This window comes from Capricornis sumatraensis, chromosome 1 (assembly GCF_032405125.1).
Source record: "Capricornis sumatraensis isolate serow.1 chromosome 1, serow.2, whole genome shotgun sequence".
Taxonomy (NCBI): Eukaryota; Metazoa; Chordata; class Mammalia; order Artiodactyla; family Bovidae; genus Capricornis; species Capricornis sumatraensis.
The window spans coordinates 206,871,228-207,015,406 of NC_091069.1; the positions used below are offsets into that span (position 1 = coordinate 206,871,228).

General features: G+C 36.7%; 1 pseudogene; it reads right to left on the reverse strand.

Moving 5' to 3' along the window:
• Positions 1–133,395: 133,395 nt before the first annotated feature.
• LOC138076641 (small ribosomal subunit protein eS1 pseudogene) lies at positions 133,396–134,794 on the reverse strand (annotated as a pseudogene).
• Between the last annotated feature and the right edge of the window lie 9,385 nt (positions 134,795–144,179).

Below are 144,179 nucleotides of genomic sequence, written 5' to 3' on the forward strand. Positions count from 1 at the left end.
TCTGTATGCCCTGATGCAAAGCAAGACCTGTTACAGTTGCTGTTGCTGTTACTGAAGCCATGGTGAGAATTGATGTGATGACAATGTCAAGCATTCTTTGAGATCGATGGAGAAGAGTTTGTACAGCATTCACAAGATGAGTGACAGCAAAAGAGTCCGACCAAGGTCGAGTAAGATTAACAGGCAACCAAAGTTCAGTCCGTGATTTCACAATGACCAAAGAATAATTACTGGAATGGACCATCTTGTTTTTAACATTTTTCCACCAGGAACGATTTATACATTGAGTCAAGTTACAATCAGAACATGATATAACTCCCAAAATTTCATTCCAAATCCATTGCCCATACAGTAAAGAATAAGGAAATTTTACACATGCTATAGCAGAGTAAGATTTATTAATATGCAAATGAACTTGAAATGGCCCCTTAGGATCATTAATATTTAAAGTAAAGTTTCCCGTCCATATAGTAAGGTCATCTGACACTGCCCATAATTTCCATATATCTCCTTGTAATTGAGGGTGCCCATCCATTTGTAATTGAGGTGGAACCAATGCAAAATGTTGCCATTTTACAGTTTCATTTCCTTGAGATAATGGTCCGGGGAGAAAAGAATGAGCTCGAATATGAGTAAAAAAGACAGGGTTAGTTCGCCTAATTAATAATTGTTGAACCTGAAAAAATAATTTATCAATATTAGTTTTTAAAGTTACCGATAGAGTGGCTTCAGGAAGATAAATACATGAAAAGACTGCATATTTAGAATCAGAAACAATATTAATAGGAATATCAAAAAAAAAATCCTGTAATGCCAAACAAATGGCCCAAAGTTCAGCAGGCTGCACAGAAGAAAAGGAATGTGGAACAACTTTAGAAGTAGTATCAGTCCAATAGCCAGCAGTATTTTTATTGGCATCTGTAAAAATAGTTTTTCCTTCAACTGGAATATTAGATATAGGAGATTTACAAACCATTGATGTATGTCAAAGAAAATCTATCATTTTAGATTGAGGATATTGATTAGAAAAAGTCCCTGAATAAGATGCAAGAGCTATCTGCCAATTTTTATTAAACTGTAAGCAATTAGAAATTTGGGTGGAAGTAAGTTGAGTAATAATTGTTTGAGGGTCACTTCCAATTAACTGAGTAATACGGCCTCGACCTTTCAGAATAAGGAAAGCAATTCTATCCATATAAGCAGTAAGCTTTTTTGTATAGTTATTGGGTAAAAATACCCACTCAATCAACCCTGCAGATTGAGCAATAACTCCAGTAGGAGAATAGGGAGTATGGAACACTATGAAATATATAGGTTGATCCTGTTGTAGATAAGTAAGAAACCCTTTATTTAACCGTTGCTCTACAAAGGGTAATTCCTCTTTTGCTTGAGAAGTAAGAGATCGAGGACTGTTAAGAGCAGTATCACCCTCCAAAGTAGAAAATAAATGACGCAATTGATGTGTAGGAATCCCTAACATAGGACGTAACCAGTTAATATCACCCAAAAGTTTCTGAAAATCATTAAGAGTTTTCAAATTATCTCATCTAATTTGGACTTTTTGAGGTTTTATTCTTTGTCGTTCCAAAATAGCACCTAAATATGAAATAGGAAATTCAGTTTGAATTTTTTCAGGAGCAATTTGAAGATTAAAATCACTTAAAGCTTTCTTTACATGAATAAAAAATTCATCTCGTTCTTCTTTACTAGGAGCTGCCAATAGAAGATCATCTATATAATGATAGAGAAGACAATTAGAAATTTGTTGTCTCACAGTAATAAGAGCACGATCAACAAACTCCTGACAAAGTGTAGGGCTATTAATCATTTCTTGAGGCAACACTGTCCATTGATAACATTTTACGGGCTGCCCATGATTATACACTGGAATAGTAAAAGCAAATTTATTTCTATCTTTTATTTGCAAAGGAATATTGAAAAAAACAATCCTTTAAATCTAAAACCATCAAAGACCAATCCTGTGGAATCAAAGCAGGAGAAGGGAGACCTAATTGCAAAGCTCCCATAGGTTCTATACATTTGTTAACTTCCCTTAAATCAGTCAACATTCTCCATTTACCAGATTTTTTCTTAATGACAAAAACAGGAGAATTCCAAGGAGATGTAGAAGGTTCAATATGGCCAGATTGAAGCTGTTCTTTTACTAATTGTTCTAAAGCCTCGAGCTTCACTTTTGGAAGTGGCCACTGCTCAACCCATTTAGGGACATCAGTTAACCATTTCAATGGGAGAGCTTGAGGAATTTGAGCAGTGGCTACAAGTTTTCCGACGAGATAGTAAGCGTTGTTCCTAAAGAAAATAAAAGATCTCTTCCCCAGATATTAATAGGTATATTAACAATGTAAAAAGAAATAAATACTTTCTTTCCATTAGACAATTGGCATGACAAAGGTTGAGGGCTTCTCCACACATCTGCTATTGATCCTAAGCCTGTTAAAACAAGAGGAATTTTTTCTTTTTTCCAGTCATTAGGCCACTGCTGGAGAGAAATAACCGAAACATCTGCTCCTGTATCCACTAATCCTTCAAACTGTTTACCTTCAATAATCAGTGACATTAAAGGACGAGAGTCATTAATAAGCATTTTCCAAAATATACTTTTTCCGTACTTCTAAAACTATTGACTCTCCCTACCTCAGCCTTGTCAGCAGCTACTGGAAATAGGGATGCGTAAGGTGGTGCAGAAGGGTTAACAGCCTTGGAAGTTTGTTTTTTATTTAATAAAACCTTTCAAAAGGCAGCAGTCATTGCCTCTATAGAATCTGAATCGTCCCCAGAACTCCCATCTCTATTTGACTCAATGGATGAATTTTTACTATCATCTGGAGGTTTGGGCAGAGGCCGAGGTGAAGCCCCCTCCTCAAGATAACATGAGGCGGCCTCACTATTAGCAGCCATTAATTTTAAAGCCTGTGTTATAGCGCTACATAGAGTCCACAGCCTTAAAGGAATCACATTTCCTTTTTGATGCTGCCTTCTTAACTCTTTCTGCACCACTTTCCATTCCTTCAAATTCAGCTGTACTTCTGTTTGATATTGAAACCAATAACAATGCTGCTCTATATGACAGAATAACTCAATCAAGCGGCGAGTAGACGTTTTAATTTCTATAGAATGCAGGAGCCCCTTAACCAGCTCCATGTATTGTGACTTTAAAGACGGGGAATTCCCCATAGTTTTTTCTTTTTCTTTTCTCTTTTTTCTGTTCTTTTTCTCTTATTTTTCTTTTTCTCGAAAGTCCCCCTTTTAGCGTTTTGCTCCGGGGTGCTCTCCCTTTCGGATTTTTATTCTTTTCTCTTTTTCTTGAAAGTCCCCCTTTCAGCCTTTTGCTCCGGGGTGTTCACCCTTTCGGATTTTTATTCTTTTCTCTTTTTTTCTATTTCCCGAAAGTCCCCCTTTCAGCCTTTTGCCCCAGGGTGATTACCCTTTCGGTTCCGTCGAGCCCCGCGTTGGGCGCCAGATGCTGGCGATGGAATGAAACACCAACACTGCAGAGTGGTTTGAATCTTTATATTTTAACCCTTGCTTCTTACAGCTACTTTATTTTATATCCCTTGCACAACAACCTACAGAGCAAGCTGCCAAGCACTATGATTCAGAGACTATACAGTGCGCAGGCACAGGGCGAAATAACCTTTGCCTTGACTTATTTACTGCAGCTAAGACTTTGTTTTGGGGAACTTCCTTATCAACTTAGAATCCATTTTGTCCCAGGGTCTGTTCCTTTTGAGGAATCAGAGAAACATCCTTGTGTGCAAGAAATGTTCTTTTCCCAAGGGAACAAATAGGATTCTTAGCTGAACATCTCGTTTGCAAGAATGTTCAGCTCAGGTTGAGAGTCTCGTTTGCAAGCACTTCTCAACCTTCCTTAAACCTAGTTCCCTACACTGGGCAGAACATCTGGTTTGCAAGAATGTTCAGCCCTGGTTGAGAGTCTCGTTTGCAAGCACTTCTCAACCTTCTTTATACCTTGTTCCCTACACACAGCATCATCTTTCAGGATTTGAAATAGCTCAACTGGAATTCCATCACCTCCACTAGCTTTGTTCATAGTGATGCTTTCTAAGGCCCGCTTGACTTCACATTTCAAGATGTCTGGCTTTAGGTGAATGATCACACCATCATGATTATCTTGGTCATGAAGATCTTTTTTGTATAGTTCTTCTGTGTATTCTTGCCACCTCTTCTTAATATCTTCTGCTTCTGTTAGGTCCATACCATTTCTGACTTTATCAAGCCCATCTTTGCATGAAATGTTCCCTTGGTATCTCTAATTTTCTTGAAGAGATCTCTAGTCTTTCCCATTCTGTTGTTTTCCTCTATTTCTTTGCATTGATCACTGAGGAAGGCTTTCTTATCTCTCCTTGCTATTCTTTGAACTCTGCATTCAGATGCTTGTATCTTTCCTTTCATCCTTTGCTTTTCACTTCTTTTCACAGCTATTTGTAAGGCCTCCTCAGACAGCCATTTTGCTTTTTTGCATTTCTTTTCCATGGGGATGGTCTTGATCCCTGTCTCCTGTACATTGTCACGAACGTCATTCCATAGTTCATCAGGCACTCTATCTATCAGATCTAGGCCCTTAAATCTATTTCTCACAAATCATAAGGGATTTGATTTAGGTCCTACCTGACTGGTCTAGTGGTTTTCCCTACTTTCTTCAATTGAAGTCTGAATTTGGCAATAAGGAGTTCATGATCTGAGCCACAGTCAGCTCCTGATCTTGTTTTTGTTGACTGTATAAAGCTTCTCCATCTTTGGCTGCAAAGAATATAATCAGTCTGATTTTGGTGTTGAGCATCTGGTGATATCCATGTGTAGAGTCCTCTCTTGTGTTGTTAAGATGGTGTTTGCTATGACCAGTGCATTTTCTTGGCAAAACTCTATTAGTCTTTGCCCTGCTTCATTCTGCATTCCAAGGCCAAATTTGCCTGTTACTCCAGGTGTTTCTTGACTTCCTACTTTTGCATTCCAGTGCCCTATAATGAAAAGGACATCTTTTATGGGTGTTAGTTCTAAAATGTCTTGTAGGTCTTCATAGAACCGTTCAACTTCAGCTTCTTCAGTGTTGCTGGTTGGGGCATAGACTTGGATTGCCATGATATTGAATGGTTTGCCTTGGAAACTAACAGAGATCATTCTATCGTTTTTGAGATTGCATCCAAGTACTGCATTTCAGACTCTTTTGTTGACCATGATGGCTACTCCATTTTTTTCTAAGGGATTCCTGCCCACAGTAGTAGATATAATGGTCATCTGAGTTGAATTCACCCATTCTAGTCCATTTTAGTTCTCTGATTCCTAGAATGTCGATGTTCACTCTTGTCATCTCCTGTTTGACCACTTATAATTTGCCTTGATTCATGGACCTGACATTCCAGGTTCCTATGCAATATGACTGTTTACAGCATCAGACCTTGCTTCTATCACCAGTCACATCCACAGCTGGGTGTTGTTTTTGCTTTGGCTCCATTCCTTCATTCTTTCTGGAGTTATTTCTCCACTGATCTTCAGTAGCATATTGGGTACCTACTGACCTGGGGAGTTCCTCTTTCAGTATCCTATCATTTTGCCTTTTCATACTGCTCATGGGGTTCTCAAGGCAAGGATACTGAAGCAGTTTGCCATTCCCTTCTCCAGTGGACCACATTGTGTTAGACCTCTCCACCATGCCAGCCCATCTTGGGTTGTCCCACAGGGCATCGCTTAGTTTCATTGAGTTAGACAAGGCTGTGGTCCTAGTGTGATTACATTGACTGGTTTTCTGTGATTATGGTTTCACTGTATTTGCCCTCTTGTGACACCTACTGTCTTACTTGGGTTTCTCTTACCTTGGATGTGGGGAAAAATAAGAGACTTATCAAAGAAACAAGGGATGATGGGAGGCCCTATGAAAATTCAAAAAGCAAAGGTTGCCAGTTTCACAGTTTGGCTTAATAAACACAACCATGAGAGCTGAGATTTTCTCTGAACACTGAATCATTTTCTGTTAATAGGAAGTGTGGAGGTCATATCCTGTAGGACATCCTCATCTCCTGTTTCCAGTTCAAACACTCCCTGTCCATTGCCTGAACTTAGTTTCTCATTCAGTCATGCTATTGCTATGGTTTGTCTACTCTTGTCCACTGCATGGATACCAGGTTCATTTCTCAAGTTCAGATATAATTATATCACTGCTGCTGCTGCTGCTAAGTTTCTTCAGTCATGTCCGACTCTGTGCGACCCCATAGATGCAGCCCACCAGGCTCCGCTGTCCCTGGGATTCTCTGGGGAGGGAGGTGGGAGGGGGGTTCATGTTTGGGAACACATGTAAGAATTAAAGATTTTAAAATTAAAAAAAAAAGTAACTACTAAAAAAATAAATAAAAAATATCTAATTAGAGCCTAAAAAATAAAGAAAACTAAAAAAAAAAAAAAAAAAAGAACACTGGAGTAGGTTGCCATTTCCTTCTCCAATAATTATATCACATTTTTCTCAAAAGCCTAAATTCCCCCTCCTTCTGTTATCTATGGGAAAAAAAAAAATCAGAATTTCTTATTGCTGGTCAAGATTTTCCCAATCTAACCCTGCCTATGCTTTTTTTTTTTTCTCTTTATACTTTGTACAATGGTCTTTCTGTAGCCTCAAAGCACATGCTCTTTAAATATATTTTCAGAGCAATCTTTAGAGATAATTGTTTTATGGAACAAAAATAATCATGCTAAGGGGGTGTATGGTTATAGAGGAAATGGTGCAGAAGTAGAATAGTGAAAGTGACAGTCTCTCAGTCGTGCCCAACTCTTTGTGATCCCATGGATAGTCCATGAAATTCTTCAGGCCAGAATACTGGAGTGAGTAGCCATTCCCTTCTCCTGGGTATCTTCCCCACCCAGAGAGCGAATCCAGGTCTCCCACTTCACAGGAGGATTCTTTACCAGTTGCACCGCCAGGGAAGCCCATAAGTAGAATAATGATTTAATTAAATTTAATTATATCTAAAAAGATCTTTTCATAATAAACATGGATTATGTAGAATGATATACAATGTATATCATTCTACAATTATGTAGAATGATGTACAATGATATACAATGATATACAATGATATACAATGTACCATTGTGTTCAATGAAGATGTACAGTTATGTTAGTTTAAAAAAAAATAAATCATAGCTCATAAGGTGTGTTTCTGGACCTCCAAAGCTCCTGGCTCTCAAAAGCTAAAATAAGATCCTAAATTTATTTTTAATCCTGCCACTCAGTTGGATTAAAGCCCAGGAGAAGGGCATCACCTTTTCTCTGAGCCTCTGTTTATTCAGCAAATAAATTTTAAAATTGAGAAGTTTTAGCCATTATACAGAGAACTTAGCTACTTTGAACAGAGAAACTAAATGGGTAAACCTCAGTTTGGATTAAAGGTAGGAAAAAAATATTTCTAGAAAGTATACTTTTAAGTTCTAAAAGACTCAAGCTGATTCAGAAAAGCATTATGAAAGGATGGAGGGAGTGGAATAAGAAGATGAAGAGGAGACCTTGTAACGGGCTAGGTCAGGGATACCATAATACATGTTATCAGAGATTTAATTCTGAAAGTGACTTTTCCCATTAAAATCATTTTTTCTCACATCTTCATATTTTAATGTAAGTAACCCTTACAAATCAGAGCATGGATTTGAAAACTAGAATTATTCAACCCCAGGGATAACCCAATGATTCTTGGAATTATCACTAATATCTGGCAATAAATATTGTTTTCTAGTATAGTCAATGCTAACAAAAGGGTACACACACTACAGATTATAAAGCAATATGCATAAAAGAAGTTCTGTTAATTTTTCTGGAGAATACAATAGTGTAGTTTGAATAGCATTTTTATACTTAACTCTCAGCTAGGATATCAAATTTAAGAAAAACATGAAAGAAAAACACTTTGAAATTAATTTTTGTATAACTGCATATTTCATTACCTTTAAGAATGCATCATTCAAGATATATACATTACTTGATAGTTTTGGTTTAAAAAAATTGTAGTTCAAACAACACCTTTTTATTTTTATTTTTCTAATAATAAATGACACATTTTATTCTTGAATTCATTATATCATTACATTCATTTGACTCTGCCAACCTGCTGTAATTGACACTTATATACTTTAACATTTATGGCATTCATCTCAGATGCAGCAGATACATCTTTATTTCTTACTAAAGTGTAGAATTGTGATTTACTAAGACAAAATATTTAAAATTCCCAGAATCCCTTTCCAAGCCTAAGTCCCATGCAAAATAAATTGATGTGGGACAAAAGCATAGGTGCTAACAGTTAATTGAGTGTTATAATAAGAAGGTAATAAAAGTGAGGGACAAAAGGACATAAAGTGAGGGAGAAATTAGAGCAAATACTTTTCTAAGCTAGCCAGTTTCCAAATAAGCTTAATTTCATAGGGCAACTTCATAGCTGCCCCTTGAATTATTGTGCCTGACGTCATCCCATGGGGGTAGTAAGTGGTAGAGGAATATATGTCTTGTTTCTAACCACAATCTCCTTCTTTCTTCCCCATCCTACCCCATTTGATGACAATTGGCATTATCTGCTTGCACTTCCACAAGATCCTGTCACCAGGCCCCTTCAGGTGACTGATGCAGAAGCCAGAGCCTGTTGCACAGTCTACCAATGCACAGATACTTCAGTTTTGTAGTTAGTCAACCATCTTTGTCACTCATGAGGCCTAGGAATCTGTAGGAACAGCAGCGGCTGTTAGCTAATTCCACAACAGATTTCTACTAAAGCCACATCAGAATCTGGAGTAACACATGGACTGATTTTTGTAGAGACTCTAACTTTTCCTACTATGTAAAAAAGAAAGAAAAAAAAAAATGTGTGTGGGGGGAGGACTTCTTATAAAAAGTCCCAGTGGTCTCTATATTATTCAAGGTTCTTAAGAGAAGCAGAACCAATACAATGTGTAAATATATTAAGAGAGAGATTTATTTTATTTTGACTCAAACCATTGTGGGGATTGGCAAGACCAAAATCTGTAGGACTGGAGACTCAGGCAAGAATTAATATTGGAGCTGAAGTCTGAAGATAGTCTGCTGGCAGACATTCTTCATGAATGGAGACCTCAGCCTTCAGTTGATTGGATATAGCCTACCCAGATTATGGAGGGTAATCTGCTTTATTCAAAGGCTACTGATTTAAATGTTAATAACATCTGAAAAAAAAATACCATGACAGCAACATCAAGACTGGTGGTTGACTAAAAACTGGGTATGATGGCCTTGTCAAGTTGACACATCAAATTATCCATCACAGTCACCTTACATTAAATATATAAAAAGTGTGTCTGTATGGATATGTGACATGTGTATTCATATCTATTAACTTTTCTTTCACATTTCACTGATCAGAAACATCTTTCTGAGGAACCTTCCCAAGGTCTTTATGATTTACAATCCAAATTTCAAAACCAAATGACATTTTTCTCATTCTCCAGCTTCATATTTATTTATTTTTTGATATCTATTTGTGTCTGATGCCTAACCTCCTCCTTGTCCCTTTTAAAATTATTTCAACCTTAAACATGCCTTATTACCATTCTCCACTCTTGGAAAAAGTAATTTTGAATATTCCAATGATCTTAATTCTCCTATATTTTTATCTTACCAGTTTAAAAATTCCTCAAAAAATTATCAATTAATTTAAAAGCAATACGGCTCATCAATGAATTCAGTAAAGTTGCAGGATATAAAATTAATATACAGAAAGCCACTGCATTTTTATATAATAACAACAAACTATCAGAAAGAGAAAAAATTTCATTTATAATAACATCAATGAGAACAAAATACCAAGGAATAAACCAACCTAGGGAGGTAAAAGGCCTATACTCAGAAAATTATAAGATACTAATGAAAGAAATTGAAGACAACACAAACGGATTGAAAAATATACTGTGTTAATGTGTTGGAATAATTAATATTGTTAAAATACTACACTAGTGAAGGCAATCTACAGATTCAATGCAATTCCTATCAAAACAACAATGGTAGTTCTCACAGAACTGGAATGAATGATTCTAAAAATTATAGGAAAATGCAAATGAACTAAGTAGCCAAAACAGTCTTGAAAAAGAAAAACAAAACTGGAGGTATCATATTCCCAGATTTGAAACTATTCTATAAAGCTATTCAAAACAGTACAATACTGGCACAGAAACAGACACACAAATCAATGGGTCAGAATAGAAAGGCCAGAAATGAACCCATACTTACATGGTTGATAAATCTATGATAAAGGAAGTGAAAATATACAATAAAAAAAAGGATAGCCACTTCAGTAAATGGTGCTGGGAAAACTGGAAAGATACCTTGCAAAAGAATAACATTGGACTACTCTCTTACTCCATGCACACACACAAAAAAAATTAAAAATACAGATTTAAATATAGGTCTTGAAATAAACTTTGTAAAAGAAAACTGAGACAGTATTCTATTTAAAACAAGTCTCAGTAATACTTTTTGGATAAGTTGCCTCAAGCGAAGGGAACCAAAGCAAAAACTTTCTAACAGCAAAGGAAACTATCCACAACATGAAATGGCCACCTACTGAATGGGAGAGACTATTTGTAAATGATACATCTGAAAAGTGGCTAATACTGAAAATATACAAAGAACTCAACATTAAAAAAAAAAAAAAAGCACAAACAGTCTAGTTAAAAATGGGCAGTGGATCTGAATATACATTTTTCCATGAAAGATATTCAGATGGCCAACAGGCACATGAAAATGTTCTCAACATCAATAATCATCAGGGAATTGCTAGTCAAGATAACAATAAGATATCACCTCACCTCTATAAGAATGGCTGTTCTCAAGAAGAAGACAAATAAAAAGTGTTGTTGAGGATGTAGAGAAAAGGGTACCCTTGTGCCTTGTTGGTGGGAATGTAAACTGGTACAGCCACTATAGAAAACATTACAGAGACTACTCAAAAATTAAAAATAAACTAAAAATGATGCAGCAATTCTTTCTAGATATTTACATGGAAAAAAAATTTTAAGTAAAAACATATATGCATTCTCTGTTCATTGCAGTGTTGTTTATAATAGCCAAGATAAGAAGCAATTCAAGTGTCCATAAATAGACGAATGGATAAAGAAGATGTGGCAAATATGTGCAATGTAATATCACTCAGTCATTAAAAAAAGAACGCAATCTTGCCATTTGTGACATGGATGGACCTAGAGGATATTGTGATAAGTGAAAGAGAAAGATAAATATTGATGAATTTGCATGTGAGTGGAATCTAAAAATCAAAATGGATGAAGAAACATAGCAAAACAGTAACAGAGTTATAAATACAGAAATGAATTTGTTTCTAATGGGGAGGGTGGTGGGCAGAGGGAAGAACTAGGAAAAAAATTATTAATGAATAAAAATAAGAGTAATACAAAGTTTCTGTATTAAATTGGTGATATAAAGACATTATGATTCCCCTTCTTTTATTTTTTTAATTTTAAAATTTTTCATTGCAAATACTTTGTAATACAGTTTAAATTTTTTGTAAATACTTTGTAAATACAAAATATAAAATCTATTATATACATAGAAGACTGGATAGCTATACTTTGCCAATATATGTGATACTCTCTGAGCAATTTTTTTAACCTTTATTTTTTCTTTAGCTCTAATACATTCACTATTCTGCATGCTATGGTAATCACTCCCAGGTTTTCCTTTAAAATTATGACAAATGCATATGTCTTTAAACAATATGGTGTTTAGTTTTTATTGGATTTGCTTTTATATAATTGGAACCACATGTTTTTCTACAGCTTTTGCTCAATATTAATCCTTTAAAAAATGCACACGATTGATGCAAGTAGCTGTATTTCATATATTTCCCCTTCTTTTAAAAGTCATCTTAAATATAGAGAAAAAGAAACAACTCTGATGAAACTATGAGACAATTTTAAGTCTACATTACCATGTATGAAGACCTAAAATAATTGGAAGAATAAATAATGTTGTAGAAATGAAGAGGGTTATATTCATGCCTGCAGAAGAACATACTTCTGAGCAGTAGGTTAATAGAAAGCTCATGTAGCCCTTCAAAGTTGGAAAAACATGTAACAAAATGTGAGTGTGCGTGAAGAATGAAAGGACTGAAAAACAAGAGAGTTGTATTCACCTCTGTTTATAGATAAGTTGGAGATGGCAATGGCATCCCACTCCAGCACTCTTGCCTGGCAAATCCCATGGACGGAGGAGCCTGGTAGGCTGCAGTCCATGGGGTCGCTAGGAGTCAGACAAGACTGAGAGACTTCACTTTCACTTTTCACTTTCATGCACTGGAGAAGGAAATGGCAACCCACTCCAGTGTTCTTGCCTGGAGAATCCCAGGGACGTGGGAGCCTGGTGGGCTGCCATCCCTGGGGTCGCACAGAGTTGGACATTACTGAAGCGACTTAGCAGCAGCAGCAGCATAGATAAGTTAGACCTGAAGACTGATTCTAATTGATTTTATTCTATTTTGAAGGAAAGAAGTATAGTCTCTAAGTCAGAACTTGGGAATCCTGTCACAGATAAGGACCAGAATAATGTGCCAAATGAAAATATCCCCATACCATGAAAGTGCCCCATCCAATCCCTGAATTCTAGGTTGCAGGCATTTCTATCCCAGGTAGGGGACAATACCATCATTCTCTGGAAAAACTTAACTGGCCTAGAGAAGCAGTGTGCCTCAGAAGAAAGAACACAATTCCTTTTTGAATGTAAAGCTGGAGGCCTCCCAATTGTTCAAAATCCCACATGAAATCCCCCAAACTGATAAAAACCTACGTAGATCACTTAGAAATTAAAATTACATATTCAACCCTATATTAATATTCTGTTGACTACTGAAGTCAGCTTTTCAGAAACAGGGAAAGGGGAAGAAATCATACTACTTAATTCCCTGAACAGTCTCCTTTACTTACATTTTTTTCCCCCTTTTTAAAATCACCTTAATTTTGAAACCAATATGCTGACTTGGCCAGCTGTTAGGCAGCTAGAGTGGCAGTTAGGATATCACACGTAGAGGGTGAACAAAGAAAAAAAAGAGAGAGAGAGAGAGAAAACCATGTACCTGAGTGAAGACTTCAGGCAGGAAAATGCACTCAAGATGCACCCTTCCACAACTGGTCTTGGGCATATGCCCTATTTGCATAGGGTTGAATCAGTCAGGTCCCATTGCCCACCCAGGGGAGAAAACAAAGGATTAAAGAAGGGAAGCCAAACTGGGAGCCAACCTCTCCTTTGGGGGTTGATACATTCTCATGCCTTCAGAGTGTATCACTTACTGCTTCCTCAGTAAATCATACCTGCTTGAGCTATCCTGGTCTTTCATTTCAATTTTTTGCTGTGACAATACAAAACCCAGGAAAAAGAACCAACTCAACATCTACTAATATAAACAGGATTATGGTGATGCTGGCAGGTGAAGGCTGACTGAGTAACGTTTTCCTACAAGACATTCCAGTCAACTCTTAAAGGCTTCATTCAGATGTAATACATAAAGAAGCATCATTAGATATTTGTAAAGAACTTCCAACATGAAGGACAAAGAGCCTAAGGAGAATTAAAGAGACTTATAAAAGCAGAGAAAGTGTAACAAGCAGAAGGAGTTATCATTCATTTAATAATGAATAGGAAAACAAGAACAAGATGCTACCTAGTAGGAAGAACAGAATGAGGCTGAGTCACATGGACACACACACACACACACCATTTACAGTAATTATTTAAATGCTGAAAAGAATCAGTGAAGGTGTTTGAAGATAAAATTGAAGAAATTTATTAGATTGGTTTTCAAAGTAAAAGCAAGAGAAGTCTCAGATGACAGGCACACAGTAGCACTACAGAGAACATTCCAAATGGCAGCAAAGGCATGCAGGGTCCTAGTGTTTCAGAAAAGACCATATATTGGATGATTTCTTAAAAAGTTTGAGATGGGTGAAATTAGATATAATGTAGATTTTCCAATGTTATTAGACAGGGATAACTTAATAATGGGTTTAAATAAAATTAAGCAGACAAAAGAGAGAATTATCCATGCCAAAAACAACACAACGTTTCACAAGAAAGATAATTTAATCCTAATACTCTTCTTGGGTTCACAGTGAGAAGTTATTCATAAAGGCATATACAATATTTACGAAGGACATACAAGCACTGCTAGACGTTGTGACTGAACTATTTTGGGAGTATGGTTAGAAGGTAGACAGTGATGGAAGGAAGTAAACTTTTTCATCTCCTGTAACTGGAAGTTAAAGAACAATTTGTGTAACTTTTTGGTAGAAATATATAGAAAGTATCAGAAGAAATGTATAATAGTTAATGAGGTAGTGATGGAAAGGGGAGAATCACAGAGAATTTTTTTTAACTTTTGTAAATATTTCAGCACATTTTGCTTGTATTCACTCACTCCTTTTAGATTAAAAACTAATTAAAGATGAAAACATAATAGGCTTCTCAAAAGAATTTTGGAAAAGAAGATCAACAACATTACTCAAATATAAAACTGCTAACAGAGCTATGGATTTCTTCCCATGGTCTGTGTGCATATTTTGATAAACAGCAATTTACTGATTTTTTTTTTCATAAAACATGACAAACTAAATATTTTGATGTTGTTACAAATTCAGTATGAAGAGTATTTTTATTTCTTAAAATAAAATTGCTTCAAATAAATGTTCCACAATTTATCTACTTGCCTCTCTTGGTCTCTTAAGTAGTTTTCTCGTGCAACATAAGTTCAGAAATGACAAGATGAAAACAAACATCTAAAGATAATTTTCTCAAAACATATTTTCAGAGTTGGAAACACCAAATCAAATTTTAATGCTTGACTGTGCATTACCAAAATGCTATCCAAAGTGATTAAACTCACATATACTACCATCAGAAATATGTATTGAGTGCTTATTTCATGATGGCTGCTCCACTTTTTTCCTGACATTCCTAGAAGAGTTTCTAAACTGTCAATCAGCAAATTTTTCCTCCCTCATTTCAGAAATTGAAGAAGAAATGTAGATTTCCCAAAGCACATGCTAAATCCAAGTATATTAGATTATTACTACATATATTCTTATTACTGCTCCACATTCCCTCCTCATAAAGAATATACTCTTATTTCTATTCCCATATTCATATTATCAGTACGATTAAATGAAATATTTGTAAATGCCAGATATACATCAAGACAGTTCTTGATAAGAAAAAAGGGGCAAAACTGGACAGTATAAACTTTATCCCTTTTCAGCCAATTAGAACATTTTAACTTAAAAAAAAGGAACATAAAAGAAGCAGTAGGATTTAAAATTACCACTTTCAAAATTGAAACTTCAGGACTAGGAAAGGAAGGAGGGAAATAGGTCATGACTGAGAGCCGCATGAAGAATCCCTGTGACAGAAATAATCTGTATCTTAATTGTTCTACTGGTCACACAATATATACACATGATAAAACTACACTGAATTACATGTGTACAAATTACACAAACATACTCAAAATGTTGCATGGGAAACTGAAGAATTTTGAGTACTTTTGAGGGATTACATCCATGTCAATTTCCTAGTTGTTATATTGTACCACACAGCTATACAAATTGCTACCACTGGAACTAGAGGCATCCAAATCTCTGAATCTCTCAGTATTATTTCCTAGAGCAGCCATACAAAACTTGAATTATCTCAAACTTGAGTTAAAAACAACAACACTTAATCTTAAAAATACAGAAATTGTGGCCTTAAGTCTACTTTTTTCATGTCCTCTTGGGTTCATGACTTCAAGATACTAGAGGTAAATATTAATCAATTTTTTAATTTTTCTTTTTTTCCCTATTTTCTTGGCATGTAAGATCTTTAATTTTCCAACCAGGGATAGGACACATGCCCCCTGCAGTGAAAGTGTGGAGTCTTAACCACTGGATCACTAGGGAAGTCCCCAGTCAAGTTTTAATGAAAAATTTTATCGTTTATAACTATAAATTTTTATATATCTATGATACAAAATGCAACAAAATATATGTTACAGCATGATATAATTTTATAATTACAAATCCTTCAAATTAAGGGCTAATCAAGTAATTTTCTCTGCTATGGTCTAATAGCTAAACATGCTACGAGCATAGGTTATCTGGACACACTAGAAAGAGTCTTTGAATTTAATCCATATAAATGATTTGAAAAATTTGCAAAATATATTGCTTTATTATAAAAAATCCCATTAAGAAATACATAAACAAACTTTCATACAAGATTACTTCCATTTTCTTTCTTAATTAAATGAAAGAGTCATAGAGAAGTTCTGGAAAAATTAATGAATGGATGAACACTTTAGAAGGAAGTAACTATGATAATACAGGTATAGAAAAGGAAGAGTCCGTTTTCCGTCATGGCACTCTCACAACTTTCAACTGCCAAGAAAACTCTACCCTTACACAAGAGAGAAAGGAACAAACAAACCTTAGATCTGTTAGAACTTTTCTCTAAGAAGAAACACAAAAATTCTACACTCATGGATCAAAAATCAAAAAATCAAGAATTGCAGTTGTAATTATTTTTTAATCACCAAGAGGAACAATTCCTCAATAATTCCTGACACTACTCTAAAAGAATGGAAAGAGCCCACCAGATGAAATCTACATGGCCTATCTTCTTGCCATAATGACCTGAATGTAAATAATGAAGAAAATTCTTGTTTTTTAAAATTGTTTATTTATGACAGAGTTCTTACTGAGTAAAATTAAAGGTTATCTTAGCTATCAGAGGAGGACATAGCAAACCACAGTTTTAGAATATACAAATGAAAATTTAGTTCCACATTTACTGGCACTCCATGCCTCATAATTTTAATGTCTGGCAAAAAGGAAAAAAAAAAAAAAAAAAAAGAATATGATTTTAAAAGACTACAACACAGGTTGCTCTGATGGAGGTGAAGCTGGAAATTTAGCCAAACTTGAGAATTCAAGAAAATTTCCTATAGGTGATAATGCTCAGCTGACAAACTGAAATCTTTGGTCCTATACGAGATAAAACAGTTACACATTGAACCCATTAATGGAAAGGGGGCCATTAAGTTCTTTAGACATTCTTCTCAACTTCTTCTCCTTTTAATTTTCTAGAATTTCCCTGGGTGTTTCAAAGTTCAAGTTGTAAAGATATTTGCTTTCAAAAGAAGTAGCAGGAGTTGGTTTTGTTTCTGTTAGATACAGAGCAAGAAACAAAACAATAACAAAAATGAAACAAAAAGTCTCTCATTTCTTCTTTCATTAGAGCAGCAAAAATACACAGGAATATTTTCCTATTTAAGAAAATATAAACTAGAGAAGATACATGTAGTTAACATTACCAAATCCACCAAATATGTTTATATTTTTTCTTCTCTAGAGGCAGTACATTTAACATCTTAACTTTTCTTTTCTTTCTTTTTTTTTTTTTTTTTTTGGCGTCTGTTTTTTTAATGGTTTTAATCTCCCCTCAGTGGCTACTCTTTTCCACAATTTAAGAAAATACTTCTTCATTGCTTTCTCTCTTAAAATCAGTTTCCTTAGGGGTTTAACCTTATCCTCTTTGCTGGAACTCTCTCCTTGGGTAACCATATTTGCTAGCATTCAGTTCAGTTCAGTTCAGTCACTCATTCGTGTCTGACTCTTTGTGACCACATGAATTGCAGCACGCCAGGCCTCCCTGTCCAACACCAACTCCCGGAGTTCACTCAGACTCATGTCCATCGAGTCCGTGATGCCATACGGCCATCTCATCCTCTGTCGTCCCCTTCTCCTCCTGCCCCCAATCCCTCCCAGCATCAGAGTCTTTTCCAATGAGTCAATCCTTCACATGAGGTGGCCAAAGTACTGGAGTTTCAGCTTTAGCATCATTCCTTCCAAAGAAATCCCAGGGCTGATCTCCTTTAGAATGGACTGGTTGGATCTCCTTGTAGTTCAAGGGACTCTCAAGAGTCTTCTCCAACACCACAGTTCAAAAGAATCAATTCTTTGGGGCTCAGCTTTCTTCACAGTCCAACTCTTACATCCATACATGACCACTGGAAAAACCATAGTCTTGACTAGACAGACCTTTGTTGACAAAGTAATGTCTCTGCTTTTGAATATACTATCTAGGTTGGTCATAACTTTTCTTCCAAGGAGTAAGAGTCTTTTAATTTCATGACTGCAGTCACCATCTGCAGTGATATTGGAGCCCCAAAAAATAAAGTCTGACACTGTTTCCACTGTTTCCCCATCTATTTCCCATGAAGTGATGGGACCAGATGACATGATCTTAGTTTTCTGAATGTTGAGCTTTAAGCCGACTTTTTCAATTTCCTCTTTCACTTTCATCAAGAGGCTTTTTAGTGCCTCTTCACTTTCTTCCATAAGGGTGGTGTCATCCTGCATATCTGAGGTCATTGATATTTCTCCTGCAATCTTGATTCCAGCTTGTGCTTCTTCCAGCCCAGCGTTTCTCATGATGTACTCTCCATAGAAGTTAAATAAGCAGGGTGACAATATACAGCCTTGACGTACTCCTTTTCCTATTTGGAACCAGTCTGTTGTTCCATGTGCAGTTCTAAGTGTTGCTTCCTGACCTGCCTATAGGTTTGTCAAGAGGCAGGTCAGGTGATCTGGTATTCCCATCTCTTTCAGAATTTTCCACAGTTTATTTTGATCCACACAGTCATTATCATGCATTACATATTCAGAGATTTACATATCAACACAGACCTACCCACCAATTACCAGCTCTGCTCACCACATTATATGTTGGACATCTCCACAAAAATCTCACATTCAACATTTTTAAACCTGCTTTCCCTTCAGTATTCCTTGTTTTAATGTATTGTGCTACCATACGCAGTTCCCAAGTCAGAGTGCTACAATGACCCCTTTCCTCTGCCATACTGACAAATTAAATCCGTTATCAAGTCTTAAACTGTTCTGCTGCTGCTGCTAAGTTGCTTCAGTCATGTCTGTGTGACCCCATAGACAGCACCCCACCAGGCTTCCCCATCTCTAGGATTCTCCAGGCAAGAACACTGGAGTGGGTTGCCATTTCCTTCTCCAATGCATGAAAGTGAAAGTGAAGTCACTCAGTCCTGTCCAACTCTTAGTGACCTCATGGACTGCAGCCTACCAGCCTCCTCCGTCCGGATTTTCCAGGCAAGAGAACTGGAGTGGGTTGCCATTGCCTTCTACTCTGTTATAACTCTAAAAATTGTGTTTCTCTTTATTCTAAATGCCAAAGTACTGTTCATATCATCATCTATTAAAATAGACTTCTAGGAAATCCTCCTGACTAAGCTTGCTAAGTTCATATTTAACTCACGTGAAATCATTTTCCATGATGAACCTGGAATCTCTCAAATTCATTAAACAGCTTTCCATTGTATTTAAGACTAAGTACAGCTCTCTCAACAAAAGCTTTCAGGGTCCAGCAGTCATATTTATCTCCTGTCTCATCTAACTCCTCTTCTAACTCTGACCTATGAATATGGCTTGTTTCTCATTTCTGGATAGTAACACATTCTGTTTTTACAACCTAAAATGTCTCTTACCCTTTCACCTCACTTTACTTAGGAAATTCTGTTATCTTTCAAGTTTCAGCTTAAATATTTGCTCACCAAATATATGAATTCTAACACTTAGCTTGATTCTCACTGGTATTTTTAAGGATGGAAAGAATAAACAAATAAATAACTTCTATAATCAAAAGAGTCTTTCCATGAGAAAATAAAAAGGGTGATAGATAACAGATTTAACAATGAATTTGATAGAGAAACCCTCATGACTAAAGAAAAAATTATAAAGAAGATAAACATATCTTACTAATGATCAAACTTTCTTCCGTCTCCCTTTCAATCTTGTGAAGTAAAGTTGTTATTTGTTCTACAGAAATTTATTCACATTACATTTCAATTGCAGATTCATTGGCAGTTGTTTAGTTCCTTATTTGTGCTAGCTTATCTTTAAATAATTCTCCAGTCATTTGCATTTTCTATCACATGAATATAAATATTAGTGAGCCATGTTATCAGAATGTATTTAGCATCAACTTCAAATATCATGATGTAGAAATTAACATAAGTAATTAGGAACATATATATCTTCACTCTTTATCAGACTCCTAAGAGTGAGTATAAAATGGTGATTAGGAACAAAAATGTAAAAGGCAGACTAAACGTATTCAAATATTAGACTACTATTTCCTAGCTATGTCATCTTTGATCAGCTAATTCAACTCAGGTGAGAAATAAAAATAATATTAGCATATATATCATAGCATAGGTTTAATGCTATTTGAAAAATTACAGAATAAATTTTGTAAGACAGTGCCTGGCACAGAGTAAACATCATGTTAGTGACAGCTCTTATAAATTATCTCTGCAACTATTTAACATTTGATATGGGATTTCAGTAAAAGAACAAAATTTCAAAGTGAAAGAGACAGCAACATAATCTCTTACTCACTCCAATCTAGTCATCTTGCCTATACACATCAGAGAATTTAGGATTGGCATTCAAGGAAACTACAGAATTGTATCAGCTACCAGCAAATTTGATAACATATATAAATTATACACTGAGAAGGCAATGGCAACCCACTCCAGTACTCTTGCCTGGAAAATCCCATGGACAGAGGAGCCTGGTAAGCTGCAGTCCATGGGGCCGCTAGGAGTCGGACATGACTGAGTGACTTTACTTTCACTTTTCACTTTCATGCATTGGAGAAGGAAATGACAACCCACTCCAGTATTCTTGCCTGGAGAATCCCAGGGACAGGGGAGCCTGGTGGGCTGCTGTCTATGGGGTTGCACAGGTAAGCAACTTAGCAGCAGTAGCAGCATGAATTATACAAAAGCATGCAAATTAACATGCAAATCATATTGAGTTTTTATTTGCACTAAGAGCTAAGTCATAAAAAACAATGGGTCTCTCACTAGGATTCAGGACATTAGAGCTACAGGTAAAGAGTATTTTCCCCCTTTCTTTTCTATCTTCTTTTTTCTTTTCTTTTCAGTAGAAAAGTCTCCTATCATTTTGGCAATATAGAAACTTACCTGTTTGTATCAAGAGTATGCCCATACTGTCATACAAAGTTGAGGTAATTATGTTTTAGAATCCACTTGGTTAATGTACCTGTCTTTAAAGAGCTGTCATCTCAGTAGTAAAAATATTCTATGTGCTTTGTGTAAAGGAGGGAAGATGCCAAATGCCTCTAAATGCACCATTTGAGAATCATTGTATTTCTTATCGTAAGCTTAGTACCTGGCTCATAAATAGTAATTAGTATTTTCTCAATACATACTTTATTTACTGGGATTCATTAGAAATACTTTCATATAGAATGGATCCAATGACATTATTTTGTTATCACAAATATATAACAATATAATATCATTATGTTATTATAAACAGCTTAAATACAAGATATATTTGTTGCTGTTCAGTCACCAAATCATATCTGACTCTTTGTGATCCCACAGACTGCAGCATGCCAGTCTTCCCTGTACTTCACTATGTCCACAATTTGGTCAAACTCTTGTCCATTGTGTCAATGATGTAATCCAACCATCTCATCCTTTGTCACCCACTTTCCCTGCCCTCAATCTTTCCTAGCATCAGGATCTTCTCCAATGAGGTGGCTCTTTGCATCATGTGGCCAAAGTATTGGTGCTCCAGCAACAGTCCTTCCAATGAATATTCAGTGTTGGTTTTCTTTAGGATATTGATTGGTTTGATCTCCTTGTTATCCAAAGGACTTTCATGAGCCTTCTCCAGCACTGCAATTTGAAAACATCAATTCTTCAGCACTCAACCTTCTTCATGGTCCAACTTTCACATCTGCACATGACTACTGGAAAAAACATAGCTTTGACTATATGGGCCTTTGTCAGAAAAATGATGTCTCTGCTTTTTTAATACACTGACTAGGCTTGTCATGGCTTCTTCCAAGGAAGAATTTTTATTTTTTTAATTTCATGGCTGCAGTCACCATCCACAGTGATTTTGGAGTCCAAGAAAATCTGTCACTGTTTACATTTTTTCTTTCTATTTTCCACGAAGTGATACAACTGGGTGCCATATCTTAGTTTGTTGAATGTTGAGTTTTAAGACAGCTTTTTAACTCCTCTTTTATCTTCATCAAGACATTCTTTAGTTCCTCTTGGCTTTCTGTCATTAGAATGGTATCATCTGCATATCTGAGGTTGTTGATATTTCTTCAGGCAATCTTGATTCCAGCTTATGAGTCATCTAGTCCAGCATTTCACATGATATACTCTGCATATAAGTTCAATAAGCAGCATGACAATATACAGCATTATTGTACTCCTTTCCCAGTTTTAAACCAGTCAGTTTTCCTATGCCTGGTTCTCACTGATCCACATACAGATTTCTCAGGAGGCAAGTAAGGTGGTCTGGTATTCCCATATCTCTAAGAATTTTCCACAGTTTGTTTTGATTCACACACTCAAAGGCTTTAGTGTAATCAATGAAGCAGATGCTTTTCCAGAACCTCCTTGCTTTCTCCAAGCTATGTAATCAACTTAATTAAAAGGCATCTATTTAGCCACTGTTTTTAAGTGTATAGTGGAACTATAACATGGAAGTTATTTGGGGAGTATTTGGTATCTGACCTATCTTAAACATGGCTTCACCACTAACCAGTCATGTAAATGACTAGTGTTCACACAGTAATATGGGAGAATAGGTATGCCTAAAACACATTCTCATATGCATGTGTATATACATACATGTATATTTTATATAAGATAAAAATTACATGATTCCAATAAATATAAGTAACTCATATAGCCTTATCTCTAATAGATGTATCATAAAGAGGTATTACAGAAATGACCAATTCTATCATCCAAATGCTTAAAATTCAGCTTCTAAGATACAACTTAGCTTAAAGCTCAACATTCAGAAAATGAAGATCATGGCATCTGGTCCCATCACTTCATGGGAAATAGGTGGAGAAACAGTGGAAACAGTGTCAGACTTTATTTTTTGGGGCTCCAAAATCACTGCAGATGGTGACTGCCGCCATGAAATTAAAAGACGCTTGCTCCTTGGAAGAAAAGTTATGACCAACCTAGATAGTATATTCAAAAGCAGAGACATTACTTTGCCGACTAAGGTCCGTCTAGTCAAGGCTATGGTTTTTCCAGTAGTCATGTATAAAGGCTGAGCGCCGAAGAACTGTGGTGTTGGAGAAGACTCTTGAGAGGCCCTTGGACTGCAAGGAGATCCAACCAGTCCATTCTGAAGGAGATCAGCCCTGGGATTTCTTTGGAAGGAATGATGCAAAAGCTGAAGCTCTAGTACTTTGACCACCTAATGCGAACAGTTGACTCATTGGAAAAGACTCTGATGCTGGGAGGGATTGGGGTCAGGAGGAGAAGGGGATGACCCAGGATGAGATGGCTGGATGGCATTACGGACTTGATGGATGTGAGTTTGAGTGAACTCCGGGAGTTGGTGATGGACAGGGAGGCCTGGAATGCTGCAATTCATGGGGCCACAAAGAGTCAGACACGACTGAGCTACTGAACTGGCTGAAGATACAACTTAAGTCATATTATCAGGTTAGATGTAAGAATTAACTAGTGCCTAATGGAATCTCAGTGCCATACTAAATGCATGGGGGGAGGGTGTTAGAATACAGAGGAATGATGTAGCACTTACCCTAGTTTCAAGACACTTTTGAATATTAAATGTATTAAAACCCAGGGTTCCTAATTATAAAATAAAATATCTGGTATGGTTACAGCTTCTTCCCAACTTCATATTCTGCACTCAATGTACCATGTAGCAACAAAAAATCCAAGAGGTTAGAGCCTAACCACTGGATGCATTCATCAAGTGTGGTGCAGGTAAGAGGAAAGAAAAGTCAATGTATTACATTACCAAGTGGAAATATTAGAAGGTATGTCTTAAAGAATTAGTATGATTTGGATAGAATCAAATGGGAAACCATTAGAGGCTTAAAGAATCAGTAGGATTTGGATAGAAAAAACTGACAAATCATTACAGGCTAAGACCAACCATAAGACCATAGACATGAAATCAAGAATGAGTAAGTAGGAGCATATACAAGAATACAAAACAGGTAGTCAAGATGACGTGAGATTTTAAAGTTCAGAAAGAGGAAACATTCATGTTGTTATAAATGGCAGGATCTTTTTTAATGTAGAATGATATTTATAATTGGCCTTCCAAAGTGGCTTTAGTGATAAAGAATCTGCTTGCTATGCAGGAGACACAAGATATGTGGGTTCTATTTTGGGTCTGGAAGATCCCCTGGAGAAGGAAATGGCAACCCACTCCAGTACTATTGCCTGGGAAATGCTATGGACAGAGGAGCCTAGAGGGCTACAGTTCATATGGTCAGTAAGAGTCAGACACCACTGAGTGACTGAGCACAAAATATTTGTATCTATTAAAAGATACAAAATATAAAATAAATTATAAAATATAAAAACAAATACAAAATATTTGTATCTATTAATGCATGTCTATTATAGACACACATATATATATATAGACATATATGTCTATAAATAAGAGACATTGCCACTCGCAGTAGCGGCGAGCAGCAGAGAGGAGATACCTCATGTCCAAGATCAGGAATGGCAGCTTAGAGGAGATAACATACGTCTGAGGTAAGGAGCAATGGCTGCATTTTGATGGAGCAGCCAAGAAGAGAAACCCAAGCAAGATGGTAGGCGCTGAGAGACAGCATCAGAGGGCAGACTGTCTGAAACCACAATCACAGAAAACTAGCCAATCTGATCACATGGACCACAGTCTTGTCTAATTCAATGAAATTAAGCCATGCCATGTGGGGCCACCCAAGATGGATGGGTCATGGTGGAGAGGTCTGACAGAATGTGGTCCACTGGAGAAAGGAATGGCAAACCACGTCAGTATTCTTGCCTTGAGAACCCCATGAACAGTATGAAAAGGCAGAAAGATAAGACACTGAAAGAAGAACTCCCCAATATCAGTGGAGAAATAACTTCAGAAAGAAAGAAAGAAGGGATGGAGCCAAAGCAAAAACAACACTCAGTTGTGATGTGACTGGTGATAGAAGCAAGGTCTGATGCTATAAGAGCAATATTACATAGGAATCTGGAATATTAGGTCCAGGAATCAAGGCAAATTGGAAGTGGTCAAACAGGAGATGGCAAGAGTGAACATTAACATTTTAGGAATCAGTGAACTAAAATGGACCGATATGGGTGAATTTAACTCAGATGACCATTATATCTACTACTGTGGGCAGGAATCCCTTAGAAAAAATGGAGTAGCCATCATAGTCACCAAAAGAGTTCAAAATGCAGTGCTTGGATGCAATTTCAAAAACGACAGAACGAATGATCTCTGTTCATTTCCAAGGCAAAACCTTCAATATCACAGTAATCCAAGTTTATGTCCTGACCAGTAACACTGAAAAAGCTGAAGTTGAATGGTTCTATGAAGACCTACAAGACCTTTCAGAATTAACACCCCCAAAAGATGTCCTTTTCATTATAGGGGACTAGAAGGCAAAAGTAGGAGGTCAAGGAACACCTGGAGTACCAGGCAAATTTGGCCTTGGAGTACAGAGTAAAGCAGGGCAAAGGCTAATAAGGGTTTTGCCAAGAGAATGCACTGATCATAGCAAAGACCCTCTTCCAACAATACAAGAGAAGACGCTACACATAGACATCACCAGATGGAGAAAATCGAAATCAGATTAATTATATTCTTTGCAGCCAAAGATGAGAAGCTATATACAGTCAGCAAAAACAAGACTGAGAGCTGACTGTGGCTCAGATCATGAACTCCTTCTTGCCAAATTCAGACTTAAATTGAAGAAAGTGGAGAAAACCACTAGACCATTCAGGTATGACCTAAATCATATCCCTTATGATTATACAGTGGAAGTGAGAAATAGATTTAAAGGACTAGATCTGATAGACAGAGTGGCTGATAAACTATGGATGGAGGTTCATGACATTGTACAGGAGACAGAGATCAAGACCATCCCCATGGAAAAGAAATGCGAAAAAGCAAAATAGCTGTCTGGGGAGGCCTTACAAATAGCTGTGAAAAGAAGAGAAGCCAGAAGCAAAGGAGAAAAGGAAAGATATAAGCATCTGAATGCAGAGTTCCAAAGAATAGAAAGAAGAGATAAGAAAGCCTTCCTCCATGATCACTGCAAAGAAATAGAGGAAAACAACAGAATGGGAAAGACTAGAAATCTCTTCAAGAAAATTAGAGATACCAAGGGAACATCTTCATGCAAAGATGGGCTCAATAAAGGACAGAAATGGTATGGACCTGACAGAAGCAGCAGATATTAAGAAGAGGTTGCAAGAATACACAGAAGAACTGTACAAAAAAGATCTTCACGACCCAGAGAATCATGATGGTGTGATCACTCACCTAGAGCCAGACATCCTGGAATGTGAAATCAAGTGGGCCTTAGGAAGCATCACAACGAACAAAGCTAGTGTAGGTGATGGAATTCTATTTGAGCTATTTCAAATTCTAAAAGATGATGCTGTGAAAAAGCTGCACTCAATATACCAGCAAATTTGGAAAACTCATCAGTGGCCACAGGACTGGAAAAAGTCAGTCTTTATTCCCATCCCAAAGAAGGGCAATTTCAAAGAATGCTCAAACTATCGCACAATTGCACTCATCTAACACACTAGCAAAATAATGCTCAAAATTCTCCAAACCAGGCTTCAAAAGTATGTGAACTATGAACTTCCTGATGTTCAAGCTGGATTTAGAAAATTCAGAGGAACCAGAGATCAAATTGCCAACATCCACTGGATCACTGAAAAAGCAAGGGAGTTCCAGAAAAACATCTATTTCTGCTTTACTGACTATGCCAAAGCCTTTGACTTTGTGGATTACAACAAACTGTGGAAAATTCTTAAAGAGATGGAATTACCAGACCACCTGATCTGCCTCTTGAGAAACGTATATGCAGATCAGGAAGCAACAGTTAGAACTGGTCATAGAACAATAGACGGGTTCAAATAGGAAAGGACTACGTCAAGGCTGTATATTGTCACCCTCCTTAACTTAAATGCAGAGTACATCATGAGAAATGTTTGGCTGGATGAAGCCCAAGCTGGAATCAAGATTGCTGGGAAAAATATCAATAACCTCAGATATGCAGATGACACCACCCTTATGGCAGAAAATGAAGAGGAACTAAAAAGCCTCTTGATGAAAGTGAAAGAGGAGAGTGAAAAAGTTGGCTTAGAGCTCAACATTGAGAAAACTATGATCATGGCATCTGGTCCCATCACTTCATGGCAGATAGATGGGGAAACCGTGGCTGACTTTATTTTTCTGGGCTCCTGACAGAGGATTCCTGACATATCCAAAACAGCACATAGGAAGCCTCCTGTTAAATGCTTCCTGACAATTCCCCCTATTTTGTTATATTTGTAAAAAAGGTCTTGACCAATTGAGTTTGTTTAGTATTAACCAACCTTATAGAAAGGCAATGATAAACAACAAATATAATTACCAAGACAATCACCAAAGTTATAGTTTCAGACCTGATGCTGTGGGTAATACTTTGTCTATGGCTATAATAAAAGGATGTGAGACACAGGCCTGTATAAGATATGACTGGTTATAGCGAAAGAAATAGTTACTATGATCACAACTGGTCCCTTGAAATGTCCGGTCCAAGTTCCAAGTTCTTTGGTGCTTGGTGCTCACAGCAAGTTTCTAAATGTCCCATTGTTCAGGCCCACTCTGTTTATAGAGGACAATCCTAGGATGAAGTGGGGCTAATCCACTGTCAAGCCACCCAAGAAGTCCTTTGTCATGGTAATGCTCTATCATAGTGTCAGTGACCTTCTATGTCCCTTGAGTAACATAGTCACATACTGTGCTATTAACCTCTTCTGAGCAGTTAGATAACCGCATACCATGGGGTCCCCAATCAACAACTGCATGATTAGCCACAAGCATTAATTTTCCTGATTTGGCTTGACATTTGTCTCAATGAACAGGTGTATATGTGAAGTTCTTACAAGTAAACCCTTTGCATAATGTTCTTTGTTCTTTCCCTAACTCTTTTCCTAACACTTTTCCTAAAGTCTCAGTTGTATAAACATGATTCACACACAAAGAAAGGGCAGTAAATAGTCCAAACAATGTCTGAAAATCATTTTTTGGAGGTAGGGCAAAAGCCCAAGTTTGTCGGCTAACATTTATGCACGATTTCTCTGGGCCCAGGCACAATGGAAAGACTTCATAGCCTAAAGAAATGTTACTTAGACTTCCCTCTGTCCTAGGGTGTGATGGTTTCAGGGAGGGGCCATATAGGCGAAGTCATTGGTTGACAGGATCAGACCTGCAATAAAAGGGGGTTCAGGAACTTCTTATTGCCAAATTCAGACTTAAATTGAAGAAAGTAGGGAAAACCACTAGACCATTTAGGTATGACCTAAATCAAATCCCTTATGATTATACAGTGGAAGTGAGAAATAGATTTAAGGGCCTAGATCTGATAGAGTGTCTGATGAACTACGGAATGAGGTTCGTGACACTGTATAGGAGACAGGGATCAAGACCATCCCCATGGAAAAGAAATGCAAAAAAGCAAAATAGCTGTCTGGTGAGGCCTTACAAATGGCTGTGAAAAGAAGAGAAGCCAGAAGCAAAAGAGAAAAGGAAAGATATAAGCATCTGAATGCAGAGTTCCAGAGAATGGCAAGAAGAGATAAGAAAGCCTTCTTCAGCGATCAATGCAAAGAAATAGAGGAAAACAACAGAATGGGAAAGACTAGAGATCTCTTCAAGAAAATTAGAGATACCAAGGGAACATCTTCATGAAAAGATGGGCTCAATAAAGGACAGAAATGGTATGGACCTGACAGAAGCAGCAGATATTAAGAAGAGTTTGCAAGAATACAGAGAAGAACTGTACTAAAAAGATCTTCATGACCCGGAAAATCACGATGGTGTGATCACTTATCTAGAGCCAGACATCCTGGAATATGAAGTCAAGTGGGCCTTAGAAAGCATCACTATGAACAAAGCTAGTGGGGGTGATGGAATTCAAGTGGAGCTGTTTCAAATCCTGAAAGATGATGCTGTGAAAGTGCAGCACTCAATATGTCAGCAAATTTGGAAAACTCAGCAGTGGCCACAGGACTGGAAAAGGTCAGTTTTCATTCCAATCCCAAAGAAAGGCAATGCAAAAGAATGCTCAAACTACCGCACAATTGCACTCATCTCACATGCTAGTAAATAATGCTCAAAATTCTCCAAGCCAGGCTTCAACAATATGTGAACTGTGAAATTCCTGACGTTCAAGCTGGTTTTAGAAAAGGCAGAGGAACCAGAGATCAAATTGCCAACATCCGCTGGATCATGGAAAAAGCAAGCGAGTTCCAGAAAAACATCTATTTCTGCTTTATTGACTATGCCAAAGCCTTTGACTGTGGATCATAGTAAACTGTGGAAAATTCTGAGATGGGAATACCAGACCACCTGACCTGCCTCTTGAGAAATCTGTATGCAGGTCAGGAAGCAACGGTTAGAACTGGACATGGAAAACAGATTGGTTCCAAATAGGAAAAGGAGCGCATCAATGCTGTATATTGTCACTCTGCTTATTTAAATCCTATGCAGAGTACATCATGAGAAACGCTGGGCTGGATGAAGCACAAGCTGGAATCAAGATTGCCAGGAGAAATATCAATAACCTCAGACATGCAGATGACATCACCCTTATGGCAGAAAGTTAAGAGGAACTAAAAAGCCTCTTGATGAAAGTGAAAGAGGAAATTGAAAAAGTTGGTTTAAAGCTCAACATTCAGAAAACAAAGATCATGGCATCTGGTACCATCACTTCATGGGAAATAGATGGGGAAACAGTGGAATCAGTGTCAGACTTTATTTTTGGGGGCTCCAAAATCACTGCAGATGGTGACTGCAGCCATGAAATTAAAAGATGCTTACTCCTTGGAAGAAAAGTTATGACCAACCTGGAAAGCATATTCAAAAGCAGAGACATTATTTTGCCGACTAAGGTCCGTCTAGTCAAGGCTATGGTTTTTCCAGTGGTCATGTATGGATGTGAGAGTTGGACTGTGAAGAAAGCTGAGCACTGAAGAATTGATGCTTTTGAACTGTGGTGTTGGAGAAGACTCTTGAGAGTCCCTTGAAGTGCAAGGAGATCCAATCAGTCCACTCTGAAGGAGATCAGCCCTGGGATTTCTTTGGAAGGAATGATGCTAAAGCTGAAACTCCAGTATTTTGGCCACGTCATGCGAAGAATTGACTCATTGGAAGACTCTGATGCTGGAAGGAATTGGGGGCAGGAGGAGAAGGGGACGACAGAGGATGAGATGGCTGGATGACATCACGGACTCGATGGACGTGAGTCTGAGTGAACTCCGGGAGTTGGTGGTGGACAGGGAGGCCTGGCGTGCTGCAATTCATGGGGTCGCAAAGAGTCGGACACGACTGAGTGACTGAACTGAACTGGGTAAGTAAGCCCAGTTATGTCTGATTAGTTAAACTGGCTCAGAGCAGGGGTCACACAAGCCAACTGATGTTTTTAGGACTCCGAGGTATTTCCTGTTGAGAAACCAGATTTTTAGTTTGATTAGTAAGGGTTTTTATTTTTCCCCAAGTGGGGAGATTATACGGGTGATTCCGCCATGGCCTGTATTACAATTTCTTCCTCCTGGGGTTTTTGTTGACCTGTCTCCATTTTGAAGGCTGGGGCCTCCCTTGGGTCGAATCTTCTGAAGAGGAAGCGATGTGAGTTCATTGGATCCATCTGGGGAAATACAAGCATACCCCTTTCCCTGTAAGATTAGTTTCCCTAATTTCCATTGTTTCGTTAACCTGTCTTGGTACCAAATGGGCAGAGGAAGAGAAGTGTCCTTCAATTCCTCGAAATTCCTTTCTGTTCTCGTTAAGATATCTCCCTGTGGTAAGTTTAAAAAATTTAAAACATATAAATCCTGTATTAACAATAGTTACAGGTTTAGAAAATATCTAATGTTGGAATCTAGAAAAGTCTGCTTTAGATAAGGAAGACAGTAGCATTCCTGTTTATTCCCCCCTTTTAAATTTTTTTATTTGCAACTTTAGTGTGTGATGTGCTCATTTGCCTATGTCTTGTGCCTGTGGATTATAAGGAATACCTGTAATATGTTTAATAGAAAAAGATTGTAAAAATTGTTTAAAGTGTCTAGAGATATAGGCAGGGCCATTGTCTGTTTTTATAGAACTAGGAGTTCCCATTACAGCAAAACAAGCTAATAAGTGAGTTATAACGTATTGTGTAGCCTTACCACGAAGAGGCCCAAATAAAAGAATTAGTGTCAATACAGACATGCAAGAAAGAAGATGGAGAGAGTTCAGGGCAATGAGTTACATCCATTTGCCATTGTTCATTCGGTTGCAAACTGCGAGGATTAATACTTTGTGTGATGGGTTGAAGATGTACGGGTCTACAGTAGAGCAATTACTAATAATTTCGTTAGCCTGGTGGTATGGGATTTTCCATAGCTGATGTAGGGAGCCAGGGTTGTTATGCAACAGAGCATGCTGGAGTAACAGAGTTTCTCTGGAGTAGCAAAAGAAACCAGTTTATCAGCTTGTTCATTACCATAAGTCATGGGGCCCAGAAGACAAGAATGTGCTCGAATATGTGTAATATAAATGGGAGAATTGCAGTTTCTAACAACAGATTGTAGTTCGAAAAAGAGTTGTTGAGTAATAGGTTGATTGGGGTTTATGGTGGAGGTTTCTATATTTTTTAACACAAAAACAGAATATATAGAGTCATAGACTATATTAATGGGGAAAGGATGTAGGCAAATAACTTGAATAAGAGTATATAATTTATTTTGTTGAGCAGAATAAAATTTAGTATAAAAGACTTTATATTCTTTAAGAGACCGGAATGAAGTAAGCTTTGAGTTGATAATGTGAGAAATAATAAATTTAGTATTTTTGAAGAAATTCCACAGCTTACCAGAAGGATAATGAAATGAAATTTCTCCAAAATATTCCAGAAAAGCTATCTGAAAATCGGTAGAAATTTGTAATGTGTTCTCAAATTGAGATTTATTGATAGGTGTTATAATTTTATGAGGATCAGAGCCAATTAGAGTTTTAGTCCTATTTCTTCCATTGATAATGATTAGAGCAATTAAATCAAGTTAGGGTGTAAGTGAATATATTTCCCTAAAACGGGTATAGATCCATTCTACTGAGTGTTCTTGTTGGGCAAGAAGTCCTGTGGGAGAATGAGGAGAGGAGAGTATAACAATTCTAGAGGTAAATCCAGTTTGATGCAAGTAAGAAATTGTTATTGTAATTTATTTTGCACCAAATAGAGTTCCTCTTGTGCTTCTTGAGAAAGTGAACAGTTCAGTTCAGTCGCACAGTTGTGTCTGACTCTTTGTGATCCCATGAATTCCAGCATGCCAGGCCTCCCTGTCCATCACCAACTCCCAGAATTCACCCAAAGCCACATCCATCGAGTTGGTGCTGCCACCCAGCTATCTCATCCTCTGTCGTCCCCTTCTCCTCCTGCCCTCAATCCCTTCCAGCACCAGAGTCTTTTCCAAAGAGTCAACTCTTCGCATGAGGTGGCCAAAGTACTGGAGTTTCAGCTTTAGCATCATTCCTTCCAAAGAACACCCAGGACGGATCTCCTTTAGAATGGACTGGTTGGATCTCTTTGGAGTCCAAGGGACTCTCAAGAGTCTTGTCCAACACCACAGTTCAAAAGCATCAGTTCTTTGGTGCTCAGCTTTCTTCACAATCCAACTCTCACATCCATACATGACCACTGGAATGTCTCTGCTTTTTAATATGCTATCTAGGTTGGTCATAACGTTCTTTCCAAGGAGTAAGCGTCTTTTAATTTCATGGCTGCAACAAGGGCTACTTAAATCAGGATCTCCTTCTAAAGTATTAAATAGGTTATTCAGTTGATAATTAGCAACTGCTGCTGCTGCTAAAGAAGGTCTAATCCAATTTAAAATCACCTAAGAGCTTTTGAAAATCATTTAAGGTTGATAATTTATCAGTAAGGATCTGAGTTAGTTGGGGAGTAATAGGATGTCTATTAACAACAAACCCCAAGTAATGGTAAGGTGTAGAGGTTTGAATTTTTTCAGGGGCAATAATTAATCCAGAGTTTTTTAAGCATAGTTGAGCTATATCAAACATGTATTGAGTTTCTAAGATGGATGAAGCCAAAAGCAATATATCATCCATGTAGTGAATAATAAGAAAGTTAGGAAATTGTTTTCTCACAGGCTCAAGGGCTTTAGCTACGTAGTACTGACACATGGTGCGAGAATTCATCATCTCTTGTGGCAGTATAGTCCATTGGTACTGTTTATGAGGTCCAATATGATTAGGATAAAGGAGAGAGAAAGCAAATCTCTCTTGGTCTAAAGGGTGTAAAGGTATATTTAAAAAGCAATCTTTTAAATAAATAATAATAACATGTCAATTTTGAGAAATAGTGGTAGGTGATGGAATTCCTTGTTGTAATGCACCCATAGGTTTCATAGACGCATTAACTTTTCTAAGGTCTGTTAGGAAATGCCATTTGTTAGATTTCTTTTTTATAATGAAAACAGGAGAGTTCCAAGGAGAAGAAGATTCCTCAATATGCTTTAATTCTAGTTGTGTATCTATAAGTTCCCTAGCCGCCTGTAATTTCCCTTTCATGAAGGGCTACTGCTCTGTCCAAATATGTTCATTTTTCCAAGCTATTTTAATAATTGTATTGTTTGTTAAATGAGCAGTGGCCCCTAGGAAAAGTGTGGAATGTACATCTGAGTTTGCCATTGCATAAGTAAGTCCCTTCCTATTAGATTAACGGGTGCATCTATCACATAAGGTTTTAATGTTGTAAGTTGGCCTTCTGGTCCCTCACATGCATAAATTTGAGTACTCTGATAAACCTCTTGTACTTTGGTTTGAGAAATCCCTGCAATTTGGCAAGAAATTTTTTGTACAGGCCAGGATTTGGTCCATAAATGTTTGGAAATAATAGTACTATCAGATTTAGTGTCAAGGAGACCAGAAAATCTTTTACCATTAATTTTGATATTTATAGTCAGTTGGGCAAATTCAGATACTAATGATGTCCGAAAGGACTGTTTTTGATCTGTACTGCCGAATCCGCCCATCTGTACATCATTAGAGGAGTTAATAGAAATGTAAGGTAGAAGGAGTAATTGAGCAATTTCATCCCCCTTTGTGAATTGCCATAAAATCTGGGATGACATCATAATTTGAATTTCTCCTTTATAATCTGAATCAATTACTCCAGGGTGAACAGTAATTCCTTTAGAAGTCAAACTAGATAGGTCAAGTAAAAGACAGAAGGTTTGTGGAGGCAGGAGTCCAAAAAGTCCAGGAGGTATTCTAGAGGGGACTGCCTGAGGGTAAAGGAGAAAGTCACTCAGGGCTGGTATATCAACGGTAGCACATTACTTTGCCAACAAAGGCCTGTCTAGTCAAAGCTATGGTTTTTCCAATAGTCATGTATGGATGTGAGAGTTGGACCATAAAGAAATCTGAGTGCAGAAGAATTGATGCTTTTTGACTGTGATGTTGGAGAAGACTCTTGAGAGTCCCTTAGACTACAAGGAGATCCAGCCAGTCCATCCTAAAGGAGACCAGTCCTGGTGTTCATTGGAAGAACTGATATTGAGGCTGAAACTCCAATACTTTGGCCACCTCATGCGAAGAGTTGACTCATTGGAAAAGACCTTGATGCTGGAAAAGATTTAAGGTGGGAGAAAAGGGGATGATTGAGGATGAGATGGTTGGATGGCATCACTGACTCAATGGACATGGGTTTGTGTGGACTCCAGGAATTGGTGATGGATAGGAAGGCCTGGCATGCTGCAGTTCATGGGGTCACAAAGAGTTGGACACAACTGAGCAACTGAACTGCACTGAACTGATGTCTATTATACCTACAGTTATATCTATATCACAATTTTTATCCATTCATCCATGGAGGAGCACTTATGTTATTTCCACATCTTTCCTGTTATCAACAACACTGCAACACTGTAAGTGTGTGCTGGTATCTCTTTGAAATACTAATCTCACCTTAAAGTACATATAAAAATGAATGACATAATCCTAAACTTAAAGTCAGATACAGAAAGAAAAGTAGCGCATTATCTTATTCTATGTGAAATCTAGAAAGACTGAATACATAGAAGCAGAAAGTAAAAGGTCATTATAAGTGTCCATAGGGTACAGAAAATGGGGAGAGTGTAGTTGAAGGGTACAAAATCATGAAGGATGAATAAACCTAGAACTCTAACGTAGATGGTTAAATGTAATAATACTGTATTGAATATTGGAAATTTTTCAAGATTGTAGGTTTCAGGTGCTTTCCACCCACACACAAATATTAACTATGAGATGAGATGAAAAAGTCAATTAGCTTGACTGTAGTAATCATTCCATTGTGTTTTTATATATCAAATCAATATGCTGTATACCTTAAATATACATCTTTTATTAAGGATTAATAAATTTCAAATTTAAGAAACAAAGGGGATTTGTAAATTTTGAAGAAGTAAGAGACATAACTAAATAGTCTGAATACTCTGGCAATAAAAAGGAGAACGTGTTGAAAAGATCAGAGCATAGAAACTAAGATATAAGTGAAGAGGCCCCTTCAGTAGTCTGACTGTAAGGAGGTAAAATCCTAATGTAGAATCATAAAAGTGAAGTCAAAGTAGGAAAACGGAACTGAGATGCAGATTTCAGAAACTGGATATATATAAAGACCAGAGGAAAAGAATGACTAAAAGATTACTTTCTGGTTTCAAAATGAGGTGACTGGAAGAATGAGGATGCAGCCAACAGAAAGGGAAATAAGAGGGGAGGAGTGTTTATTGAGGAAAGAAATACTTTTCATTTGTAACATATTGAGTTTTAAGGGATCATTAGTTAGCTACCAAGTAGAAAACTAGGTGGTGCAACTTATAAATCAATTGTAATAAAAGGCAGATATTTAAACTTTGTAAGCAGCCATATGAAGATGAGCATTCAGATTGTGAGATTAGGGAATTCTACACGGAGAGAAGAGGCTATTTTAAGGCTTGAGTTTTTTAAATAACCACAATATTTAAGAGGAGGAGAGAATGGTTTCTGACTCTGGTCAGCATGTCCATCATCAAAAAAATCTACATACAATAAATGCTAGAGAGGGTGTGGAGAAAAGGAAACTCTCCTGAACTCTTGATGGGGATGTGAGTTGATACAGCCACTATGAGAACACTATGGAGCTTCCTTAAAAAAAAAAAAAAAAAGAAAAGAAAGAAAAACTAAGAGACTCTGTCAGTGAGTGAACATTGCTTAGTTGTGTCCAACTCTTTGTAATACCATGGACTGTAGCCCGCCAGGCTCCTCTGTCTGTGGAATTTTCCAGGCCAGAATACTGGAGTGGGTAGCCATTCCCTTCTCCAGGGGATCTTCCCTACCTGAGATCAAACCCATATCCCCTGCATTATAAGTGGATTTTTTACTTTCTGAGCCACCAGGAAAGTCCAAGAATACTGATATGGGTAGCCTATCCCTTCTCCAGTGGGTTTTCCTGACTAAGAAATTGAATTGGGTTCTTTACCAGCTGAACTACCAGGGAAACCTTCTGGGCATATACATGGGGAAAATCATAATTTCAAAATAAACATGCACCCCAACATTTCTGGTAGCAGTATTTACAAGATCCAGAACTAAAGCAATCTAAAAGTCAATCAACAGAGGAATGGATAAAGAAGATATGATACAGATATACAATGAAATATTACTCAGCTATAAAAAAGAATGTTATTGTGCCATTGGCAGACATATGGATGGACCTATAGACTGTCATACAGAGTGGAGTAAATCAGAAAGAGAAAAGCAATACCAAATAATATCACTTACATGTGGAATTTAGAAAAATAACCCAGGTGAACTAATGTACAAAGTAGAAATGAAGACATAGCTATAGAGGGAAAACATGGACACCAAGAGGTGGTAGGGAGGTAGGAGGAGAGAGAGGCATGGGATGAATTGGAAGATTCAGATTGGCATATATACACTACTATGTATAAAACAGATGAATAATGAGAACCTACTGTACAGTCAAGGCTATGGTTTTTCCATTGGTCATGTATGGATGTGATAGCTGGACTGTGAAGAAAGCTGAGCACCAAAGAACTGATACTTTTGAACTGTGGTGTTGGAGAAGACTCTTGAGAGTCCCTTGGACTGCAAGGAGATTCAACCAGTCCAGTCTAAAGAAGATCAGTCCTGGGTGTTCTTTGGAAGGAATGATGCTAAAGCTGAAACTCCAGTACTTTGGCCACCTCATGCGAAGAGTTGACTCATTGGAAAAGACCCTGACGCTGGGAAAGATTGAGGGCAGGAGGAGAAGGGGACAATAGAAGGTGAGATGGTTGGATGGCATCACAAACTCAATCGACATGGGTTTGGGTGGACATCGGGAGTTGGTGGTGGACAGGGAGGCCTGGCGTGCAGCGATTCATGGGGTCACAAAGATTCAGTCACGACTGTGTGATTGAACTGAACTGTATAGCACAGATAACTATATTCAGTGCTCTATGGTGACCTATGGGCTTCCCTGGTGGCTCAGATGGTAAAGCATCTGCTGTACCGTGCAATGCGGGAGACCAGGGTTCAATCCCTGTTGGGAAGATCCCTTGGAGAAAGGAAATGGCAACCCACTCCAGTATTCAACCCACTCCAGTATTCTTTCTTGGAAAACTCTATGGACAGAGGAGCCTGGTAGGCTACAGTCCATGGGGTCGCAAAGAGTCAGACATGACTGAGCGACTTCACTCACTCACTCATGGTGACCTAAGAGAAGGAAATCCTAAAAAGAGAGAACATAGGTACACATGTGGCTGATTCACTTTGCTGTACAGCAGAAAGTAACACAACATAAGGCAACTATACCCTAATAAATATTAATAAAATAATAATTATAAAAGGGAAAAAAGATACAAGAGAAGGGAAGTTTGATCCAAAAGTTAAATTATCTATAAAAAACTATTTGTAAGAATTAATGTAATGGGAGTTGGAATAGTCCCAGAAAGGCTATTTTTTATAGCCAAAAACAATTTTAAAAGTCAAAGAAAAAAAATTAAATTATACAAGAAATGTCATTTCATAAAAAACAAATGTTGACATTTTATTTAGACGTGGTCTTCCTTGCCTACCTACCTCAAGTTCTGACACACATAGTACATTTCAAAAGAATGTGGGTTGTTTGTGAAAATGAGCTTAAATATTAAATGTTTGACAAAGAGGATCTTATCCAATAAATTGTGACTTTTGCTTGATAGTGTGTTAATTAATTTGAATATTTGAAATTATATATAATATCTTTTCAGAAAATTTACAAGGTTAAGATGAGGTTTTTTGGCCTGAAATGTGAGTAATTATTATTGTTCTGTTTTGTAAATTATTTATATATCGTATATAGGAAGAAATGCTTTTTGTTCTCCAGTTCTACTTCATATAGGCTTTTGTTATTTTTTTAAATTTGTTTTTAGATTTATTTTTTCTCTTGGTGCTTTTATTTTACTTTATTTTATTGGTCTTATTAATATTATTTGTGATAATTTTATTCACATTAGATTTCAGGGAATACTTTAGTTCATTTAAAATATTCTACAGGTGCATTTGCGAAATATAAAAAAAATTCAGAAACTGAACCAATATTTGTTATTTTTGAAAACTCAGTATCTAATGGTTATTGTTATTTACTTTATGGCAAACACTAAGTGCTCTATGTGAACTAATGTTTCATGTACAATACAACTTTATGAGGTAAGTAGTTTTATTTCATCTGGAGAAGGCAATGACACCCCACTCCAGTACTCTTGCCTGGCAAATCCCATGGATGGAGGAGCCTGGTGGGCTGCAGTCCATGGGGTCGCTAGCAGTCGGATACGACTGAGCGACTTCACTTTCACTTTCCTGCATTGGAGAAGGAAATGGCAACCCACTCCAGTGTTCTTGCCTGGAGAATCCCAGGGATGGGGGAGCCCGGTGGGCTGCCGTCTGTGGGGTCGCACAGAGTTGGACATGACTGAAGTGATTAGCAGCAGCAGCAGCAGCAGTTTTACTTCATCAATTTAAAATACAACTTTTTTGGAATACAGTTGCTTTACAATGTTGTGTTGGTTTCTACATTGTAGCAAAGTCAATAAGTTATACATATAATTATATCCCTTCTTTTATACATTCCCTTCCTATTTAGGTAACCACAGAGAATTGAGTAGAGTACACTAAAGTTTTGAGCCTGAGAAAAATGAGTCATGGTACAGTTAAATGACCTATCTAAAGCCATGCCTGTATGACATTTTAGTCACTTTCTTAAGAACACTGACATTTAAAGACAATTGTTTGTTATTATTGAGCCAAAGCCATTGGAAAACCTAGAATGTTGGGCTAATTCATGATTTTGTTTTATTATCCTCTTAATCTTCACTTTGTGAAATCTGATATCATTTTAAGATTGTCTGGCAAGACTACTTATCCATGACTTATTTCTGATTATGTTCTAGGCACTGATATGACTTATTAGATATCTGATATAAAATGATATAAAGTGACTGGATTTTGATTTTCTACTAGTAACACAGACACACACAAAAAAGATATCTTTTTCATCATCATAGTGGACTGGAATGTAAAAGTAGGAAGTCAAGAAATACCTTAAGTAATAGGCAAGTTTGGCCTTGGAGTATAAAATGAAGCAGGAAAAAGGCTAACAGTGCTTTGCCAAGAAAATGCACTGGTCATAGATAGCCAACACCCTCTTCCAAAAATATAGGAGATGACTCTACAAACGGATATCACCAGATGGTTAATACCAAAATCAGATTGATTATATTCTTCACAGCCAAAGATGGAGAAGCTCTATCCAGTAAGCAAAAACAAGATTGGGAGCTGATTGTGGCTCAGATCATGAATTACTTATTGCAAAATTCAGGCTCAAATTGAAGAAAGTAGGGAATACCACTAGGACATTCAGGTATGACCCATATCAAATCTCTTATGATTATACAGTGGAGGTGACAAACAGATTCAAGGGATCAGATGTGATAGACAAGAGTCCCTGAAGAACTATTGATGTAGGTTCTTAATGTACAGGAGGCAGTGATCGAAAGCATTGCCAAGAAAAAATGCAAAATGGTTGTTTGAGGAGGCCTTACAAATAGGTGAGAAAAGAAGAGAAGTGAAAGGCAAAGGAGAAAAGGAAAGATATACCCATTTGAATGCAGAGTTCCAAAGAATAGCAAGGAGAGCTAAGAAAGGCTTCCTAAGTGATCAGTGCAAAGAAACAGAGAGAAACAATAAAATGGGAAAGACTAGAGATCTCTTCAAGAAAATTAGAGGTACCAAGGGAACATTTAATGTAAAGATGGGCACAATAAAGGACAGAAATGATATGGACCTAACAGGAGCAGAAGATATTAAGAAGAGATGGCAATAACACACAGAAGAACCATACAAAAAAGGTTTTAATGACCTGAATAACCATGATGGTGTGATTACTCACCTAGGGCCAGACATCCTGGAGTGTGAAGTCAAATGGGCCTTAGGAAGCATTACTACAAACAAAGCTAGTGGAGGTGATGAAATTCCAGTTGAGCTATTTCAAATCCTGAAAAATGATGCAGCTAAACTGCTTCACTCAATATGCCAGCAAATTTGGAAAACTCAGCAGTAGCCACAGGACTGGAAAAAGTCAGTTTTCATCCCAATCCCGAAGAAAGGGAATGCCAAAGAATGTTCAAACTACCACAAAGTTGCACTCATTTTATATGCTAATAACGTGATATTCAAAATCCTTCAAGCTAGGCTTCAACAGTACATGAACCAGAAACTTCCAGATGGACAGCTGGATTTAGAAAAGGCAGAGGAACCAGAGATCAAATTGCCAACATCCACTGGATCATGGAAAAAGCAACAGAGTTCCAGAAAAACATCTACTTGTACTTCATTGACTATGCTGAAGCCTTTGAATGTGTGGATCACAACAAATTGGAAAATTTGTAAAGAGATGAAAATACAAGACCACCTTACCCTTCTCCTGAGAAACCTGTATGCAGGTCAAGAAGTAACAAAACATAGAACAACAGACTAGTTCAAAATTGGGAAAGGAGTAGGTCAAGGCTGTATATTGTCATCCTGCTTATTTAACTTATATGCAGTGTACATCATGTGAAATGCTGGGCTGGATAAAGCTCCAGCTGGAATCAAGGCTACCAAGAGAAATATCAGTAACCTCAGATATGCGTATGACACCACCCAATGTCAGAAAGTGAAGAGGAACTAAGCCTATTGATGCAGGTGAAAGAGAAGAACGAATAATCTGGCTTAAAGCTCAACACTCAAAAAACTAAGATCTTGGCATCTGGTCCCATCATTTCTTGGTGAATAGATGGGGAAGCTGGTAAACAGTAATAGGCTTTATTTTCTTGGGTTCCAAAATTCCTGTGGATGGCAGCTGTAGCCATGAAATTAAAAGGCACTTGCTTCTTGGAAGAAAGTATGATAAACCTAGACAGCATATTAAAAAAGCAGAGACATCACTTTGTCATCAAAGGTCCATACAGTCAAAGCTATAGTTTTTCCAGTAGTCATATATAGATGTGAGAAGTGGGCCATAGAGAAAGCTGAGCACTGTAAAACTGATGCTTTCAAAATGTTGTATTGGAGAAAACTCTTGAGAGTTCTTGGACTGCAAGGAGATCCAACCAGTCCATCCTAAAGGAAATCAGTCCTGAATATTCATTGGAAGGACTGATGTTGAAGCTAAAATTCAATACTTTGGCCACCTGATGCAAAGAACTGACTCATTTGAAAAGACCCTGATGCTGGCAAAGATTGAGGGCAGGAGGAGAAGGGGACAACAGAGGATGAGATGGTTGGATGGGATTACTGACTCAATGGACATGAGTCTGAGTATACCTAGGGAGTTGGTGACGGACAGGGAGGACTGGTGTGTTGAAGTCCATGGGGTCGTAAAGAGTCAGACAAGACTTAGTGACTGAACTGATAGCTGATTCACTTTGCTCTACAGCAGAAACTAACATAACTTTGTAAAGCAAGTATACTCCAAGAAAAATTAATTTAAAATATATTCCATATTAAATTAGAGCATACTGTTTTATAAAATGCAAATGCTTGGTTACATTTCTGAAAGCAGATTTAATTGTTATTAATTGTAACTTTTGTCTAAGCCAAGTCCAAAGAAAAATTCACTATGAAGTATCTTCCAGCAGTTACAGCCCTGAAGGGGATATCTGATATGTTCTCTGAGTTTTAAAGATAGATTATTCTAGGATTTGGCAATAAAGGATTTTCACAAGGATTTCCCCCATCTGCTATGTCTGTTAGAGCAGGTCTTGTCTAAATCTTTAGAGAAGGCAATGTCTAAATCTAGTAATCAAATCTATATTTGAATATGAGAACCCTTGGATTCCAGCCTTTTGATTAGTTGATGTTGGACAAACTCAAAATATTGTGGCTTTGGGTATTTCAGAGTATTATTTTGAATTTGTTGTTTTGCCACTTATTATGGGTCATAAAAGAAATTTAGTTTGTGAGAGCCATTATTATTATTTCTAATAAAGAGATTAAAAAAGAAATAACAGAGTACAGTATAGCTTGTACACATTTCAGTTATGTGTGTCTGTATATGTATTGCCATGATATAGAAACTTTGTTTTTAGTATGTGCTAAAGTTAAGAAGTTCAAAAGTCACTATTCTAAACATATAGAAAAAATGATTAATATCAGATCTGCTTCTGAATCTATAACCAAAATCCCCTATTTAATTAAAATTTTAAAGTAATTTCTAAGCTTTTGTGGCATAACTTCTTTAAGCCTAAATCTACAAGTACTTAGTGAAAAAAACCTTTTAACAGTGGCCATAATAGTCAGGAATAAGCACTTATCATCAGCTATTTTCTCATTGTGAGAACCACTCATATGCCCACCCTATCAGTTAGAAATAAGTGTGACTTGTGATGAATGTTATAGACAGACTTCCCCTTGGAATTAAACACTACTAATATGACATGCTCACCTTAATGACTACAGGTAAACTGTGGGGTCATTCAATTTTCAAGATATCACCTAAAGGAAGAGAATACATGGGCGACTGTCTCCCAGAAGAGTTCCTGCTTTTGTTGTTAAAAGTAGGAGACACTTTCAAGAGGAATATATGTCATTGAATTTTTGGATCAATGTTTGGATCAATGCTCTTATGTTTGCTAGCTTATTTTCTTATATATTTTATAATGATATTAAGAGATAATAGTGTACTATTACCATAAATTTTCTGATAGTTTAAAAGATGTTTTATCTTTTTAAAAATTGCACCATTAGTAAATAAATGTATTTGGTATTTTTAATTAGCTATTCTTCCCTTCAGTGTAACCAAGTCTTTAAAAGAAACCCCTTGAACACATATTTATCTCTGGGACTGCTACTGTTAAAAAATAAGCAAGGAAATAAACAAAAAATTTAAGACAACACAGATGCTTTGGAAAAAATTCTGAGTGAGATACTAATAACTGAAAGATGTAAAAGAATATATTTAATTGAGGTAGAAACTAATAATTGCTCTGATTAAAAAGAATAATCCATTGTTTTAAAAATGAAAGATAATATATAAAATGAAGTAAAAGCATATCTGATAATGCCTAGAATAGATATTAAGGGGAAAGCAATAATTATTTCATAGAACTTGATAAATAAATTTTATAAATATCTAAAATATAGAATTGGCACTATTAACAAAAAGGCATAGTATAAGCTTTAGGACTTAAGAAGAATTACTAATAATATAGACCCAGAAAAGGAAGAGACTACCAGGCGGGAGAACAGGATTCAATCCCTGGAGAAGGAAATGGTAACCCACAACCAGTATTCTTGCCTGGAAAATACCATGGACAGAGGAGCCTGGTAGACTACAGTCCATGGGGTCACAGAGAGTCAGACATGACTGAGCGACTTCACTCTCACTTTCACCATGAAGAAGAGAACAAATGAAATAAGACAAGTGAGCTGTGCTAAAAGAGATTGTATATACAATTTCAATGTGCTTAGTCCAATAGAATTTACTAAGTAAAACAAATAGATGACCTACAACATAACCAAAAAAATGTAAACTACTTCTAGGTCTCTATTTTCCTTAACATTAGATTCAGAAGACAGAGGAAGATAAAATAGTGAACCTCCAGATTTTTCCAAACCAGGAAGTTTAGAAACACTTATTATGGCAAATAAAATATTGACTAAGACAAATAGAGGATATATAAGTTTAAATTAAAGAAACCTATCAAAGTAAAATTACAAGCAGGGAAACGTGAAATGTATGAATTATGTTGCTTCACCTGTTTGGAGCCGGAATATGGGAAATGAGGAATGAAAAAGGGCAGAAAATCCTTATTTGAACTAGGATCCTCTAAATCTGTCTTGGTGTCTTCTAGGGTATTGGCTGTTTAAAGGTAGCTTTTCTTTCATTTTCAGGGACTATTTTGAGATAGAAATCCCTATTACCAGGTACTTCCCACCAACAGTTGTTTTTACCTAAGAGAGTGAGTTTTGCTTCATGTGTTTGCAAATATTTCTTATCTCAGTTCCAAGACTTCCCTTGGTTCACAAGTCTCTTTCTGTTGACCTCTTTTCTCACCTCCAGGTGGCAGCAGTATGCAAAACCTAACAACCCATTTATTTATTTATTTTTAATTTTTTGATCATAATTGATTTGCAGTATTATTTGTTTCAGGTCTACAACATAGTGATTCACCAATTTTAAAGGTTATGCTCCATTTACAGTTGTTATAAAATATTTACTATCTCCCTGTGCCATTCAATATATCCTTGTAGTTTCTTTATTTATACATAGTAGCTTGCACGTCTTAATTCTCTAAACCTGTCGGCTTCTCCTCTTCTTTTCCTTTCCCCACTGGTACTTACTAGTTTGTTCTCTATATCTATAAGTCTGTTTCTTTTCATTTATATTCACTAGTTTGCATTTTTTAGATTCCACATGTAAGTAACATAATACAGTATTTATCTTTCTCTGTCTAACTTATTTCACTAAGCATAATACTCTCCGACTCCATCCATGCTTTTGGAAATTGCAAAATTTCATTATTTTTTATCACTAATTCTCAACAAATGAATATTTTTTACAATCTTTTTTATCATCATGTTTAAGTGTCTTCAAGACTCCTAGAACAAGCTCACTCCAATTATTTTGATAATCAGCATACTGCATTTGACATTTTTTTTTGACTTTCACATCTACTTTATATCCATGCCACATAGAAACTTTGATTTTAAAATATCATTGCAAGAAAAACTAAACTGAATGAGAAAAATGTAAGTAAAAAATGAAGGCACTTCAAAATAAGTTAAATAAGGAAATCTTGACCTTGTGGCTCTTTACTATCAAAAATATAAATTGGAGGAAATGATATTTGTCTTCAAATAATTCAGAAAATAAAATTAGATATGTAAAAATACTGATAAAGAATGTAACTATTTCCAGGATATACAACCTTCTGGGAGAGATGTTTTGCACAATGAAATTGAGAACCTTCTAAGAAATGGATGAATAAAAACTGAATGAATCAACAATTAATGAGTGAGATTTCTCTGGCAGTCCAGTGCTTGAGACTTTGCTTTCAAATGCAGGGTGTGTCGGTGCAATCCTTGGTTGAGAAGCTAAGATCCCACATGCCTCATGGCCAATAAAACAACATAGAAAGCAGAAACAAACTGCAACAAATTCAATAAAGGCCTTAAAAGTGATACACATTAAAAAATATTTAAAAACAATGAGTGAATACAGGAAAACATATCAGTCACCTTCATAAGCATTAAGATAAAACAAACACTGATTTCTAAGATTGCCTAAACATTTCCCTGTATCATTCTTTCCTGTCATACATTTTAAATAGTCTTAACGTTATAAGTGCATATACATTACATACACAAACCTACAGATGCCCTTTCTTACATACTACATCATTTGCTATTCAAAACATCGAAGATCCTTTCATCCTTCTCAATTATTATTTTCTCTTTTACTGTGTTCAGAGCCTAAGAATTTTGCTTGGTAATTATGCAAATATACCTTAACAAAATGAATTTCCCATTTTATAAAATGTTCTTTAGGTACTGGAGTCTAGAATTACTCAGAAGTCCTTGATTTTTGTGTTTTACTGCCTTTGATTTTCAAAGAAAGCCCATTCTAGAAAGCTGAAAAATGACATCCTTATTTCACATTGACTAGGGTCATTCTCGGAGAAGGAGATGGCACCCCACTCCAGTACTCTTGCTTGGCAAATCCCATGGACGGAGGAGCCTGGTGGGCTGCAGTCCATGGGGTCACTAGCAGTCGGACACGACTGAGCGACTTCACTTTCACTTTTCACTTTCCTGCATTGGAGAAGGAAATGGCAACCCACTCCAGTGTTCTTGCCTGGAGAATCCCAGGGACGCGGGAGCCTGGTGGGCTGCCGTCTATGGGGTCGCACAGAGTCAGACACGACTGAAGTGACTTAGCAGCAGCAGCAACAGAGTCATTCTAGTCAGTGTTCCTTTGTTTTGTTTTGTTTTTTCCTACTCCCTGAAACTAAATTAATGATTAAAGCAGAGAACTGTTTTATGTTTAAATGTTTTTAAAAATTCACAAGATTAAAAGGAAGAAATCTTTATTCTTCTCTGTTATCGTTTCAGTGTGTGACTATCACTAAAACAATAACAGTACAGTCCAATAGGTCCTGGAATGTTGGATAGACAGATGGAAAATTCCCCTGGGTTCTTTATTAGTTTCTCCCATTCTTGAAGTGGTAATCAATAAAAAGTTTTCTCATAAAATAAACTGAATAGTTCACCAGTAAAAAGTTATTATCTTCTTTATACCCATGGCTGACCCTAATAACTCACAAACTCTATAGGCACTTTGTGATGTCTGTGAGTTATGAGACTTTCATACTCATGAAAGAAATATAATAATCACCCTTCAATGCAGAGATATTCTACACCTCTCATCTTAAATCAGTAAAGGGCATATGGTTCCTTTTGATTGCAAAAAGACTGAATAAACATGTCAAGTATCCATCTAAATTCAGAGGTATCACACCTGAGGATCACTGTTGTGAAAGGGATATTATGTTATATCTGCACTGCCAATATTTTTTAAAGTCAGGATATTTTATTATACTTTAATTAGAAAAATATGATTTTGTATAGCCTATTAAATTTTAGAAGGGCTCCTTGACTTACTTTTTAATTGATTATTTAAGCATATCACATTCATTCTGAAAAATACAATTATATTATTTTAGTTTGTCATCAGTATATTTTTATAGCAGGAGATTTCAAAATTATGTTAATTTGTAATTTGTATGTATCATCTGCAGAGCACCATGGTATACAAAACCATGGGGATTCCAACAAAACTGGCTCCCTTACAAAAACAAGGTAACTGCATAGAATGCATTAACAGAAATTAGTAGATCAATTGAACTCTCCTGAGAAATATAAATAATGTATCTTCCTATACTTACTGAATAAACAAGCCTAAAAAAGACAGAAGGATAAGATAGGGAGACAACATTTTATATTTAGAGGTAGCAGTCCTTTAAAGATAACAGTATTATTTTCATTGCATTTTTTAATTTATTTATTTTAACTGGAGGCTAATTACTTTTCATTTCATTTATGAAGAAACTCTGGCTAGAGAAACTGAATAGCTTACCAGGAATACAAAATGATGTTTGGCCAATTGAAAAACTGGAACTAATATTTACTTAATTTTATTTTTCAGTGAACAAATAGGAAATCTGAATGTTCTAGATGTACAGCTTTAGCACATGTATGCTGCTGCTGCTAAGTCACTTCAGTCGTCTCCGACTCTGTGCGACCCCATAGAAGGCAGCCCACCAGGGTTCCCCATCCCTGTATAGATCTGTGTAATTATCACTACTATCAGGGGATAGAATGCCATTTACCCCAAAACTCTCATGTGCTGTTCGTTTAAAATCACTACCTCTAACCTGTGGCAAACACTGAATATTTTTTTGTCATTGTAGTTTTGGCTTCTCCAGTATGTCATACAAATGGATCATATATCATCTTTTGAAACTGACTTCTCTCAATCAGCATAATACCTTTGAATTCATTGATGTTGCTATAAGTGAAGTGAAAGTCGCTCAGTCGTGTCTGACTCTTTGTGACCCCATGGAATTATTCAGGCCAGAATACTAGAATGCTGGAGTGGATAGCCATACTGTTCTCCAGGGGATTTTCCCAGCCCAAGGATTGAACCCAAGTCTCCCACATTGCAGGCAGATTCTTTACCAGCTGAGTCACCAGAAAATACCAACTCTTTTTTTTTTTCCTAGTGTCAAGTCAAGGGAAAGATCATGCAACTCTCTATAAAGAATTTGGCTTTTTTCCTGACTGTCAAGTTATTTTTTCAGAGGTTTGATATAACCTGATATACATTTCAACATTTTTTTTTTCATGTTCACACTAGCACTTTAGTAGAGTATAGGCAAGAGTGGGAAGGAAAAAAAAGACAGAAGGCTAGAGCTGTAATCAGAAGTGAGAAATGGTGACATATTTTGAGGTACTCATGGTGGATGTGAAAAGAAAGAAACATATACAATATAAATTTGGAAGTTGGGATTGGCAGACTTTGAGGTGTGAGGGAAAACAAAATCAGGCAATATTTTTTGCTGTCTTACTTCATGTGGGTTTTGAGTTTTCTCCAGGTTTAGAGATCTCTGCACCACTTTATTCCATCCATATGATCTCACTAGCCCTAGTTTTCCACTAAGTGAGCAGAATATCTGTATAACTGGATTCAGTTACACAGCTCAAATAGGACACTATACTTAAGGTGTAGAAAAATGCTGTTAAATGTCTTACTTATGTCTTTGACAATGAAGAACATAAAATCCACTCAAAGAGATATTAAAAAATTTTCAGAATGTCAAGTGCACACTTACAATAAGTGACATACCAGACTATGGAATAATTATTTGTTCAATTGTATTTTTGTTTTAAATTTTTATTTGCAGTCTCTAACTTAGCATCTTATAGAATTGATGGATTGAAGACTTGGCTATAAATTAAAAGCAGCACACAATAATCTTATTGATTTAAACTGTACCGCATATATGTAAGTAAATGTTTATATGTAATGTATATATGTATGTATCCAGTATTTCACGGAGTTTCTTCTTCCTCTGAACCTGTAAGTTACATTAACTTTTTATAAGCTTTACATGATTCATTTTAATTCTCTTCAAAGGGGATCTGCGGTTTACATATAAATAAAATAACACATTGAGTGTATGATTCTTACTATTTCTAAAGGTTACTTATGCACATTTAGGATATATGCTAAGAATTCATAACTTAAAGAATGTATTACAGTATACCTTACACTTGGAGAACATGATTTTCCTAGGAGTAGCTCCAGTTATTAAAATAACTTGAAATCAACTTTGGATACAATTTTTGCTAATATATTATATATAAATTACTAAGAGATTAAGAAAGTAATTAAAAGTCACGTCAAATATTCTTACATATGTCTGATACCCATGCCAATAATTTTGCAAGACTATACGTACATCCATATATAACCATAAGCAATAGAAAATACAAATTTCAATAAATAGAATAAAAAAGAATGACTGAAGTAAAGCAGCAGAAGGAGATGCTTCTGGAGTGAGGAGTATTTTGTTTTCATGTTTACTTGATCTGCTCTGTTTGGCTAGATCCCACTGGAGTAATCTATTCATCAGGATTAAACATTCATGAGTCCCTTAAAAGCAGGTGTTTAGTTTTCCCAGTTCTGAATGTGGGAGTTCCAAAAGGGCTTCACAGAAAAAGTGAAGCTCTCATAGGGGAGTGTTTCTTTTTGAAATGTTTAATTAGTTTTCAAAACTCTCAGCGCATTTCAATAAATTTGAGCTATTGACCAGAACACCTGCTTGGTTTTGAAGACCATTTTCAATTGAATTTCAGGCTTGTTCAGGTTGAAGTAAAATTAAAACTATATCAGCAACATTTACATTAGCTTTTTTAGTAAATATTGTTGCATCATCCATATAGAGATATTCACCTGATAATAATAGGGATGTCATAAGAATATCTGTGGGGTTTCATAAAAATTTTAAATTAATTAAAAGAACTATTAGCTGCAATCATTTTCAAATGTAGTAAGACAAGAATATCTTAGTATTTATGGGTTTTTTACACTTATTTATAATGTAATTATAAATTACAAATCAATTTATACAATTATAAATCAATTTAATATCTTATTTCCTTTTAAATCTTACTTAGAATCTATTTTAAATATTATTTCCTTTTAAATCTTATCAAGTAATATACAATGGAATTAAAGTACTGTATTGCTATTGAAACAAAAACTTTATTTAATCAAAATCAGTATTTTTAAATCTAGAAAGTTGTTTTGGGGAAAGGAGCTTCCCTGGTGGCTCAGTCAGTAAAAAATTTGCCTGTAACATGGTAGACCTGGGTTTGATCCCTGGAGATGGGAACAGCTACCCACTCCAGTATTTTTGCCTGGAGAATTCCATGGACATGGGAGTCTGGTGGGCTACAGTCCATGGGGTCGCAAAGAGTCAGACACGACTGAGTGAACAACCACAGCATAAAATGCGTATGCATGTATGTGTGAGCATAACATCACAAAATATATATATGTGTGTGTATGTATATATATATATATTGCATTCTTTGTAAATATATTTACATTTTTTGTAAATATATATATATATATATACAAATATATAAGCACTCACATCAGTTCAGTTCAGTTCAGTCGCTCCGTCGTGTCCGACTCTTTGCGACTCCATGAATCACAGCATGCCAGGCCTCCCTGTCCATCACCTTCTCCCGGAGTTCACTTAGACTCACGTCCATCGAGTCCATGATGCCATCCAGCCATCTCATCCTCGGTCGTCCCCTTCTCCTCCTGCCCCCGATCCCTCCCAGCATGAGTCTTTTCCAATGAGTCAACTCTTCACATGAGGTGTCCAAATTCCTTCCAAAGAAATCCCAGGGTTGATCTCCGTCAGAATGGACTGGTTTGGTCTCCTTGCACTCACATATGTATATGTATAAACATGTATATATAGAATGCATTGTTTTAAAACATAATTACCATAAATGACATTGAGTTTAACTGAGATCATTTTTAAATGAATGTGCTTAGTTTTCCCAATCATTTTGTTTTCATTTATTTCATATAACAGAGTTAAAACTTGACGTACTGTGCTCAGTCATGTCTGACTCTTTGTGACCCCATGGCCTGTAGCCCACCAGGCTCCTCTGTCCATGGGAGTTTCCATGCAGTGCGTTGCCATTTTCTCCTCCAGGAGATCTTCCCAACCCAGGGATGGAACTCATGCCTTCTTCATCTTCTGCATCAACCTTAGCAAATACATTGCTGGAGGAAATGTGCTAAAGAAACAAAAAAGAATGAACATGTGCCCACAGCCCTTCTTTCCCTCTTCATACATGAGGGTCATTGGCCTATGCTTAAGCCATCCCCTCAACAGCTTTGGGTAGTCTTTTATTATTGACTTATTTTAGATATAATTCTATTTTATGATAAATAAAAGTAAATTAAGATCTTGGTGTCAAAGATTTATGACTCAAAACTCCCTAACAGCTACCACTATTCTAGCTGGTTTCTTTAACAATGAAAATCTAGAGCACAATTTAAGGCTTAAAATAAGTAACAAAACTTACTTTTTTATAATCATGTGCATTTTTTAAGAGCACTGAAATAAAAATTGAGAGTTTGAGTTGAAATTCTAAGTCTTAAAATATGATTCTTGGGTAATTTAACTTACATATCCATGGGCCTAATATTTCTTCCCTGTAAAATCAAAGGATTTTTAGTAGATCATTTCTAATCAAATACTGATACCAAGCTATGAAAATTAGAGCACAAAACAGAAGAAAAAAATCCCAGCATTCTCCCAACCCTAGGGAATTAGCTAAATGAGGCAATATGACTGATAATCTGGTGCCCTATGCAAACTTTGGAACTCATGTTATATGTAGCATATACTGGGGGATGACACTCTTGATATTGTGCCATAAACAATTCCATTAATGAAAACTATGAACCTTTAGAAAATAAAAATATACCTAAGAAAAATGCCGAGAAAAAAGTACGAAAAATTATATTTATTTTAGAATTATGTATACTTTTTTCTATACTTCTATACATTTTTTTGTCTTATAGAATGATTATAATTTCTTTCATCATTAGGAAAACTACATACTTTTGAAAATGATGGATTAATGTGCTGTTACATAGTAATGACAATGCAATATTGTCTTGATCTCTTGCCTTGTTGTTTTTAGTAGCATGAACTGTGAGGATCTTGACAAAGACAGTAAAAAAGAATAACTTATTAATACATTATTAATTTAATTTATAAATAAATTAAATACATAATTTATTATTTATACAAAAATTATTCAAAAATTATTTATTATTTTTCAAAGTAATAATTTATTGTTATCTAGGATTTGACTCACCTCTATGGTAGAATCCTATCATGCTTAGCTGGAATATGCACATTGCACCTTTCTCCTGCACTGGGAAGTCCAAATCTGGAAATATGTCTTTTAAGTTCAAAACAAGTTTTGTATTTATTTACTGACTTATTTTACATCAATTATTGCATTTACAAGCACTCCTCTGAGTAATAGAAAGAAACAAAACTATAAAAACCCCTGCCTCCAGGGAGTTTATATTCTAGTGGAAGAATAGGAAATAGACATTAAATATGTAAATGAATAAAAGACAATTTACATCAGATAATAAAATAGTAAAGTCTAAAGCTTGAATTCTAAGTAGGAAATAGAGGTCAGGAGAGGATATAATAATTGATCTAAGCTTATCTTCCACTCAAGTAGATAGTTTAGCTCACCAAATATAGAACTGTGAGCCTGGGACACCAGGTAAAGAAGGATGTCAAAGAAAACAGCACTGAAATAATGGAATATGTATGGTGAAGAAAGAGAAATATATGAATTAAAAGATGGTGGAGCTTGCTTTCTTTCTAAAAGGACTGGGTTTATGTCCCCTTGAGAACTGCAGAAGTGAGAAAGCAGGAAAGGAAACTAATTCTAATTAAGGGATCATAAGAAATCAAAAGGGACTCCCAGGTAGCTTAAAGGTAAATAATCCGCTTGCTGACACAAGAGATGTGCGTTCTATCCCTGGGTCAGCAATATCCCCTGAAGGAGGAAATGACAACCCATTCCTGTATTCTTGCCAATCAAAATCCCATGAACAGAGGAGCCTGGTGAGATACAGTCTGTGGGATCACCAAGAGTCAGAAAGGACTGAATCACTGAGAATGCATATGAAATTAATGAACACCTTCTTTGAGAAAATGAACCCTATTATTTGTACTCCATTTTATAGGAAGAAAAGTGCAACTGCAAAAGAAATATCAAAAAAGAGAAATCACAGGAAATAGCCACTAATATTTACTACACTAGCTATAGTGGAGGAAGTCTCAAAAAGGACCATAACTATGTATACTTCAAATTTTAACTCAGTATATCAATATTCTCCCTTGTCATTGTAGCTCAAACATTTTGACACTCTAAAACTTCAATAACCCTTTTACTCTCTGGGGATGAAGTGACCTGACCCATTCTTGAAGACTGGAAGAGAATGCTATGGAGGAGTCTTGAGTTACCTGTAGAAATTTAGCAAGAATTTTTTCTAAAGGGATTATGATCTATGATATATAATCTAGCAGTTACAGATCCACCAGAAATATGGTCATCAAATGGCTCTGTCTAAGCAGAAATACTGCACATACCACTTAGGCATACTGAATGGAAGGCAAGGGAAATGTGATCTCCTTTGGTCCCTCTTTTTTCTTGGAAAGTCCTTAATATCTGTTGTCAGAGTATATCTTGTACCAGTCTATCCACAGTTGATACTTTCAAAATAATGGCTCTTATGGTATCTAAAAATTTTAATGGCACATATTAACCTTCCACTGAACTAGGCATATTCCATATACCATCTCTTGTAATTTTCAAGTGTGTACACACACACACACACACACACACACATTCCTTATATATTAGTTTACATTATTCAACATTTTTACACAGCAAAAAACTGAGGCTCAGTGAAAAAGGAAATTACAGGTGGTGATAGTGGTAAAGAATGTGCCAGTCAATGCAGGATATGTAAGAGACATGCATTCGGTCCCTGGGTTGTGAAGATCCCTTGAAGAAGAGAATGGCTACCTACTCTATCATTTTTTGCCTGAAAAATCCCAGGGACAGATGAGCCTGGTGGGCTACAGGCCATAGGGTTGCAAAGAGTTGGACAGGACTGTGCACACATGCACATACATAGTGTGAGTAACAGAACCAGGAGCAAGATCCAGCTCTTCTTTCAAAGACCCTACCTTTTACTGACTGAAATTCTCCTCAGGCGTGATGACAATGATAAACCCGTATCTCTTATAGCACTCTAGTTTAGAAAGCATTTTATTTCTTTTATGTCAGATAATCACATCATCAGCTCTGTGAAGAGGTTAGGAAAAGCATTTTTATTCCCACTTAACAGGAGAACGTTTTTGAATATAAAAAGTTCTATACAAATATAATATCATGTTATCAATGTCTCTGAAAAATAAACTTGAGTGGTAGACAACTGAAACACAGTATTTACTGTACAGTTCTTCCATTTACTGTATCAAGATTCCATTGATTTTCATAGGATGTCTAGGACTAGGTCGACAGTATGTGTTTAGTGATGAAACACAATCTAAGTTGATGGTAAAGTTGTCAGAAGAAAGAAACAGACAAGTATCAACATTTGTGGTAAAATTTCAGTTGTTAGAAATGAAATGCTGCTTCAGGACACCAAACTCCACTGCTTTAAAATACATTTTCATTTCCTGCACAATGCACTCTTTTAGAATTCCTGAAGTTAAATGAAGCATAGATTGGGGACATCCACCATTCTCATCACAGCTGTTGCAACATCATGGAGCACATTGCAAGCTCAATGGGAAAGAAATTAACTGCCCATCTGTGCAGAATATATTTTTTGGCTTCTCATGCTTGATTAGTGGGAGGGTTTTTAAGTATATGATAATCCAACAAATTCATAGTGATGATGTGTGAAATCTAAACATGAACAATAAGTTCTTGTCCTTACCTGGAATCTTCTAGAAACAATTAGTACCTCCTGCATGAATAAGTTATAGTATTGCAATTATCAAAATTATTTGAGAGAATTAGTATTGCTGAATCAGATGGTTAAGGATTAATGGCCTCAAAACCAGCTTTTGATGGGCTTTACATATGGACACTTTAGGAGTAAAACAATAGCTATAATATGGAAAGGGGGATAAAATTTGTGTGGCAAAGCTTCCTGGGAAATAAATGGTTTGCATATGACTTTGGGTTTTGTTGTTTTTATTTAGTTGCTGTCATGTCCAACCCTTTACAACTCATAGACTGCAGCCTGCCTGGCTACTCTGTCCATGGGATTTCCCAGTTAAGAATACTGGAATGGGTTTGCCATTTCCTTCTTCAGGGGATCTTCCTAATTGAGATATCAAACCCATGTCTCTTAGATTGGCAGGTAGATTCTTTACCACTGAGCCTACAGACATTAAAATAGGGAGGGTAGCCTAGACTATCTAGGTGTAACCAATAATGCCTGACCTTTAAAAACAGAACTGCCTCCGGCTGGAAGCAGGAGAAAGTCGAAGGGGAAGTCAGGAAGTTCCAATTTGAACCATGATTGCTACTTTAAGATGCAGGGTTCTAGATTCAGTGACTCAAAACAGGCCTTTAAGAACTAAACTGCCATTGGCTAGTAAGAGAAAGCGGGCTTAGTTCTAAAACCTCAAAGATTCAGGGAATCAAATCTGGAAGTGAAATCTAAGGAAGACAATAGTTATAGGGAAGAGAAAGAGTCCTTTGTAAAGAAATCAGTGAAGAGAAAAAGAAAACAAGGAGATCATTTAGTGATCAATGGAAACAAAGGAGTACCTCAAAGTTAATATTCTCTCCCCAAAATATGCCATCCATTAAAGAAACTGCAGTTACTCACACCAACAGAAAAAAAAAAAAAAAAATATATATATATATATATTGATTTAAGAAATCTGAGAAGTTGCCCAAATTCTTTAAGGCTACTTACAGAGAAATAACTATTACTGAGGTTTCAGGAACTTATTAGTAATTTCAAAATAAAATAATGTACAGTATCATAAAATGCAACTAGAAAATGATAAAATATTACAGGTAATAAAAAAATTCTCTCAAATCATAAATAGAGGAAAACTAACTGAAAATCAACATAATATTCTTAAGCACAGGGTAATATTCAGATTACAGAACAGTAATCTTACTCAGCATGTAAATGCATTTTATACAAGAAAATAATTATGAAAGGGATTACTAAACCAAGCAAACAGAAAAACACCAGAAAGATTCATGTCACTCAGTTCAGTTCACTTCAGTTCAGTCGCTCAGTTGTGTCTGACTCTACGACCCCATGAATCACAGCACGCTGGGCCTCCCTGTCCATCACCAACTCCCGGAGTTCACTCAGATTCATGTTCATCGAGTCAGTGATGCCATCCAGCCATCTCATCCTCTGTCATCCCCTTCTCCTCCTGCCCCCAATCCCTCCCATCATCAGAGTATTTTCCAATGAGTCAACTCTTCACATGAGGTGGCCAAAGTACTGGAGTTTCAGCTTTAGCATCATCCCTTCTAAAGAAATCCCAGGGCTGATCTCCTTCAGAAAGGACTGGTTGGATCTCTTTGCAGTCCAAGGGACTCTCAAGAGTCTTCTCCAACACCACAGTTCAAAAGCATCAATTCTTCTGTGCTCAGCCTTCTTCACAGTCCAACTCTCAAATCCATACATGACTACAGGAAAAACCATAGCCTTGACTAGACAGACCTCAGTCAGCAAAGTAATGTTTCTGCTTTTGAATATGCTATCTAGGTTGGTCATAACTTTTCTTCCAAGGAGTAACTGTCTTTTAATTTCATGGCTGCAATTACCATCTGCAGTGATTTTGGAGCCCAAAAAAATAAAGTCTGACACTGTTTCCACTGATTCCCCATCTATTTCCCATGAAGTGGTGGACCAGATGCCATGATGTTAGTTTTCTGAATGTTGAGCTTTAAGCCATCTTTGTCACTCTGCTCTTTCACTTTCATGTAGAGGCTTTTTAGCTCCTCTTCACTTTCTGCCATAAGGGTGGTGTCATCTGCATATCTGAGGTTATTGATATTTCTCCCAGCAATCTTGATTCCAGCTTGTGTTTCTTTCAGTCCAGCGTTTCTCATGATATACTCTGCATATAAGTTAAACAAGCAGGGTGACAATATACAGCCTTGACGTACTCCTTTTCCTATTTGGAACCAGTCTGTTGTTCCATGTCCAGTTCTAACTGTTGCTTCCTAACCTGCATATAGGTTTCTCAAGAGGCAGCTTAGGTGGTCTGGTATTCCCATCTCTCTCAGAATTTTCCACAGTTGGTTGTGATCCACACAGTCAATGGCTTTGGCATAGTCAATAAAGCAGAAATAGATGTTTTTCTGGAATTCTCTTGCTTTTTCCATGATCCAGCAGATGTTGGCAATTTGATCTCTGGTTCCTCTGCCTTTTCTAAAACCAGCTTGAACATCTGGAAGTTCAGGGTTCACGTATTGCTGAAGCCTGGCTTGGAGAATTTTGAGAATTACTTTACTAGTGTGAAATGAGTGCAATTGTGCAGTAGTTTGGGCATTCTTTGGTGCTGCCTTTCTTTGGGATTGGAATGAAAACTGGCCTTTTCCAGTCCTGTAGCCACTGCTGAGTTTTCCAAATTTGCTGGTATATTGAGTGCAGCACTTTCACAGCATCATCTTTCAGGATTTGAAATAGCTCTACTGGAATTCCATCACCTCCACCAGCTTTGTTCACATTAAATTTCAATATGTGCAAGAGAGATTAGATTCAACTCAAATAGCAATAACTATTGTGAGAGGTAAGGCAGGGGGTGGGAAAGAGAGAAGAGAGAGAAAGGAGTAGAGAAAATGTAAAGGTAAAGAGAATAATTATTATAGAAGATAAATAAATATCCAAAATACAGGATAATAGGTAACTGAGAAGCACACTCTGGTAAATTCCTTGGATTTCTTGTTCCCTCCTACAGTCCAGACTTTCTGGCTGGAGTAACCCAGAAACCCCACAATGTGTTGTTTTTCTTTTTCACTCATAGATGCATAAACATCATCCCCTTCCCCCATTGTCTGCTGTCTCTAGCTGAAGGACCATTAAAAGAGCAACCAGCAAGACAGGAAACTTTTAGAAAACAACCACACTACGCCATCCAGACACCACAGAAAAAACAAATCCTCACGCCTACCAAATCCACCAAGGGAAGGTAGGCCTCTGTCTTCCAAGTCAGGGTTCTCCTGTGAAACACAACCAACAGAATGCATATACACACTGAGAGAGATAATTATTTAGTTTAAGGAACTGACTCACATAACTACGGAGGCTTGGTGAATACAAAATCTGATGGAGACTCTGGGAAGAACTGTAGCCCACAGGAGAGCTGCTGGTAGAATCCTGGCTTGCTTGAGTGGGCTCTAGTAAGGCCTCACCTGATTAGGCACTAGTAAGGCCTCACCTGATTAGGCTCATATGCCTTTCCTGGTCCTCATTAAAGAATCAACAACAAAACATTGGGCATATTCTATCCGAGCAAACAAAACTTCTCAGAAAAGAACAGTAAACATATATAAATAGTAGATAACAATGAATATAAAGGAAAATTAGTGGAAAGTTGACAATAATCAGTAAAAAGCAATCAGTGTAATAAAATAATTTATGATTTATATTATTGAGATATTTTTAATTATGTCTATTCAACACAGTTTAACGTCTCAGCAAGGGCTATAAGACGTGAAGTAAAAGTTTAATATTCAATTTCAATCAATATTTCTCATTTGTCATTTGACTGTATGTTAACTCAGAGGCTTCCCTGGTGGCTCAGGAGACCAAGGTTTGATCCCTGGGTCAGGAAGATCTCCTGAAAAAGGAAATGACAGCCACTCCAGTACTCTTGCCTGGAAAATTCCATGGACACAAGAGCCTGGTAGGCTACAGTCCATGGGGTTGCAAAGGGTCAGACATGACTGAGAGACTTCACTTATTCACTTCACTTCTAACTCACTTATGGAGCAGGAAGATAAAACTGGAAAGTTCAAAAGATAAGGAGAAGAAAGATATTATAAATCAAAAGTGCACTCTTTACTTTGTAACCAATAATAAAAAGGTAATATATTCAGCAAGAGATTGCATACCACACAGTCATAGCTTGAAAAGTCATTATTTAGGTAGTGTTCAGCCTTTCATTAAAAAAAAAAAAAAAGACTGCAAATAATAGATCTTTCAATACTGTTAACATTCAAATTATCTCTAAATGTCAGCTCTTTCCTTAAACATTTTAAGGAATAAACTCAAAAGCAAACGATATGTGGCTTTGCTATAAGAAAAGCGAGGGTCATAACCTGTGAGAAATGGGAGAAGGATGAGGACAGGAATCAACCAACCAGTCTGAATGAACTTTGAGTTTAATTTGGAAAGGTTGTTTTATCAGGTTTTTTTTTTTTTTTTTTATAAAAAGAATGCTGCTTAAAAATCACTCAACATTCAGCAGTTATTACAGCAAACATTCACCCTCATATTCATAGTTATGTGGATCTGAATAAAGCTTGGGTAATGTCAGTTGTGCTTGCATGGGCAGCTCTCCTCAGGCAGTGGTTACATCCCACTTAGAGCCAGTCTGTGCTTGAAGACCAAGGCTGTCATGTATCTTTTATCTTCCCTGGTCAGTGGCTACCTAAGACATGTTCTTTCCTAGGGCAGTGATAGTGCAAGGGCCAGGTCAAACTACACAAGTCATTTATAGCTTCTGAAAACACCACAGCCACTTCTACTCCACTGGCCAAACAGAGTCACATGGCCAATGCCCAAATCAGAGCAATAAGAAATACACCATGCTACAATGAGAGGAGATGCTGAAGGCACTCAAAGCATAGGGGCTGTAGGAAACAGAGTTGTGCAATAAACTATAGACTGAAACAGAATTTCATGGGGGAAAATAGATAACGCACCTTTAATAGTTCTTTGTTACCTGCAGTGAAAAGTACCGGCAAAGTCCAGAAATTGGTTCATTTTGTTCTGTGATGAAAGTCCTAATGTTTGCATTGATTTTATTTTCAGCAGAAACCAATAACACCAGGTGAATATAGAGAATCTTTGAAGGAATTGTCCATCGTAATGACTAGGTGGGTGCAGCTAATGTTACAGAATTTCAGTTAAGCCTGGAGTATACAGTATGTGCCTTTGTGCTCAGTTGCTCAGTCACGGCTAACTCTTTACAACCCTGTGGACTGTAGCCTGCCGAGCTCCTCTGTCCATGAGATTTTCCAAGCAAGATACTGGAGAGGGTTGCCATTTTCTCCTCTGGGGGATCTTCCCTACCCAGGGATCTAACTGACATCTCTTGTGTCTCCTGCATTAGGAGATAGACTCTTTACCACTGTTCCACCTAAGAAGCCCAGAGTATACAGTAGGGGTTATTTCTATTGCATTCAGTTTTGCTCTGACTTTGATTTTTCATGTTTTGCTGCCAGCAGGAAATAAATATATAGGAAGTTGCCCAACCAAGAAAACAAAGTAAAATATCTTTGAGTAGGTGTTAATATTTCCCATTTAAATGAATATTTTACATGCACTAAACTGTCTATCCATACTAAATAATATAAAACATATGGGATAAAATATAAATAAACTCATGTCATTAATCTAAATTCTCAGTCCATTGTTATTCTCTGTCATACTTTATTTGTGTCAGTCACTCAAACATGGCTGACTCTTAGTGACCCCATGGACTGTAACCCGCCAGGCTCCTCTGTCCATGGAATTCTCCAGCAAGAATACTGGAGTGGATTGCCATTTCCTTCTCCAAACATACTATATTTAGTAACCTACTATACATCAGCAACTGTGGTTACACAGATGAAAATGACATATTTTCTGACTTGAACTAGTGATATTAGGATTAGATTTTCTAGACACTCTATGTTTATAGTGGTTGATATTTTGATAAATGGATAAAGCCATCACAATATTGTAAAGTAATTACCCTCCATTAAAATAAATAAATTTTAAAAAACAAAAAAAATTTCTTGTCTTAAAAGAATAAATATTGGATAATAATAGACAGTACACTTGACTAGGTTTTAGGAATTTGGATTTCAGCCTTAAATCTATCTCTAATTATACATGTTACCTAAGAAAGTGGACTACACGTATCCATTTTCTCTTCTAGAGAGTGGGAATCATGGTATTTGACACACACAATTAGAATTTCTATGAAGATCAAATAGAACTAAAAATAATATTAACCTAAAGAAAACTATGAACAGTTACTCCTTAGTGTCTATATCTTATTACTTATGAATCTTTGGTTACTTGACATGAAAATAATAAAACTTAAATTTGAATTTTGCTTTTCATTAAAAGAAAAAAATTTCCCATACATTATTGTGGAATAATGGCTCCACAAGTATTCCTATGTCTTAATCCATGGAACCTATAAGTATCTTTTCTTACATACTAAAAGATACTTTGCATATCTCATTTAGTTAAGCATATTGAGACGAGGAGATTATTTTGATTTATTTCGTCATGAAGTCACTCAGTCGTGTCCGACTCTTCCTGACCCCATGGACTGTAGCCCACCAGGCTCCTCCATCCATGAAATTTTCTAGGCAAGAGTACTGGAGTGGGTTGCCATAATTTAGATAGGCCCAATTAAATAACAGGATCCCTACCAGAAGGTAAAATGAACAAAAGTAAATGTGATGGACAGAGATTAAAGTGATGTAAACATTAGGCAATGAAATTGGTAGCCTGAAGAAATGACTTGAGAAAACAAATAAAAAGGAATGACCTAGAGCCTCAAGAAAGAATCAGCTCTATTGACACCTTGACTTTAGTCTAGTAAGACTGATTGTGGAATTCTGACTTCCAGAATGAAAGATAATAAATTTGTGTTCCCTTATGAAAATGTGTGGTTCCATATAGGAAAAGGAGTATGTCAAGGCTGTATATTGTCATTCTGTTTATTTAACTTATATGCAGAGTACATTATGAGAAACGCTGGGCTGGAAGAACCACAAGCTGGAATTCAGATTGCCGGGAGAAATATCAATAACCTCAGATATGCAGATGACACCAGCCTTATGGCAGAAAGTGAAGAAGAACTAAAGAGCCTCTTGATGAAAGTAAAAGAGTGAAAAAGTTTACTTAAAGCTTAACATTCAGAAAACGAAGATCATGGCATCTGGTCCCATCACTTCATGGGAAATAGATGGGGAAACAGTGGAAACAGTGGCTGACTTTATTTTTCTGGGCTGCAAAATTACTGCAGATGGTGACTGCAGCCATGAAATTAAAAGACACTTACTCCTTTGAAGGAAACTTATGACCAACCTAGACAGCATATTAAAAAGTAGAGACATTACTTTGCCAACCAAGGTCCATCTAGTCAAGGCTATGGTTTTTCCAGTGGTCATGTATGTGAAGTCTAACTTCACAGAGTTAGACTGTGAAGAAAGCTGAGCATCAAAGAACTGATGCTTTTGAACTGTGGTGTTGGAGAAACCTTTTGAGAGTGTCTTGGACTGCAAGGAGATCCAACCAGACCATCCTAAGGGAGATCAGTCCTGGGTGTTCATTTGAAGGACTGATGTTGAAGCTGAAACTCCAATACTTTGGCCACCTGATGCGAAGAGCTGACTCACTGGAAAAGACCCTGATCCTGGAAAAGACTGAGGGCAGGAGGAGAAGGAAACGACAGAGGATGAGATGGTTGGATGGCATCACCGACTGGATGGACATGGGTTTGGGTGAACTCCGGAGTTGGTGTGGACAGGGAGACCCGGCGTGCTGAAGTTCATGGGGCCTCAAAGAGTCAGACACGACTGAGTGACTGAACCAAACTGAACTGAATGAAAGCACAGGCAATGAACTGAAGAACAAATAAGATAGAACTCTACACACCTGTAAAAATAGCTTAGGAAACATAAAAACAAAGGTAGATGGTGTTTATAAAATGCTTAAAACAATTAAAGCTCTTTTCCATATCAGTTCAAACCATGAAAAGTTAAACAAAACAAAATAGCTGCTCTTTTCTACAGTTTGATGGTTTTAACAACCCAGATCTAAATCATTACTCTTTCTTTAAGCTGTCACCTTAATTTCTTCTAAAATATTTTTATGACTCAGATAGAATACAGGATGTCTAACAGTCCTCTACATAGATCCCTATTGCTTCGCTCAGCCTGCTTCTTTTCTGGATATGGTCGCTGCTCCTGCTGCTGTTGCTAAGTTGCTTCAGTTGTGTCTGACTCTGTGCGACCCCATAAACCACCTCCTACCAGGCTCCTCTGTCCCTGGGATTCTCCAGGCAAGAACATTGGAGTGGGTTGCCATTTCCTTCTCCAATGCATGAAAGTGAAAAGTGAAAGTGAAGTCATTCAGTTGTGTCTGACTCTTAGAGACCCCATGGACTGCAGCCTACCAGGCTCCTCCATCCATGGGATTTTCCAGGCTAGAGTATTGGAGTGGGGTGCCATTGCCTTCTCTGGGATAATGTTACTGAGTCTTAATCTCAATGATGATACTGCTCTGTGAGGAACATCCTTTCTATTATGTTTAAAACTGATTTTGTAGGATAGATTGCACTGATAGCCATCCTTGACTCTTCTCCTATTTCAGTGGCAAAAAAATTCTATCCCTTACAAACCAGGCTAGTACAATAGAACAAATGATAAAAATGAGACAAATCATGTATCATGGAGAGAGAACAGTAGGGGTAACCTTTGCCCATTCTCTGCTCTCCCATTGGACTTGAAAAAATATTTGAAAGAGTGATCTTTCACTTGTTTCATAAGTTCAGTTAAGCTCATCTGTTAAATTGTGAAAAAGAAGTGGATTTGTGTTTTATCAAAAAATGGAGGCCTCTTTGTTATGGTTCAGTTCAGTTCAGTTGCTCAGTCATGTCCAACTCTTTGCGATCCCATGGACTGCAACATGCCAGGCTTCCCTGTCCATTACCAAGTCCTGGAGTTTACTCAAACTCATGTATATTGAGTCATTGATGCCATCCAACCATCTCATCCTTTTCTCCTCCAATCTTCAATCTTTCCCAGCATCAGAGTCTTTTCAAATGAGTCAGTTCTTCACATCAGGTGGCGAAAGTATTGGAGTTTCAGCTTCAGCATCAGTTCTTCGAATGGATATTCAGGAATAATTTCCTTTAGGATTGACTGGGTTGATTTCCTTGCAGTCAAGGAAGTCTTCTCCAACACCACAGATCAAAAGCATCAATACTTCAGTGCTCAGCTTTCTTTATAGTCCAACTTTTACATCTATACCTGACTACTGGAAAAACTAGCTTTGACTAGATGGACCTTTGTCAGCAAAGTAATATCTCTACTTTTTAGTATGCTGTCTAGGTCAGTCATAGCTTTTCTTCCAAGGAGCAAGTGCCTTTTAATTCCATGGCTGAAGTCACCATCTTCAGTGATTTTGAAGCCCCCCCAAATAGTCTGTCACTGTTTTAATTGTTTCCCCATCTATTTGCAAGGAAGTGATGGGGCCAGATGCCATGATCTTTGTTTTCTGAATGTTGCGCTTTAAGCCAACTTTTTCACTCTCCTCTTTCACTTTCATCAAGAGGCTTCTTAGTTCCTCTTCACTTTCTGCCATAAGGGTGGTGTCATCTGCATATCTGAGGTTATTGATATTTCTCCTGGCAATCTTGATTCCAGATTGTGTTTCATCCATCCCAGCAGTAGAAACAACAAATGAAATGTTGTTACAGTAGAAACAACAAATTAATAATTAAATAATAAATAAAACTAGGGAATGCAGTTGTAGACATATTGTTTAAGAAGCTGTCCTTTATGGTATTTCAGTGTATCTTCATTTATAAGGGGGAGCTTCAGTTAGAAAATTAGATGTGTTATTTTACTAAAATTTTCAACTTAGAACTGGCATAAGGGGCCTGGGGATTCAGTTCCCTGAGGATAAAATTTAGGGACATTGTCATTTCATGTTATTGTGGGTTTAGCTGAAATCCTATGAAGTCCTAGCATTGCTGGGTCAAGAATCCAACTGCTTGGATTTGAATCCTGAATCATAGCTTCTACTCTTTATTTTCTTTATCAAGAATCTTAAATTTTATGTATCATTCTCTCATCTGTAGAATGCAGATAATGATGATATTTAGTTCATGTATTCATTTTTATTTTTGAGTCTAGGGGATCTTTCTGGCCCACGGATTAAACTTGGGTCTCCTGCATTATAGGAAGATTCTTTACCACATGAGCCATCAGGGAAGCCCCACTGTTGGATCAACTAATACAAATTAAAAATCTTAGCACAGTCTTTGTTGCCCAGTACTCAGTAGATGTTGAAAATGTTTGTTTTTGCCTTCAGAACACAACAGATAATTGAGCAGGACATGGTTATGGCATGATCAACTAAAACTACCTTGGTTGAAGACATCATCTATTTCCTGGTGGCTCAAATGGTAAAGAGTCCACCTTCATTGCAGGATACCTGGGTTCGATCCCGGAGTCCAGAAGACCGCCTGGAGAAAAATAATGGCAACCCACTCCTACCTTCTCACCTGGAAAATTCCAGGAACAGAGGAGCCTTGTAGGCTATAATCCATGGGGTCTCATAGAGTTGGACATGGCTGAGCAACTAATATACATATATTAACAGTCACTGAAAATGAAAACCTGTGTGAGACAAAAGCATTCCATTTAACATGGCTGGCTATAATGTCTATCTTGTGGCAAAGCATTCCGTATTTAAATGTCATTCTTTACAAGGTCAATATCCATTAGAGTCAAGCTTCCAATAAGTGCTAGTTAGTGATCTTGATGATGAAAAATACACTTTTAAATCTGTTAACTTAAGAGACTATTTATTATTATGCCATATAATTGTCTAGGACTATTATTCCAAACATAATGGATGGGACGGGTCATAAGATTATTTTACATTCTTAGGTTCATCCTAACTCAAATAATTGTTTTTAAAAACCACACCTTTAACTACCTACAATATATAACCATCATTCTCCCCTCCTGTGACAGATTAAAGCAGCTTGCAAGTTATAAAGCTGATTTAGTTCTGGGTAGTAAATGCCTTTCCTCAAAATTTAAACACCTTGTTCTTTTTTTATATATCAAGAATACTCGGTGATAAATATCATTTGGTTGCTGGAGTCTTTGCAGGTTTGATTTTTTTTTTTTTTGTAAATTCCATACATTTTCAATTTTTTTCTATTATTCATAAGAGAATTCAGAATTGCTGCTCTTTATATAGTTACAGGATGATTATTTGTTTTCCCTCTTGGGACATATATATGAATAACAGAGGCCATTCTTGGGAAAAGTTGGATCCTGAAGAGGGTGCTAAAGTTATGTGGTATTTACAACAAAGAAAACATAATAAAATAAAGTTTTTAAAAATGCCCTGAGCTAAATTCAATAATGCACCCAAGTTTTAAACTTTTATCCAATAATGTTGCTATTGGATTTTTGCTGTTCTCCATGTTCTTTCCTTTTTATAAATGAAATTAAATCTACCAATATTTACATTTATTTATTTGGTTTGGGGGCTGGTGGTGACTTTTGGTTTTACCAGGTATTTGATTTCAACTATACATGACTGCAGTTTTACTCTTACGATTAGGGAGCACTATATCCTGCATTAAAACATTGTAAAGAAAACATATCTCATCTTTTCAGTATAACAACAAATTTCAAGTAATTTGAAGAGCATGCATAACATCTTAATGTACTTCATTTAAAACAATAACTTATAGTTGGAAGGCACTTTTACATATCACATACTTTTGCCCAAATTTTGTACAATGGGAAATTGTGGTTCAAAATGATAAAATCACTTGCTATCAGTCTGGGCATAAATGTCAAATCAAAGACTTGAATTCAAATATTCTCATTCCAAATATTAAGATATCTCTAAAAAAACTAACACACATGTAAAACCAAAATAACTCTATTATGATTTGTAATATAATTAAAATAGAAAACTATATATCCTATTTCGTAATAGACTATCTTAAAACTGTCCTAAACCTTAATACTAGAAGCTGTAGTTAGTGTCTGAGTCATTAAGAATTAACCATGGCCACTGAAATGTCTAATTGTAAAGGAAGCAAGTTCAGTGCATCCATTCTTTCTTCATTCAGAATCTTTGAAATAATTTAAAATACATCTCCATATAGTCACTGAGCCTGGAGGAGGGCACAGGGCAACTCACTTCAGTATTATTGCATAAAGAATCCCATGGACAGAGGAGCCTGGAGAGCTACAGTCCATAGAGTTGCAAAGAGTCTGACAAGACAGAAGCGACTAAGCACAATCACTGAGCAAGCAAGTCTTTATGTGCAATAGAAAGTAAAGATTAGATAATAATTTGTTTAACTAGAAAAACATTAGTCTAATTATATATGATATATATTTTTGTCCATACAATTTTGTCTCAGATATGAACTGGGGTGTGTTTATTTTTATTTTTTGCCCTTTTCCCGCTAAGTTCAGCAATTTCATTCAGTTCAAAGTATTTGGCAACTGCTACAGTTCTATATTTTATGATTTTCCTCTATACGAATAACTGTGCTAAGTTGATAGTTTAATGGGAAAGACATGTAGTGAGACTTTTTCAATATCTAAGTTAAAGAGGTTCCCAAGAAGCCATAGGATCACAGAGGAAAAGCATTAAATGTAGCTATCAGCTGTAAAAATCATGCCCAAACTTGTATTTCTTGATGTAATTCTTTTAAAAATTTGCTCATTTTACATTAAAAAAATGTTGCGAAACACAAGTCTCTTTATCTTCAATAATAATATACTCTGATGGAAGAAGTTCCGTAGGTCTCATGTCTGACAGAAGTTCCCCTGTTTTTGTTCATTTTCCTCCTGCAGCCTGTATCCGGACTAGCCCCAGGGAAGTGGACTACCCTAGACGTTATGTAGGTGGCAAGACCTTTGAAGCTATTAAAACTCTAACTTAATACTCACATTGAGTTGGATGAACTCATATTCCCCTTATCATACTTCCTTGAATATTTAATTACTAGTCTGTATCTTCAATATCCTGTCAATTCCTCCAAGCAAAGATTTTCTTATGTAGTTTTTTTCCAGTCAATGAATCTGGCATTGTTACAAGCACATAGTTCAATATGCTCAATAGATATACATTTAGTTAGTTAAGGCAGGATTTAAATCTACCTCTTGAAAATAAAAATCTTTTTTTTTTTTTTAATGTTAGGATACCAATACTGTTGTGTCCTAAATCTTGTGTATCCTGAAAAGAGGAAGAGAAAAGAAGTTTTACTATGTAACAGTAAGAAGCTGCTTAAAATAGATCCAAATCATTTAAAAAGGCCTCTTTACTTATTTCAGAATTTGACTTTGGAGAACATTGCATTCACTTTGGTTTTTCAAGGCAGTGTCTTCAGTAAAAGAAGTCTAAGTCTCTGAGTGGTTACTGTAGCTTGTCAATAAATCAGAATCTTTGGGAGCAGATCTGCTGACAAGTTACAGTAACTACTGAGAGACATAGGTGCTTTAAAACAAAGATACATATAACAGAATTAAAATATAGGGATGTTAGAAAAATGATGGGTGAAAAGAGTAAACAATTAATTAAAGGGCAGGGAAAAAGGGGAAACAAAAATAAATAGAAAAATAAAATTAACAAAAAAATACAAATATGTGAAACTTGTAAAATCAACAGTTATACTTATAGTTTTTCAAGTTGGATGGAAAAAATCCAGATATGTTGTTTATGAGTAATACCTGTACACAAAATGTATAACATGAAGGTACAGGAAAAAGCTCTACTAAAGAAACGTGAAAATAAAGAAACAAAAGCAAAAGACATAAATGACAATATAGACTCTATATAAAAATAATTATTGGGAATAGAGCTCTTACATGTTGGCAAAACAAATAAGATAAATAGCGTGAAAAAATCTTGTACCTATACTTATTTCACAGTACATTCTCTACATATGTAAAACAAAATTTGAAACACTACAAAAAGAATTAGATATTCAAATTGTCAAAGTGAAAAATTTGTTTCAGAAAATACTGAATGAAGTGTACAGTTTAGGGATACAGGTAATTTGAGAAACACATGACCAGGTGATATACATAGATTTCTGTATTCAATAATTAGACAATACTCATATTTCTTTTTCTCAAATGCACACACAATAGTTACAAAATGGAAGTCATAAATAACAAAGATTGACTAACATAGGCCTGGTAATGTGTCAAGTTAAAAATTAGGTATCAGTAACTAAAATGTACAACAAAATATCCATATTTTATAAAATGTTGCATCTATACACTTCTAAATACTTCATGGGTCAAATAAACCATATTAAAATAAATATTTATGAGAGAAAAAATAAGAAAAGCTCAACATGTTTAAAGTTGGGTGTAACCAATGCAGATATTGTTGTTTGGTTGCTGTCGTGTCTGATTCTTTTGCAACCCCATGGACTGTAGCCTAGGCTCTTTTGTCCATGGGATTTTCCAGGCAAGAATACTGGAATGGATTGCCATTTCCTTCTCCAGGGAGATCTTCCTGACCCAGGGATTGAACCTGCATCTTTTACGTTGACAGGTGAGTTCTTTACCACTGAGCCACCGGGGAAGCACAACCAATGCAGTATTTAGACATAAATGCATGGCCTTGAAAAAAAAAAAAAAAAGTGGCATACTAACAAAATGCTACAAGGTAAAAATGAAAGATTAAATTCACTCATTATGTTCCTTCCTGAAAACTCACTATGATGATAATAAAATATTAATTGTGTATATAACACCTACAAAAAGGACAGGAGACACGTTTTGGAGGGTAAAAAGAAAATATATTAATTTTTAGTGATTCACAAAGTACAAATCTGATTTACAAAATACAGATTTGTAATGCAAGACTGCTCCCCTTTATGCCACCTCAGTGTATGCGTGCACACACACACACCCCTATGCACGCAAGACCACGTGAATTTTCTTTAAAATTGAAACCCATGATGGCAATTTAGGAAAGATTCAAGACTAAAATTAAGATGATTATCTCTAGATGGTGAATTCCCCCACCAAGCTTGCCCAGACAGGAACCCAGACCCACAACCCAGCACCTAGCAGAACCACAGTACTTTATGCCAGATGAAATATGGACTGAGAAACTCTAAAAATTTCTGGTGGCTGGCTGAGGCAGAATTGGTGGGTGTGAAGGGAAGAGAGAAAAGACATGAGAATGAAAGAGTTGCTATGAACATTTGCATAAAAGTCAGTTCGTGTGGTTATAGTTTTCATTTCCTTAGGTAAATACGTAGGAGTAAAATTCTGGAGGAATGCAAATCAAAACCAAAATAAGGTATCACCTCACATCAGTCAAAAGAGTTATCGTCAAAATTCTACAAATAATAAATGCTGGAGAGGATGTGGAAAAAGGGAATCCTACTATACTGTCGATGGGAATGTAAATTAGTACAGCCACTATGGAGAACAGTATGGTGGTGATGTGATTTAGTCACTAAGTTATGTTGGAATGTTGCTATTCCATGTAGAATAGTCCACCAGGATCCTCTTTCCATGGAATTTTCCAGGCAAAAATACCCGAGTGTTTTGCCATTTCCATCTCCAGGGGATTTTCCCAACCCAGGGATCAAACCAATATCTCCTTCATTGCAGGTAGTTTCCTGCATTGCAGGAGGATTCTCTACCATTGATGCATCAGGGAATGGAGGTTCTTTACAAACCTATAAATAGAGGTATCTTATGATCCAGTAGTACTACTGCTTGGGCATATATTCAGAAAAGATGGAAACTCTAAATCAAAGATGTGAAAGTGAAAGTAACTCAATCTTATGTGACTCTGCCATCCCATGGGTTGTACAGTCCATGGAATTCTCTAGGCCAGAATACTAGAGTGAGTATTTCTTTCTCACTTCAGGGGATCTTCCCAACCCAGGGATCGAACCCAGGTCTCCTGCACTGCAAGTGGATTCTTTATCAGCTGAGCCACAAGGGAATCCCAAGAATACTGCAGAGGGCAGCTTATCCCTTCCCCAGATAATCTTCCCAACCCAGGAACTGAACCGGGGTCTCCTGCTTTGGAGGCAGATTCTTTACCAACTGAGCTGTGAGGGATAACTACACCCCAATTTTCACAGTAGCTTTACTTACAGTAGACAAGACATAGAAGCCACCTAAGTGTCCACTGACAGATAAATGGATAAAGAAGATGTGATATGGAATGGAATATTACTCAGCCATAAAAAGAATGAAATATTGCCATTTGCAGCGGAATGAATGGACAAAGAAATTGTCACACTAAGTGAAGTAAATCAGACAAAAACAAATATAATATCACTTATATGTGGAATCTAAACAATAATACAAATAAACTTATTTTCAAAATGGAAATATAATCACAGACATAGGAAACAAACTTATGGCTACAAAAGAGGAAGTGAGATGTAAATTAGGAGTTTGGTATTAGCAGGTGGAAACTATGATTTACAGAATAGATAACCAAGTTCCTAGGGCTTCCCAGGTGGCACCAGTGGTAAAGAACCCACCTCTCAATGCAGGAGACATAAGAGACCAGGGTTTGATTCCCTGGAGGAGGGAATGGCAACCCACTCCAATATTCTTGCCTGGAGAATCCCATGGATAGAGGAGCCTGGTGGGCTACAGTCAATAGGGTCACACAGAGTCAGACACAACTGAAGCAACTCAGCAGGCATGCACGGTCTTACTGTATAGCAGAAGGAACCATATTCAACATACAGGTTGTGATAATCTATAAAGGAAAATAATCTGAAAAATTATATGTATCACTAATCATTTCTCTGTATACCTGAAACACAATATTGTAAATCAACCATACTTCAATAAATAAATAAGCCATGTTTTTATGTTTTCTGATCTAGTTACAGTGTGGTTCAAGCCGTCTATCTGCTTATTGATCTTTTGTCTAGATGCTCTGCTCATTATTGACAGTGGAATATTGAAGTCTCCAACTCATTATAGAACTTTTCTCTATTTCTCCCATTAATTACATAAATACTTGCTTTGTATATTTTGAATTTCTGCTGTTTGATGCGTATATGTTGATAACTGTTATCTCTTCTTGATGAATGGACTCATCAATATATAGTGTTTTGTTCCTCATTTACAGTGTATTTTGTCTGATATTAGTATAGCCACCCCAACTCTCTTTAGATTATGAATTTCCATGGGCTATTTTTCCACCTTTTCACCCCAACTTTATTAGTCCAAAATGAATCTTTTATAGGCAGTATGTTGTTGGATCATGTCTTTATTTTTCTGTCAATCTCTGTTTTTTAATTGGCAAAACTAATTTATCTATTTTAAAGTATTGGGTGGGCCAAAAAGCTTGGGTTTTTCTGAAACTTAAACAAACTTTTTGGCCAGCTCAATAATTACTGATAAGAAAGTACTTATGCCATTTTGCTATTTGTTTTCTATATGTTTTATACCTTCTTGTCTCACATTTTCTCCACCACTGCTTTCATCTTGATTTTTTAGTAGCATTTTGCTTTGATTTCCTTCTCTCTTTTTTTCTTTATGTGTGTGTACATTTCTTGGATATTTTCTTAGGTGTTACAATGACGTGTGTTAACAAATCAAGCTAGCCTCATGGTAGTGTAGTGTGTTGCGCACTGGCTGGGTATGTTTTACCATTCTGTGAGTGAGTGAGTGAAGTTGCTCAGTCGTGTCCGACTCTTTGCGATCCCATGGACTGTAGCCTACAAGGCTCCTCTGTCCATGGAATTTTCCAGGCAAGAGTACTGAAGTGGGTTGCCATTTCCTTCTCGAGGGGATCTTCCCAACCCAGGGATTGAACCTAAGTCTCCTGCATTGCGGGCAGACGCTTTACCATCTGAGCCACCAGGGAAGTCCCATTCTGTAGCTCCTGAAATAAGCATTGATTATTGAGACTATAGGCATGAGAGCCAGGGGCTAACCTACATGACTCCCCTATATTTATCCACTTTACAGATGAAAAAACTGGGGCTTAGAGGCTTTGATAGATTGAATGACTTGCCAGGGGGGTCACAGAGGGGTGGCTGAGTTGGTAGATGGGTACACCTGGGGGAAAGGCTGGAGAGGGGTGGGTAAGAGTCCCTGCACCTGATACTGAGCAAGCCTATACACATATTCTCTGCACAAGAGGTACGGGTCAATCTGATGACTGGAAGTGCTACAAGTGGAAAGTGTAGAGCCCTGACTCTGCCTCCCAGCACCAGCACCCAAGGCTGCTACACATTTTAGGTGCTGATTAACAGATGCCTTCTACTTACTGAGCTCCTCCCAGCAGGGCCAGAGTCTCTGGGCCTCGTTTAGTTCCTGGCCAGGGTGACCACAGTGTGCCTCCCTGGAGGAGCTGAGACTTGCCTTCCAACCTAAAATGGATCCCTGGTAAATAAGTGGGTCTTGCTTCCTTGGAATTTCTGGAAAGGAAGCAATATTTATAGTGAAGCATGTGTCGGGGGACAGGGCCAGGGAAGTGCACGCGGGAAATGTTGGAGACAGATTTAACTGGGGACCCAGGCATTGACTCCACTTCCAGGAATGGGGGATGGTTAGGACATGCTTCTGCAGCACTGATGTCAGAGGAAAGGACAGTGCAGCTGACACTGACAGCTATATCTCCTTAGGACAGCTTCCCAGAACAGCTCTTATTAACTAGGAAAAGCCTGTAGGTTCTTAATTTCCTAGCTAGACCATGCTTTCCTGTACCATCCCCCATTTCCTGTACCATTTGCTGTACATCATGGCCTGGTGCTGCTGCCTAGGCTCAGCATAAAACATGAGAAGTGATGTCTGTAGATTTTGAGAAGCAGACAAACAGGTTGTGGTAAAGGAAGAATTCAGTGCAGCCTGATTCATAGAGGGTTGATGTTTCCCAGGTCAGCTGACAGGACCTGCTGAACGCAAAGCCAGCCCCGTTGGAGTAGGGGGTGTCTGGGTGCTATCCCTGACCCTCAGGCCCTCCTGGAAATAGGATAGGAACCAATCCTCTAGTTACCATGGGAAAAAGTTTACAGAAGTGACCTTGTCCAGGAGGAAGCTTAGCTTGGATTGGCACGTAGGCGGTTGGCAAGAAGCAGAAAGAAATGGCACCCTATCCCTGGTCTTCCTGGGACCCACTTAGTCCCACCTCCTCCCCTAACCACCCAGGGGTCTGCAGCATCTGCCCCTTGAAGTGCCTCTGCATCAGGTCATGAGGATGGGCCACCACAGAACAAGGGTGGATAGGAGGTGGGTGCTCCCCTGAACCTGCCTCCTCTGGCCTGGTAACCCTTCAGTGCAGTGCTCCATGCAGGGGTAGGCGGGGGTGGACAGGGTAACTGCAGAAGCCATCGCCACTTCTTCCCTGCAGGTAAACTATGGTTCAGGATGCCCAGTGGTCCCAGGACATAGACCCCAACCAGTAATAAGAAAGCCCTGGCACCCTGGACACAGTCATGCTGCCCCTTCTCAGCTCTCCAAGATGATGCTCACGCAGTTGAACCCGCATGTACAAATGTTATGAAGAACTGGAGCGCTTGGAGCAGCTGGAGCGGCTGAGCCCGGCCAAGCTGCTGAGCAGGAACAGGAGCCACTGGGCCGACTGGCACTGGGTGTCCAGGTGAGGCCAGCCATGCTGCTTGGAGGTCAGTGAGGCTCCAAGCTGTTGGGGTGCCAATCCACACCATTTCCTCATCAGGAGGCCACAGAGGAACCCTGTCTCCCCATGCTGGGAACCAAATATGGGAGGGGTGGGAGTGAGGGGCAGCACTTATGGAAAAACTGTGATCCAGAATCCCCCTAGCATACCACCGCCCCAGTCGCCTGGTGCGCTGAGCTCATATGCATCAGGCAGGCAGTTTCACCCCCTAGTATTTCCTGGGGAAAGGTGTGTGCAGCGCTGGCCACACTTCAGAACAGAGAACCTGGCCATGTCAGAAGAAAGAAAATCTATTAATCTGTCCCTCTCTTCATTTTATGAATAGTGTCCTCAGCTGGCCAAAAATTATTAATTTTTACAAATTTAGTCTATCATTTTTTTCTAAGATTTGTGTATTTTGTGTCTTATCAAAGAAATATTTGCTAACCAAAGGTCACATGTATTTTCCACAAGTTTTCTTTTAGAAGTTTCTGATTTAGCTCTTTTTGTTTGTGTCATGTTTGTCTTTTGTTGGGAAGACCATACTTTTCACACTGAATTACTTTGGCATTTTAATGAAATTAAATTGAATCTGTATATGTGTGGGTTGCTGTCTGAGCCCATGCGAAGACTCTTTCCATTCCAATAACTTACACATTTACTGTCTAAGCTTGTAGCAATACTATACTGCCCTGATTATAGTATAACAATAAGGTACTGCAAGTCCTTAACTTTATTATTTTTTTTATTTTGAAATTTATATTGGCTTTTTAATGTCAGTTTTTATGTATATGAATTGAGAATAAGCTAGTGAGTTTCTATAAAAAGTCTGATGAGATTTTGTTTGGGATAACATTAAATGTATGAATCACTTTGGGGAGAACTACCTTTTTAACAAATCTGAGCCTTACAAATCATAAAAGCAGGGTGGCTAGCCCTTTGCCCAAGCCTGCTTTAATTATTCAGTAGTATTTTGTAGATTTTACTGTATAGGACTTGCAGATTTTTGCTAAAAATATTCTATTTCCTTTTAGTGATACAATGAATGGTTAAAAACAGTTAAATGTATTATATGTTGCACTACTTACTTCTGGTATACATAAGTTAGTTGTCATAAATTGATTTTCTAGTCTACTTATTTACTTAATCCACTTAGTTAACTCAGTAGAATTTTGTGATTTTTTTTAAGTGTTTTCTACATATACAGTAATGCATGTTGCAAGTACTTTTTAAACTTCTTTTCCAGTAAGTTTACTATTTATTTATTTATTTAGCCTCATTCTTGTGTTGTAGCATGTTTATATTAGCCTCCTTGAAGTCTTACTGCTAAATTCAAAATATGAGCCTTCTTGAAATTAATATTTTATTTATTAGTTTTCCCTCTAAAGGTGGGGCACAGTTTTCTGTTTCATTGCATGTCTAGTAATTTTGTTTTATTATTTTTTATTCAGACATAATGCACATGAAACATTGTATAAGTTTAAGGAGTGAAATATTTTGATTTGATACATGTATATAGCAATATGTTTATCACTATTGTGTTAGTAATAGCTCTAACAAATAATTATAACTGTTTTGATTGTGAGAACAGTTAAATTCCAGTCTCTTAGAAAATTTGAAATTTATAATACAATATGATTGGCTATAATCACTATGCTGTGCATTACACCTCAAGGATGTATTTATATTATTACAAGTTGCGAGGGAGATGTTGTTCAAGGGTAGTAATTTTGGTTTAAAACTTTGAGCATTTTATATAGTTGATTACTGCATTTTAGTAGCCGATAAGTGAAAGTGAAGTCACTCAGTCGTGTCCGACTCTTAGCGACCCCATGGACTGCAGCCCACCAGGCTCCTCCATCCATGGGATTTTCCAGGCAAGAGTACTGGAGTGGGGTCCCATAGTAGCCAATAAACTTACTAATATTTATAAGTTTAGATATTACTATTAGAAATTGCCTGCATATTTGCTGTTGTTATTGTTTTTGCCTGACTGTATGGATCTCTCCTGTACACAAGTAGTTTAATTTCTGTATCATATGATTTGTTATTTCTTATGCACATGTTGGATTTTTGTTCCCAATTAATACTAATAATAATATTCTCTCATTCATAATGCTGACTTCTTTGTCCTGTCTTTTCCATTTTAAGAACTTTTCTTCAAACATGCTCAACAACTGATGAGTTGTTCTAGTGCTTTATTGCATTTTTTTTTGTTTCTTTTGTTGTTAATTGGATTGGATTAATTCTGTTCTTTAATTTTTAGTATAAATTTGAATAGATTTGCCATTTCCATGACATTTTTCCTTATTTCTTCTACTGAATATTTAATTTTTTCTTGCCTTTTAATATTAACCAGCTTTTTCCTGATTATCTTAGATGTTATACATTGACCCCATATATTCTTTTTACCTATTAAAAAAAGACTACCGTGATTATCCAATAATGTGGAGTAGGAAGTATCTGTTCACCATTCAACCTCCTAAAAAGGCTTTTAAAATTTTTCAGTTCTCTAGCTGGAAGTGAACTCAAGAAATACCAGATTTCTTGATTTTAGCACTTTTTTCTTTTTTTAAAATTTTCCACAGTGTCTTATTTTTATTCTGTTTGCCTGGTTTTCAAGTTCGTAAAGCTTTTGTGGTACACAAAGTCTTCATTCTATGCTTTTTCATGACTTGACATCTATAATGCACAATGCTACCACCAGTCAGTTCCCAATTTCACCTTTTGACTTGTGATATTTATAACTACTTATCCTACTTTAAAAATATACTATTATATGGAAAAGATGGAATTTCAGAGGTTGAAAGCAGGGTACATCTTATAAGACAATTCCCCAGGTGAGGAAGTAACGCCTGCCATCTTTACTGAGCATTCTGTGCCCCAAGTTTGTGGGTCAGTGGATGTTAGATAATAAACATAAGAATGAAATGACTTTCTAGCTTTTTCCTTGATGCCTTCTCATGAAGCAATTATAACACATCCTATAACTTCAATTTTAGTTAGGTTTCTCAGCTTTGGATACCATATCTTATCATTAAAAAGAGATTCCCTCTCAGATTCTATTTATCTGCCAGTCTTTCATTTCATTGCTGAGAATTTTCATTTTTCTATACATCCATGTGTAAAAAAAATAGGAGACTCTACAGAGTACGATGCTCAGCCATGTGTCATGTTGATCTAGGTGTGTCTAGATATACTTTTGAAAGCTTTATCATGATTGAACCCCATATATTCCCTTTGACAGAAAAATCACCTTGATATTCTTTTGTGAGGTTATGTGGGGGAGCTGAGCTATAAGTCCTTCATCTTCTTCTTTTTCTTTCATAAGCCATCTTTACTTCCCAGTAAAACTTTGATTTCAGAGCTTTTGAAGTATATTTCCAAAAATCCTGCTAGCAGACTGTGTCCAAAAGAGATGATAATAACTGGACTCTTGACAAGATTTCAAGTAGTTTATAACATTTAATTCAAGATATTTTACCTGAATGTGTTCTGTTGCATTGTGGATGAAGGGGTATAAATTAAATATGTAAATTATTATGGTTTTTAAAATTAATTGGTAGGTAACGAGGAATAATGATTTTAGTAATTATTACATTAATTTCTCTGTTCTCTGCAAGGTTTCAGATTTCATTAAAGAATAGGTAGCTCTTCTTTCCTTATCAATGATTCATTTGTGCTAGCAAAATAAAAGTATTAATTATTATTAGTATGGTTTTCAAACTGTAAGTAAGCAGACACATATAAAGTATCACTCTATTCAGTACTTTAGAAATAATATCAAATTAAATATTGGTATTTACAAATGCATATTAAAATGTGGTATCTTTTATCTTTGTTACTTAGAACTTACCATAAGATGATGAATCAGGTCAGGAGGCTCAAGGTTTCATTTAGTTTTCTTCAGTAATTGCTTTATGAGTCTGAGCAGATATTTTCATATTTTGAATACAATATTATATTTTACATTATATTTTCTGTACTTCAGAATTCTGGTAAAATACCCGTATTGCTTTTTTTCATGTCTCCCACACCCAAGATTGAATATAGTAGTATATGAGATTACTTTAACATTTGGACTTCCCAGGTCGTGCAAGTGGTGAAGAATCTCCTGCAAATGCAAGAGATGCAGAGAGATGTGGGTTTGATCCCTGGGTCCAGAAGATCCCCATGGAGTAGAGCATGGCAACCTACTCCGGAAAATTCCATGGGGGATGGAGCCTGGCAGGCTACAGGCCTTGCAGCCGCAGAGATGGACATGGCTGAGCATACATCAGTTCAGTTCAGTTCAGTCACTCAGTCTTGTTCAACTCTTTTTGACCCGATTAATCGCAGCAAGCCAGGCTTCCCTGTTCATTATCAACTCCAGGAGTACACACAAACTTATTTGCACTGAGTCGGTGATGCTGTCCGGACATCTCATCCTCTGTGGTCCTCTTCTCCTCCTGCCCCCAATGCCTCCCAGCATCATGGTTTTTTCCAATGGGCCAACTCTTCACATGAGGTGGCCAAAGTACTGGAGTTTCAGCCTCAGCATCAGTCCTTCAAATGAACACCCAGGACTGGTATCCTTTAGGATGTATTGGTTGGATCTCATTGCAGTCCAAGGGACCCACAAGAGTCTTCTCCAGAACCACAGTTCAAAAGCATCAATTCTTCAGCACTCAACTCTCTTCACAGTCCAACTCTCATCCATACATGACTACTAGAAAAACCATAGGCTTGACTAGATATACCTTTGTTGGCAAAGTAATGTCTCTGCTTTTCAATATGCTATCTAGGTTGGTCATAACTTTCCTCCTAAGGAGTAAGCGTCTTTTAATTTCATGGCTGTAGTCACCATCTGCAGTGATTTTGGAGCCCCCAGAAAGAAAGTCTGACACTGTTTCCACTGATTCCCCATCTATTTCCTGTGAAGTGACGGGACCAGATGCCATGATCTTAGTTTCCTGAATGTTGAGCTTTAAGCCAACTTTTTCACTCTCCTCTTTCACTTTCATCAAGACGCTTTTTAGTTCCTCTTCACTTTCTGCCATAACGGTGGTGTCATCTGCATATCTGAGGTTATTGATATTTCTCCCAGAAATCTGGATTCCAGCTTGTGCTTCTTCCAGCCCAGCATTTCTCACGATGTACTCTGCATAGAAGTTAAATAAGCAGGGGGACAATATACAACGTTGACATACTCCTTTTCCTATTTGGAACCAGTCTGTTGTTCCATGTCCAGTTCTAACTGTTGCTTCCTGACCTGCATATAGGTTTCTCTACAGGCAGATCAGGTGGTCTGGTATTCCCATCTCTTTCAGAATTTTTCACAGTTTATGGTGATCCACACAGTCAAAGGCTTTGGCATAGTCAATAAAGCAGAAATAGATGTTTTTCTGGAACTCTCTTGCTTTTTCCATGATCCAGCAGATGTTGGCAATTTGATCTCTGGTTCCTCTGCCTTTTCTAAAACCAGCTTGAACATCTGGAAGTTCATAGTTTATGTATTGCTAAAGCCTGGCTTGGAGAATTTTGAGCATTACTTTACTAGCATGTGAGATGAGTGCAATTGTGCGGTAGTTTGAGCATTCTTTGGCATTGCCTTTGTTTGGGATTAGAATGAAAACTGAACTTTTCCAGTCCTGTGGCCACTGCTGAGTTTTCCAAATTTGCTGGCATATTGAGTGCAGCACTTTCACAGCATCATCTTTCAAGATTTGAAATAATAGCTCAACTGGAGTTCCATCACCTCTACTAGCTTTGTTTGTAATGATCCTTTCTAAGGCCCACTTGACTTCACCTTCCAGGATGTCTGGCTCTAGGTGAGTGATCACACCATCATGATTATCTGGGTCATGAAAATCTTTTTTGTACAGTTCTTCTGTGTACTCTTGCCACCTCTGCTTAATATCTTCTGATTCTGTTAGGTCCATACAATTTCTGTCCTTTATCGAGCCCATCTTTGCATGCATAAATGAGATTAATTTTAGGCTATAGAGTGATATCAAAATAGATGCCATTATCATAAATAATATTAACTGTACATTTAATGGAATGATTCTGGATGCACACTTACTCATTAGATATGTGCATAGTGTAGAGGGGTATCTCACTGCAGTTAAACCCTTCAAATATTCTCCCAAATGACACCCTTGGGTTTAAGTCACTCTGCATGCCATTTCACCTTACACCATTCCCAGAGAAATATCAGTGTTCATTTTTTTATATTTCTTTTTATTGCCAGTAGAAAAATTTTAAAATGTCTTAGCATGGCAAGTTGAGTACTTCATAAGGTTTCTTCTTATGACTTTTTATAAACTTATGTCTAATTACTGAATCCTCTTCTTCTGCCGTTCTTTATGTATTTTGTGTTTTGTAGGTACCAAGTTGCTTGTTAATACTTGAACATGCCAGGATCATTCTTGATTTGTTGTTCCTCATAGCCTTCAATATCATGAAAATAAAGTTGACTTTTTTTGTTTGTCCATAAGAAATCACCGTGTAAATCTAAAGTCAAATATTACCTTATCTGGGAACATTTAGCTACATTTACTAAAGTCAAATTTAAATGTGACTATCGAGTTCACTTACTGTTTTGTTGAAAGTCTCAAAGAGTCGGACATGACTGAGCAACTGAACTGAAACATTTATATATTCTGCTAAATGTTCCTGGTTGTGTTGTTGACTGTATTCCATCCATCACTAGATAATGGAAGCTTTGTGAGCAGGAACCATTTTTCTCAGATTTGACATAAATACAAAACACTTCTCTTGCAAATAAATGAGTTCAAATTGTTCACACTCATACAATTGAATGATAAAAAGCAAATTATTTAACTTTTCAGTTTGCATATTTATAAAACTGAAATTACAGTGTCCAGGGGGAAAAGCTTGTTAATGCAATGAAATGATATATTTTATTATTATTACTATATTATTATTATAGATCAAATTGCCAACAACTGCTGGATCATCGAAAAAGCAAAAAAGTTCCAGAAAAACATCTATTTCTGCTTTATAGACTATGCCAAAGCCTTTGACTGTGTGAATCACCATAAACTGTGAAAACTTCTGAAAGAGATGGGAATACCAGACCACTTGATCTGCCTGTTGAGAAACCTATATGCAGGTCAGGAAGTAACAGTTAGAACTGTACATGGAACAACAGGCTGGTTTCAAATAGGAAAAGGAGTACGTCAAGGCTGTATATTGTCCCCCTGCTTGTTTAACTTATATGCAGAGTACATCATGAGAAACGCTGGGCTGGAAGAAGCACAAGCTGGAATCCAGATTTCTGGGAGAAATATCAATAACCTCAGATATGCAGATGACACCACCCTTATGGCAGAAAGTGAAGAAGAACTAAAAAGTGTCTTGATGAAAGTGAAAGAGGAGAGTGAAAAAGTTGGCTTAAAACTCAACATTCAGAAAACTAACATCATGACATCTGGTCCCACCACTTCATGGGAAATAGATGGGGAAACAGTGAAAACAGTGTCACACTTTCTTTTGGGGGGCTCCAAAATCACTGCAGATGGTGACTACAGCCATGAAATTAAAAGATGCTTACTCCTTGGAAGGAAAGTTATGACCAACCTAGAGAGCAAACCTAGAGACCTTTGCCAGCAAAGATCCGTCTAGTCAAGCCTATGGTTTTTTCAATGGTCATGTATGAATGTGAGAATTGGACTGTGAAGAAAGCTGAGCAGTGAAGAATTGATGCTTTTGAAGTGTGGTGTTGGAGAAGACTCTTGTGAGTCCCTTGGACTGCAAGGAGATCCAACCAGTCCATCCTAAAGGATACCAGTCCTGGGTGTTCATTGGAAGGGCTGATGCTGAAGGTGAAACTCCAATACTTCGGCCACCTCATGTGAAGAGTTGACTCATTGGAAATGACCGTGATGCTGGGAAGGATTGGGGGCAGGAGGAGAAGGGGACGACTGAGGATGAGATGTCTGGATGGCATCACCCACTCAATCGACATGGGTTTGGGTGAACTCCAGGAGTTGGTGATGGACAGGGAGGCCAGGTGTCCTGCTATTCATGGGGTTGCAGAGTGAGACACGACTGAGAGACTGAACTGAACTGAATTGAATAATTGTTACTATTTTTTATTATCATTATTTTTATTATTTCTAACTTTTTAAATGTGTTGGCTGTAGTATTCTTTGTGACCTGTCATAATGAATTCAGCACTCTGCTGATTTTTTTTATTGAAAAAATTCTTAGAAATTTGACTGTATGCCTCTTAAGTTGTGTTTTACAACATCACCTGTTGAAAGGTATATACTCACTGCTCTCATAGACTCAAAACGGACTACACTTCAAGGACATTTATAGTGAGGTACTGATTTTGCATTTCAATTAGTAATTAGAATGATGATAAAATATTTAAAGCAAGAAGAGTTTGATACTAAATTTTTTTAGGTAGTAAGCAAGTTAAGCACTGCATCTAAGTAAAATAATACTCTAATTACTGTGGAATCACTGGAATCACTTGGTGACACTCTTGCTATTGTATTCTCATCAGGCATGACCTTACATTCTGCAGAGTGTTCAAAATACTGAATGAACTGGCCATTTATTGATTATACCTTCATACTAATGCAGTGTAACATTTCACATGCAATTAGGGCACTTATTACTTTGAAGAATAATGTGGCAGAATGAGTCCCACTGGGCTGTTAAAAGCAGAGAACACTGCAAAAAGTATTTGATTATTTGACATTAAAATGAGTCCATGTTTTATCAGTAGCACCTACTTTCTTTTTCAGACTTTTAAAATATATGTTAATTAAGCAATGTAAAGAGCCTTAATAGAAAGTTCTTGAATAAAAAGGGAACCTCAGAAAGGATCAGCATGCTAGGTATTGAGAAGACCAATTTAGATTTGATTCTGCTACTGGCTTAATGTTTTCCTAAGAGGTAAGTCACCCCTAAGCACCGTAAAATCTCTCTGAGTCAAATGAGGAGAATTGACTTGTAACTTCAATAATGATAATCAAGTTAAAATTTTTGTAGCAGAGAGACAGTAAATATACCAATTATATCTATTTTTATATCTATGTCTCTGTGTATAGGTGGCTATATCTGTCTCCATATCACATGTATCCCTATTTATGTCTTCCTAGATATTGATATGTTTACATTTACATTTGTTTGCATGTATGTGATATAGTGTACCAGTGTTTAATATAGAGTATCACTTTATTCTATAATTCTATTTTTGGAACATGATACACAGCTTATTCTCCAATTAAGCCATTTTGAGGATAATAATTTTTGTTTACAACACATAGAGCCTTAAAAAAATGCTCAATTGTTTATTTGGAAAATGTGGTTGAATGTTGTTAAACAAAATTTATCTTACAATTTAAAAGCACAAAACAAGTCAACTGATTTAATTGAACTCAAAGGATGCAAGAATCTCCATCTAATTTGCCATATCATTAAGTAGATGAAAACTGTTATTTTATATAATTGGTAGTTGGTTTCTGTGTTTCAAAATGTACTTCAATCATTACTTTCTGAGCAAAGAATCTTCTACTTCAAGTACTCTTAGCCATAGAACTATAGTTATATTTCTGTTTACAGTTATATTATATCTTATATTAGTAGAACATCCTGTGAATAAACTTGGTGCATTGTAGAATCCATAATGTATAGGCAACAGAAAGTGCCAATTTCTGTGAAATATTTAAAAAGTACACTCATACAAAGGAGACTTTGAGTGCATGAATCCATAATTTATGAATTAAAACTCTACTATGATAGGTTCCATACATGTAACTGAAAATCATTGATTAAGTTCTTAATTCAGTAACTTGTTATTTTAAGGCATTTTTTTCAGAGCATAAAAACATTTTTCTAAGTTCTTATCCTTAGCTAACTTTGTGTCTTATTTTAGAGATAAAAATGATAGAACTTGAAATATTAGTTAACACACATGACCAATATTTGTGTGAACCTGGCATGTCACAAATTTTAGTACACTTAAGGAATGCCTAAGCATGTTGATAAAAATGCAGATTTCTGATTCAGTAAGTTTAAGTGACCTAACAAGTCTTCTAGATGATGAAAAGGCATTTGGTCCCAGGCCCCACACTTTGTGTAGCAAAGTAAATGCTTAAAATGATGGCGAAGCTACTCCGTATGTTAAATGGGTTTATAAGAAAGAGAAAATTAAAAATCAGAGAATTTCAAGGGAGGAGATGTGATCTCTTGAGGAAGAAACTTTTAATGTTACAGCAAATATAAGGAGTAGCTATTCCCCAGAGATGGGCAGTCACTTGTCCAGTAACTATATCTGGAGTGAAGGAATAGGTGAAATAGTCATCGATTGGATCTAAACTTACAGAATTCTTATGACATGGTCTTGGACCTGGACCAAGTCCTTATCCTAAACACAGCGTTTCTGTATAATCTCACTGTAAGAGGGGAAGTATGACAATATTTCGGGGCTTCCCTGATGGCTCAGCAGGTAAAGAATCCACCTGCACAACAAAAGATGAAGGATACAAGGGTTGGATCCCTGGGTCACAAAGATCCCTTGAGAATGGAAATGGCAACTCACTTGAGTATTCTTGTCTGGAAAATCCTACGGACAGAGGAGCCAGATAGGTCACAGTCCATGGGATCACAAAGAGTCAGACATGACTGAGCGACTAACACACACACATGACAGTATTTTGATATTAGTTCTCTCCTTAGACTATATTCAATAGCCCTTGAAAGGTATCTTTACTCCGGATATAGTTACTCGACAAATGACCATCCACCTCTGGGGATGAATGGGCATAAGATGATGGTCAAAATGACTTCTAAGAAAGGTGGAGTCCTCTGAATGTGAAAGTGCCTGAGAGCTGTCTTCTGCAAGTAATTTTCTCAGAACAATGGAAGGGACACAAATGATCACTAACTGTGGTCTGGTTGCTCTATTCTTTATCCAACATTATCCATGATTAAGAAATATTTTACAAATATGGTTTTGAAGAGGCTACATATTCAGCTTAGAGAGATATGCCCTTTTTCCAGAACCTAAAGATCAGCACTGAGACACCCCTATCATGATTTGTGAGGAACCCCATGAGGCATCTTCATATTTCACAGATGCCTCCTGAACCACAGCCTGAAACTGCTGCAGTGTGTTCTCAAAAATGGCAACCTTCCGAGTCACATGGCAAATAGATTAGAGGAGTATTCCCAAAGCATGTTTTATACAATCTTACCAGAACTCAAAAGAAGCTGATAAAATACTGTGCCTCTTTTAACTGTTGGAGATTCAAGATGAAATATATTGCCCTCTCTTTTTTTTAGAGGGCTTCCCAGGTGGCTCAGTGTTAAAGAATCTCCTGCTAAGCAGGAGAGGTGCATTGGATCCCTGGGTCAGGAAGACCCACTGGAAAAAGAAATGACAACCCACTCCAGTATTCTTGCCTGGGAAATCCCAAGGTCAGAGGAGCCTGACGGGCTACAGTCCACAGGGCCGCAAAGAGTTGAATATGACTTAGCGTTTACAACAACAAAACCTTTTTTAGAGGAGTTATCCCAGAATGCTCACATCCTATATATTTCCCAGCATGCTGGGAAAGATTGAGAGCAGTAGGAGAAAGGGGCGACAGAGGATGAGATGATAGGATGGCATTATCGACTCAATGGACATGAATTTTAGCAAACCATGGGGTATGGTGAAGGACAGCGAAGCCTGACGTGCTGCAGTCCATGGGGTCGCAAAGAGTCAGACACGACTGAGTGACTGAACAACAACAAAGTTAGCAGAAAATTAACAATGGGTCCCCTGGCCTATGCAGCAAGAACAATTACTGAGGAAAAGGCAAATGGAGGTTTTTCAAGCTTCTCTCCTTTGGCAGATTAATGAAACTGAAACAACATTTTATCACAGATGCAGTGACAGAAATTAGAACTGCTCATAATATACAGACTTAAAGAATGCAGCGTGGATGCTGCCCATCATATTTGCTTTTATTTTGTCAAAATTACTTACGCAAAATCCTGATGAAATATGGCAGAAGATAATTAAGTTAAACTTAAAAATAAGTTGTGGTCCCAATTTGCACTGCCTCACTTGATGTAGTATCTCTTCTACAATGTGTTATTACAGCCTCCAGCATTTTTTATTCAGCTGTTGATCTGGTGAATTCCTTTGTTTCAATCCCATCAAGAAAGAACATCAGACTCTAGTAATCATTTTTAGTTTTGACCTGGGGCAGAGTTGATTCTCCCTGCTCTCTGTCTCTATATAGTTTGTGTAAAATTTTCTCATATTGACATTTTGACAGAACATCTACTGATGCACTATCTTGATGACATTGTGTTAATAAGACCTGCCAATCAGCAAATATTCCTGATACACTGGTAAGGCACCTGCATAGCAGTGGTTGGAAGATAAGCTTTTCTACTATCTTTCATAGGCTTCCTTGGTGGCTCAGAGGTTAAAGTGTCTGCCTGCAATGCGGGAGACCCAGGTTCAATCCCTGGGTCAGGAAGATCCTCTGGAGAAGGAAATGGCAGCCCACTCCAGTATTCTTGCCTGGAGAATCCCATGGGTGGAAGAGCCTGGTAGGCTACAGTCCCCAGGGTCACAAAGAGTCGGACACAACTGAGCAACTTCACTTTCACTATCTTTCATGATCAGTGTAATATATAGGATGTGAGCATTCTGGGATAACTCCTCTAAAAAAGGTTTTGTTGTTGTTTAAATGTTAAGTCATATTCAACTCTTTGCGGCCCTATGGACTATAGCCTGTCAGGCTCCTCTGACCATGGGATTTCCCAGACAAGAATACTGGAGTGGGGTGCCAATTCTTTCTCCAGCAGGTTTTCCTGATCCAGGGATCCAATGCACCTCTCCTGCTTAGCAGGAGATTCTTTAACACTGAGCCACCTGGGAAGCCCTCTAAAAAAAGAGAGGACAATATATTTCATCTTGAATCTCCAACAATTAAAAGAGGCATAGTATTTTATCAGCTTCTTTTGAGTTCTGGTAAGATTGTATAAAACATGCTTTGGGAATACTCCTCTAATCTATTTGCCATGTGACTCGGAAGGTTGCCATTTTTGAGAACACATTGCAGCAGTTTCAGGCTGTGGTTCAGGAGGCATCTGTGAAATATGAAGATGCCTCATGGGGTTCCTCACAAATCTTGATAGGGGTGTCTCAGTGCTGATCTTTAGGTTTTGGAAAAAGGGCATAGCCCTCTAGGCTGAATATATAGCCTCTTCAAAACCATATTTGTAAAATATTTCTTAATCATGAATAATGTTGGATAAAGAAAAGAGCAATCAGACCACAGTTAGTGATCATTTGTGTCCCGTCCATTGTTCTGAGAAAATTACCTACAGAAGACAGCTCTCAGGCACTTTCACATTCAGAGGACTCCACCTTTCTTAGAAGTCATTTTGACCATCATCTTAGGCCCATTCATGCTTCTTGAGGACCTCATCCTAATCTAATAGGTTAATAATTATATCTTTCAAATATATAGTACTGCATGGTTATCTTCATGCTCATTTTTTCATAAGAGACAATCCATGAGCTCAAATACATTGTTTTTGCAGTAGTTTCCAAATCTCAGTTATTATTTATAACATCTTTTTACTTTAATAATAATCTTGGTGCTAGTAGTATAATCTTGTCTTGATTAATATTGAACTTTGCATTTTGCAGAACAGCATGCTAATGATACATTCTCCAGTTAATATTAACATGTTTGTCATATATTTAACATTATAACAATAATCAGCATGTTACTATCCAAAAATGTTTTGGTAAGGATTTAGAAAGAATAAATACACGGAAAACTATGCAGACATTTTTTTCAACAATATCCAGGGAATAGAAACATTTCTTTAACTGAAATCATTGATTTTTTTCCAAAGAAGGAATGAGAAAAAAAGAATGAATGAAAGCACCTGCCATAAAACGGAAGGACTGGACTCTTGTTCCAATTCTTCCATTCTCTTTAGTCTTAGGTAAGTCACTTCACCTCTTTGTATCTTACAGGATTTTATGTAGATTTAATGAGAAAGAATACATAAAGTTCTTTTTAAATAATTAAATATGTATTATAATATTAAAGGTACATTTTAATAATGTAATTGTTGCAACCCAAAATAAGGGGTGCATTTGTGTGTGAGTTTATTCAAATTTTTACCATCTGGATATAAAATTTTCATAGTTAAAATAAATCATAATTCTGCTTTTAATTTTTATATCGGTTTATAGACACACATGTATAGCAAAACATTATCATTATTTGATTAGCTTAGAGTTGGAAATGTTTTGATACAAAGGTGACAAAATGAGATGGTTGATTATTTATAAATAGCACTTTAAAGCTTCAGTGATTATTTTCAAAATGAATTAATCTCTATACTTTTTATACATCATAAAACTAAAGTAAAAAGGAAAACTAATTTTGTATTGCTATCACATTTAATTGAGATACCAGTAAAACCAGCAAACTAATAAATATTTCCATAAGCATTACCAAGTTAATCTTTTTTTTAAAGTTTTTATTTTTACTTTATTTTACTTTATAATACTGTATTGGTTTTGCCATACATTGACATGAATCCACCACAGGTGTACATGCGATCCCAAACATGAACCCCCCTCCCACAGTTTTGATGAGATGGATGAAACTGGAGCTGATTATACAGAGTGAAGTAAGCCAAGTTAATCTTAATTACTTCAAATTCTGACATGCTTTCTCCTCCAGGCTTGGGTGAACAGCATAATGATTTTATAATGTAAAGGCTATGGTTTTTCCAGTGGTCATGTATGGATGTGAGAGTTAGACTGTGAAGAAAGCTGAGAGCCGAAGAATTGATGCATTTGAACTATGGTGTTGGAGAAGACTCCTGAGAGTCCCTTGGACAGCAAGGAGATCCAACCAGTCCATTCTAAAGGAGATCAGCCCTGGGTGTTCTTTGGAAGGACTGATGCTAAAGCTGAAACTCCAGTACTTTGGCCACCTCATGCGAAGAGTTGACTCATTGGAAAAGACTCTGATGCTGGGAGGGATTGGGGGCAGGAGGAGAAGCGGACGACAGGATGAGATGGCTGGATGGCATCACCAACTCGATGGACATTGAGATTGAGTGAACTCCGGGAGTTGGTGATGGACAGGGAAGCCTGGCGTGCTGCGGTTCACGGGGTCGCAAAAAGTCGGACATGACTGAACGACTGAACTGAACTGAAAGAAAATTTGCAAATAAAATTCCCAAAACTTTGGAGTCAAGAAAACTGATTTTAACGTTTCTCTTCCAGCTTTCTTACTCTTTAGCTATTTGGTAAGGAACTAGCTATTTAACCAATATTTGCTATGGAAAGTAAGTGATGAAAAAAATGTTTGTTCACTTAAACAGTCAGTTACTTTTATACAGAAACCTTGAAAAAGTACTTTAGCTTCTATCAGTAGGAATCTGTGAAACATCAGGTGATCCATAATCTCTTCATTTAGAAGAAAATCTTAAGGAATCTACAACAGAAAGTAATAGTTTAACAGGGTAGTATTTAAGGCGCACACGCACACACACACACACAAACACATTAACAGGAAACAATTAGGCATTGCATTTGAAAAAGTCATTAAATATCACCAAATTATGGAACAATTAAAGATAAGATATGTTTACAAAATATGTGCAATGCTGTACTGGAGAGATGAGCATGTTCATGGACTAGAAAATATCATATTGTTAAGATAAATTATATATTGAACTATAAAAGCAAGATGATTCCAATTATGATCTTAGCAAAATATTTCATGTAAATTGATTTGTTCTAGAATGTATATGAAAACTGAAAGGAATTGAGAATAAGCAAAGTAAGTACAAAAAGTAAGACTAAGATAAATGAAGTATATTTACCATAAAATAATGAAGACAGCATTATGTTTGTAATAAAGACAGACATCAAGATCAATGGAATAAAATAAAGAGATTCACATGCTTGTGGTCAATTGATTTTTTGAACAAAGCTGCCGAGGTGATTCAGTAGGGAAAAATGTAGTTTTTATGTGTGTGGTGTTAGAAATATGGATGTACACATGTAAAGAAAAAAAGAAGCTTATACCTTTACTTGTCACATACACAACAATAAATAAAAATGACTCGAGAGCACTAAATTAAGAACTAAGACTAGAAAACAGATAAATCTCTGTGATTTTATTTTTAGCAAAGGTTTATAATATTAAACAATACAATATAAAAGAATAAATTGGACTTCTGAAACATTTAAAACTTTTGTTTTTCAAAGGATGCTTTGAAAAAAATTGGATAACAAACCAAAAACAGGCAGAATATTTTGCGAAGCATGATTCTGAGAAAGACTTATGTCCAGAATATATAAAGAATTCTCCAAACCTAAATATTTGAAAATAAAATAATCCTCAAAAACTGGACAGATACTTTTGGTGAGTATTTCATGCAAGGAAAAAAAAAAAAGGAATGAGAAGTGAGCAATTGCAAAGAGGTTTAATGTTATAAAGCTTTGGGGAACTGGAAATAGTTACCTCTGTATTTCCCCTTGACTAGCTATAATTAAAGAGACAATAAATACAGAAGAGTCAGAAGATGAGGCTAACAGAACTCTGATGCCGGTTGAAACAATATTGCTTCATATACTTTGGAAAGAATTTTGGCAAATTAATTTAGCATAAAATTAATACTGGACCTAGCAATCACATTTCTGTGTATTCATCCAAAAGAAATTAAAATAATATCCACACAAAGAATTTTACTTAAATGTTCATAGTAGCTTTAATCATTAAAGAGAAAACCTCCTGAAAATAAACCAGATAGGACAGTTGTCAATAGAATTCTACTCTGCAGTTAAAAGGAACAGATTATTGATAACAAAAAGGATGGACAAAAAAGCATGTTAAAAGACAAAAGCCAGGCACACACACACAAAAAAAAAACAACTGCATACTGTGTAATTCCATTTATATGAATATTCTAGAAGAGTCAAAACTCTAGTGACAGAAATCATGTTAACAGTTGCTAAGGGGCTTCAGGTTGGGATGGAAGGTAGAGGTATGATTGCGTGATGGAAATATTCAGTTTTATGCTTGTGGTGGTATTTATGTGAAATGTACATTTCCCAGAACTCCTCTAACTCTAAAATTAAACTTGGTGAATTTTATTCTATATACATTATACTTCAATATAGATCATTTTAAAAGTAGTACTATCCACAAGTTCTTTGTTATATTACATATCTCCAACAGTAGGACATGGCATTGGAATTTGTACACATAAAGAGAGACACTTATGTCATCACACCATTCAGTGGCAGCCAAAATCTGCCTTTGACCTACTCTACTCCACTTCAGGAGTAGATTTAAATCTTAAAAATTTCCCCTTTCAGTGCTATTCTGTGAATCTTCATTATTTTTGCCCAGAGGTATCTTTTCAACCCTGCCCATGCTTCAAGAAATTGAGACCTCTTCCTTCATAACAAAATTTGGCTTTTGTAGATGCATTTAACTAAAAATTATTGAGTATCCCCTATGCCAGATAATGGACTGGATACTTTCACATACATTTCTTAATCTTAATGATATTACTCTGAAACACATATTGTTATTTCTAGACCAGGGTAGTGGTAGTTAAGGTGAGGAACCTGAACAGGTTCAGAGGCATCTCAGTATTACCAGTTCACAAGCACACAGATTGTTCCATGTTGCCTCTGATCCTGTAAGATAGGGTACATTTCCAGTGTAAAATTATTAGGGGCTCATGATTAGTTGAATGTTAATATTTTAAGTACATAACTCCATCCTTAAAAGTCAGATTGCGCTCAGTCACATCCAACTCTTTGCGACCCCTTGGACTGTAGTAGCCTTCATTGGAATTTTCCAGGCAAGAATACTGGAATGAGTTGCCATTTCCTTCTCCAAAAGTTAGGTTAGATGTACATAAAAGTGAATAGGAAGATGATTCATGGATTAATGCTAAAATGACTATAAACAAACGAAACTTTAGAAATAAGAAGTACGTAATTTATAAAATCATCATTTAATTATAAGATGTAGAGATAGATCATTCTGTTTAAATAGTTATATCAGAAAGCAGAAAGAAAAGAAACTTTGGAATCACTTTAAAAATAATAACAAAATTCTCTTTAAATAATAATGGTAACTGAAAATGCATATATTGTACCTTAAAACATTTTTTACTAGTCGCTGTTAGTAAATCCAGATTAATTAATACCTTTTCTTACCTCATTAAAACTGTGCCTAAGCCAAACAAAAATATTTTATTTTATTTTTTACAAAAATACTTTAGAAGTAGCATCTATAATAAGAACCAGTTCTTGGAATTCATAACGTTGGAATATGTCTCGTTGTTTTCTAATGTCTTCTAAGTGTGTCACAGTTTTCTTCACTTGGCTTACTTTGTTGCAGTAGGCATATGTGCTTAAGATGAAATCCCTGAATTTAGTTTCATTATAATAAATTTTTTTTTTATCAACTTGAGTAAGAGTCATCTAAGACTCTCCCCACCCCCATCTTTATCAGTTCAGGAGAATTTGACCTACAGATTTTGCTTTCATAGGACAAGAATATATGCAAATTAGAGTAGAAATTCATCACCTATGAGGTTGATTTAAAAGGTAAGATCATAAATGGTGTATGAGATGCTAACAACAGTATCCATCAAGAATCTGACATGTGAAAATGATAATCTTTAGCAAAGTAGAATCCACATTACAATAAAGAAGAATAGTTGCTTGTTGCTCATTTACTGTCAATCCCATGCTTCAGAGACAAAACAGTAAAATTATAGTATTATATATTACTACCTGCTTTAAAGAAAAAAAAAAAAAAAGAAAAGAAAACCTAGGAGTATAGTTGCTTTGCAATGCTGTGTTAGTGAATCAGCTATTTGTATACTTAGAGCCACACCCTCTTGGACCCCCTCCCCCTCATCTAGGACACCCATCTATCCCACCCATCTGGTTCACCACAGATCACTGCTCTTTATCATGAACCATCCAAGAGAAGAGGCATTGGAAAGTTCATACTCTTTTCTTTTTTTTTTTAAATTGGCATACAATTGATTTAGTATATTGTGTTTGGTTGATTTACTATGTTTTATTAGTTTCAGGTGTACAACAAAGTGAAACTAGTATATATATATATATATATATATACACATATACATTATTTACCAGATTCCTTCCCATATTAGAGAATATTACATATATTCTGTAATATTACAGAATTACATATTACAGAATATTGAGCAGAATTTCCTGGTGCTATGGGCTAGAGTTCTGGGCTTCCATGATGGCTCAACCCACCTATAATGCAGGAGCCACAAAAGACATGGGTTTGATCCCTGGTTTGGGAAGATCCCCTGAAGGAGAAAATGGGAACCCACTCCAGTATTTTTGCCTGGAAAAGTCCATGGACAGAGGAGCCTGTCAGGCTACAGTCCATAGGGTTGCAAAGAGTGGGTGGACACGACTGAGTGACTGAACACACATACACACACCCACACCCACACCCAAACACACACTGTGCTATATAGTAGGTCATTATTAGTTATATATTTTTATATAGTAGTGTATATATGTTAATTCCAATCTCCTAATTTGTCTCCCCAAATTTCCCCTTTGGCAGCTGTGTTTGATTTCAAATTCTCTGAGTTTGTTTCTGTTTTGTAAGTAAGTTCATGTGTATTATTTTTATTAAATCACTCATATAACTGATATCATTTGATATTTGGTTTTCTGTCTGTCTTACTTCATTTAGTATGATAATCTCTGGGTCCATAAATGTTGCCACAAAAGGTATTATTTTGTCCTTTTTATTTTATTTTTAAATATACATTTATGTATTGTCCTTTTTTATGGCTGAATAATATTCCTATATATATATATATATATATATATATATATATATATATATATATATATATATATATGTACCAGATCTTCTTTATCCATTGCTTTGTCAATGGGAATTTAGGTTATTTCCATGTCTTTCAGTTCAGTTAAGTTCAGCCACTCTGTCGTGTCTGACTCCTTGCGACCCATGAATTGCAGCACGCCAGGTCTCTCTGTCCATCACCAACTCCCAGAGTTCACTCAAACTCACGTCCATCGAGTCGGTGATGCCATCCAGCCATCTCATCCTCTCTCGTCCGCTTCTCCCCCTGCCCCCAATCCCTCCCAGAATCAGAGTCTTTTCCAATGAGTCAACTCTTTGCGTGAGGTGGCCAAAGTACTGGAGTTTCAGCTTTAGCATCATTCCTTCCAAAGAACACCCAGGACTGATCTCCTTTAGAATGGACTGATTGGATCTCCTTGCAGTCTTAGCTATTGTAAATAGTACTACAATGAACATTAGGGTACATGTGTCTTTTCAAATTATGGTCTTCTCCAGATATATAGCAAGACATGGGATTCCTGGATCATGTGATAGTTATATATTTCCTTTTTTAGGAACCTCCATACTGTTTTCCATAATGATTGTATGAATTTACACTCCCAGCAACAGAGTAGGGGAGTTCTCTTTTTCAACGCCCTCTACAGCATTTATTGTTTGTAGAGTTTTTGATGATTGTCTTTTTGACTGGTGTGAGGTGATACCTTATTGTGATTTTGATTTGCATTTCTCTAATAATGAGTGATATTGAACATCTTTTCATGTGCTTTTTGGCTGTTGTAAACTTCTTTGGAGAATGTCTATTTAATTCTTCAACCAGTTTTTGATTTGATTGTTTGATTTTTTTTTTTTTTTATATTGAACTGAATGAGTTGCTTATATATTTCGGAAATTAACCCATTGTCAGTTGAATTGTTTGCAAATATCTTGTCCCATTCTGTGTGTTGTCTTTTTGTTTTGTTTTGTTTCCTTTGCTGTAGAAAGGCTTTTAAATTTAATTAGGTTATATTTGTTTATTTTGTTTTTATTTTCCTTACACTAGGTCAGTTCAAAAAGATATCATTGCATTGTATGCCAGAGAGTGTTCTGCCTTTGTTTTCCTCTAAGAATTTTGTTGTATCAGGCCTTTATTTAGAACTTTAATCCATTTTGAGTTTATTTTTGTGTATGGTGTTAGGTAATGTTCTAACTTCATTCTTTTACATGTAGCTGTCCAGTTTACTAATCATCACTTACTGAAGACATTATCTTTTCTCTATTGTATATCCTTGCCGCCTTTGTTGTAGATTAGGTGACCATACATGCATGGGTTTATCTCTGCCTTGTTTGAGCTTCATTTGAAATAGTGTCTGCATTAGACATTTTTTCATTATTTAACTATAGATTATTATTGATATATATCTCTCATAAATTTCTTTTCCAAGATTTTGAATTTTCCAATATTAAAAAGAAAAAAAGACAAATAAACAAAAAAGCATTTTCAACCATTCTTTAACAATTATTTACAAGATGTTGGGCAAAAATATGATTTCAGAATGATCTCATGTCAACCACTCACCTAAAACAATGGTTAAATCCGAGTCTATTCAATTTTAAATCATCTAGGTAATTGACACTGAAATAATGATCATTTTCTACATAATTTAATAATATCCTCCACACAGGTGTCTGAATCGGGCTTGAGAAGAAGTGTCCTATGATGTAATTATAATTACTTAGTCTTATTGACATGGCCTTAATAAAGGCCAACCTCAAATTCAGAATCTTTTCATAAGAATGTATCCTTGAAATGATATAAAGGGAGAGTGGACATTTAGTATTTTTAGTTTGTATCACAGTTATCTTTAGGGGTATTAAAATAGCACCAGTTTTATTGATTTATATAATATTTAAGTGGACTGAAACATAGAAATCATTAAAGTAGTATATTACACAAAGTGAAATATGTGTACATGTTAACTCATTTTCTTATAAGCAATAGACATTATCTGGTAGCTATAGTCTAAAGTCAAGGACAAGTACATGATCCAACCTAAATTACCCACATGTTCTCTCTGAAGATTGAAGTTCAGAGTATACCTTTGAATCCATTTTCTGTGTATCAAGGCTCAAACCAAAGATAACTTTTGAAGCCACTGCAGTTGTCCAGGCAACAGATCAGATATGTTTTATTGCTGCTCTCAACCTTAGAGAAAGGAGGGATAAAAGCATATAGAAGAGGGTAACTCTGACAAGGCTTTGTCTGGAGTTCTAAGTGTAGGAGTGTTAGTTACCACTACAGCTCACTAGCTTTGTTAGAAGCTCAAATCTAATCTCTAAACTCAAGGTTTCTCAGAAGATATTCTTGAAGGCCACTTTAAGTTTAAAGTTTCTGTGGTATTATAATTTACTCCCATAATATTTTTTAAAGTAATAAAAGATAAAAAATATCTTGAAAATGTATATTCAGTTTAAAATTTCAATTATGAAATCCTCTCTTGAATAGGTACCACTTTGCACTCAATTTGGCATGCTGTGATGCCTGAAGAGTTAATGTTAAGAAATGGTTAACAATTATTTGAATTTTAGTAGCGACTGATATAGACACGAAACAAACATTGGACACTCCAACTAACAGTGGAGAGTTGATTCAAACTTTGGTTTTAATTACTATGGTTGCCTCTGAAAATTAAAATCACATTGGCCATATGTAATTTTATTTTTCAGCAAAGTTTCATATATGGGTTATATATATATGTAATTATGACATTGTGATGGAAAATAAAGATATAAAACAACATTGACTTGAATTTTGTAAACAATTTTATGCTTACTTGCTTCCTTTTTGCATTTGTTTCTAAGTTTCTAAATAGCTACTGAAGTCTCCTTTAGTTTTTTTTACCTTGTGATTTTGTGTGAAAGAGATAGAAAAGAGAAAAGGAGTAGGGAAATCAAAAGAGACAGAGATTAGATTTAGAAATTAAAATTGAATATAATTTTGTTTCATGTTTTTCGAATTTTAACTGGTGGGTCAAAATCTCAGTAGACTATGTCTGAGTAAGAATGTAAGACATCAGTTCAGTTTAGTTCAGTCGCTTGGTCGTGTCCGACTCTTTGGGACCCCATGAACTGCAGCACGCCAGGCCTCCCTGTCCATCATCCACTCCAGGAGTCCACCAAAACCCTTGTCCATTGAGTCAGTGATGCCATCCAGCCATCTCATCCTTTATAGTCCCCTTCTCCTCTTGCCCTCAATCTTTCCCATCATGAGGGTCTTTTACATTGGGTCAATTCTTCCCATCAGGTGGCCAAAGGATTGGAGTTTCAGCTTCAACATCAGTCCTTCCAATGAACACCCAGGACTGACCTCCTTTAGGATGGACTGGTTGGATCTCCTCGCAGTTCAAGGGACTCTTGAGAGTCTTCTCCAACACCACAGTTCAAAACTATCAGTTCTTCAGCCTCAGCTTTGTTTATAGTCCAACTTTCACATCCATACATGGCCACTGGAAAAAACCATAGCCTTGACTAGATGGACCTCTGTTGGCAAAGTAATGTCTCTGGTTTTTAATATGCTATCTGGGTTGGTCATAAATTTCCTTTGGCTGAAGAAAATACTACATATTTAAGGTGTTGTTTAGTCCCTAAGTCATGTTTGACTCGTTTGCATCCCCATGGACTCTAGCCTGCCAGGTTCCTCTGTCCTGGGATTTTCAAGGCAAGAATACTGGGGTGGGTTACTATTTTCTTCTCCAAGGTGTTTAAATAGTCCATATTCTCAAGGACTAAGGATTCAAGGAAGTAAACCTGCTAAACTTGGGCTATTGAATAAGCCTGACTGCCTTTTAAATTATCTGAATCTAGTGGGACAGAATTTTATCGGCTGCTTTAATATATGACACTTTACTCTTCTTTTTGATTAAATTTTAATAGACTAATATTTTGTGTATGTGGACTTTTACGTGTTTTGTTGATATACTGACTTGAATTAATTACAGAGTGAAAGCTACACATTTCATATGTTAATTGAAAAAAGCCCATGAATTATGTATCATATTTCAGATCAAAATATATATCTTGTATTAAACAGTGCTCAGAAAAAAAAATAGTCTATTGAAATCAAAAAGGTCCCTGGAATTTCCTAATTAGAGCACATTCAGCAATATTCTTTAAAGCCTGACTAATATTCAGAACTTTAAAATACCCATTGAATTAGCGAGTTTTTAGATCATGAATTGACTGAACTTATAAGAGTACAACATAATCAGAGATGTTTCTTGTATGTAGACATAATTCACATAGAAGTCTTGAGGAAAAGCTTTAGTGACAGTATGTCTTTAATTTTCATACAAAGTATGACTTGGGCAACTTCTAAAAATTTGATTTTCATCAGTGCCATCTGGGAATTACATAGGAAATACAGATGACTAAGTCTTTGTCTCAAGTGAGAGACTTATAACCTCTTTATCTGTAAAAATAAAGATAATAGTAACTAGTTAGACTATTGTATAGCTAATTTCAGTAAATATCATGTCACTTATTAAACATTCAGTATATTAGCTATACTTGTTGCTGTTATTATTATTAATTTTGATGCACTATAAAATGTGAAAACCATGTACTTACTTATTTTCTACTATAACAGTAATATCAAAATAATATCTCATAACCAGTAATTCTTCCTATACACATATACATATTTTAATGTTTCAGAGTTGCTTCAGGTTACTGATAGATGATTCCATCAAAAATGGTGAACTTCTGAAATCTGATGCATTTGTTTTTCAATTAGCAAATTTCACTGATCATTCTAGCAATTTCATTTACAGACTTAGACTTCAAAACTGGAGTCTTGGTTTGTATTATTACTTACTTCTGAAAATGATTAGAAAGAAACTGGAACATGGATTTCAGAATTTGCTAAAGTGTTATATTGAAAATCTCTCTTAGGGTGTGCATTTTTAATATTCAGTGGAAAATTACCCATTATTTTAACTCTCATGTGACAAGTTAAATTATGTATCATTTTATTATTTTATAGAACAATATTTTTCTCATAAAATCTCCAGGACTTACAGCTGAGAATAGCTTGATGAAAATTATTTCTCTTACTTTTCTTTTCAAAAACAGTCTTCATCTGGCATCACTAAACAGACAGCAAATTGCTATATGCATTATGCATCTTCCCTTTAAAACTGACAATTCAGGAACCTGATATGCTTGTGTTAACTTAAATTGCTCAAGATATTGTCAGTAAAAACTAACAATTAATTGTTTACTAATAGAGTGAAGATAATTTCAACTGAAGATGTACATATCTAAACTGTGGACTATATTTCTGTGCCTATGTGCATATACTTTAGATTTATTTATCATATCTATCTACCTAGTTTCATGGTTAACATAAGAAATGTGAAATAGAAGTGCTTGAGACCTGGACTTATGTAACTCTTTAAATTGTTAACATTGACCTCTTGATGGTAAAGTTATATTCAATATATCCAGTATATATGAATATTTATGATCAGCAATAGAAATTTTCTTAAATCTTCTGTCATTCTAAAAAAAAAAATAATAATACTTCCTGAGTACTTACTTGTTATCATCAGTAGCAATTACTTTACACTTCAATTGGGGTTCCCAGTTGATTCCCTGGAGAAGGAAATAGCAATACTCCCGTATTCTTGCCTGGAAAATTCCATCAACAGAAAGCTTGGTGGGTTACAGTCAATGGGGTGTTAAGGAGTCAGACACAACTGAGCAACTGAGCATGCATGCACACTTCATTTATCTATATCACAAAACTGAGAATTGTGTGTTATATGAGAAATTAGAACATCAAAGTTTTATATAGCTACCAAATTTCACACAATTTAGTTGTGACTAGGATCCTGCCCTGGATTAACTAATCCTAAAGCCTTTGACCACCCTTTTACCTACACTTTCTTTGTTATGTTCTTTGCTTGTTCTCATAGAGGTTTGGTATTATGATTTCACTCTGGTCTGAGAGGTAGCTGATGCACAATAAATTAACATAAAAAGAAGTAAAACCTTTTCCTCAATTGCTATAGATAAAAATTCAGCTACTTTTTCCCACAGTGTTTTCATGGAATCTGAAAACACCCAAGTACTAAGCAATCAGCCAAAGCTTCCCTATTCTTATTGTTCCTTTATGCTTCTTTCAGTGCTCACTGTCTATGTCCTGCCATCTCTTCTGACATATCTGTTTTGGAAGTTTCTCCATGGCTGCTCATCATTGATTCCTTCCCCCATTCCCCATCATTTACAATGAACACACCAATATCAATTAGTCTAGAGTTGCTTGTTATTTTTTGACCTTTAAAAAAGCCAAGTCTTTCCATTTATTTGCTTCAGTTGTGTACTTGACAATATTGTTTCCCTGGTGGAGGGTCATGGGTCGATTTTGATTTGATAACTCAGAATTTTTCCTCTCAATTTTGTAACTCAATGAATTTTTGACAGTTTTAATTTATTGACAATGTGCACATGCTCCTTGACTTGAGCTCCTTCTATAACTATTTCTAATTTTATATTGAAATATAGTTGTACTTGGAAATCATTTTGAAAATCATTACTTCTGCCTAATTCATATTCAAAACATTAAACTCTTCCTTTATCTTCTCACATTACCAAAGTCATATCCTCTCATACCTACTGCATATACTATTATTCACTATCTTTAGAAGACTAAAGATTTGAACAAGTAAATTGACTTATAATCAGAGGGAACACAATGTCCTCCATTCATTCAGGGTATCTACCTGATTACAAATTTCCCTTGATATTGTACTTGTCACACAAAAATATTTCAGAATGTTAACAATTGCTCAAGTACCTCTATCTCTGTCTGATGGAAAAAATGTTGAAGAACTTAGTGCACCCTTGGGATTTTAACTTTTTATATTAGATTGAATTGTATGAAATGTTTACTTTTGTAATTCAAAAACAGTTGAATATTAATTATTTCTATAGCCTTATATGACCTACATTTTAATGATATCTTGGTATTTATGTCCATTTGTCTGATACTTCTGGTAGCTATTATGTTCAAACTTGGCATTATTACTCATAAAGTTTACTTTATGGAATATCTTGCCTCCCTTCTTGTCATTCCAGATTACTATTTATTTTGGGTAGTTGCTTTTATATAAAGAGGTTACTATTCACGATGGCTTATTTCATTTGTTCTCCATAAAGCAAATTAGGTCCTTCTTGTCTGTAGTTTTCATTTTAGGCCTTGTTTGTCTTGGCTCTTTGATTTGCATTTCTATTTGTATCAGTCTCTGTGGAGGATAAACTCTACGGTGGCCTTCAGTGATCCCTGGTGTTCATTGCTTTATATAACCGTCTCCCTTGGATATAGGCTTCCCTGGTGGCTCAGATAGTAAAGAATCCACCTGGAATGCAGGTGACTCAGGTTCGATCCTTGATTTGGGAAGATCCTCTGGAGAAGGGAATGGCTAAGCACTCCAGTATTCTTGCCTGGAGAATTTCATGAACGGAGGAACCTGGCAGGCTACAGCCCATGAGGTCACAAAGAATTGGACACAACCAAGTGACTAAACACTTCTGGATATGGGCAGAGAGATGAATTTCTTTTAATGAGTAGAATATGGCAAAGGTGGCGGGGTATCACTCTGATTACATTACGTTATATAAGATCCTATCTTGTTATAGAAAGCTTGTCTAGAAATTGTCCTTGCTGACTTAACAAAATGACTGTATTGGGAATGCTCCATGTGGGGAGAAATTGTGAGAGGCCTCTAGGAACTGCAGATGGCTTCTAGAAGCTGAGGTTGGTCTCTAGACACTGAGAGCAGATTCCAGCAGGTAAAATGCAGCAGTAAGTCAGAGCTCTCAGTCCTAAAAACTCAAGGAAATAAATTTTCTGTTTAAGTGACCTTGAAATCAATCTGGGTAAACTTAAAAGATAAAAACACAAACTGGCTGACACCTTGTTCTCCACTTTTTGAAACCCTGAGAGATTCTTCTAAACCATGTCCAGATCCTGAATCAGACCCCTGAACCACAGAAACCGTGAGATAATAAAGAGCACCATGATCAAATGTTTACACTGCAGAGAACAGATGTGAACACAGGATACTTGGTACTGTGTTTCTTCTAGGCAGCACTGACCTAAGTGTCTCTCTTTTCCTCCTAGATGCAATTAGAAAGGTTTGAAAAGAGAAAGCAGACAGAAGCCATACTGTTATTATTTTTTTCCTATAGTTATAGTAATGTACGTACACACAAAAAAAGTCTGTTGTTTTTAAGGGATTCTAAGCTCATAGGTTTCTCACCAATTTAATGATAGACTCTTCTCCTGCTCATTACTCAATTATCTGCATAACGACTGTGGTGATCAGGATTTCTAGTTGCTTAATACTGATGGATACACAGCAGAAAAAAAAAAAAAAAAAAGGCTTGCTGGAGACCTGAATATACTGATTTTAAAACAGGTCCCTTCTCAAGGAAGGAAAGAGAAAACCCTCAAAGTTAGCTCACAGTCTCAACTTTCTCCCTGATGACAAACATACAGCATGTATACCAGCATCTAAGTTGGTAATATCTGCATTTTGGCTTGAAATATCCTGTTTATTGAAACCTCTGACCTCACTATTTAAAAAACCCACACACTGTTTTCCACTCCAAGTAGTACCAATAGCATAATCCTCAGGTCTCATCATTTATAATTTTGCTTTACCCTTTTGATCCTAAACAGGGAACAGTTTGACATAACACAATAACTTTTCCTTTTCCTAAGATTTATAAAATATTAGTCAAGAACGTAATAAATGCTTTTAACTTACCAAATCAGAACTATATGTAATAATCGACCATAGTCTTCTGGCGAATACATTCTATTCTCATTCTGTGCATTCTCTGCTTCCTTTTGCAATAGCAAACAAAATCACCAAATTGATCAGTGTAGCATCCATTCAGGGAGAAGGAAATGGCAACTCACTCCAGTATTCTTGCCTAGAGAATCCCGTGGACAGAGGAGCCTGGTGAGCTGCTGTCCATAGGGTCACACATAATCGGACACGACTGAAGCAACTTAGCATGCATGCATGCATTGGAGAAGGAAATGGCAACCCACTCCAGTGTTCCTGCTTGGAGAATCCCACGGGCAGAAGAGCTCGGTGGGCTGCTGTCTATGGGGTCACACAGAGTCGGACATGACTGAAATGACTTAGCAGCAGCAGCAGCATCCATTCGATATATAGTGGTTCTCTGTGACAAAAGAGTAGGATACGAATGACATATTCCAGGACATAAATTATTTTTTTCTTTGACTTGTCATACTTTTTTTTCTCAAATGTTATCATTAAACACTTAGCATGTTAGCCTATATCCTTGTATTCAGACTCATAAACTATTTGTAATAAACTTAAATAATTCATGTAATATTTATCAAGATGACCTTAACATCCTCCTCATCTTGACTAAACTTTACAGAGTTTTCTTTTCTTTTTTTTTTTTTTTCTGACTCTAACTCTGACCACCTTTTTACTTAGAGCTTTACTTTAGAAAATGTGTAACTGCAAATTCTTTCTCAGCTTCTCGAATGGAGATAAATCCCAGTCTCTTGCAAGGTTTATAACCCTGGAATGTCATCCCCAAGGATCTGGGAGCTATTGCATTAAAATGTAACCATCAAGAAAGATAGGATTTTTATTTTCACAGAGAGAATCCTCCCATTCTCTTTGTGAGGACAGGGGTCTAACTTCAGTAAGTTGTTTAGTCACCAAATCGTCTGACTCTTTTTAACCCTGTGGACTATAGCCCGCCAGGGTCCTCTGTCCATGGGATTTCCCTGGCAAGAATACTGAAGTGGTTGCCGTTTCCTTGTCTAGGGGATCATTCTGAATCAAAGATGCAGCCAAGATCTCCTGTATTGGCAAATGGATTCTTTACCACTGAGCCACCAAGGAAGCCAACTTCACTAAGTGCTGATTAGCAAAAACACATGGCCTAATCACAGTCTCAGCTCAGTTCAGTTCAGATGCTCAGTCGTGTCCGACTCTTTGTGACCCCATGAATCACAGCACTCCAGGCCTCCCTGTCCATCACCAACACTTGGAGTTCACTCAGACTCGCGTCCATCAAGTCAGTGATGCCATCCAGCCATCTCGTCCTCTGTCGTCCCTTTCTCCTCCTGCCCCCAATCCCTCCCAGCATCAGAGTCTTTTCAAATGAATCGACTCTTCACATGAGGTGGCCAAAGTACTGGAGTTTTAGCTTTAGAATCATTCCCTCCAAAGAAATCTCAGGGCTGATCTCTTTCAGAATGGACTGGTTGGATCTTGCAGTCCAAGGGCCTGTCAAGAGTCTTCTCCAACACCACAGTTCAAAACCATCAATTCTTCATTGCTCAGCTTTCTTCACAGTCCAACTTTCACCTCCATACATAACCACTGGAAAAACCATAACCTTGACTAGACGGACCATTGTTTTGGCAAAGTAATGTCTTCTGCTTTTCAACATGCTATCTAGGTTGGTCATAACTTTTCTTCCAAGGAGTAAGTCTCTTTTAATTTCATGGCTGCAGTCACCATCTGCAGTGGTTTTGGAGCCCCCCCCAAAATAAAGTGTGACACTCTTTCCACTGTTTCCCCATCTATTTCCCATGAAGTGATGGGACCAGATGCCAAGATCTTCGTTTTCTGAATGTTGAGCTTTAAGCCAACTTTTTCACTCTCCACTTTCACTTTCATCAAGAGGCTATTTAGTTCCTCTTCACTTTCTGCCATAAGGGTGGTGTCATTTGCATATCTGAAGTTATTGATATTTCTCCCAGCAATCTTGATTCCAGTTTGTGTTTCTTCCAGCCCAGCGTTTCTCATGATGTACTTTGCATATAAGTTAAATAAGCAGGGTGACAATATATAGCCTTGACGTACTCCTTTTCCTATTTGGAACCAGTCTGTCATTCCATGTCCAGTTCTAACTGTTGCTTCCTGACCTGCATATAGGTTTCTCAAGAGGCAGGTCAGGTGGTCTGGTATTCCCAACTCTTTCAGAATTTTCCAGAGTTTATTGTGATCCACACAGTCAAAGGCTTTGGCATAGTCAATAAAGCAGAAATATATGTTTTTTCTGGAACTCTCTTGCTTTTTCCATGATCCAGCAGATGTTGGCAATTTGATCTCTGGTTCCTCTGCCTTTTCTAAAACCAGCTTGAACATCAGGAAGTTCATAGTTTATGTATCACTGAAGCCTGGCTTGGAGAATTTTGAGCATTACTTTACTAGCATGTGAGATGCGTGCAATTGTGTGGTAGTTGGAGCATTCTTTGGCCTTGCGTTTCTTTGGGATTGGAATGAAAACTGACTTTTTCCAGTCCTGTGGCAACTGCTGAGTTTTCCAAATTTGCTGGCGTACTGAGTGCAGTACTTACACAGCATCATCTTTCAGGATTTGAAATAGCTCAACTGGAATTTCAACACCTCCACTAGCTTTGTTCATAGTGATGCTTTCTAAGGCCCACTTGACTTCACATTCCAGGATGTCTGGCTCTAGGTGAGTGATCACACCATTGTGATTATCTTGGTCATGAAGATCTTTTTTGTACAGTTCTTCTGTGTGTTCTTGCCACCTCTTCTTAATATCATCTGCTTCTGTTAGGTCCATACCATTTCTGTCCTTTATTGAGCTCATCTTTGCATGAAATGTTCCCTTGGTGTCTCTAATTTTCTTGAAGAGATCTCTAGTCTTTCCCATTTTGTTGTTTTCCTCTGTTTCTTTGCATTGATCACTGAGGAAGCCTTTCTTATCTCTTCTTGCTATTCTTTGGAACTCTGTATTCAGATGCTTATATCTTTCCTTTTCTCCTTTGTTTTTTTTGCTTCTCTTCTTTTCACAGCTATTTGTAAGGCCTCCTCAGACAGCCATTTTCCTTTTTTGCATTTCTTTTCCATGGGGATGATTTTGATCTCTGTCTGCTGTACAATGAACCTCATTCCATAGTTCGTCAGGCACTCTATCTATCAGATCTAGGCCCTTAAAACTATTTCTCACTTCCACTGTATAATCATAAGGGATTTCATTTAGGTCATACCTGAATGGTCTAGCGGCTTTCCCTACCTTCTTCAATTTCAGTCTGAATTTGGCAATAAGGAGTTCATGATCTGAGCCACAGTCAGCTCCTGGTCTTGTTTTTGTTGACTATATAGAGCTTCTCCATCTTTGGCTGCAAAGAGTATAATTAATCTGATTTCGGTGTTGACCAAATGGTGATGTCCATGTGTAGAGTCTTGTCTTGTGTTGTTGGAAGAGGGTGTTTGCTATGACCAGCACATTTTCTTGGCAAAATTCTATTAGTCTTTGCCCTGCTTCATTCCACATACCAAGGCCAAATTTGCGTGTTACTCCATGTGTTTCTTGACTTCCTACTTTTGCATTCCAGTCCCGTATAATGAAAAGGACATGTTTTTTGGGTGTTAGTTCTAAAAGGTCTTGGAGGTCTTCATAGAACTGTTTAACTTCAGCTTCTTCAGTGTTACTGGTTGGGGCATAGACATGGATTACCATGATATTGAATGGTTTGCCTTGGAAACGAACAGAGATCATTCTGTCATTTTTGAGATTGCATGCAAGTACTGCATTTTGGACTCTTTTGTTGACCATCATGGCTACTCCATTTCTTCTAAAGGATTCCTGCCCACAGTAGTAGATATAGCAGTCATCTGAGTTAAATTCACCCATTCCAGTCCATTTTAGTTCGCCGATTCCTAGAATGTCAATGTTCACTCTTGCCATTTTCTGTTTGACCACTTTGAATTTGCCTTGATTCATGGACCTGACATTCCAGGTCCCTGTGCAATATTGCTCTTTATAGCATCAGACCTTGCTTCTATCACCAGTCACATCCACCACTGGGTATTGTTTTTGCTTTGGCTCCAACCCTTCATTCTTTCTGGAGTTATTTCTCCACTGATCTCCAGTAGCATATTGGGCACCTACTGACCTGGGGAGTTCCTCTTTCAGTATCCTTTCATTTTGTCTTTTCATACTGTTCATGGGGTTCTCAAGGCAAGAATACTGAAGTGGTTTGCCATTCCCTTCTCCAGTGGATCACATTCTCTCAGACCTCTCCACCATGCCAGCCTGTTTTTGGTGGCCCCACAGGGCATGGCTTAGTTTCATTGAGTTAGACAAGGCTGTGATCCTACTGTGATTTGATTGACTAGTTTTCTGTGATTATGGTTTCAGTGTGTCTGCCTCTCTGCAACATCTACTGTCTTACTTGGGTTTTTCTTATCTTGGTCGTGGGGTATCTCTTCATGGCTGCTCCAGCAAAGTGCAGCAGCTGCGCTTTACCTTGGATGAGGTGTATCTCCTCACCACCGCCCCTCCCAACCTTTAACATGGAATCGCTCCTCTAGGCCCTCCGGCGCTCGTGCAGCCACCGCTCCTTGGACGTGGAGTCACTCCTCATGGCCACAGCCACTGTCTCGGGCATGGGGCAGCTCCTCCTGGCCTCTGCCCCTCGGGCGTGGGGTCCTCCCGACTACTGCCCCTGACCTCAAATCACAACCTACCTTTGCCCTAATGTTCTTTATTACTTTTTCTTTTTTACTCGCTCACCCCAGGGTTAAAAAACTGTGTTGTCCTTTGTTTCAGTAGAGCTGAGTTCAGTCTTTCCTCCCTATTACAATAGTCTTACTCTGTATTTGGAGTTTAGTTCAGTTCAGTGGCTCAGTCGTGTCCGACTTTTTGTGACCCCATGAATTGCAGCACGCCAGGCCTCCCTGTCCATCACCAACTCCCGGAGTTCACTCAGATTCACGTCCATCGAGTCTGTGATGCCATCCAGCCATCTCATCCTCTGTCATCCCCTTCTCCTCCTGCCCCCAATCCCTCCCAGCATCAAAGTATTTTCCAATGAGTCAACTCTTCGCATGAGGTGGGCAAAGTACTGGAGTTTCAGCTTTAGCATCATTCCTTCCAAAGAAATCCCAGGATTGATCTCCTTCAGAAAGGACTGGTTGGATCTCCTTGCAGTCCAAGGGACTCTCAAGAGTCTTCTCCAACACCACAGTTCAAGAGCATCAGTTCTTCAGTGCTCAGCCTTCTCCACAGTACAAATCTCACATCCATACATGACTACAGGAAAAACCATAGCCTTGACTAGACAGACCTTATTTGGCAAAGTAATGTCTTTGCTTTTGAATATGCTATCTAGGTTGGTCATAACTTTTCTTCCAAGGAGTAAACGTCTTTTAATTTCATGGCTGCAATCACCATCTGCAGTGATTTTGGACCCAAAAAAATAAAGTCTGACACTTTGCCATAGTCTTGAATAAAATCGTCCTTCTTTATTTAACTCTATCGAATGCAGTTCTTTTTGAGAGTATCCATAAATGCTTATATATGTATTAACATGATATAAAATAAGTTTTCTATTTTGTGGTGAGAAGCAGTAAGAAATCTAGGCTCTGTATATGAGATAACTGTCTGATTTTTTATTCAGTGTCTGATTTTATACACAATATTTCATATGCAACATCTTATTCAATTTCCAAATTTAATTATTATTAGATTTAATTATATTTTGATTCAAAATTCTGCATTTATGAGAGCTGATAACACTATAAGATAAATAAAATCACTACAAATTGCTTACTTATGTTTCACTTGGACCATGGAAAATGGTTAAAATATAGTCAGGTTAGTGAAAATGCAAAAGTTTAACCTAAACAGCTTTCAGAATATACATCACAAACATTTCATAGTTGGTCTGTTTTCTTTTGTTTAGGATAATTGCCAAATTAAATATAGTTTGGATACTAGTAAATTTAGTCTTTAGCCAAAGAAATCTAATTTTCTTAGGTTTTCTTAGGTTTATAGGATTTTCTTCATATCGATATGAGAAAGAAAAATTAATAGATTCATAGACTTTTAAAAAGAAAAGCTAGTCTAGGCTATAGGTAAACCAACCCTTACCATACCTACACCTACATGATTGACAAGATATGCCTTTTTTTTTTTTTTACTTTATTTTTTTGGTTGCACTAGGTCTTTATTGCTGCATATGGGCTTTCTCTAGTTGTGGTGAGTTGGGGTTAATCTTCATTGCAGTGCATGGGTTTCTCACTACAGTGGCTTCTCTTATTGCGGAGCTCATGCTATAGGTGCCCAGGCTTCAGGGATTTTTTAACTGAATTAATTGGAGACTCAGTAGTTGTGGCACGAGGACTCTAGGACACAGACTCAGCAGTTGTGGTGTGTGGACTCAGTTGCTCTGCAGCATGTGGGGCATTCCTGGACCAGAGATTGAACCTGTGTCCCCTGCACTGGCAGGCAGATTCTTATTCATAGTAGCACCAGGGAAATCCTGCCTTTTTTGTTTTATATGGAAATGTTTTGTAACTAAAATCATTACTTAAAAAAATCAAAGCACAACTTTATATCACTTTTTTGAAAATACTAAAAGAAAATACTGAAATTTTAAATTATGCTATATTTAAAGTGTCCTTAAATATTTAGAGCAAGAGTCTATGTAATATGAATTGCCTTTTCATTTTCTACATATATCTACTGTACCAAAGAATAACTTACTAAATCTCTTCAGGCATAAATGGAGAACATAAAACCTTATCTTACAAGTATTATCTAAATATTCCCTGCTGGATAAAGGGAGATAGGCTAAGCTTCCAAACATCAAGATTTAAAGAGCTATCATTCATCACATATATGACTGGCATTGAATATTGATCTATGCATTTAGAAAGGCTTTACCACATTTCTCAACAGTATGTGTAATAGGTGTTGATGGTACTTAGTAGAATAGCTTTTTGACATGAAAATTACTTATGTCCAGTATAATCATTCAGATTCTGACAGTTCAAATGCTTATCCTAACAGAGATGACTTTTCTCTTGCTAGGAAGTGAAACTGACATGAGGGTTGCTGAAGGAAATAAAATATGCAGCACTCTAGTTTGTGTTAAAAACAGTCTTCTCATTTTGCTTAAAAATTTTGAGATCCATACAGTGATTTAAAGCTAAAACATTTGAAAATGATATGCTAGTTTTGTTTTAGCCCACACATTTTAAACATTCACTGAGTACTCCAAAGGGTTTATAGTAATACAGGGATGTCTTTGTAATGTATTATAAGGTTTTTGAATGAATTTGGAAAAATGCAAATGAATGAAACGTTTTGAATCATTCAGTTTGGCCTAGTATCTAGAGGTTGGAGTTCAAATATGTCTCCAAATACAGAGTTCTTTTGAGAGTTAGTTGAGTATCTTAATTGCTTAAAATAATCTGTGATTATAAATAAAGGACACTTGTATGGATATTAGAAGATGACAATTATTACTGTAGATTTAATTTTCAGAGAAGATTTCTGTAATTAATGAAGACTTAACCTTTAGAATACTTAATGAGTATAGTGAAGGAGAAAGTTATTTTAAATGGAAGAAACCTATTTTCAGTACAGGTATACCTCCTTTTATTGCCCTTTGTTTTATTGAGCTTCACAGATAGTGCACCATTTTTCCAATTTGAAAGTCTGTGGCAACCAAGCATCAAACAAGTGTATAGGTGTGGTTTTTCCAACAGCATTTGCTCACTCTGCATTTCTGTATCACATTTTGCTAATTCCCACAATATTTTAAGCTTTTAAATTACTATTGTATTTGTCATGGTGATATATGATCAGTCTTTGACCTTACAACTGAAACTTGGTGAAACTTCAGATCCCTAGTGACAGTTTAGTATTAAAGTATTTTTTAATGAAGTTTTGTATTTTTTTAAATATAAAATACACCATGCAACAAGAACAGAGAATATATTCTTCTCAATTACACATATAGCATTTTCCAATGTAGACCATATTTCTGGGCCACAGAGCAAAACAATAGAAACAGATATCATGCAAAGTGTGTTCCATATCATAAAATAAACTAGAAATTAATAACAAAATGGTATCTGGAAAATTTGGCAATTATGAATAAAGCTGCTGTAAATATCCTTGTGTGGGTTTTTGTGTTTACATAAACCTTCAACATCATGGGGTAAATAACAAGAATCACTGATGAATTATTTAGTATTATAGAAGTATGTTTAGCTTGTAAGAAACTGCAAAACTGTGTTCTGAAGTTGTACAATTTTGTATCCCCACTAACAATGATTATAATAAACCCCTTGTAGCTCAAACAGTAAAAAAAAATCTGCCTGCTATGCAGGAGACTTGATTTGATTCCTTGATCAGGAAGATCCTCTGGAAAAGGGTATGGCAATCCACTCCAATGGACAGAGGAGCCCTTCTAGCTACAGTCTGTGGGATCACAAAGAGTCAGACACGACTAAGTGACTAACACTACTAGTACTAACAATGAATAAAAATTTCTGTTGCCATCCTTGCAGTGTTTTGCGTTGTCAGTGTTTCTGATTTTTGCCCTTCTGATAGGTGTGTGGTAGTATCGAACAATCTCTTGAATTAATATTTTGCTGATAATATAATATATGGCTCATCATTTCATATGCTTGTTTGCCATCTGTATTTATTCTTTGGTAAGTTGTCTATTAAAGTCTTTGATCCATTTATTAATCAGGCTACTTCCATTCTTACTGATGAGTTTTAAGGGTCCCTTGTATATTTTAGTAACTTTTATCAGATGTGCTATTTTTTTTTCAAATGTTTTCACTCAATCAGTGGATTATTTCTAATTAGTTTGATTGTCTTCTGCAGAGCAGATTTTTTTTTTATTTTAATGAAGTCATTATTTCTTTCATGGATTGTCTCTGCTGTTACATTTTAAAAAGCATCTCTGTGTGCAAGGTCATCTATGTTGTCTCTAGAGGTTTTAAAGTTGGTTTTGCATTTTTGAATTTAGATCCAAAATACATTTTATCTGGTGAAGATTGTGAGTATCCTGCCTAGATTCACTTTTTTTTCCGTGTTAATGATTGTTTCAGCCTTTTTTTGTCCCATTGTATTGCCTTTGTTCTTTAAAGATAGTCGACTATATTTATAGGAGTCTGTTTCTGGTCTCTACTCTGTTACATTGATTCTTTCACCAAAACCACACAGTCTTGGTTACTGTAGCTTTGCTGTAAGTTTTGATGTGAACATCAATCTTCCAACTTTGTTCTCCTTCAGTGTTCTGTTGGCTGCTCTAATTCTTTTGCCTCTCCGTATAAACTTTAGAATTAATTTGTTGAGCATAAAATAAGAAAATAATTTTCTAGAATTTGATTGTAATTGCATTGGACATATAGATCAAGTGGAAAGAACTGATACTTCGTATCGATGACTAGTCAAATTGATATGTAAAATTCTAGACTTTTCCCAACCTTGGAGCAATTATGTTGAGTCATGCCAGCTGAGTACTTTTCATGAAGTTGACTAAGACCTTAGGAGGGCCTACATTACAACTAACATTCTCTCTCTGTTCAGATCTATTTATTTGCCCTCGTTTCCAAATATATTGATCCATAATATTTTATTTGCTAATTTGTCTCAGATTTCCCTTTTCAAAGAAAATAGTTTAAAACAGATTTTCATAACAGTGGGTCAGTTTCTCAGATTCTTGTCTAATAATTTTGGAATTAACTAGAGGAACACATCTCGGTTTCAGGCTTCTCTTTCTAGTCTTGATCCTTAAACACTGCACTGACTTAGCAGCTTCCCAATATCTTTACACATTTTAAAAAATAAATTATTCAGCTTTTCCAAATAACATTAGCAAGAGGGCCAAAGTGACCTAAACTTTCATTCCCGAAAAGATATTTCTTTATTCTCAAAGCAATTTAAAATTTAACTGTAGTATTATACATTTTTCAGGCTTCCCAGGTGGCACAGTGGTAAAAGAATCCTCCTGCCAATGCAGGAGACACAAGAGACACAGGTTTAATTCCTGGATTGGGGAGATTCCCCTCGAGTAGGAAATGGCAACCTACTGCAGTATTCTTTCTTGGGAAATGCCATGGAGAGAGAAGCGTGGCAGGCTATAGTCCATGGGATTGTGAAGTGTCAGACACAGCTGAGTATGAGTGCTGTGCTATGATTAGTTGCTCAGTGGTGTCTGATTCTGTGACCCCCATGGACAATAGCCTGCTAGGCTCCTCTGTCCATGGGGATTCTCCAGGCAAGAATATTGGAGTGGGTTGCCATAACCTCATCCAAGGGATCTTTCCAGCCCAGAGAGAAAACCCAGGTTTCCTGCATTGCAGGAGGGTTCTTTACCACCTGAGCCACCAGGGAAGACCACACGCATTGCACTCCTATTATACATGTTTAGATTACACAGTGTATGGTCATGCCAGTGTTAGAACTGAGCTGGATAAAACATAGGTCTGATTAATGTCTTAAAGTCTTACGTATGTCCTCAATAATTGTATCCAATGTGCTGCTGTGTTGTGCTTAGTCACTCAGTTGTGTCTAATTCTATGACCCTATAGACTGAAGCTCTTCTGTCTGCAGAATTCTCCAGCCAAGAATACTGAAGTGGGTTCCCATTTCCTTCCCCAGATGTCTTCCCGACCCAACGATTGAACCTGTGTCTCTTGCACTGCAGGTGAATTCTTTACTGCTGAGCCACTGGTGTAGTACCTGAAATTTAGTTTGAAAAGAAGTAACTGATTATGCATCATATCTTTATGAGCTAAAATAAAGGATAATGACCGACTGTTTGATTGTCAGGGAGCACTATATGTTTTAATTAGCACTTTTTACTAAAGGATTGTGAAAAATGAGCATGAATAATTTGATACCAGACAGCAGTACTTTATTGTTCTTAATGTTGATAGCAGTCATAGCGCAACAGAAATTCATTTAGAGATTTTGACAAATTATGAACAGAAACATGACTTTTTACTTAAGTATATAATTATAAGCATTAACCAGTTTTGAGAATGTTTTCTCACATTTGTGTTTCTCCATATCTACATAAATATTGACATTGCATTTTGTCATGTATCACCTTGACTTTTTAAAATATGTAAAAAATGGAGTTTCTTTCCTAGTCTTCAAACAAAGTAGAATTAACCATTACATATTGATTCCCTGTCACATTTCATAGGCCATGACATAAATATCCAGACTTCATAACTTTTAATAGGAATAATCAGTCATATATTTTCTTTTTTATGAAATTCCAGTGAATAGCTACCATTCCCCAAATAAACAGCAGTAAATTTAATGTTATCACATAGATTTCTTTCATATAATTTGGTCTAATAATTTTTGCAGCTCAAAACTCTTTATAATAAGCATTACAAAGCTTATTATAGAATTATATAAAAATATTCATTAAGAGAGAACATGTTAAACCTTTTAAAGTAATTTAATCACATAAAGAAGCAATTTCTGTGTCACATAGTAAGTACTAATATACTCAAAGTAGATTCATTGAGTTTTTAAATTTTAGATTTTTCATTCTTTTCACTTGAGGACCTGTAACTTATTAAGTGACACACTGAATTTTTTACTGAAAAACAATCTTCAAATTGATCATCATATTTCTTTGATGGTCCTTGTATTATAGAAGAAAAGCTAAGCAGGCTATTAGGTCACAGAATTGAGTATACAGTTTAGGTCTTATTATTTCTATGACCTTGAGTAGTAATCCTGAGGCTTTTTTCTTTTATTACATAGTGAAGATAAAAGAGTCATTGTATTTTTTTCTAAAAGATCTTTGTGGATACCAGATGAAATAATTTATTAAAAGTCCTGTAATTATTAGATGCCATTACCATTAAGTAATAAGTTTTATCAATAAGAAATTCCCTTTATCCTTAATGTTTTCTATGTTATAAAAGTAGTAAAAAATAGAGAGTTTTGAGCATATTTAGTGTAAGATCTTATTCTTAATATACTCATTCTATATTTTCATTCTGTGGTTTAAATTTAAAGAAATTTCATGGTCATTTTTGAAGCAAAATATGAAAGCATTCAATTAAATTCAAAACACTGATTGATGGTCCATGAAGCATTGTGAAGAGATATTAAAAAATAAGCAAAGATAAATAACATGTGTTATTTCCTTCAAAATTGCTGAATATACTAGGAATTTGATGATGAGGAAAACAGATATATGTTAGTAAATAAGAGAGAGAGAGGGTGGGATGATTTGGGAAGATGGCATTGAAGTATGTATAATATCATATGTGAAACGAATCACCAGTCCAGTTTTGATACATGATACAAGATGCTCGGGGCTGGTGCACTGGGATGACCCAGAGGGATGGTACAGGGAGGGAGGTGGGAGGGAGGTTCAGAATGGGGAACACGTGTACACCAGTGGCAGATTCAGGCTGATGTATGGCAAAACCAATACAATATTGTAAAGTAATTAGCCTCCAATTAAAATAAATAATTTAAATTAAAAAAACAATTATTATGGTAACAAGGCCAAATGAAAGAATTGCTCAGGGCTCTCCCTGTGGTCCAGTGGTAAGAAATCAACCTTGCAACACAGGGGACACTGGTTCAATCACTGGTCCAGGAAGATCCCACATGCCACCACCAACGAGGCCTGTGTGCCACAGCTAGAGCCTTTGCTCTGGAACCCCTGAGCCACAACTACTGAGCATGCGTGCAGCCATCACTGAAGCTCTTGTACCTAGAGTCTATGCTCCACAACAAAGGAAGCCCTCAAACCACAATTAGAGAGGGGCCCCCGCTCTTCACAACTGGAGAAAGCCTCTGTACAGAAATGAAGACCCAGTGAAGCCAAAGAATAAAGAAATAAAGAAAGAATTGCTCAATAAGGTTATATGAAGCATACTATAATACCACTGAGTAAGGAGACAGTCTTTATTTTTATTATTTATTTATTTTTGGCTGCATGGTTTATGGGATCCTAGTTCCCCAACCAGGAATCAAACCCATGCCCCCAGGATTGGAAGTGCAGAGTCTTAACCACTGGACCTCCAGGGAGGCCCCAGGAGACAGTCTTTGTAAATAGTAGAACTAAAGGAATATTTCCTAGAGTAATAAAAATTTATTTAGAATTTGAAAAAAAAAAAAATAGAGCATAGCAGAGCGACAGGGACAGAAAAGAGTAAGCTTAGTGAAGACAGAACATTACAAAAAGCGCTTGACCAGAGAACAATTCTGCTGTAATTGGAGAAGGGTATGAATTGTAGCACTGGAGTAGCTTCAGAGATATGGATTTCTTAATTTCGTAGATGGCCAAACAGGTCTTATAAGGATTATGAACATTTTTCTCCATAAAGAACGGAGAGCTATTGAAAATTTTAAAAAGTAGATATGGATTTTTTGTTTGTTTGTTTGGCAAGTAATTCAAACTGAGATCAATGAAAACTGACAAATGAAACATATGGATAAATAAAGTCAAGTGAGGAAATTATTACTGTGAATCAGTTGTGAAATAATGAGATCTGAATTAGGATTTAATAAAAATATATAGTTGACCAATATACATCATGGAGTTAATGTCTAACTGGATTGGGTAGAGATGCAAAAGAGAGAGCATGTGAAGATAGTTTTGAGATTGCGTTACAATGAGGAAACTTTAAGTGAAATAGGAAGTAGCAAATAGAAGAAATTTGGGGCGAAGGAAGGAGTAGGAATGGTTAAAAGTATTTATAGATCTCCTAATAATATGCCAGACACGTTATCAGGCCTTGGACATAGATGAAGTAGTTTAAGGACTATAAGCTGTGTCTTTAACTTCTAACATGTCCTCCTTGCCTGAAATGGGCTGGAACCAGAAAAGCCATGTGAATTTTGAGGTTTTGCAAACATTCAGTCCATACATGTGTCTTGTGCTGTGCTGTGCTAATTCCCTTCAATTGTGTCTGACTCTTTGCGACCCTACAGACTGTGGCCTACCAGGCTCTTTTGTCCATGGGATTCTCCAGGCAAGAATACTGGAATGGATTGCTGTTTCTTACTCCAGGGATCTTCCTGATGCAGGGATGGAACATGTGTCTCTTCCATCTCCTGCATTGGCAGGCGGATTCTTTACCACTGGCGCCACCTGGGAAGCCCAGAAAATGAATAATTGGCTTGGGTCCAAGTAATTGGACACACTCTCAAGGATGCTCATTTTGGAAGTTCATCTTTTTCGTTTGTTTGTTTGTTTCTAATTGGATTGGTTTACATACAAGAAAAGATAGGCATTTAAATTGAAGCAAAGTCAAGTGTAAAATATAGGTATTAGTTCATTGTCAGTCTGAGATCAATGAAAGCCTTATCTAGAAAGAGGTTCAGAGAAGACAGAAATCAAGAAACAGAAAACATGTAAAAAATTAAACACATACACATTTATTTAAGTTGAGAGATAGGAACCACCCTCACCCCAGAAGAAAAAAATCCCAAATCAATAGGTGGCAAGCACAGAATCCTTAGTATAGCAGTGAAATTAATTACTTCCAATTCCTCAAGACTGCAAGAGTAAATAATTTGTCTAGAAGTCAGTTCTGTGCACAACTGTCCCACATATAATTGGGATAATAGTGGTAGCATAATATGGTAGGTGTGATACCAAGACAAATATTTCCCAATTCACCTCAGAGACTAAAAGTGACAACTGAGAATAAAAGCCACTAGGTGTACTACATTTAGTGACTCATCAGCTCCTGGCGTCACCACCCTGCAGTAGGACATCACCACCTTAGTTTACTTATTTCAGCATATTTGGTGCTCCAGGCTCATACTCCCTGTTATTATTACAGGCAGTGCACTTGATGCAAAGTTAGGTTATCCTCTGGGAGAGCTCACATTTGTATAGTCATTTACTTCTTTCATTTTGGGAGAAGGAGTAGATCACTGAGTAGTTGTAACATCAAAAAAAGGTAAGGAGGATCCTAGTTCAGTTCAGTTCAGTCGCTCAGTCTTGTCCGACTCTTTCTGACTCCATGAACCGCACATGCCAGGTCTCCATGTCCATCACGAACTCCCCGAGTCCACCCACACCCATGTCCATTGAGTTGGTGAAGCCATCCAACCATCCCATCCTCTGTCGTCCCATTCTCCTACCCTCAATCTTTCATAGCATCAGTTCAGTTCAGTCGCTCAGTCATGTCCGACTCATTGCGGCCCCATGAATTGCAGCACGCCAGGCCTCCCTGTCCATCACCAACTCCCGGAGTTCACTCAGACTCACATCCATCGAGTCAGTGATGCCATCCAGCCATCTCATCCTCTTTTGTCCTCTTCTCCTCCTGCCCCCAATCCCTCCCAGCATCAGAGTCTTTTCCAATGAGTCAGCTCTTCACATGAGGTGGCCAAGGTACTAGAGTTTCAGCTTTAGCATCAGTCCTCCAAAGAACACCCAGGACTGATCTCCTTCAGAATGGACTGATTGGATCTCCTTGTAGTCCAAGGGACTCTCAAAAGTCTTCTCCAACACCACAGTTCAAAAGCATCAATTCTTCAGTGCTCAGCTTTCTTTACAGTCCAACTTTCACATCCATACATGACTATTAGGAAAACCATAGCCTTGGCTAGACGGACCTTTGTTTGAAAAGTAATGTCTCTGCTTTTGAATATGTTATCTAGGTTGGTCATAATTTTCCTTCCAAGGAGTAAGCGTCTTTTAATTTCATGGCTGCATTCACCATCTGCAGTGATTTTGGAGCCCCCAAAAATAAAGTCTGACACTCTTTCCACTGTTTCTCCATCCATTTGCCATGAAGTAATGGGACCAGATGCCATGGTCTTAGTTTTCTAAATGTTGAGCTTTAAGCCAACTTTTTCACTCTCTTCTTTCACTTTCATCAGGAGGCTATTTAGTTCCTCTTCACTTTCTGCCTTAAGGGTGGTGTCATCTGCATATCTGAGGTTACCCGTCTTTATGTCATATGAAATCCAGTATAATATCTAGGACTTTCTTCTTTCTGGTATATCTATGCTATGAAAAGAGGGGGCTTCCCTTATGGCTCTGCTATAAAGAATCCACCTACAATGCAGCAGACACAGATTTGATCCCTGGGTTGGGAAGATCCCCTGGAGGAGGGCATGGTAACCCATTCTAGTATTCTCACCTGGAGAATCACCGCAGACAGAGGAGTCTGGCAGGCTACAGTCCACGGGTTCACAAAGAGTCGGACCCGATGGAAGTGACTGAACACATGTGCATGCCGGGAGTGCAGTGTGATGTCAGATGCTGCAGAACATGACTCCACCAAAACCCAGTAAAATCCACTAACATTCAAAACATCATCTTAATTTGTGGGAGGCTTTTCTCTGAGGTATAAATAAGATACTCAGTATTAACAACATCTTTGCCTCTGCTGTTCTTCAAAGTTCTGTGTATTGTTTTATACACAACTGGTTGGAGGAAGGGAATAGTATCTTAATCAAAAGTAGAAGATAGTCATAGGCCCTACTCTAACTGAGACACAACATCTGTGCTCATATTCCCAAGGCTAGAAGTAAGTTATACGATCACATCTTATTGCAAAGGAAGCTGGAAATTTCAGCCCAATTTCCAAGAAGAGTAGAAAAAGAACACACACCAGTTACTCTGTTTCTTCTCTGGTTTGCCAGTTTGCTTCCTGGCCTCTTCATATCCCATACAAATAGCAGTCACTTAATTCTCAAGGGATTCAATCACAATCAATCAGAATAATTTAGGTTATGTTCATTAACTGACAAAGGCAGTGTCTTAGCGGCTTAATGCCACTTAAATTTATTTGTCACTCCACAATACAAGCCTGATATAGTTTAGCAGAGGGGTTCTGACTATAGTGATCACATAGGGAATCAATGTGGTAGAAGCTTCAGAAAGGTGTACACTTCCGTTGGCACCATGGCAGGGGGAGCAGAACACAGAACTCATATAACTGTTGCCAACATTTCGTTGGCTAATGCAAGCAACTCGTCCATAACAGCTTCAAAAATTTTAGAGTAGTAATGTTCCCAGGAGGAGAAATGCAATATGTATATTAGATCTTTATGACCTTTCTTCAATTCCAATTATTACATTCACTTCAAAGTCCCAAATATCTAGTAACTGTACAGTAGTCTCCATTAGGTCATTGTTTGTATGGTTATTCATGACTTATCAAGCTGTGAACTGAAATGAAATTTGTCCTTCTCATCCAGTATATAATGATGAACAAGGAGAAAATGACCACTTTGCACATTTCAAGAGTGGAGATGGGACATCACATACAGAGGTCACTGGTTTATAAAAATCATGAAATTTTACTGAGTAGACTTTATAAAAGTTTACTTCTATGTTGACAGGAGAAGTTCCTTAACTAGGTTCAGATTCTGCTCTTTGGAAGGAATAGCATTGTCAAGTATCTTCAGTGCCTTGGGTGTGTGCGTGTGTGTGTGTGTGTGTGTGTGTGTGTGTGTGTGTCTGTCCACACACACACACATGTGAGCAAGCATGCCCACCTTAATTATATCCTTCCTCACTCTCATCCTTTGATTGCATCATCTAAAGTGGTCCTTTGGAAATGTGTTCTCATTGGGGCCTACACAGCTTCCACTGCTTTTATCCTACTATTGAAAGTTTGGGGGCAAAGAAATGTTTTAATCCTTAATAGAGAAAGCCACAATTACATTAAGCTCTTGCTATTCTTGGTAACAGTTTCTCCAAAAGAAAGACAAGAAGGTTCGTCTGTTTCCTTCTAGAAATATCTGTGTTCCAGTAAGTTTTTTTCTTCCTAGACATCGGTCTTAAGATGGCTTTATTTCTCAATTTCTTCAGATCTATTCACCCTCTTTCAGCACAAGGCTATTTGAAATTATAGGTTTAGGTGGGAAAGAAAGACCCTTAGTTTGTACTTTGTCACAAGGCTGAGTGATCTTGTTTAATGGGAAGTTTAATGGACATTTATCACTCAAACAACTTTGGACTCATTTACTAGATTTTGAGGCCAGAAGCAGCTGGGTTTTTTAACTGGCAAGGCCACACATTTCTGGACTTTATTTATTCTCTTACATTTCTGCCTGAAAACTGTCAACTCTTTTCTGTGCTTGGGCTCATTTCTCTTGTTTAGTACTCTGGTAAAAGCAGAAAATAAATGCCAACAAACACTATCACTCCATTTCTTTCCAAACACTTCCCACAGAGCTGGAGTCTTGTTAAGGACATGGACTGCCTTCCAAGTTACCAACCATAACAGTTTTGCCAACTGTATTGTCTCTTCATAAAATAGATCTTTAGTTTTCTAACTGCTGATACCAGTTTCCTCATAGATCACTCCTAAAATGTTTATCTATTTGTATCAGTTACGGCGGCACTCTGACCATCAAATAATTTCTGCACTGATTAAAGAAATCCTATAAAGCCTGAAACAAATAGCTCCATCATGAACAGTGGTACAAACTGCACAAAGTTACTTTCTAACTAATATGTTCTAAACACACATTCCTAGTCTGTAGCTTATTCTTTACAAATATGTTTATAACTTCTAGGAAGTCCAGTGTCTATTATCTGATAAGAACATTTTTTCTTTTCCAAACAAAGTGCTAGAATATGATATAATACAGTTTTAATCCCACATTGCTCCTTTGTGCTATTACTGGCAAATACATTTCTAGATGCTATGGCCCCAACAATATATGCATATAGTTTTGTGCAATTGATTGTAAAATCCATCACAAGAATAATGGATAATTTCTTAATAATGTCCTTTATAATTGTATAGTTAGTTTTGCTGTTGTTCATTTTTTCCATGTGAATTCATATTACTAGGTGGGATAACTTACTTTAAGCCTGAAGCTAGTATTTCTTATAAAGCAGATCCGGTAGAAACAAATTATGCCTGTTTTTGTCTGTATGGGAATGCTTTATTTTTACTTCATTTTTGAAAGATAGCAGATAGCATTCCTGGATACATAATTCTATTTGACAAGATTTCTTTCTTTGCCTACTCTTTCCTTTGAACACTGTGAATATGACATCCTACTTCCTGACTTCCATTGTTTCTGGTGAGAAATAAGCTGGTAAACTTAGTGAGGTCCACTTCTAAGTGAGCAGTCATTATTCTCTTAAACTACTTTCAAGATTTTCTCTTTGACTTTGTCTTTCAGCATTTTTACTTCAATGTTTCTACTTGTAGATATCTGCATTTATCATGCTTGAGTTTGATGAAATTTCTGGATGTATAGGTTAATGTTTTCAAAAAATACAGAAGTTTCCTGCCATTATTTCTCTAAATATTTTTCTCCTTCTTTCTTTTCCTCTTCTCTGGTACTACCATTATGAATATAGGCATACCTTGAAGATATTACATGCTCGGTTTCAGACCACCTCAATAAAGTGAATATTGCAATAAAGCAAGTTACACAATCTTTTTGTTTCCTAGTGCATATAAAAGTTATGTTCACATTATATTGTACTCTAAGTGCAATAGCATTATGTCTAAAAACCCAGTATATACATACCTTAATTAAAAATTCTTTATTACTAAAAATTGCTACCCGTCATTTCAGTTTTCAGTGAGTCATAATATTTTTGCTGATGGAGGATTTGAAAAATTTCAAAAATTACCAAAATATTACACTGAAATGCAAATTGAGCAACTAGTGTTGGAAGAATGGCACCTATAGATTTGCACTGTTGCCACAAACCTTCAATTTGCAAAAAAATGAAATATCTGAAAAGTACAATAAAGTGACATGCAGTAAAACAAAGTATACCTATATGTTGGCGTGTTTAATGGTGTCCAGCTTTTAAAAACTTTATTTTTCTTCATTCTACTTTTTTCTTTTCTTCAAATTGTATGATCGTCAATCACTTATTATCTACTTGACTAAATCTTTCAGTTCAAATATACTCTTAAACCACTCTAGTAAATTTTTAAAATTTCTATTATTGTACTTTTCAACTCTAAAATTTTCATTTTATCCTTTTTGTATCATAATTTCTAAATTTTTGTACATATTCTTTATCTGATACTACTTTCTCATCATACCTTTCTTTGCCTGCTCAAATATGTTTTTCTTTAGTTCTATAAGTATGTTCATATTTGCTAATATAAAGTTTTTCTTTAAATCCAGCATTGGTTGACTATAGCAGGTGACTTTTGTTGGCTGCTTAGTTTCTTTGGTGTATGGGTCATACTTTCCTGTTTCTTTTACATCTCTCTCTTTTTTTAAATTAGAAACTGGACATTTTATGTAATATATTATGGCAGTTTGAGGTATTCTTCCTCCCTCTAGTATGGAGTTTGTTACTTGTTCATTTCCTTGTTTAATGACTGACTAGATTATTCTGGTGAGATCTATTTTGACTTCCCCCGCCTTCCAGTGTGAAAATTCTTATGTTACTCCTAAGGGATACATCCTTGGGTATGTCCATAGTCACTGTAAGATGACAGTGATTTTTGGCAAAGCTCTCTTTCCTTGTCTTTCTCTTATTATACTGTGAGCTGATTGCTCTATTGTTTTCAACAGTACTCTGCATGCTTTACCTCACAGGCTAATCCAATCAAATTAAGGCTCCTTACAAGGTAATGTTTCAAAGGTCAGTATTTGAGATTTATTCTGATCTCATAAGTGTTCTTCTTAGCCATGTCTTTCACTATTACTTTCTGAAAAACTGGCAGTCATGAAGTTTAGCCTATCTCTCCAATGAATCTATAAATCTCCCCTAATTATTTCTTACTACCATTTCCACTATTTCTGAGAGTACCATTAGGCACAAACTTCTGCATAGTCTGCAGCATATGAAGTCAGTTCTTTTGGCAACACATCACAGCTCTCTGTTCTATGGCTGTGTCTCCCCACAGGAAAAAAAATCTCTGAGCCATAGCATTAGTGCTAGGGATGGAGAAAATGACATTCTTTTAAGTGACACTTCTACCTTACATACACAATGTATGTCAGTGCATGGAGGAAAACAGACTTAGGTCTACTTAGTTTGCCTTTCTTGTCATGGGACTCCCATCTGATAAGCCAGAGCAAAGGGTAATCAGGATCCCAGTATCCACAGTTGCATCCAACTTTAGGTAGAATCTCTGTTACATAAATGGGGGATGGACAGAATTAGATCAGTTCACTTCATTCATTCAGTCATGTCCAAGTCTTTGTAACCCCATGAGTCCCTACCTTTTGATATTATTTTCTAGAATCCAACCTCTCACTGGCGGGTTCCTGAAAGCAGGATACAAAATGCTGATGTCCTGTCCCTCCTGAGCAGATGGTCTTCTGACTGGAAGCTGGAGGCAAGAGGTAGCCCTGTCTTCCTGGTTGTACCAGTTTGCAATAGCTTCTGCCTCACTGAGCTGGAAGGAAGAGGGATGGTGTGGGTCTTCATTAACATAGAACTCTTAAAATTCTTACTGACTTTTACTAAATTTTCTTGGAAATTGTGTTAATATGCTTTATGGCCTCCAGTTCACTTCTAGGGAATGTAAATCTTGCTGTTCTATCAAATTTGTCATTCTTAGCAATTTTACTTGGGAGAAGATCCATGGAACTCCTTTTTCCTTATCATGAAAAAAGAAAAAAGTGAAAGTTAGTCAACTCAGTCATGTCTGACTCTTTGCGACACCATGGACTATAGCCTGCTGGACTCCTCTGTCCATGGAATTCTCCAGGCAAGAATACTCAAGTAGGTTCCCGTTTCCTTCTCCAGGGGATCTTCCCAAATCAGGGAAACTGAACTCAGGTCTCCTGCATTGTCGGCAGATTCTTTACCATTTGAGCTACCGGGGAAGCCCCAAAGTGAAAGTTGTGTCTGACTCTGCGACCCCACAGACTGTAGCCATCCAGGCTCCTCTGTCCATGGAATTTTCCAGCCAAGAATACTGGAGTGGGTAGCTGTTCCCTTCTCCAGGGTATCTTCCCAAGCCAGGAATCAAACCCAGGTCTCCTACATTGCAGGTGGATTCTTTACCAGGTGAGGTACCTAGGAAGCCTACAGCATCATGGTGCAAGTGAAACTCCTATGTTCTACTTTTTAAGTGAAAAACTTCCAGGTGCCTCACTTACTCCTGTGGTTAGTGTAACCAGGCTTCTATCTATGACAGTCTAAAATGTATTTCTTTAATCATCATGTACACACGGTCCATTGGCACTGACAGAATTGGTATTCATCATCTTCAGTTCATTAGCGGCTCTCAGTCCAAACTATTTATGCTATTAGGAAGCCAAGAGACTTACCCCAGTTTCAGGGTGACTGCTCAGGATGATAAATTCTAATTATAGTCTGGGAATGAAGACCTTTTAAAATATGTGAGAACAGACCAACTTAGAAGGAAAAAGTTAAAATATTTGTGTTTATTTTAGTTTAACATCACTCCTTTCAGCTCAAAAACATTTATTTAATTTTGATAAAAAATGCAGTGAACTTGTCTCTAACACATTTCATGCCCAAACTCCTAGATAAATGATAAATAGGTAATAGAAATGCATTGAGACTAATATAAATGGAGAGAAAATTATGAAAATGAAAGTGAAGTTGCTCAGTCACGTCCATCTCTTAGCAACCCCATGGAATATAGCCTGCTAGGCTCCTCCATCCATGGGATTCTCCAGGCAAGAATACTGAAGTGGGTTGCCATTTCCTTCTCCAGGGAATCTTCCTGACATAGGGATCGAATCTGGGTCTCCCAAACTGCAGGCAGGCTCTTGACCATCTGAGCCACCAAGGCTTCCTAAGAAAATAAGAGGAAATGAAAATGATAAAGGAAAGCAAATTTTAATAAATTTGGAGAATATGTAAAAGATGGAAGAGTAAGTGCTAAGTGACAAGCACAGTGGGTAAACATATCCATGCTGCTGCTGCTGCTAAGTTGCTTCAGTTGTGTCCCACTCTGTGCGACCCATAGACGGCAGCCTACCAGGCTCCCCTGTCCCTGGGATTCTCCAGGCAAGAATACTGAAGTGGGTTGCCATTTCCGTCTGCAATGCATGAAAGTGAAAAGTGAAAGTGAAGTCGCTCAGTCCTGTCGGACTCTTAGCGACCCCATGGACTGCAGCTCACCAGGCTTTTCTGTCCATGGGATTTTCCAGGCAAGAGTACTGGAGTGGGTTGCCATTGCCTTCTCTGAAACATATCCATAGAGAGAAGTTAAAGTTTATTTACATTGTAAAACAATAAATTTTAAATTTGAGACATCAATTTCCATTGGAAGTAATGATAAAAAAGGGTTTAAAACTTTAAATGATATTTTGGATTGACTGTGTCTGTCTGAAATTCACATACCGAAAGCCCTAACCTTCAGCACTTCTGATTGTGACTATATGTGGAGACAGGGCCTTTATGAAGATAATTAAGTTAAAAGGAGACCATAATTGTGAGCCCTAATTCAGTCTGACTGGATTAGAACATAGGAACATCTGGATATATATATATATATATATATATATATATATATATACATATATATATATATATACATATATATATACATATATATATATATACATATATATATATATATATATATATATATACACATATATATATATGTACACACACACACACACACACATAGTGGTACAACCATGAAAGGAAGCAATAAGAAGGTGATTGTATTTAAGAGATGGAGAGAGTCCTCAGGATAAGCCAGCTGTTCTGGCACCCTGATTTTTTACTCTGAGCTTCGCAAACTGTAAGAAACAAATTTCTGTTGTGTAAGTCATACAATCTGTGGTATTTTGTGTGGTAGCTTTCATAAACCAATACAAATGATCAGGTGAAACATTTGTACCCAAAGGCTGGGAATATTAACAAGGAGATTATCTTATTTTCCCACTTCTTGTGTGAAAAAAGTGAAGAATACTTTTCTTAGGCTTCCTAGTAGACTGGACATGGCTGAGAAGAGCATCTGGGAGATAGAGGATCTATTAATAGAATCCTTGAAACCCAAAAGCAAAGGGAAGAAAGGCTGGAAAAAGAAGCAGAACACATGACTTGAGTGACAACTACAAATGTTGTAACATGCAAATAATAGGCATGTTAGAAGGAGAAGAGGACTTCCCTGGGGCTCAGCTGATAAAGAATCTTCCTGTAATGAGAGAGACATAGGTTCAGTTTCTGGGTTGGGAAGATCCCCTGGAGAAAGGAAAGGTTACCCACTCCAGTATTCTGGCCTAGAGAATTCCATGTATAGGCCATAGAGTCACAAACAGTTGGATAATTCAGTATTCTTGCCCTGAGAACCCCATAAATGGTATGAAAAGGCAAAATAGTGTGACACCAAAAGATGAGCTCCCCAGGTCAGTAGGTGCCCAATATGCTACTGGAGAAGAGTGGAGAAATAACTCCAGAAAGAATGGAGACAGAGCCAAAGCAAAAACAACACCCAGTTGTGGATGTGGTGGTTGATGGAAGTAAAGTCAGATACTGTAAAGAGCAATATTGCATAGGAACCTGGAATGTTAGGTCTGTGAATCAAGGCAAATTGGAAGTGGTCAAACAAGAGACAACAAGAGTAAACATGAACATTTTAGAAATCAGCAGACTAAAATGGACTGGAATGGGTGAATTTAACTCAGATGACCATTATATCTACTACAGTGGGCAGGAATCCCTTAGAAGAAATGGAGTAGCCATCATAGTCACAGAAGAGTCCGAAATGCAGTACTTGGATGCAATCTCAAAAGCAACAGAATGATCTCTGTTCGTTTCCAAGGAAAACCATTCAATATCACAGTAATCCAAGTCTATGCCTTGACCAGTTATGCTGAGCAAGCTGAAGTTGAACAGTTTTATGAAGACCTAAAAGACCTTCTAGAACTAACACCCCCAAAAGATGTCCTTTTCATTATAGGGGGCTGGAATGCAAAAGTAGGAAGACAAGAGATACCTGGAATAACAGGTAAATTTGACCTTGGAATACAGAATGAAGCCAGGCAAAGGCTAATAAAATTTTGCCAAGATAATGAACTGGCTATAGCAAACACCATCTTCCAACAACACGAGAAGATTCTATGCATGGATATCACCAGATGGTCAATATCAAAATCAGAGTGATTATATTCTTTGCAGTCAAAGATGAAGAAGCTCTATGCAGTCAGCAAAAACAAGACTGGGAGCTGGCTGTAGCTCAGATCATGAACTCCTTATTGCCAAATTCAGACTTAATATGAAGAAAGCAGGGAAAACCACTGATCATTCAGGTATGACCTAAATCAAATCCCTTATGGTTATACAGTGGAAGTGACAAATAGATTCAAGGGATTAGATCTGATAGAATGACTGAAGATCTATGGTTGGAGATTTGTGACATTGTACAGGAGGCAGTGATTAAGACCATCTTCAAGAAAATGAAATGCAAAAAGACAAAATTGTTTTCTGATGAGGCCATACAAATAGCTGAGAAAAGAGAAGTGAAAGGCAAAAGAAAAAGGAAACCCATTAAATATGTCCATTGGAAGGCAGAGTTCCAAAGAGTACCCAGGAGAGATGAGAAAGCCTTCCTCTACAATCATTGCAAAGAAATAGAGGAAAACAATAGAATGGGAAAGACTAGAGATCTCTTCAAGAAAATTAGAGCTTTCAAGGGAAGATTTAATGCAAAAATGGGCTCAATAAAGGACAGAAATGGTATGGACCTAACAGAAGCAGAAGATATTAAGAAGAGGTGGCAACAAACACAGAAGAACTATACAAAAAATATCTTCATAACACAGATAACTACAGTGGTGTGATCACTCACCTAGAGCCAGACATCCTAGAAAGCAAAGTCAAGTGGGCCTTAGGGAGCATCACTACAAACAAAGCCAGTGGAGGCGATAGGATTCTAATTGATCTATTTCAAATCATGAAAGATGATGCTGTGAAAGTGCTACACTCAACATGCCAGCCAATTTGGAAAACTCAGCAGTGGACACAGGTCTGGAAAAGGTCAGTTTTCATTCTAATCCCAAAGAAAGGCAATGCCAAAGAATGTTCAAACTACTGCACAATTGCACTCATTTCAGACGCTAGCAAAATAATGTTCAAAATTCTCCAAGCCAGGCTTCAACAGTACTTGAACTGTGAACTTCCAGATGTTCAAGCTGGATTTAGAAAAGGCAGAGGAACCAGAGATTAAATTGCCAACATCTGCTGGATCACAAAAAAAGCAAGAGAGTTCCAGAAAAATACCTACTTCTGCTTTTGACTACACCTTCGATTCTGTGGATCACAACAAATAGTGGAAAATTCTGAAAGATATGGGAATATCAGACCACCTCACCTTCCTGCTGAGAAATCTTTATGCAGGTCAAGAAGCAACAGTTAGAACTGAACATGGGACAACAGACTGGTTCCAAATCTGGAAAGGAGTATGTCAAGGCTATATAGTGTTATCCTGCTTATTTAACTTATATGCGGAGTACATAATGCAAAATGCCAGGGTGGAGGAAGCACAAGCTGGAATCAAGATTGCTGGGAGAAATATCAATAACCTCAGATATGCAGATGACCCCACCTTCATGGCAGAAAGCGAAGAACTAAAGAGCCTCTTCATGAAAGTGAAAGAGGAGAGTGAAAAAGTTTGCTTAAAACTCAACATTCAGTATATTAAGATCATGTCATCTGGTTCCATCTCTTCATGGCAAGTAGATGAGTCAAAATGGAAATAGTGAGCGACTTTATTTTTGGGGGCTCCAAAATCACTGCAGATGGTGACTTCAACCCTGAAATTAAAAGATGTTTGCTCCATGGAAGAAAAGTTATGACCAACCCAGACAGCATATTAAAAAGCAGAGACATTATTTTGCCAACAAATGTCCATCTGGTCAAAGCTATGGTTTTTCCAGTTGTCATTTATGGATGTGAGACCATAAAGAAAGCTGAGCACCAAAGAATTGATGCTTTTGAACTGTGGTGTTGGAGAAGACTCTTGAGCGTCCCTTGGACAACAAAGAGATTCAGCCAGTCCATTATAAAGGAAATCAGTCCTGAATATTCATTGGAAGGACTGATGCTGAAGATGAAACTCCAATACTTTGGCCACCTGATGCAAAGAATCAACTTATTGGAAAAGACCCCAATGCTGGGAAAGATTAAAGACAGTAGTAGAAGGCGACAACAGAGAATGAGATGGTTGGATGGCATTACCGACTCAATGAACATGAGTTTGAATAGGCTCCTGGAGTTGGTGATGGACAGGGAACCCTGGCTTACTGTAGTCCATGGGATCACAAAAAGGCAGACATGACTGAGTGACTGAACTGACCTGAGAAGTAGAAGAAAAAGAGAAAAGATCATAAGAAATATTTCAAACAATAAGAATGAGAAATTTTCCAAATTAATGTTAGACAGCAAACCATAGATCCAGGAAGCTCAGAGACCATCAGTAGGATTAATGTAAAAAAAAAAAAAAATGAAACAAAAACAAAAACCACCAATCAAACAAGCAAACCCCAGGATACTTAGGACTACTAATTTTCAAGCCATGGACAATCAAAGATAAAGTTCTGAAAGAAGTCAAATGAAAGAACATGTTACCTGTAAAGAAATGAATTTAAGATTTACTTCTGACTTCTCTTCAGCCCATGCAAGCAAGAAGAGGCTTTAGTGAAATAAACTGTACACTGTACACTGAATTTTAAAGAATTTTAATGGATACAAGTATATGTATAGCTGAGTCGCTCTACTGTATACCTGAAACTATCACAACATTTTTAATTGGCTATACTCTAATATAAAATAAAAAGTTAAAGCATGTGGAAGAAATAAAGACTTTCTCAGACAAATAGAAGTTGAAGGAATTTCTTGCTAGTAGACCTACCTTGTAAGAAATGTTATGAGTTCTTTAGAGAGAAGGAAGGTGGTATGTCATAAATTTCAATCTACATAAAGAAAAGACCTTCAAAGAATAAATAGATGCAGGTAAAATATGAACTTTAACTTTTCTCATCCTTAATCGGTCTAATAACAGTTTGTTAAACATAATGATACCAATAAGGTATTTAATTATATAAGATACGTATGTTAGAAAAAATATGCTTAGATATTCCTACTGCAAGATAAATGAATCATAGCAATAAAACAAGGGATGAAAGGGAGGTATTAAGATTGTTTTGTTCTTATTAAATCCTCACACTACCTGTCAAATGGCATAGTGCTACTTGAAAGTAGGCTTTGATTAGCAACATGTAAAAAGGTAAAAATAGGAAACAAAAGAGATACACTAACAAAGGAGAGAGAATAGAATCATAGAGACAAATCACAGGTGGCAGAAAAAGCAAGGAAGACAAAAATAGAAATGAAGAAAATGAAAACAGTAACAAATATGACAGAGCCACCTGTACTAATAATCACTTTGAATGTCCATGGTTTAAACGCATCAGTTAAAGACAAATTGTCATAGTGGATGAAAAAAACAAGGCTCAAATATATTTTATTAACAAGAAATCCATTTTGAATGAAGAAAGAATGAGTGCTTCCCCTCTGGCCAAGATGTATTCACATGGACCAAATTTACCCTCCCATGTAAATCAACATAAAAACTCCAACCAATCCTACACAAAAACAGGAAAAATACTTGAAATAATATAATGTGTATAATATGGTCATGTAAATAGAATAAAGTAGAAAATGGAGAATCCCATGAAGAGTCAGATGTGCTTCACGTCATACAAATTTTAAAGGAAAGGTTTAATAGATAGAATTTGTGTTATCTGTTAACATCATGTTTGTTCAGATTTTAGAAGAAAAACAAATAGCACCCTTCCAATGCCCAGGTTTGGAACCATTTTGTAGCTAAGGTAAAAAATCAAAATATTTTTTTTTTTCCTATAAATCTAAACTGGAGAAAGTGTAATGGACTTGTGGCCAAATAGGCCTCTTAACGTGTATTCCAGATGAGAGATCTACTATGTCTTGGGCAGTGTTGGATAGCTGACTGCCACCAGCAGATCCCAAGTACCCTCTTTGCAGGCAGGCAGTTCACAGTGAGTGAACTCTTAAGGGTGGAGTCATATTTATCTCCCTCTTCCAGTTGTGTGAATCAGCTAAATAACTCCTTCCTCCTGGGAAGAAGTAAGGAAATTTAGAGTAGAATGTTCCTCTCCTGCTGTTCCTTCCAGAAATGGAGTGAAAAGTCCCTTCTAATGTTGCAAACAGGAAGACAAGTGTCCTCTGTCACCTGTAAAGTAAAAACACTGACTTGTCTCAAAAATAAAACAGAAGAAGCAGCCAAAGTCAAGCGTTATTTACTGTTTCTTCGTGTAAAAGAGTATGGAAAAAGTACTTGGGAGGTCAACTTGAAGTTATTATTTCATCTTATTTGTCACATGCAAAGCTACCCTTCACTTAATTATTTAAAAACTTCCTCTCATGAAGATATGGTAATCTTTTTACCATTAGTTAATTTTACTTTGTTGGCTTTTGTGCTTAGAGCAATTTGAATTTGACAGTTGGAGCATTTTAATAAAGAAAGTCAGTTAACCACCTGTCCAAATTATTCCCTATATATACAGCAGTGGAATGTAAATTTGCATTGAAAAAGATTTATTAGAAAAGTTTAGCTGGCTATCACCTACTTTTACTGCCTTTTTTTTTTTTTTAACACAAATAAGACCTTTTATTTATCACCATTAAAAGTCCGAATTTTTCACAGATTTTTGGACAGCTGACTCATACCCGTTAGCTTGATCAACTTTAGTGCTTACTTCATCCCCAATAACTTTTCCAAAAATGCTATCTTCTCCATGCAGTTCCATGAGTTTTCCCAGTTCATACATGGACTTCTTCAGCATATTTTCTTTTACAACAGTGTCATCATGGATCAGATAAATAGATTGGCAAACCTTTTCCATGTGTTTTCCATTGCTGTCTGAAATCAATTTATTGACCACCCTTTTCAAGACATTTGTCTTCACCCCTCATGATTTACATTGTAATCTTGTGGGTCTGGCTGACCTACCAGTTCTGGGCATAACTGTTTCATTTTCAGTTAAACTCACACAGAATAGGTGAAGCAAATATCCATCGGTAATGTTGACATCAACGTGAGCTTCAGTCAGTCTGACATTTTTTGAGCCATAGAGCATATTTTGTCACAGGTGAGATCTGAGCCATGGAAATTAGTCAGGCATTTTTTGCCCAGAACGTCCTCAGTATAGCTTGAATTTTGTAAATGCAACTTCATCATTTTGCAGATTAGCAAGGTTCACTTCAAAAACACAGCCCTTGAAGCCATCTGTTGTGATTTGTATTCCTTGGGTTCTCATGACCAGTGTTTTCCCAATATTTCTTATATTTAGCCATGCTTATGCTTTCACATCATACCAATCTTTCTTAGAAAATGAGTCAACCACTTTCTTCTTGGCTCCCTTTTTGCTGCTTTTGGAAGGTGCTTGTTCTTCCTGAATACCATGGTGCTACTCAGAGATCCAAAAGGGCTACTACCTTTATAAATATGAGAGATCCATTCAAATGCTGTTAGAGTTGATGAAGGTAAATATTCTAATGCAGTGTGTTTTAGTAAAATACAGTAAGTGTTATTTTAGAGTCTATAAAAAATAAACATTAGTTAAAAATCATGATTTTAAATCTCTCCTTAATTCTCTGCTGTTGTTTTAAGATATCTTTTTATATCACCTTAAAACAAATATATATGTGTGTGTGTGTTTGTTTGTGTGTGTATACACACATATTAACATACTTGTTTGTATAACTCAAACAGGTTTTTAAAACGCTTAGCTTAGTTGCTACAAGTAGCTACCAGAATGATTATCAAGTTTTCAAAGAAATCATAAAAGAATATTGTCAGATTGCATCCTTGATTTCACTTGATAGAATGACTTTCTTTTCCACACATTGCTTTACTCGGTTGAAAATTTGATTTGTTTTCACTGAAATAATTTCAGATTCAAGTTCTTAGTTCATAATGCCTTGGTCCTTTCATATAAAATATGTTTTGGAGATTGGTTCATTCAGACTCCTGACAAATGAAAAATTTTAGATTCTCTTCAGAGGTACCTTTGGGTCCATAACTACGTGTTAGCTGTATGAAAACTGGGAATTGTCTCCTATTAAGCATTCAGATAGTCTGTGTATTCTCTTTTAATGTAATATGCTTGTCCCCTGAGCTTTCCCCAGATGATGAGTTTCATGAGGGCATAAACCTAACTTCTGTAGCTTCAATATCTATCTGTGTTTGCATGTATTAGATAACCCAAACACTTACATAACGAGGAATGAGTATGTTTAGCCTTATAACTAGTATCTATTGCATTGCTGAGTGATTTATATGCCTCCTCTTTTAAACTTTTGAGATGAAGAAATATTGGTTATATAAGTCCATAGATTTCATGTATTTTTTCTTCTTCAGCACTGTTTAAATTTGATGTTTGAATGATTTCTTCTTGGGGAAGATTTACCATTGTCTAAATAATTTCAGTGCAGATCAGTTCAGTTCAGTCGTTCAGTTGTGTCCCACTCTTTGCGACCCCATGAATCGCAGCACACCAGGCCTCCCTGTCCATCACCAGCTCCCGGAGTTCACCCAAACTCATGTCCATCAAGTCAGTGATGCCATCCAGCCATCTTATCCTCTGTCATCCCCTTCTCCTCCTGCCCCCAATCCTTCCCAGCATAAGGGTCTTTTCCAATGAGTCAACTCTTTGCATGAGTTGGCCAAAATATTGCAGTTTCAGATTTAGCATCATTCCTTCCAAAGAACACCCAGGACTGATCTCCTTTAGAATGGACTGGTTGGATCTCCTTGCAGTCCAAGGGACTGTCAAGACTCTTCTCCAACACCACAGTTCAAAAGCATCAATTCTTCGGTGCTCAGCTTTCTTCACAGTCCAACTTTCACATCCATACATGACTATTAGAAAAACCATAGCCTTGGCTAGACAGACCTTTGTTTGCAAAGTAATGTCTCTGCTTTTGAATATGTTATCTAGGTTGGTCATAACTTTCCTCCCAAGGAGTAAGTGTCTTTTAATTTCATGGCTGCAATCAACATCTGCAGTGATTTTCGAGCCCCCAGAAATAAGGTCTGAGACTGTTTCAACTGTTTCCCCATCTATTTGCCATGAAGTGATGGGACCAGATGCCATGATCTTCGTTTTCTTAATGTTGAGCTTTAAGCCAACTTTTTCACTCTCCTCTTTCACTTTCAAGAGAATTTTTAGTTCCTCTTAACTTTCTGCCATAAGGGTGGTGTCATCTGCATATCCGAGGTTATTGATATTCCTCCCGGCAATCTTGATTCCAGCTTGTGCTTCTTCCAGCTCAGCATTTCTCATGATGTACTCTGCATAGAAGTTAAATAAGCAGGGTGACAATATACAGCCTTGACGTATTCCTTTTCCTATTTGGAACCAGTCTGTTGTTCCATGTCCAGTTCTAACTGTTGCTTCCTGAACTGCATATAGGTTTCTCAAGAGGCAGGTCAGGTGGCCTGGTATTCCCATCTCTTTCAGAATTTTCCACAGTTTATTGTGATCCACACAGTCAAAGGCTTTGGCATAGTCAATAAAGCAGAAATAGATGTTTTCCTGGAAACTCTCTTCACTTTTTCATGATCCAACGGATGTTGGCAACTTGATCTCTGGTTCCTCTGCATTTTCTAAAATAAGCTTGAACATCTTGAAGTTCACGGTTCACATATTGCTGAAGCCTGACTTGGAGAGTTTTGAGCATTACTTTACTAGTGTGTGAGGTGAGTGCAATTGTGCAGTAGTTTGAGCATTCTTTGGCATTGCCTTTCTTTGGGATTGGAATGAAAACTGGCCTTTTCCAGTCCTGTGGCCTCTGCTGAGTTTTCCAAATTTGCTGGCATAATGAGTGCAGCACTTTCACAGCAACATCTTCCATGATTTGAAATAGCTCCACTGAAATTCCATCACCTCCACTAGCTTTGTTTGTAATGATCCTTTCTAAGGCCCACTTGACTTCACATTTCAGGATATCTGGCTCCAGGTGAGTGATCACACCATCGTGATTATCCAGGTTGTGAAGACCTTTTTTGTACAGTTCCTCTGTATATTCTTGCCACCTCTTCTTAGTATCTTCTCCTTCTATTAGGTCCGTACCATTTCTGTCCTTTATTGAGCACATCTTTGCATGGAATATTCCCTTGGTATCTCTAATTTTCTTGAAGAGATCTCTAGTCTTTCCCGTTCTGTTGTTTTCCTCTATGTCTTTGCATTGATTGCTGAGGAAGGCTTTCTTATCTCTCCTTGCTATTCTTTGGACCTCTGCATTCAAATGCTTATATCTTTCCTTTTCTCCTTTGCTTTTCGCCTCTCTTCTTTTCACAGCTATTTGTAAGGCCTCTGCAGACAACCATTTTGTTTTTTGCATTTCTTTTCCATGGGGATGGTCTTGATCCCCGTCTCCTGTACAATGTCTCGAACCTTGGTCCATAGTTCATCAAGTACTCTGTCTATCAGATCTAGTCCTTTATGTATATTTCTCACTTCTACTGTATAATCATAAGGAATTTGATTTAGGTCATACCTGAATGGTTTTCCCTACTTTCTTCAATGTGAGTCTGAATTTGGCTATAAAAAGTTCATGATCTCAGCCACAGTCAGCTCCCAGTCTTGTTTTTTCTGGCTGTATAGAGCTTCTCCATCTTTGGCTGCAAAGAATAGAATCAATCTGATTTCCTTATTGACCATCTGATGATGTCCATGTGTAGAATCTTCTCTTGTGTTGTTGGAAGAGGGTGTTTGCTATGACCAGTGCATTCTCTTGGCAAAACTCTATTTGCCTTTGCCCTGCTTCATTCCGTATTCCAAGGCCAAATTTGTCTGTTACTCCAGGTGTTTCTTGACTTCCTACTTTTCCATTCCTGTCCCCTATAATGAAAAGGACAGCTTTTTTGGGTGTTATTTCTAAAAGGTCTTGTAGGTCTTCATAGAACCGTTCCACTTCAGCTTCTTCAGCATTATTTGTTGGGGCATAGACTTGGATACCGTGATATTGAATGGATTGCCTTGGAAACGAACAGAGATCATTCTATCATTTTAGAGATTACATCCAAGTACTGCATTTTGAATTCTTTTGTTGACCATGGTAGCTACTCCATTTCTTCTAAGGGATTCCTGCCCACAGAAGTAGATATAATGGTCATTTGAGTTAAATTCACCCATTCCAGCCCATTTTAGTTTGCTGATTCCTAGAATGTAGATGTTCACTCTTGCCATCTCCTGTTTGATTGCTTCCAATTTGCCTTGATTCATGGACCTGACATTCCCACTTCCTATGCAATATTGCTCTTACAGCATCGGACCTTGCTTTTACCAGTCACATCCGCACCTGGGTATTGTTTTTTGTTTTGGCTCCATCCCTTCATTCTTTCTGGAGTTATTTCTCCGCTCATCTCCAGTAGCATATTCAACACCTACCGACCTGGCGAGTTTCTCTTTCAGTATCCTATCATAAATACTGTAGGCTGATGGAAATCCTTGATTGTTATTGTCTGTTTACAGCTCTGTAAAGGATTAGATTAGTGATCAAAGGGCACATATTTTGATGCTGACATTGAAAGACAAATATCCAAAGAGTTTAAACTTTGATGATGTTATATCCTTCAGTTAAGAGACTGACATGTTGAAACACGATAATGGTGTATGACAATTTGAAGTGCAGGGTACTGAGTGTATTAAGTGCAAGGGCTCAGGGCGTTTTAAGTCATTTATGTTAACTGGCGTGTCAAGATGGCATGTGTTGTCAAAGAGGTTGGAAAAAAGAATCCTGTAGTAAATTAAGATAGTTTTTATTTTTTATCAGTATTTCTAACCCCTGGTTTGATATTTCATGATTTTTATAAGCTCATGAGAAATGAAATTCATATTATAATTTAAATTTATTCTAAATATGTTATAAACATTGTAAACTTTTATAATTATGTTAAAACATATATTTTTAATTTTCAAATTTTTCCAGAAAATGTTTTACATAAACTACTGAGTGGTTTTGGAAGGCAAAACCAGAAAGATGAAAGCTATTTTCCTTAAAGTTATGTTTAAATAAACACAAACATGAACTTCAACACATTTACTATTTTCAGTCCATTATTCATTTGTAAACTAGTAAATGCAGAAAGTCATAGACTATTTCAGAAGGTAAGTTTTATATCCCATTTAAAAAGAATAATGTGGCTACCAAATACACTGCTTCTAATTTTGGTGCTTTCTCCAAATACACTGCTTTGATACCTTCTTCAAAAAGCAATTATGATCTACTGCTTGGACTTTTAATTTTTTCAGCATGTATATATATCTCGAGCTTTAACCATAAACTCATGCATTTGTTAATCCTGAGACCATTCTTAAAATTTGAAGAAAATAAATATACATGATTATATACACTTAATACATTGAGATATCACTCACATGCCATATCAAAACAAGTGTTTATTTAATGGCAGTACATGTACTATATCAAACATATTTACTCAAATCATACTACCTCTGGGCTCCTGTGTATATCCACACAATGGTTTACTCTAGTGTATTCCTTTTCTTAATTACTATTATCACTATTCATCTAATTAATGTGTGCATCAAGGGACAGTTTGCATAAAGACTCATTTAGTTAATCATTTGCCCTCAAGTCAATCTTAAAATAAGGGGAAAGCTAAATCTCACTATTGGAATTAAAATGATACATAAAAAGATGTATAAAATAAATATTAAGCGTTATAAATGTTCATTCAATTTTTGAATAAATGACTGTATCCTAGCTTCTTACCTTAAAGAACATAATGGAGAATGGAAGAAGGCTAAATGTATCAGAATTAAATAGGATTCTCCTTTATCTATAAATTTATAATGAGGATAGTATAGATTAGAAAATAATTTCATACAAATATAGAATTTAGCAGGCAAAATTGAGAAGATTCTTGAATTCACGCAGTTAAATGTTATTTTCAAAAGGTTCACACACATACACTTACATATTCAGTCATTCACATGCATGTATAAAGCAGGATTTTGCTTCTATTCCCTTCCATGCACAGCATGGAAGAAAACTAAACTATTTTCTGTTTTACAGAGATGTGGTGAAGATTAAACACACACATACACAGTCATACACACAAGTATTCAACTCAGTGCAGGAAAAAAAGAAAAGTACTTTTCTATTCATCTAAGGTAATGGAAAAAATGGCAATCTAAATACTGAAGACAATAGTTGGCAACTAGATGGTTTTATGTATGATCCTTTATTATTTTTTATTAATTTTATTGAAATAAGGCTCAGACGGTAAAGTGTCTGCCCACAATGCAGGAGACCCAGGTTTGATCCCTGGGTCGGGAAGATCCTCTGAAGAAGGAGATGGCAACCCACTCCGGCACTCTTGCCTGGAAAATCCCATGGACGGAGAAGCCTGGAAGGCTGTAGTCCATGGGGTCGCAAAGAGTCGGACATGACTGAGCGACTTCACTTTCACTTTTCATAGTTGCTTTACAATGTTGTGTTCATTTCTGCTATACAGCAAAGTAAATCGGCTATATGTTTCATATATCCCCTCATTTTTGGATTTTCTTCTCATTTAGGTAACCATAGAAGGTTGCTTAGGATTCCTTGAATTATATAGTAGGTTCTCACTAGTTATCTATTTTATACATAATATTAGTAGTGTATATAGATAATCCCAATCTCCTAATTCACCCCCTCTTTCTTCCCCCTTTGGTATCCACATATTTATTCTCTATGTCTATGTCTCTATTTCTGCACTGCAACTGTTGTTCTCTGTTCATGCTATATATCAGGATCTATTCAAGGAACTTTATAAAAATACTGATGCCAAGGCTTTACAGCAGAGATTTTGATGCACTATTCCTGGGTTTAGGTCTTTATTAGAATAAAGAGAACTGGTGTCTTAAGCCATTCCTGGAGATAGGCAATATTTTTAATATCACATACAGTAAGAAACATGTTAGAAGAATCAGTACTAGTATCTGCTAAGCTGTCAAGTATGTGGTATTGAACTAGGATGGACCTGTTCTCTTTGAGCCTGATCTTCCTATGTGCAAAATGAATAGCTTGAATTAAATGATGTTTAACGCAGATTATGTAGAATTCCAGTTCTAAAATTTCTGATGTTGTCATCACATATACATATATTTACAGAATTTGATAGGAACACAGTAACAAATAAAATTGCAGACAACTTGTAATTTGATAGCAGTTGTAGAAATGGTTTGTTTATTGGAAAAACCTTGCTCTGAAAGATATTTACTTTCAGTACATTACTTTTATAGACTAGAATTATGATGAAATAAAAAAATTATATTTGGCATCGTAAAACTGGTTTAAATTTCAGCTGCGCTCTGTACATCTTGTACAGCCTTCGACATGTGGTTTGACCTCATTAAATTCTGATGTCTTCATCTTTAAAGTGGTGGTGGGTAGGATAATACATGACATAATTATTCAGAGAGCTGTTATGAAAATAGCACTGCATGTTTAAAGTTCTTTTATTAAAAAAATTAGTTATCTTTTTAATAATTAAGAGAGTTTTACAAGATGGGAGATAGAATACGAAACTCTAAAGATTAAAAAAATAAGAATTTATAAATTTGTAGACAGGTTATCTGAAAAATGATTTTTAGTGAATGCAGCTTTGGGTTTTCAAGGAAATCTTAATCTAGTAACCCTCATAAAGAATTTAAGATTAAATAAAATATACTTCACCTATGATTTAGTTTGGGGGATGCTTTTATTGTCTTGGGATTTATTTTATCTCAGTGGACATCAGATGTTGGATCAGTGTATCTCAGAGTGAAGCAAAAATAAGACCCTCAAGGAGCTGCGAATATGTCACCTTGATGATTGATGAGTATGAAAACAAGATGATTTTCTGGATGTTTGAGTATGTTTGTTTGTAAGATTTTTTGGTCTAGCCATGCCACAGTGCATCTGTGAAACATTACACAAAGTGAGTTACAATGGTAACAATAATAAGTTCATTCATTTATTTGTTCTTTGAGCAATTATTAATCAGACAACTAATGTCAGGGAGATCTCCTAGAGGAGGACATTGTAACCCACTCCAGTATTCTTGCCTAGAGAATCCCATGGACAGAGCAGCCTACAGTCCATGGGGTCGCACAGAATCAGACACCACTGAAGCAACTTAGCACATACACACACATATACATTAGGAATCAAACATTAACAAGCACCCTGATCTCGTAGTTTTCACTGTATAGGAGGAGCTAGACATTATCATAAAATCATTCAAATAACTTGCCAATTTTAAATGTTACAAAGTGCTATATAGTAAAGTGCTTGAGAGCATATAATTGATGACATTTATAAAGAAGAGATAGTGTAACTAGGTTCTGAAAATGAGTAGCAGCAATTATTTGGATGTATGAGAGAACATCCTTTACAGAGGTATCACTACCAGGCTTCAGGTGGCTTCTGCCTTCAGACCGCACAGCTCCTTTTCCTTGCTAATGTTTTGCTAACTTATCTGGCTTGTGTTCAATGGCAGAGTGTCTGATGCCTCTCTAGGACCCAGTTCCCTTTCAGTTTACTTTATCTCAACCCAAGGGAATTACTCTTTTTAATGAAAAGGTGTAGTATTTTTTGGGAGAGCTCCAGGATTTTGCTCTTCCTTTTCTCATATACCTTAAGTTTATATCCTGAATTTTCCAGGTTTTTCAAAGTGAACACAAAATCCAAAAAGAACTCCACATTTTTCCCTCTTTCTGCATTTCCAATTCCTCATTTAGGCAGTGTGCATCTTTGCTTGAAAGATGGGAAGGGTAGTAGGCCAATACCTGTTAAAAGAAACAAATGAATATATCAGAAACCTATTCTGCTAAATAGCTTGAAATTCTTTTTGGACATTTGAGTGAATATGTAAAATATGCAATTAAACATGCAAATAAAGAGGTCAGGTAAAGGCTTAGGTTTATTTTAGAAATTTGTGTTGATATTGATGTTACCTATCTTTGTCCATATACAAACATAGACATTTGTATTGATACTGATGTTATATATTGTTGTTGAAATATGTATGTCTATGTATTTGTTGTTGCTGTTGTTTAGTCTCTAAGTCATGCCTGACTCTTTTGCAAGTCCGTGGACTGTAGTGCACCAGGCTCCATGGAATTCTCCAGGCAAGAATACTAGAGTGGGTTTCTATTCCCTTCTCCAGGTGATCTTCCCAGATTAGGGGTTGAACCTGCGTCTCCTACATTGGCAGGTGGATTCTTTACCAGTGAGCTCCCAGGGGTCTGTTTTTTTAACTAGCGCAGCAATAACTCTGACCTTGTAATGAGTAATAAATACTATAGCATATGTGGTTAGAAAGACTAATCTAAAATTAGAAAACCACTCAGTGTTCAAAATGTTCTAGCAGAATCTTTGAGAATGATGATAATATTCATGTTCACTCCTTTAACTGTACAGACTTTCTGACCTTTAAAGAATATTTTGGATTATAGCTGTTGAACATGACAACCAACATAATGAACACTCATTCTCCTGCTCTAGGTAAGAATTAATCATTAATCATATGATTGATCTACTATTATCAAATTTTCAGTACAAAGTTTATAATTACTGCCTTAAGTCATTTCTGATACTACTGTGTGTGTATCTCCAACCCCTTGCCATAAGATGTGTAGTTCTCAGGAGCCTTGGTATTTTGAAGATCTCACCATTTCATTTTCACCCACATCACATGGATCATGCCTCCTAGCCAAGCATTCTGGTGCACCCCTCTTATGATATCCCTTAGGAAATGATCAGGAGACATTTTTTATATTCAAATTATTTAAAGATTTTCAGCATAAGATGATAAACTATACACAAACTAAGGCCAAACTTGGGTGCAGTTAGTTTATTTATTGAGAGAAGTAGTCTCCTGGCAGAAAATTTAGGGAAAGGGAATATAATGTAGAGGAAAAGTAAAATCTAATATGTAAAGAAACACACTACATGTGTGAATTGCTTCATTCAGGTCTGACTTTTTGCAGCCCTATTGACTGTAGCCTGCCAAGGGATTCTCCAGGCAAGAATACTGGAGTGGGTTGCTGTGTCCTCCTCCAGGGGATTTTCCTGACCCAGGGATCAAACCCACATCTCTTGTCTCCTTCATTGGCAGGTGGGTTTTTTTCCAGTAGTACCACTTGGGAAACCTCAAATACACTATACACAAACACATGTACACATGTATGGAATTGAAAACTGAGAAAAGCTGAACACTAATTCATTTAGTAGAATTTTAATTTATAGAATGTTTAACCTAGAAGTGTATTTTGCTTTTCAGAGAAGAAAGTTACTAATACACCCTCTGTTTCTGGATACTAGGTCTCTAGATTCAGTTCTGCCAGTTAACTCTAAGTCCTTGCTGTATCTCAACAACTCTGGGACTCACTTATCTTTTTTATTAAGT